Source organism: Crocodylus siamensis, chromosome 8, assembly GCF_052110815.1.
Source record: "Crocodylus siamensis isolate JL-2025a chromosome 8, ASM5211081v1, whole genome shotgun sequence".
Taxonomy (NCBI): domain Eukaryota; kingdom Metazoa; phylum Chordata; order Crocodylia; family Crocodylidae; genus Crocodylus; species Crocodylus siamensis.
In genome coordinates this window covers 20,389,942-20,506,174 of record NC_143402.1, presented here as the reverse complement: position 1 = coordinate 20,506,174, position 116,233 = coordinate 20,389,942, and the positions used below count along the sequence as shown (strand labels likewise).

Below are 116,233 nucleotides of genomic sequence, written 5' to 3'. Positions count from 1 at the left end.
GAGCCAAGAATCTGGAGCCAGCCACCCTGCAAGGAAACATGTGCCCGAGTTGCAGCAGAGCCTATTGATCCCAAGTCGGCCTCGTCAGCCATCTTCAGACCCACAGATAAGAAGATCATGGAAGACAGTGTTGGTTTAATTTCAACTGAAAAGGCCAACTGCAGAGTACTGATCAGAAAGTTGCCAGCCATAACTCATATACTTGCAAGAGAAGGAGAATTGGCTAAAAAAATGCCAGCCCCAGGCTTAAAAAAAAAAGACAAATTGACTGTTGGTACATTTTGATTTTCTCATTCTTCATTTTGTTTCTTGCTGCAATCATTATCATTATGCAAGAGTGAATTAACAATTTAATTGACAGAACGAATCTAATCTGCTTAATATTTTACTGGGTAGTTAAGGAGTAAGCAAAGAGGGCAACCATAGTAATCTGCTTACCCTAAAAAACAGGCTAATGCCAGAAGAGCACCAGAGTAACTTTTCACCATAAAACAGACTTTGGTGCCTACATGGTTAAGCAGGGTTTGTGGATCGCTCACTTCCATTCAGTGCTTAAATTCCATTTGCAGTGCAGGTCAAGTCCTTTTCTGCGCCTGGCCTTATGTAATCATGGATAAACCTTCCTCTATCCGGCACTTCACCCCCCACTCTGCTGTGACTGCTGATACAGAAGCCATGTATACCACTGAGCTTTTGTGGTATCAACTTTTCTTGACTAGTATCTGAACTAGGACCTATGAGTTCAATTTAGAGAGGTCGCTAAACAATGATCAGATGATAACAATGCTAAGTTATAGCTGACCTGACAAGGCCCAAATCTCATTATCCCTCGTACCCCAGAAGGCAGTTTTCCACTTGCAGTAAGTGGCACGTTTGTATTTATACCAGTTTGCAGTTTATTATCTGTGTTGTGTGGACACATACATATACACATTGCTGCTGTGGATGACCAGCAGGCCAAGCACTGGCTGGGCAGGTACAGGTACATATGTGCATACGCTCGGTGTGTATAAGACACAACATTCTGCTCAGATCAAGGCTCTTATCCCAGCTTCTACGTCCCACTCACATGGGGGAATTTGATCCTGTATGCCTCTTACTTACTAGCGCAGTGCTCTAACCACCACAGTACGGATCAAACATCATCCAGGACTCTCTCAAGAGGCCTTTTGAAGCCAGCTGCCTTGGCAAGCAAAAGCAAACGCTATGTCAGGCAGGAGAAAGAACATGCTAGGAAGTGTGTGGCTTGGTGAGATGGCTGCTGCCCTAGAAGGGAGTAAACTCAGCATTATTCTCCAGACCCATTCTTCCAGTGGGGCAGAAACTCCCCTACTACTCTCCATCCATTTTATCCAGTTACCTATTACGCTCAGTTTCAAAAGGAGCACTGAGGAAGGCTGTGGAGAAAATCTAAACTGAGGTGCAATGGTTAGAGCGCTGTGCTGTGAAGCCAGAAAGTTTCCTGTTAAACCACCTGTAAATGAAAGCTTAGAAATGAGGTCTCATGCTTGCAAGGTGATCTAAATCATGGGACAGTCCTCTGTTTTGTTACCAGTACTCACACTCATATACATAGCCTCACCCAAGCATATCCTGCTGGGCAAACAAAGTAGCCCTTTGGATGCTTAACCAGCCATATGGAATAGGTAACATAATTGTAAACTACGCCTATGTGCCAAAAATACCACATATGTCTGGAAAACTGCCATAAAGGGTGCATAAAGGGTAACAGAATATCAACCCTAGGGGAGATTTCAGGCAGTCCACTGGGGCTGAAAACCATTTTCCTTGCTCATTATCAACATGCTGAGCCTGACAGCATCCTTCATTTTTTTCCCCTATAATATCCACACTTGTGCCAAAGTCTATTGACTGCAATGCAGGTACAAGAGAAAAGAATTGGACCTTTCACACTGCTGTGAAAGTGTCACCACATATATCATAAATTTCACTGAATGGGGAAAGCAACCAGAAGTATTCACGCTGCCTGGCTTTATGCAGAGCCTAGCAGTCTTTTAATGAGCCTCTACAAGTTCTTTGCTATTCTTTTATTAAGCCTGCACTTTAAGTCCAAGATATTGGTGTAGAATGGCCTATCCCATGCTTGGCCCTAACACAATTATGACAGCATTGGTGGCTTTCCACAGCTGAAGACTGAAGAAAATAGCTCCTCTTGGTGGATACCACGGGTGATACAGGGATATTTATCTTGATGAAAAAAATCCCAGCGAAGGAAAAGGATTGCTGCCATAAAATACAAACATTGCTCTAAAATGAACTGCAATTTTTGAAGGATCCTGAGGGACAGACAGAAGTATGATGGGCTAGCTGGTAGTGCTTTGGCCCAGGGGTTTTGAAAGGGTAAAAGATAATTGGAGGGCTTGGGATTCCCTTTCCTCACCAATCAGGCTCCAGAGACTCACCCTCCATGTCCCCTGATTGGCTCTTCAGGGCACCTTGAGGGTGATAAAAGGGTCAAGTAGGGGTGAGAAAAATTCTTGTTGGAGTGGAGGGGGTCATTGTGCTTTCCCCCTCCAGGTACCTGCACCCTATATCTCTTGTTATTTGGTGTTTTGTATTTTGTGCATTTTGTATTTTGTCAATCAGTATTGGTTATTGTGTTGTTTGCATTTTATATTTTGTTAAACCTGTCTTTGGTTAAATAGATGAATATGTCTATGAATGTGAATGCCTAAAATGTATTGAATCCCATCCCCTCAGAGTATTGTAGTGTCCCTTATATCCCCTGGTTTATATATGTTACTTTCCCACCACAGTTTCTCTCATTAAATGGTGTATGTTTAAGTCCCCATTGGTGATCTGGCTCTGCTCAATAGGGAAGGAGGGTCCCTACACCCCCCACAGTGCTCGTGCACCTGCTCTGATCCCTTCAATTGGAGAGGGGGTACATCTTGGCGTACCACTCGGGTTACGGAAGCTACAATGAAATTATTTCCCCTTTTCAAGGCAGGTGAAAGCAATAAATACTAAAAGAAGAGTTAATCTGTGTTTGACGAAAGAGAAGTTCATTTATGCTCCAGGCATTTTAAACTGGTCCAATTGCTGGGCAGCTCTCAGTCCAAACAGGAAGTTTTGGCAGAACCTCTAGATCCAGAGCTCTGGCCAAAAGCAGAACAAGAGCCTTCAAGTCTGTCTCACAAGAAGTCACTGAAAATAATTCAAAAAAAGTTAAATTCATTAGCAAATTTAAAGAGGCAGCATGGTGGCCCCAGATAAGACTACCATTGCCTCACTTTGGTTTTATAAATATATTCCCTTTATCTTTTCCAGCCAGTGTGTTTATTACTCTTTTTTCCCCCACTCCGTGAAAGAACAATGTCCAACAACTTAGCGTAGTGGCTAGAGTACCACAGAAACAACCCTGCAACAACAAATCATCACTCACAGACAGATTACCCACACATAACCATATCACAAAGCAGCCAAAGCACTCATGCATTTACCAACTAGCAACAGCCGCATGCACTGATCTGTACTTGTAGAAACGAGTGTAACGACAACCCAGGCCCAGCATCTAAGGGAATGCTTATAGTGTGCATTGTGATGCAGCACACAAAAAAGCCCAGCTTATTCTAAAGGAAGGAAGGGTCATCTGAGCTTAATGGTTCAATGGACTGCTGCAGTGAAGGCACACCAGTTTTTCAGCCAATAGCATGCAAGGCAGTGATATGACCAGCATTGTATGTAGCTACTTTTGACTCCTCATTCTGAATGAGCAGATACCCGTTTACAGTTGAGGGGGGCCTTTGACATAAGTTTAGAGCACAGCTTGAACTCATGCCTTCTAAGCTATAAAAAGGCACCTTAAGCACTTAGCTGCCGTGCTACAACACTAAAAAGAAAGCACCAAGAACAAGCTAGGGGTGGTAGCACAGAACTTCATTGCTCAGACATAAAGTAAATTAGGCTTTGTGATTCTCCACACTGCCATGGCAAGACTGCTTCTGGTACCTCCCAAATCATTCATATCCTGCTAGCTTAGGTATCCCTACATTGCACTATATCGTGCCATATAGACATGCCCTAGAACAGTGGTTTTCAACCTGTGGTCCACAGACTCCTGAGGCTCCACAGACTATGTCTAAGGGGTCCACAAAAGATTACTATGATCAATCAAAGGTATGTGAATAACTGCACTTACAATTCAAAGGGGTCCACATCTCCATTTGAAATTTCCAAAGTGGTCCACACCTCCGTTCAAAATTTTTTAGGGGCCCACAAATGAAAAATGGTTGAAAACCACTGCCCTAGAAGTAATCTTACACCAGCAGTGCTTGAAAATGGGTAATAATGGATAACATTTTGCACATATACCTCGATAGATATCTATCTATCTATCCATCCCCAAACCACACATGCTTCCAAGTGGTGTTAGCAACAGTTGTGAGGTAACTGGTGATCAATAGCCAGGAGAACTGTCTTCTAGAGGCATGTGTAGGTGAAATGATCTCCTGTTTACGTCAACGCAACTGCGTTTGTGTTTGCACAACCCAGGATTTCCTGCCACTCTGAAGTCCATTTAGCGCCTCAAACTAACACTACTCAGAGATGTGTTAATTTGCTGCGCTCTCCAGTTACGCCGCTCCAACTGTGGATTTATTCATGCAAATAGCCAGAGACTCCAAAGACTTCTAATTAATCCCCTTTGCCACGAGGGGGTGCTGTGTTCCAGCCCTTAGCCAGTAGGTGCCCCTGTGTGTTCTTTTTTACCCTCTTTCACTTCTCCCTCCTCCCTTACAGCAGGCAGTTCAGGTCGGGACGGGGCCACTCAGAACAATTATTATTTTAAAATGGGGGAGGCCAATAATCCCTTCATTTTCTACCCCCTCTTAATTCTTCCCCTCCCACCCCACCACCTATAGTGTATGTCCTCCCCAACCTGCCCATTTACCCTCCTGTCCTCCCACCCTCTTCCATGTACACTCCACCTGTGACCCCCCATCATGTGTTGCCACTGCAGTGGACTCAGCTCCCAATGACAGCTGCAATATCACCATAATGGTAAGTTTTTTGCAAGTAGTTTGAAACTTAGGAGTGAGTGGTTACATGACTTCCTTCAATATTGCAAACCTTCTGAACTTCATCAGTTTTACCTTCTCGTGCAACAAGAGCATTAGCTGCACTAGCCACAGATAGGGTTGGCAGGTGGATCTCAGGGGCCACCTTGATGGTGATGGGTACAAAGATCAGGCTCGGTCACTCATCTTAACCCTGGCAAGAACCAACAGCTGGATCCAGGGTCACTATTGTCTGTGAACTTCTGTGGCTGAGGTAAGGAAAGCATTCAGCAGAGGTGAGGGCGATTGGTGAACGTGTGTGTGGCAAGCATTTCCCCTTTAGCTCTGGTGCCTTAACCTCTTTTCCACCTCTGCATATCAAAGCACAGCTGGGTAGGAGCAGGAAGCAGCTTACCATATACAAGTACTAATAGAAAAAAGAGGGGGTGGAGGGGATATAATCCCTTTGCCCATGGGCTATTACAGCTGGAGGTAATGGGAAGGGCTGCAGAGCTCAGCTGATATCTTTAGAAGTGTGAAAACTGACAGAAAAATGTATTTCCTAGTGGAGGGACCTCATTTAATTTAGGACTGCAAAGACCCTGCCTCACTGGGCTGCTTTCAAGCAAACAAACACTTTCAGCATAAGAACTCACTTTCCCTGCAGGTCCCACACTGCTTTCCTTTTTGAGCCTAAGAAAACAATCCCATATTTGTTGCTTATCCAGAAATTACCCACACTGAGTTAAGGCAACAAACCCTCTCTCCTCTCCTCCCTCCCACCCTGCTCCTAGCCATACATGATCTTCTGCCAATTCCTTGAGGTTCAGAAAGGTCAGAGGCACATCACAGTTCACAAGGCTGGTCCCACAGGGAGCTGTGTGAAGCAGCCATCAAACAACTGCTCTAAGTCAGCATTTTGCTATCGTTCCCATTAAGCCTGGTCACAAAGCCCCCTTGCCTGCTTATCCTGCGTCCAGTGGACAAGCTGTTTTTGGTCATCATTTCGAGGAACTCTCAAAACTAGGGAACACACTGACCCATCACATTAGCACCAACTCATTCCTCACCTAATACTAGCACCTCATTCTCCTCCTCCACCTCTTCCTCCTCCTCCTGCTGTGTGTCCCTATGATGTATGTGTGTTCGCTTCCCAAAACTCCCTTAACATTAGTTTCCAGCTGCAACAGCCCAGTGGATACTGGCCGTGCTTGCAAGCACTTACTGTTCTTTCCATCAGCCATTGATCATCCAATGTGCTGTGATGGGGGATTAATGGGAAGCCGGAAGCATGAAGTGGTTCTTATTTCCACAGTCTTATGGCCAGAGTTGTAGACACTGGGGCAAGTGGCTGGAAGCCCAGAGGTCAAGAATTCAAGGCCACGGCAGAAGTGCTCAGAGTGCGGCCATGTCAGATTCCAATGAATTTGTGAGTTCCGCTAAATAGCTTGTCACAAGGACATGAGAAAAGAAAGAAGGATATCTTATGGCCCCAACCATGAGTACCCTGGGCTGTCCATGCTGCACCAAGCAAACATGTTTCTATGCTAGAACAATGTTTCCTTGACTCCAAAGCTAAGTGCAGAGAATGTGGTCACCAGAGGCAACATATTCAACTGAAGAAGTTTCATTGAGAAGAAGTACAAGGATTTGGTACACCTTGAATTTACAGACAGACAAATGCAGGTTGTGTTGTGACCCTTTTTTTGCCCCAGCTCTGGATTATCTCATTCCTCTTTTTTGCCCCGTGTATAGCAGGGGGTCTCTATGGGGAAAACTCTCAACAACCCGGTTGAATAAAACCACCAGCGTTTCTGTAAACTGCCTCTGCTTTCCTCTGTACACGTGATTGTGGCACCTGTGCTGGGATCTTCCACAATCTTCTGGTGACCCGCACCCACTGGAGAACCCTAAGGGCATGGAAGAAAGAGTGGCAACTGCTCTTCACTGATTTCTAATCGCTGTGCATGCACTGAGCTCTGATCACATGCAGTGTCCTTGATGCTTCCTCACCATTGTTCTTTCTTCCATGGGTCATTTTTATTTGTAGCTAACAAGACAGTTACCTGGATATAGATTTCCACCAATTTCTCAAATTCTAGTTGTTTACCCCAACAATCACCTGACTTTTACTGGAACTGCATACAGCCCCACGGTGCATTTATTTCTTTTAACTGAACCCTAAGCTTTGAGAGCTCCCTCAAAGACCGCTTCCATCTCCAGCAGAAAACAAAATGAAGTTGTAAGAAATGGCTTTCCGATCTGTAGGAAGTGGAAAGCACCAGAAGTAAAACAGCACGATGCTGTTTTTGCTTGTCAATCAGTGAATCTGCATTGAAGAATCTGTTGATGGTCAGTTCTACTGCAATGTGTGCTTTTTCAGAAACCCAGAGATAAATGCTAACACCGGCCCGATGTCATGCCCACTGAAGTTACTGGAAGTCTTTCCCTTGGCTTCAACGGAAACTTAATTGCATATATGTAAAATACAGGCAGTGAATTTGTAAGTCTGTAAATGAACACATGATAAAAACACAAACCTACAGCAGTCTCTGCTACTGCTGGGCTGATAACCCCAACCTGCCACTTCTAATCTGAGGAACTTCAAGGCAGCAAATATAAATTGGCACTTGGTGAGGACCAGAATATTAATTCTACTTAAATTCTTGTGAGAGCAATTCTGTTCTGTCAGTCCCTGATAAGAGATACCCAGCAGCAGGCTACCATACCATCCGGTGCCGGTATGCAGACAAGCACACCACACAATTCACATTTGAGACCATTTTAGCTCCTATCAGTGCAGAAATGCTTGGAAAAAATAGTACAGTACATGGCAGCTGACAAGTCAAGATTAGGATAAAAGGAAAGATCTCTGGAACTTATGTTTAAAGCTGCATCAAAATATTATTATAACCTACATTTGTGTCTATGAAAATGACTTCCACACTGGAGATTTGGAAAGTGCTTTATCTCTGCAATAATTGAACCAGCTTTGATATCTTCCAGCTGAGGCAAGCTTAATCATACTCAGCACTTATACAGACAGGGCTTTTCATCTTCAAAATGTTTTACAGACATTAGCTAATTAATCCTTGAGAAAAATATTGCTGTTATTATATCCACATTTATGGAGAGAGACACCAAGGCAGGGAGATGAAACTAATTGGCTAAGACCACAGCAAAAGTCATTGCTAGAACTGACATTCAACCACCAGAGCTCCTAGCAGAAGTCCTGGGCCTGAACTATTAAAGCAAGCCCCATAGCTCAGCTCCTTTGAACTTTTCTCCCAAGACAGAGCTCTTCCTTTTGCTCTTTTACAACAGCAGAGTAGCATAGCCTCTCAATCCCAGCTGAAGTGAATGTGTGCAGAGAGTGAAACTGGTTCCATCATTCTTAAATAGGCCACCATCTGCAGACCACCCAGTGGCAGATAACACTACCTGCTGTAGTTACTGTTATTGTCTGACTCACTCGAGATCTAAGGAAGCTGTTTGTCCCTCCTAGGAATAAAACAGCACTCAAATTCAGGGCCATCTCCTGAGTGGGTGTAAATCAGCATCCTTCTATGGAGCTGTGGTGGTTCGCACCTGGCCTATGACATTATAAAGGCCTTTTTGTGCTATTTGTTTTTCTTTGGTGCAAAAGGACCGGAGAATGCTTAAAACATTGGTAATGCTAGGATTTGGCAAGCCCAACAATGTCAGGACAAGAAAGAAACAGAGTGAGAAATACTTTGAGGACTAGTAGCTTGACAACTTTTGCAGAGCTTCTCAGCCTACTATGGACCTCTCACAAAAAGAGGAACCAAGTATAGGTAGGTAGGCCTGACTCCCTCCACTAGAAAGGCCAATGTTCCTTCACCAGAGAAAATAGTGATATGCAACAGCAAGTCCCTGCCCCTGAAATCACAAAAGGAGGACTCAATATTACTCAAAGTTGGCATGACACATGCCGAAAGGCCTCACAGTGAGCCATTGTAGACACAGATACTCAGGAAGACAAGTTGGGAAGAAGTCATGCAGGAAGTGTGACTTGATCCACAGTGGATCCAGGACATACCAGTCCACCTCAGTAGCCTCAGACAGGCAGTGACTCGTACTTCAGGTGTAACTCATTCATGCTTTGCATACTTTGCTCCCGTGTCCTCCAGACTGACTGGAACTACTCTAGTACCAAGGGGTCAGCTACTGCTTTTTCTCCCAGCATCTTTGACTGCATCTCTGATTTCTTTAAAAAATCCAGGGAAGCCACTCTCCCAGGATAGCACTGTATACGATTTGCTCTCATCCTCATTAGGAGGCCTTTTTCCATGGGGATAGGGGAAACCTCTGATGCACTGTGCACCAGCCAAGGGGTACGCTGGCTAACAGGGAATGCCATTTATTTTTACTACCTGCATATCAAAGAACCAGCCTGCTCACCCCAGGAGCCTTTTCCTGGAAAGGCAGCCAAGTTCTGAAGGGCAATGTGACAGCCACTTAGGCCCTCCAGCCAGCAGCTAAGTGCTCAGCTGGTCTCCCTCTGGGTATGTTGCCTCACGCCTGGATCCAGGGATGGGGTGCCGACAGCTTTCAGCAGCACCTTGCAGCCTTGCTTTGAAGTCACAAGTAGGTGAGCGCTGAGTGTGGAGCTGCAATGAGCCAGGCTTCTAGCAAGGAGAAGTCATAGTACAGGGGAGAGAGGGGTGTTAGGTTGGAAATCACCTGCATGAAATCGCCCAAGGTTTGGTTAGGCCTATCTCTACTATTGAAGCTCTTAACTCCCTGGAGCTGTAACATCTTTGCTTTGGTTATAACCCATTCCATCTTAACTTTCGGCACTTAAGTTTGTGAGTTGAACTCCGCATATACCACTTCCTGCCACGAAGGACAGCTGAGGGTAGGGACAAAAGATACAAACGATGAGCAGTGTGAGGGGCTCTCACCATATACAAAATACCTCCATTGGTTTGTTCTGGCCCAGCTCTCCCTGACTGCATGCAGCGGAGCCCAAAATGAAGGAGAAATTTAATCAGGTAGAGGTCCTATGGTATGACACTGCGAGGGGCTACTTCAAACCGGCTCCTAGACCTGCAATAGCAAGCCGGTAGCTCAGCGAGATCACTTGAAGCCTTGATGCTGCATTGCGCTCCTGTGATTCCAAATAAACCTGGGAACTTCCAGTTATCTGGCTGGAAAACTGAATCTTACCTCCATGTGTTAGGCAGAGTAAGTAGGTAAGCCCAATGCAGCACAGTGGCTCCAAACTCCATACCCTGCCTCTCCTAGCTGTAGTTTTGTACTGATGGTGGCATGCTACCCTATGGGCCAAGCAACATAAATCAACAGTGTCTGAAGAGGGCTTTGGAAGGCCGCAAGCACCCATCCTGCGTTATACACCGCCTAAAAGCCTCATGGTGATATTCCACCAAATTCAGAGGGGATCACTTCAGCATTACTCCTAGCTGAACTAAACAGACTGCTGCCTTGTAAAAATCTTCTGACCTGGGCAGGTGATTTGAGTGTTATGAACCCTGTTTGCAAATTCCAGAGAAGACTGTAAGTGGAGAAGGTTGGTAAAAGGGGATGGAAAAGCAGAAGAAACAGGAATTCAAGTTGCATTCTCTGCCTTTGCCTACATTTGAGGAGCTAATGCTGTGTCAAGAGCTCCCTCGTGTGCCCAGTGGAAGCTACAGGAGTGACAGTTCTTCAGGCCGTTGTACTCGGACTATCGTCTCAGCTGCATGGACCTGCTTTTCCCCAGTGTTGCTCGAGCAATTCCAGCCAGTGTGTAATGGCCCGGACCAATTGCCCTGTGGATCAAGTTGGTGTTTTTGTTCTCATTTCAGCAAACCTTGCCAGTTCAGCTTTAGTGTAGCAAAGCCAACACAAAAACAGAAACTGAGATCTCACAGAAGCAGAAACTCAACCTTTTAGCAAACCTTTTGTTTTAGGCCAGTTTTCATTTGATCATCTGGATCCCTGTTTCAAAACTGCCCAGTGTAATTTGCAGCTGGCTCATTAATCCAGGTATACTAACAACTCCAATCTAATTTACTACTGGTATGTCTAAGGCACTGTGCTAAGAATCATAGTTAGGCACATTATTATTGTAGGCCCCTAGCAGGGAAGGAATTGATAGGAATATGCATCAAAATAAAGAATACAAAAAAATGGTTGCTGTTCTGGAATATTAGCCACTAGGGAACTATGAAATGATTATCATACTCGCATCATACTCATATCTGGCAAAAAAGCAGGACAAAAACAAAGAGATGCATCCCACAAGCAGAAATGCACTCCCCCACGTATCCTTCTGCCCTTGCTGTGACCCATGCAGCACGAGATGAAAAACTCACTCACTTCCTAGGACTTGCACAAACCAACCCTACCTGCCTGGCTACAGTAAGAGGTATGAGGTAAAAGGCTGCATTACATAAACCAAGTATTACTTGCTTTGTGGTACTAAAATAATAAATAAATCCTCCAAAGCTAAGAACAGCATAGAAGTTATAGCAGTGGGCACATTACAGCTCTCATAAAATAAATGCTCTGCTCCCCAGCGTATCCTCCTATTGTTGCTACTTACTCCCCAGGCTCCTCAAGGACTAATAAAGGTGACACAGCTGAGCAGTGTGGGTTTCTCTAGGCACGCACAGAAAGGACTGAGTGTGTGCAAAGGGAAGGAACAATCTGTGGTTTCTTCTCAGTGGACTCCATTTTTGCATTTCTAGAGGCTGCTACAAGAGAGGGGTTGAACTGCTTTCAGATACTGCTAACGGATAGATAGCCTCAGCTGAATTGTGGTGACCGCACTAACTACCCCAGCCTCATAGTTTTGATTTGACAGTAGCAGAAGTCCCAGATGTTCTTAAGCCTCCTTAAACTCTCACAACAACTTCTTTTTTATTCTCCGTGGGCAAAAGCACACATGCAATAAGCAGGGAGTAGGGAAGAAGGGCTCAACAAAGCTAAGAGTCAGTCCATTTGACAAAGGATGCCTAACTTCAGGGCACAAAGCCCTTGAAAAGTTACTGATCATTTGGGTACCCCAGTGTTTAAGATGCCCATAAACAGTCCCAATTTTCAGAAAATCCTGTTATTTTAAATAATGAGGCCCTTTTCGAATTTCTCAGCTCAGCCGCTCAGATTGAGGCACCAGAAAGGACCAGCCACTAGTGAAGCCAGCTAAAGTTGACCTTAAAATACCCTCTGTGTGCATCCATTTCCCATCTGTAAAACAGTAGTACTTCCCTCCCTCACTGGGCAGCAAAGTGCAAAAAGCAAACTGAGTAAAACCTAAAGGACTGTTATTAGCAGTATTCTCCTTAGTGGTGTTTAACTTGATTCAAAGTCTAGAAATCATTGGCACATGAAACATTTTGGTTAAATAGGCTGTTTTACCGTTAACATAAGTGCACAAAAAAAATCCCCCTGTGGACATCACTTTCTCTGTAAAAAAGTTGCTGCATAGAAGACCCTTCCCCCTTCCACACTCCCGGCTGGCACAGCACATTTCTACGAACAGTGTAATCTTTATAAATGCAGGGCAAGAACGAGGCATACGAGAGATAAAAATAGCTGAGACACCAAATTATCTTAATATAGACAGGATGGATTGAAACATCAGCTCATTTAAAATAAGATCAGTCAGAGAGCTTATTTGAGAATCTGAAAAGCTTGTCTAACTTTTTTGTTCTGTTATCTCCCATAAATGCCTCTGGTTTCAAGGCCAAACCTTGCAGTTCAGCATAAGAAAGGCTACTTTTATTGTATTTCTCACCTAGGGCCACAAGTTCCCCAGCCTGTTTCTCATACACCTTCCAAAAATTGAGACATTTAAACTGGTTTGGCTGGGGTAAGCATCTGAAACGAACTCTGTGGGATTAGGTTGCAGGTGTGAAGCTTGATTAACTGCGCAGAGTGGGGGAGAAGCAGCTTTATTGCAGATATCGGGCACAACACACTTTGCAGGAAAGAGCAAGAAACCATGCAGTTGGCAGTTGGGAGCACACTGCCCTGCCCATCAACTGCGTCTCATCTTAATCTCTAATCGAAATCATTAGGCCTCTAACCCAAAGCAGGAATTTTTATCCCCCCATCACAACACTTTTTCCATTGACATGTCCAGCCAGTTTCTCTTTTAGTAATGCTAAATTCTTGACCCCAGAGAAGCCCTGCAAAAGTTACTTCCACAATCAAATACCACATTGCAGAAGAAAATAGGTTCTTTTATCAGCGAATGAGGGCGAATATGTTATGGTGTTACTAAACTGCTTAGCACAGGGGAGGGGCTATGTTGGAACTGCTGGCTAAAGGCATTGTGCATTTTCAACAAAATCCATTTTGGTGAGAAAGATATCTGTAAAAATCCCACAGCAGGATTTTGCATGAGAAAAAATGGGTTACAGACTGAACTATGTGGCTAGCTAAGACAGCTAGTTTAGAAATCGCACTCAAACATCAAGGGAGAATCCAATGAGCGTGACAAGTTAAATGGATAAAACAACTGCATATTTATGCCCCCAAAATAATTCTATTGTGGTCTCAACTACTACTTTGATACCTGAAAAACAAATGTCATTGGGCTAGAAACCTGATATTTAGACTTTTATTTCAAGATAAATGGTGCTACAGTCATCAGGAAAGCAACTGATATTTGGAGAAATTAGTAACATTAGTGCATAACAGCATGCTTATGGAAAAATTGTTCAACTTCTTTATAAAATAACAGAATCTTAAAGGTTATTGATACATTGCTATTAATCAAACTAACAAACTATTTCATCAAGACAATCAGCACACAGTCATACCTCTTCAAGTTGGGAAAGCTCTCTACAGTTAAATAGTCAGCTCAGAAAAATTCCCAACTTTGACTGTAAGTGGCATATCCTTAACTTTCAAGGATGAGAATCATCTGCAGAGTAGATGCTTGCTGCAGCCCCAGTTCAGCAAAACACTTAAGCACATGCTTGATTCCATCTGTATTCAGTACATAACTCTAAGCACGTGCTTAAATTCCTAATATTAAGCAGTGTTTAAGTAAGAGCTTTGCTGAACAGGGATCAATGCTGAATCAAGTTCTACATGCGTGAATGAAAAATTAGTTACAAGGCTTCACTGAGTTAATGAAATATAACAGACTTAAAAAGAGAAAAGAAGCAAACATCATCTCCACCACCACGCCTAAATAAAAGACCTTAGTGCAGGCGCCAACGCTGGTTACTGTTTACTTTGCTTTCCCACTTCCAACTGCCTCCTGAGGTCAGATACCTCCATGGGGACCTGGACAGTCAGACCATCCATCGACTTCTTAACACACACCTGACACCCAAGGCGAGATCTGAAAAGCAGACATCAGAGACTGAATTTCATGTAGCGAAGAATAACATCCTCAGAACCCACTGGTAATGTCCGCTCCCTTCTATATATCCCCAGAGATCATACAGCAGGCCAGCTGCTGGTGGACAGCGACTGCACTTTTCACAGGGAAAACTCTCTAAATACCCACTCAAAGTAAATAAATCACATCCACCAAATGGCAAGTGTCCTATCTTTATAAAGAGAGAGAACTAAGACAGAACTAAGATGAGCTAAACAGAACTTTCCCATTCCGGAGCACAAATCAGGCAGGTTTCTGAGTGCTGGCTCCAACAGGCAGGAATGCTTACGTGTCGCTGAGCCCATAGGCCAGGTCCAGCATATCCATTTCCTCGTCTGAGATGGCATCCAGCTTCTGGAAGACATCCCTCTCAAAGATGAGGTGACAAGTGGAGCAAGCTAACGTCCCTTCACATGCACCTGCAGGTAAAGAGCACCGTACATCAAAGACAGGCAAGAGAAGGAGACAGATGCTTGTAAGGAACCGTGGGAAGGACAGGTTCTATCTATCCCCAGGTCTAGTGGGTCAGGAGAGATTCTAGAGGAAGCCAAGGAGTTACCCTCATGAACACTTGCTGACAACCTAGTGCCTCATATCTGAGAAGATCCCCTGAGAGGTTTCAGAGTTGATACGTTACATCAATTATGGATGTGTCATACATTCAAATAAAGAAATAGATCCATTAATACTGGCTACTGGGGTGCCAGCTCTGATGAGCTTGCAAAGACACTGCCATTCTGGCCTTTTAAATAAACTGAGAGTATGAAATCATATGAAACCCATGCTCCACTCAGCATGTTCATGCTCTGTAAGGTTTTTGGGCCAGAAAAGCTGGTTGCTTTTTGGGTATATAAATGCACTCCTAGCCCCCAGGTGGATACATTTTAAGACAGATGACAACCAAAAGAGCAAGAGAAATCCTATTTCATCATTACACCCAGAACCCTGCTCTGTGGCTGGGTGCACCCCACCCCGGAGCACATGTAAAGATGCCCTTACAGTCCCAGCTGCCTATTGGTTATTCTACATTTGTGTAAGGCCCCAAGGGTGGATGTTATCACTGCATTGCACCTACCAAAGCCATCAATGCCCAAGTTTTGATTCACCACCACATCCAGCAAGCTCTCTCCTTCTTTGGCTACGGCTGTGAGTTTCTCTCCATCCCGGTTTATAAAATGCACTGTCACTCTCTCTGCAGAGCTGTAAAAGAAATTAAAGGAGTTCAAACAAGGTTGATCCACCTCCACATCTGAGGCAACCCTTGGCAACATCCAAACCAGTCATCATGTGAGAAGCTTGCATAGAGAGAGAAAGTCCTGAAGAGCCATGCTGTAGATGTACAGTGTGGGTCCAGTTCAGAGTCAGGAGAAGCAAAGTAGGATCTTGTACCTGCATCCTGTACCTGCAGCAAGTACACCTGCAAATGGAGAGCATCACTGATTTCAACTCATGGGGCTGGCTGGCTACAGCTGTTACTGGAGAGGTGGTGGCTCACCGTGGGTTAATCCTGTCTCTACCAAGGTGTGGGTACTACACAGCAAAGCAGCTCGGGATCAGATTAAGACTGTACAACAAGGGCTTTTGTCATTTGCTTCCTTTCTTGTTTTCCCAGGGGGATTATTTGCTAATGCTCCATTTCCATTCTTTGTTCATTCAACCTGAAATGCATGCTGAACCCGCCCTTCTGTCATGTCCTAAGTCACTGGGAGGCTAAGTATAAGGCATCAGGAACCAAATTCAGTCTTAGCATAAAGGGGATGCAGCTCTCACTCTTTTGAAGGGAAGTTGCACCCAATTTCACTAAGGCTGGAGTTAGCCCTAAGAAACTCTAGGTGAAGAGGAAGCATGGCCAACACTATTGAATGTGCCTATTCTGGCTGGAAACCTGAGTGGAACTTGAGACCCATTTTTGCAAGAATGTCCATCAGAAACCAGCCATACAGGTCACCCATAACTTCTTATAATGAGAGCAATAAAACCCAGCAGGCACTGTATAAAACCTGGGGTGGATTTGTTGGGAGCTGCCTCTGCTGTGGTTGCTTTGAAGATGGAAACAGACCTCTCCTGGATGTTAAACTACCCATGCTCCTTTGTGCACATTTGACCTACTCAGATTCCTACAGAGAGTCGCAGTAGAGAAATAAGAAGAACTTGGTATAGATAAGGAACTCTGCAAGTGAGAGTGGGATGCCGCAGACAGCTCTGGGCATCAGGCCATGAAGTAAAGGGGTGTCTGTAACCACAGGCAACTCCAGAACGTATGCTTGTGACCTTCAAGCTGTTCCATGGCAGGAAGTATCCAGAGGTGCTGTGATATACATGTGTGTTTCCCAGGTAAAGCTTCATCAATTTTGGAGCTCCTAAAACATGCCAGGGTCCTAGTCACTATTCGATAGCTGGCGCATTGTGGTATGTATCCCAACTGCAATAGAAAAGCCAGACTTTGAGTCTCCAGACTGTGCAGCTCATTCAGTAGGCCTCTGCAAGTAGGCAGCTATTTGATCCGGCTTCGGATCTGGCTGCTTCAGATGCCAGGGATCCAACCCGGAGCTCCAGACCGGGGTCCCGCTTTGATCCGGATGAAGTGGCTACGAAACTTCAGAGCCGCCTTGGAGATTCAGCCATAGGGTATAATGGGAATAAATGAAATATCTATTACTTTGCTGTTTTTTGTCTTCTTTGGATGACACTTGCAGGAGTGGTAGTGTCTGCTGAGAGCATGAAGCCTGCCGAGTTTCAAGAAGATCAGTGCAGGGGTTTGGGGGGAAATGTACCCCACATTCTTGAAAGCAAAACTCATGTCACATCTACGTGTTACAACACAGGGCAGTGAAAACTGCTAGGGTGGTAGCTCCTGGTGAGACCACAAAGTCTGCCAAGTTTCAAGGAGATAAGTGCAGGGGTTTGGGGGAAACTGTACCTCAAGCTACTGACAAGCAAAACTCGTGACATGGGTGACCCTGTGTGTGTTAAGGCACTTCAGGGTGAAAGCTGTAGGGATGGTGGCCCCTGTTGAGGCCACAAAGCCTGCCAGCTGTCGAGGAGATCGGTGCAGGGGGGTTCTGGGGCCCTGCACCCCTAGCTGCTGACAGGCAAAACTCGTGACATGGGTGCTTGTGGGACTGACTGTCTCTGGCTTGGGGCAGTTGATTGTCTGTATTGATTGTTTCCTCTCCTTAGTCTGTGGTTTTGTAGATGTTAATCATTGCTAATTAACTGGTTACCCTTGCAACTGTGTATTGAGCTGGTCCCCGAGTGAATCATGACTGATTGGTAACTGCTAACACAGTAGCTCAGCAGCCAGGCCTGCAGGAGTGTCTCCCCTCTCCACCCCAAGGCAGACACAGTTTTGCCTGTCAGCAGCTGGAGGTGCAGGGCCCCAGAACCCAAACCCCTGCACCGATCTCCTTGACAGCTGAAGGCTTCATGGCCACAGCAGGGGCCACCATCCCTGCAGCTTTCACCCTGAAGCGCCTTAACACACGCAGTGTCACCCATGTCACAGGTTTTGCTTGTCTGCATCTTGAGGTGCAGTTCCCCCCAAACCCTTACACCGATCTTCTTGAAACTTGGCAGGCTTCATGGCCTCAGCAGGGGCCACCACCCCTGCAGTTTTCACCCTGCTATGTTGTAATGCATAGTTGTGACATGAGTTTTGCTTTCAGAAATTTGGGGTGCAGTTTCCCCCGAACCCCTGCACTAACCTTCTTGAAACTTGGCAGGCTTCATGCCTTCAGCACAGGCTACCATCCCTGCACATTTCATCTAAATCATACAAAAAACAACAAAGATATTGATATTTCATTGATTCCCCATTATACCCTATGGCTGGATCCCTGAAGCAGGTCCAAAGCTTTTCCGAAGCGCTTCAGAAGCTCCGAATCACTTTGAAAAGCCTAAGGAAGCCAGCGCTTCCATCCAGACGTGCTACTTCAGACACCAAAGTGTCTGAAACTTCTCCAGATCCAAAGATCCAAAGCACGGTCTGAAGCCTCACACAGCTCTATCTTTCAGTGCTAGAAAACACCACAGTATCTAGCAGGCAGCCTGCGGAAAACAGCTTACCCCAAACTGAAACAGAACCCAACAAGCAAACACATTGGTGCTGATATTCAGAAAGGTCTCTGCATTTCCGGGGTCCTGCTAGAAGCAAAATACTACCATAACCAGTAGAAAAAGAACAGTTTGCATTGGGATTCTGGCCAGAACAGAAGCAGAAAGTACTGGGCATCCAGGATGTCTGCCCCCAAGAGAACGATAGTCCAGTCTGGTGGACCAGTAATGAGTACAAGGGAAATGTACTAGCTGCTGAATGCTTTGACTTTCACAGGCTGCTCAAATAAAGCATCAGAAACTTTACATACCAGGGGTCCAAAAGCAGGACATGATGTATTGTCCAGGTGAGAGGTAGGGAATTCATGGGAAGTTAAATCATTGTTGTTGAAGGCAATACATGGTTTGGCTTGACCCCCCTGGAGATCTAAATCCTCTAGTTACCCACAGAACAGTTTTCTATCTGTATCACTCACCACTAACCTAAAGGACAGGGACACTGCTAAGGAGAAGAGGGAAGAAACAGCTCCTATATCCCATTCAGTCCTTGTTCTCTCTGCCAGAAAAGATAAAAGAGTCAAATAAGGCCATCGGTGATGTTTGTACTAGGGACATCTTTCTAATAAGAGACCCACCAATTAATTTCCCATCAACCACTGCACAGCCAAATTGAAACCATCGTTGTCTCAGGCTACATGTAAATCGGTTCTTAGAGCCTTTTAAAATGTGGGAGACTGCCTATAGTGACACCCTTGTGCATGCTGTTTCTGAATGAGGAGCTCACCCAAAGACCCATGGGCTCAAAGCAGTTTGGTCAACCTGCCCCCATGTGTTCTACGTTTAGCTTCCAAGTTGCTCTCCAGTCACTCTGGAAAGGTATATCACCCCATTCACAGCTTCAGATACATTCTTGAGTGGTGCAGGGGGCCTTGCTTGTTTCTACTTCTGGCACAGGAAAAAGATTTTGCAACCTTGAGAATGGAGTTTGTTTAGCAGCGAGAACTGGCCAAGTCTGCAGTCCCTTGACTTCCCTCTTATACAAGGCTGATGGAAGCAACACGGTTTCTAGCAGTGAGATGCTTAGTTAATGTGAGTACAAACCAGCACAAGGCCACATTCCCAGAAGCCCAAGGCACAAGGAAACATTTGATGATGCCCCACGCACTGGGAAAATATAGCATTGTCTACTGACCTCTGAACAACATGCCCCCCCAACTACAAGCAGGCAAAAATCAGACACCCTAAATTATACCAAGCCCTTTGAAGTTTCCGGTTCAGCTGCCCAAAAGGATATTATACAACACTGATTAAATTTATGATACACATTTTCTTGGAAAGCTGAAGCAAGTAGAGTGGGAATAGTTAATTAGGTAGCATCTCTGAAAAAGCAGAAGCAACAGCTCACAGAGCTTTCCAATCTATTCAATCCCAGGAAAACCTGATCTGAAAATCAATTCTTCCTGGCATACAGAGACTCCCATTGATTTGCTTTTACTAGAGAGTGCTGAAATAGAGAAAAGAAAAAGCACCAAGGTTAAACATTACTCATTACCCTCTCATATTCTCAATTATAAAGGATAGAAGATGCAAGATATATACATCTGGTTAAAATGCATGAACCCAGATCAATGTTGCAGAAGGAGGTAAGAAAATACACCTGGGAAAATGCCTGTATAGGAAGAGGGCAGCTAAGCTGGCTGATGAATTTACCCCTGCTCCTGTGAGGCAGTCATCATTATTGTATTTTATCCGATCTATATTCTGTGATAAGTAGCAGTAATCAACATTGCACCACTGCCACAATCTCTCTCTAAATTGACTGGTGTCTTTTTACTTGACAGCTGGTCACATGGATTCCATCTATAACCTGCAATAGTAGAAACTTCCAAATCCTGATCATCAGCTCTTTAAAAACTGCTGTATTTATGCTGTCTATTTTAGTCATCTCAGTTTGGACAGTAGAACTATTCTGGTCAGTTTCATGTTCTATTCTCATCAGTTTCACTCTCAGGGCTGCCGTGTCTGGATCCCAGCACTGCTGGGAACTGTTAGCTAAAAGAAAATTCAAATCTTCTGTTTCAAATCCTGGCAGAATTGCTGTGTTATGTTTGGCAAAACAGCCTTTGCTCCCAAACAAAATCTATAATCAGGATTTTCTGGAGTGATTTTCAGTGCCCAGATTGAGACACTTTAAATGGGCCCGATTCACAGAGCAGATACTCAGCACTTTCTGAAGGTCTTTTCCAGATGCCTCAAGCTGTGCATCTCAAAAACTTGAGCATCCAAAATGATTGATCCTTGCAGGAAATCTCAGACTTTGTAAAATAGATAACTAGGGGAGAATGTGCCTCTAATTTTTTTATTAGCATTTTATAAGGTCATATGCAAGAGAGTGTTGCCTTAAAAAGTATTTCTGGAAGGAATTTTGTAAGCAATAAGCCAATTAAACAGAAAAACAATTGATAGTGACTGTTCCAAGCCCCACTAAACAGGCTTATCAGTACAACTCCTTTCTCTAAGGTCAGATAAAGGGATCTATTATGTTTTCTATTTAGTTGGCTGGGCTCTTTTTTCTGGGCATGTCATAAGCTTTCTAGTGGACTACAGCCTGACCCATATCACACTTGTTAGAAAGTTCTATACATTCCCCTTCTTTTACCCAAAGGAGCATGCTTTTCTTCCAAATTATCCTGAACGCATTCTCCTTTCCTGAAGGGAAACTCCTTAACTCTCAGATAAAGGTTGAGAACTGGACTGGAGGGAAAGACTTGAAGTAGACCTCAGCCACACAGTAGCCCTCTGCATTTGATTCTTCACCCCTTGCTGACACAGAAATCGCTGCTTACCTCAGTCTCTTTGTCCCCCACCTCTGTGGCCCCCCTCCACTCAGCTAGTATTCGCAGCCTTGTTCCCCGTTTTTTCAGCTTCACCGTCACCCCATACCTTTTCTGGTGCAGTCCCTGCTGTCTGATATGAGCATCATGAGCAAATTGACAAGGTTCCTCCCCTGCTCATATTTAACACTCTTGTTTCTTCTGTGTTGCTTGCAGTCACCGTGAGGGTGGCCAATCATAGAGGGCATTCCAGTTTTCTGCTACTCTATCCTCTATTGATATGAAACCTGATGCCTTTATGTCCTCCATTTTTCTTGTCAAGAGAAGAGAAATAGTAGTATTTTTCTTCTTCAAGTTCTTCCACACAAAGTGCTCCCCTGCCTTAGAAACACAAAGGGTTTGTAGTGTAGTACTGGAGACATGAATAGGGATTGCTGTCTCTCTTCAAGAGAAAAAAAAAGGTGTCTGGTTTTGTACCTAGAGAGGACAACCAGATTGTCCTCTATGATGGCCACCCTCGTCATGGTGCAGCTGCATTATGTACTTATTATGTGCTGTTATCCTCTCTCTTGACCTGCTCACTTCACCATAGATGGCAAGATTATTGGAAAATGACTGTGTTTGGTAAGTGCCTAGATCACGGCAATGTTTTTACTACCTACTGCAAGGAAGACTTGCAAAACTTGGCTCAACACTTTCAAAACCATCCAAAGACTTGGACCCAGTGAAATCCCCCAATCCTCCTCCAGGCTCATTTGTTCTTTGCTTCTGTAAAAAAAAAAAAAAAGTGTTTGGGTTTAGTGGGCAAACTACAGTGAGGTAGAGTCTGATCTCTGAGGTCCTTCTCTAATAGAGGGAAATCAGTTTTGATTCACAGCATCTAATCTTCCCCAGTCCACTTGCATCTGCTTTAACATACATTTTTAAGCAGTTAAGTGAAGGACACGTTTGCTTTTCCCTGTAATCTCCAAATGATTGCTGGAATCTGGCGATGGGCCCGGATTCTGCATAGAACAGAGGAAAAAGTTTTTTACCTTGTACAGTTGGGCAGAGAGCCATGGGCTTTCCCCCAGCTTTTACTTCTTATTAAAAGACAACCCTGCCTGAAACTGGGGGCCTCTCTAAAATGCCCAGTCCTGATGGGTTCTTCAAGTTCTTCCACACAAAGAGCTCCCCTGCCTTAGAAACGCAAAGGGTTTGTAGTGTAGTACTGGAGACAGGAATAGGGATCCCTATCCGAAGCTTCTGCCTTCTGGTCCTACAGTGCCTCCAGCCTGAGTATAAGTCTACAACACAGGATGCTTAACTGTGGCCCCCTGGCTGGTTAAAGAGAAACTCCATCCAACCGGAAGAAGGATTCCTTCAGAAGACGTAAAGCTGCGATTCTCAACCAGGATGCCATGACAGCCTGGGGTGCCGTGAGATCTTTTCAAGGCTGCCAGAGGTTGCCATGCAATGTTAGCTGTTAGGTGTGCAAACATGATGCACTACATAAACCCAGAGATTTCAAAGAGGAATCCATAGTGTCAAAACCATTCTGACCTGTTGTGGTCGATGAGTTTTTGGGACTGAAGAATTGCTATATTATTTTTCTGTAGTGAAAAATTGGTGAAAACTAAAAGCTGTTATTTTCCGTGGGGTGCATTAAGTCTAATAAGGGGTGCCTTGAGTCTGAAAATGCTGAGAACCATTAAAAGAAAGACTGAGCAGTCTTGAAGATGCACAGGAAATGTAAGGAAATGGTAAGAATATCTATGAAAAAGTTGAAGGAAAAAACAGTTAACATTTGTTCCTATTTGTACTTCAGTAGTGTAACAGCTCCTGCTATTAATTATGGAACAGGTCTATTTGCCCCGAGGGCTTAGTTCCTGCATAGAGAGAACAGTCACGTTTCAACACCACCTCCTGCTCAGCCCTCAGAGGGGGAGTATCACTCAAACGTGACGTGAGCTGCTGGCCTCCACCCAAAGCCTGGTGGCACTGTAGCCTGTGCTGTGTTCTCTCCCTCGTGAGCTGGGTGCAAAGGGCAAGGCCAGAATTTGATGTCATGTGGCACTGCCTCACGTGGCTGTGGAGTGAGGCCACGGGAAGGACATATCCTTAAAGGAAAGGAATGGAGATGTAGGTTTTGAGAAACAGCAAACTACCAACTCCAAAAAAGAGGCTTAATGAAGAGCACTATCTGAAACTTTTAGGACCCACTATGTGATTTTGTCTTTCCCCAAGCTGCCAAAATCTAAACCCCCCTGCGGGATAATGTAAAATTAAGGGAACTGGAAAATGGGCCACAGACTTTACAAAAAGAATCAAGTCTCCCCAGCACAAGACACCACCTTTGTGTGAATTAGCTACTTGGTTGGGGGTCTCTACTGCAGGGTCAAGAAATAAACTGAGGCAACCCAGTTCAGTGGGACTCAGGAGATGAGGTTCTCTCTCTGCCTGCCTGGGTGACCTTGGTAACATCCCCAGGTCAAAAAAAAGGGCACAGAAAAAAAGTAGGGCAGTGCATGTGGAGCCCAAAACCAGAGCCTGGCCAGCCAGAGCCACACTCCAGCTGCAGGAGCGACAAGGGGTAAGGACCCCAGGTAAGGCTGCTGGGGCCAGAAACTGTGCGCTAGCCCCAGCCTCCCCTACCGCACCCAAGGTAACCTGCCACGCACCAGAGCATGCGTGGTATGGGCGTTCCCTGAGGACAACTAGCAGCAGCACAAGATGCACCCTTGTTAGTTGTCCCTGGGGAACCAAACATCTGCACACATCTGGACATGGCCTCTGTGCCTCTTTCCCCTCTCACTCATTGCATGGTTTGTCTTACCTATATGCTTTTTTGGGAGAGTTGCTGTGTTTGTACAAAAGATAGCACAATGGAGCCTTCATCTCCACTGGGGTCTCTACTGCAGTATAAATAAATAACCAGAACCGGACCACAAAGAGTGAGTTGCCCTCACCTTCCAGCTCAGAGTTAGGCACGTTGGCAAAAGAAGAGGAAGAGGGAAGCTGGCCATGCATTGTCTATGAATAAAAGGAGGTTTTCATTCTCCAGTGCTGCCAAGCAGGCACTAAACTCACACTGAAAATGAGGAAAGGAACTCAACACCCCGACTGAGATGACAGCCGCATGAAGTCTGGTATGCAGGGTACCATTACGCTCACTAGGTCACAAACCAACAGCAGTGGAGCTGCGGCAGCACACAGCTCAACAGCCTGCAACACCTGCTGAGCTCCATGCTCACAAGGCCTGAGTGACTGGGACTCAAGCTTGCTCATGTGCACTGCACCACAGTCCCTGTTGGGGCTGTTGTGTGAACATACTCTCACTCCAACCCAACAGCGTGAGCTTCCAGCAGAATGTGCTGGACTCATCCCCCCAATATTGACCCTTCCCCCATTCAAACCCAACTCCTTGCTCTCCCCTTTACAGCACCACGAAGGTAGCAAGAGTCCATACAGCAGGAACTACACCCTAACTACACATCTGGCCCAGACACCCCACACAGACCACACAGTCCTGCAGCTCTTCTCACCTCAGCTAGCAGATCTCACACAGTTTGCTGCAGACTCCCTCACTAATCATTTCCTCATGGGTCTTTTCCCTACCCCCTGCATCTCAGCAGGCTGAGCTAGATGCCCATGACTAGCCCTTCCTGAAAGGCTGTTTTGTCAGCAGTGAGGTGGAGTTTTGCCTTCCACTTACCTGGGGTCCCTTGGGACGTCACGAAGCCGGTGCGTGGAGCTGAAGCTTCGCTCTGGCTGCAGCGTGGCAGGTGCCTGGCTGTGCTCAGCTACTTTGCAGGGCTGAGCTTTGCCAATGTTAAGTCCATTTAGCAAGGGTCGGAATAGCCTGGGGACACGCCAAGTTATCATGTTAGCTAAGTCTTGCTTTGTGTCAGACTCTTCCTTGTTGCAAAGCTGCCCGGCTTCTGAGGTATAAGTACAGCTGAGGGAAAGGGAAAAATCTAGGACAGCCTCCTGGGCAGGGGGGAGAGGTGGGAGGGAGTGTTGCTGGGATCTCCCTGCAGACCAACCCACTTGTGGTAGTTTTGTTCCTCAGTCAGGGGAAGCCGGTAAATTAGCAGCAATGAGCAGTCTGCACCCACCTGAGCAAGTCTGGAGCCCAGATGGACACGCTTCACTGTTCCTTCAAAGTGTCTCTCTCACTTGAGCAACCCAGCACATCACCATATCCCTTGCTGTCCCCAGCTCCAGTACATAGTCTGACCTGCAGGGTGGGATAGTCGACAAAGACATTTTTATTCCAGGCTTCTATTTGCTTCTTCAAGAGGAGACCATGTCCAGATGGTTAGAGCAGTGGGGTAGGAGCCTTGGGTTGTATACTCAGGCACTTTGTAAATATGGGTAAACCACATTGCCCCTCTGGGGCTCAGCTTTCTGCCTCACTGGGACAGCGAGGAAAAGGGGGCTAGACTCAGTCAATGAATGTTCTGAAATCCGGAGCTGAAAAATGCTCAAGAAGCACAAATTGATGCAAGTCCTTCCAATTAACATGGAATTTAGTAGTAATGATAACCCTAGAGATTGAAATGCTCAGGTTATCCTGCAAGCAAATACAGTTCTGAGAGCAACAATACTTACTGAGCCTGCCCTCTGCCTTACCCCTGACCTAGAAGTGATCCGCAGCTCTCAAGGTGATACAAATCCAGCATTGTCATAATTTTTTTTAAGAGTTCTTATGGAAACTGAATTATTCTTAAAATACATATTTTCAAATAACTGTTCAGTTTTTAATAACATTCATTTTAATCAGGTTTATTGACAACATGATGCATTAATTACCAACATTACTGATAACCTTTGAAAATAGATTTCTCTCGGCTCCCTTTTGTTTAAAAAAAAAAAAAAACAGGTACTAAACCATCACTCAACCCCTTGGTGGGAGAGAACTTACAGCATTAAAACCCTACCTTGTCAGAAAATGTCTCAAGATGCTCACGTTTTGAACTGCAACAAAATTTCAAGCATTCAAAAATCTCATTTTCAGTTGAAAGGCTTTTGGTCCTTGGAGTTTTAGCTTCTAACATAACACTAGAAAATATTTGTGGAAGGTAAATACCTTTCCTGGAAAAGTACACTTAGTCCAAATATCCAATTACCTGCCCAAAAAGATGCTGATGAGAATTCCCAAGTATATGCAATTAAAATGCACTATTGGCATTTTTTCAGTTACTCTTTTAAGGTTAAATGCAGGTGATGTGAAGTGTTCAGGGAATGATACCCAGGATTAGGAGGAAAAAACAGGCTCCCTCCTTTGGTGTCAGGAAAATTCTTCTCTCGAAAGGTACCTGCCCACCCCCTGATGTACTCATACCATCAGTGAGACACTCCCAGGATTATTTGAGTTCCTCTTCATCCTTTATCAGGCTGGGCTCCCATTGACACCAAGGTCTGCATCACTGTCTTTATAGGAAAGGATGCAAAGAGGTAAGGAGAGAAAAAGGATGCTCCACTTTTGATCCAGAAGCGATGAACCAAAGAACTTAAACACAACAGAAATGCCAGCACGAGCAGCAGAACAAGTTGCATGGACTCCTTAGCTACAGAGCCCTCTGAAGGGGTCACTGGCTCTCAATCCCCCAAGCCTCCCCTCAAACACCATGTCTCTATTACATGGCATGTAATGCACACAACAGCCAGAAGAGTTCCCCACAGACCTTGCCAGCCCCTGCACTGCACGTGCTTCTCTTCTCCCCACACTGACCTAAGTCAGGGGTTAGCTGGGAGACACCAGCACAAGCAGAAGGGACATCAAGCCCATCACTGCTAAAACCTTTCAGTTTTTTATCTGTGGAGGGCAATAAGATGGTGCTTAATCCTACATTTTATACACAGTGGGATTTAATGCCTTATGAAAATAGGAACACAGATCAGAACAACCACATGTCACCTGGAGGCAGAGCTGGCCTTAGGCAAACTGGTGCCCTGAGGACCTTGCATTTTGGTGCCCCCCCGCCAGCAGCATTGCTGCAGGCAGAGGCAGGTGGGCATGGGTACTGGATGCAGCCTGGCAGGGAAGCCGAATGGCATGGTGTGCCAGGCAGGTGGGTGGGCAGGCAGGCACTACTGCTGCCACCTGCACTGCCCAGCCTGGCTCTTCCTGAGCAGCAGCTGGGGGCGGAGGGTAGGCTGGACCAGGCACCACTCCACCTGCCTGGGGCACGGATCCGCTAGGGTGGGGTGACGTGACGCGAGAGCACTGCTGCAAGCATGCATGTGTGGTACCCGCCTGACCACGGTGCCCTGAGCGGTTGCTCACATTGCCCCCTCCCCCGAAAGCCAACTCTGCCTGGAGGTGCTATGCACCAAATCATAATGTGCAACCAAACAAAGAAGGTTATAACATGCGCGGAGTTCATCCACAAGCGTCTGAGACCCAGTCGGGTCTTTTCAGCAGCCACTGCGCAAAACTGTTAACTCGGCTGCAAAGCTCCCTTATTAGAATTTGTGTAGCCCAGCACATTTTCTGATCGCAAGTGGGGAATGCCAAGGTACAGTGTTAACCTGATCTAGGCATTACAGGGGCTAGAAAAGGAGTCTCTGCTTCCCACAGTGAAGCAGTTGCTACATGTCCATTGAATTGGTCAGGAAAGAAGTGCTAAGGGGAGTAAACGCAGACATACAGTCTGCACCCAGTGAACTCGGTTTATAAATCTGCACGATCATGAACGTTAGAGATGGACAAAGCCCGCCTTGGACAGGGCTCTCAGTCATTCACAGGAATACTGCCAGGGTCAGAGTCCAGTGCCCTGAATTCATACAATCCTTCTCATCATCCCTTGAAACCTTCACACAAAACCTCAAGGCACAATACCCGAAGCATCAAGAACATCCTGTATGTCATAGGTGACACCAGGGGAGATGAGGGCATAGATTTCCCTACATTAAAATCTCTTGTTTTAACTTATTTGTGTAATAGTTTGTGACAACTACCCTCACCAACCAGTGTTATGTAGAGGGCACGTCCCTCAAGGTAGAATTGTCCTTGTTTACATGGCTGCCACTGTAGTGGTACAGTGCTCCCCCCCGCGGGTTTTTTTAACGGGAGATGGACCCAAACCAACTCCTGAGCCAAGTTCTGTGGAAAACCAGACCCAGCCAAGTCCTTCACCCCTGGTTTGAGTCTATTGTAGACTGCACTGAACCCCACCAAAGGCCAGGAAAGCACCAAGCTAAATCTAAATTTTGTGACATAAGGCTACCTCTAACTGCCAGCAGTAAACAAGCCCTGGAGAGCCGTCGAAGACTCTGCAAACCCCATGGGTTTACGGTGTGCTGCAGGTCTCATTCTCTCTGCACTGCCCCTTCTTTACCCTGCAATCTCCGCTTTGTTCAACAAGAACTAGCCTTGGTGCAAGCAACACACAGCACGAAACAAGAGCATGTCCAAACAAATAGCCCAGCAGCTTATCTCATCAGAAAGCCTTGAACCGAGGGATACAAGAGATGTATGGGCAGCAGCTCTCGGGCAAGGATGCTAGCATGTTTGTTTGGCACTGACCTCCCCTCACACTAAGAACTCGGAGACAGCTTGGTGAATGGCAGGTCAATGGCACGAAGACGACAGAGGGGCTTAGCCCAGCAGGGACTGAAATCCGAGCCACTATCCCCATGCTTCGGAGGGCACCGAGGAGGGAGGAGGAAAATACGCTCCTTTTGCTAAGCCAGGAGCAGTGTTGCCCAGGCCTGGTGAAATCATGTAGGGATCAGCTGCCAACAGGGCACCCTAGAGCCTCTGAGAGTGGCATTATAGGAGGGTAGGAGCTATATACCTCCCACTATACCCCAAAGCCAGAGCCAGTCCCAGGAGTAAAATGCAGCATTTCCAAGGCAAGGTCTCATTTCCCAAGACTGAAACAGTGAGAACCTTTGAACATGAAACAAATCCTCCTGCAGTTAGGAGAGCTCACTGGCTGCCAAGTGGTTAGTGCTCTGTCCTGCTGAGTTGGTCAAGTCCTGGGGCCGGCATTTGTTTCACTGACACGGCAGGAGCTGCGGGAAAACTGCTTTTGACAGCACGCTGTGTTCGGGCACTGCCACAGCAGCAGGGCACACCACACTGGCACCCTTCAATGCCTCAACACAGGCTGGGGAGGAGATGAGAAAGCAAGAACGAGTTGCTTCCCAGCCTGAAATTCATTGAGCCCCTTAAGCACAAGACGAGGGACAATCCACTTAAGCTAGAGGCAGTTTCTGAAGCGCAGGGGACAGGCAGCTAGATGCCTTTAAGCTGCTGCAAGCAATAGGGTGGGCAGCAAGTTAATCAAAGCAAAATCAACGTGTGGCTGCTGGGAGGAGAAGTTGCTTAATGGCATTGCGGCAGCCCTCCGGAAGCCAACGCAGCAGCACTTCCTGGAAACCAAGCCCAGATGCTCCAACCAGCGTCCTGGCAGGCTGGGGCTGCTTCACTCCTTCTATGGGCATGTTCATTAAGGCTTTGCTTCAGCAAACGTATAAGCTGAATCAGTGGGAGGCAAGAGTCAGATACAAACCCAAAGGCTATTTGTGCCGATTCTGTCAGGCCCTGGGTTTTGTACAGACAAGTCTAGCCTGAAAGCGTGTGTTCATTAACCCTAACGTTGCCAACAACTCCCATTCAAGACAGGGAGGCTTAAAATCTCTCATTAACCAGCTGCTTCTCATCCAGATTGACTCAGATTGAAGGACAGAGATCATGCTCAATTCCTTCACCATTTTAATTAGCCTCAGTTGGGCCTCTCAGCCTTGTCATGCATTGAGGGGTAAACATCCAAAGAGATCAGGGTACAAAGCACTCATCCCCCCAGAGCTGTGGAAACTAAATATGCTGTCTGTACCCTCTGGACAAGGAACCAACTGCTTTGTTGTCTTCAGAGAGTCATAGAGCAAGACGCACCGGATCTCTGCTAGCTCTGATCCTACTCTTCTGCTCTAACAATAGCAATATGGCAGATGTCTGATGCCCTGACACACACAGAGAGAGGGCTCCGGAATAGGGCAGGCTGGAGGAAAGGACAGATTAAGTGGTCTGAACCAAGAAGCTACTGAGTTCAATACCCCTTTTCTATGCCAGTTTTCCTATCTGGAAGGAGGAAGACAGAAATGGGGTGACCATATTTTCCAAGTCCTGAAACAGGATACTCCAGTCCCACCCCACCCTGCCCTCTCAGCACAGTTAGATGCACGTGGTTGCTGAACAGAGGGGTGAGGAGCACTGTGGGAGGCTGGAGGACTGGCAACTCCTTATGCCCCAGGGTGGGGAATGCCACATTTGTCCTGTTTCCAGAACACTTTACCCAAAGTGTTCTGAAAACAGGCCAAGGCACTTAAGGGAGCCCACCCCTGACCCAGCCCTGGAGCAAGCTGTAGGCAAGGCAAGGGCCCCCAAAGGGACATTTGCATGCCTGTACGCAAATGCCTGGAGTTTGGGGAATAAACAGGAGGAATTTGTCCTCCTGCTTAACACAAATAACTATGATGTCATAGAGATAACAGAGACCTGGTGGGACTCCACCATGACTGGGCCACAGGTATAGACGGCTATACCTTGTACAAGAGGGATCGAGTGGACAAAATGGAAGGGGGGTGTAGCTCTATGTCAAGGAAAGCTATGCATCCCCGCAAGCCTACACTGGCATCCAGGGTGGACGACTGGAGACCCTCTGGGTTAAAAACCGTGGGGAAGATGGCACAGAGGACACAATGGTGGGAGTCTACCTCAGACCTCCAACCCAGGATCAAGAGCTTGACCAGGAGTTCGCCAGGGAATTGGCCGAGGCCACATGCTCCACTTGTATGGTTGTCATGGGAGACTTCAACTACCCAGACATCTCGTGGGAAGAGCGCTCCGCCAAATCCGAGTGCTTGCAAAGCTCTCTCTCATGCACGGATAAGCTCTGATGCAAGAAGTTGACGGGCTGACGAGAGGTAAAGCACTGCTTGACCTGGTTTTGGCAATGGGGGATGACCTAATTAACAACCTAATGATCGAAGGGAAGCTGGGTGACAGTGACCATGAGCTGATCACCTTCACCTTCCGCCATAAAGCTGGCAAGTCAGTCAGCAATACAGAAGTCCTTGACTTCAGGAAAGCTGACTTTGACAAGCTCAGGAGGCTTATCAGGAAGGCTCTGAAGGGCCACAACCCAAAGGGGAGGGGAGTTCAGAACAAGTTGTTGCTCCTCAAAGGAATGATCCTGGATGCACAAGCAAAGCCTATCCTATCTTGGAGGAAAGGCAGCAAAAGGGCACAGCAGCCCCTTGGCTCTGCAGGGAACTAGCAGACCTCCTGCATCTAAAAAGAAAGACCTACAAAGGATGGAGGTTTGGATCCACCTCCCAGGAAGAATACTCTGCACTGGTCCGAACCTGCAGACAGCAAACCAGGAAAGCCAGAGCTCCAATTACCTACAAGTATCAAGGACAATAAAAAGTCCTTTTTTTTTTTTTTTTTTTTTTTAGATATGTGGGGAGCCAGAGGAAAAGCAAGGGCAACGTTGGACCCCTGCTGAACCAGATGGGACAGCTGACAACCAGCACCCAGGAAAAAACCAACTTGCTAAATGGTGAAAGACTGATACAAATTACCCAGTCCCATGGGACACCCCTGCCCATTACAGGACAGGTATGCCTGGGTGAGGGAGATTCCTTACCCTCCGTCAATGCTGACCTCGTGACAGGCTGAATACCTTCAAGTCAGCTGGCCCCGACGGTTTACACCCAAGGGTACTCAAGCTGCTGACTAGCATCATAGCCCAGCCCCTGGCATGGATCTTCAAGAACTCATGGTGCTCTGGTGTAGTGCCCAAAGATTGGAAGAAAGCCAGTGTGGTGCCTATGTTCAGGAAAGGGAGGAAAGTGGATCTGGCAAACTATAGGCCCATCAGCCTGACCTCTATCCGGGGGAAGGTCTTAGAAAAGATTACCAAAGAGACCATTCTTAACTGACTGGGTAGTGGCAACATCCTGAGGGACAGCCAGCAGGGGTTTGATCAAGCAAGACCTACCAGCAACAATCTTATTTCCTTCTACGACCATGTGACCTATCACCTGGACAAGGGAGAAGAGATTGATGTTGTATATCTTGACTTTAAAAAAAAGCCTTCGATCTGGTATCCCATGATCACCTTTTAGCAAAACTGGCTAACTGCGGCCTCAGCTTCACCATGATCCTCTGGCTGGGGAATTGGCTCTGTGGTCGGACCCAGAGGGTGGTGGTTGACGGAAGTCAATTGTCTTGGTGCTCTGTCACCAGTGGGGTCCCTTAAGGCTCTGTCCTTGGGCCTATATTATTTAACATCTTCATTAATGATGTGGACATAGGTATCAGAAACGGACTGGCCAAGTTTGCCGATGACACCAAACTCTGGGGTAAAACATCCATACCAGAAGACAGGAGGGCAATCCAGGCTGACCTGGACAGGCTCAGGAAATGAGCGGATGAGAACCTGATGGTGTCCAACACTGAAAAATGCAAGGTTCTCCCCCGGGGAAGAAAAACCTGCAGCATGCTTATAGCCAGCGTAGCACTGCTGAGCCTAGCACTATGGACGAAAGGGACTTGGGGGTCATCATTGACCACAAGATGAACATAAGCTTTCAGTGGAATGCTGCGGCTAGTATAGCAACCAAAACACTGGCTTGCATCCATAGATGTTTCTCAAGAAAATCCCAGGACGTCATTCTCCCCTTGTACTCAGCCTTGGTGAGGCCGCAGCTGGAGTACTGCGTCCAGCTTTGGGCTCCACAATTCAAAAAGGATGAGGAGAAGCTTGAGAGAGTCCAGAGGAGAGCCACCTGCGTGATCAGAGGTCAGGAAAACAGACCTTAAAATGACAGGCTGAGTGCCATGGGGCTCTTTAGCTTGGAAAAGTGCAGGCTCAGGGGTGATCTGGTGGCCACCTGTAAGTTTATCAGGGGTGCTCATCAGGATCTGGGGGAACATCTGTTCACCAGTGCACCCCAAGGGATGACAAGGTCAAACAGTCTCAAACTCCTCCATGACTGTTTCAGGCTGGACATAAGGAAGAACTTCTTTACTGTCTGAGCCCTCAAGGTTTGGAATAGACTGCCACCCCAGGTGGTTCAAGCACCTACATTGAACACCTTCAAGAGACATTTGGATGTTTATCTTGCTGGGATCCTATGATCCCTGGTGACTTCGTGCCCCTGGGGCAGGGAGCTGAACTCTATGATCTTCCAAGGTTCTTTCCAGCCCTAATGTCTGTGAAATCCATGAAAAACCAATGGGATGCCTGGGGTAAGTTTAAAATGCAACCATCCCAGAAAAAAACACAAGCATACAATCACCCTAGACAGTGGATACTAACCTTCTCCCAGGAAAGCATGAATCCGGTAATACTGGTTAAGCAGAACAGACATGGCGCTGTGAGCTGTCTCTCAGATGGCTTCCTGCAGGCACTGAAATAGCCAGACTTGGGCCTGCGCTACTTAGCAGCAGCAAAACTTAAGGAGACTAAATCCCACTGCAATAAAGTTCCTCTAAGACATGCACAGATCCAAGGACAATGGGACTGGGAGAAGTTTGGGCTTTATTTTTAACATATCAAAATTAAATTGCCTATGACACCTCAGCCTGGCATTCCTCAAAGAGGGGCTAGGGACAGACATTACACATAAACCAGTTTAAGTGATCAAAAACTGGTTGAAAGCTGTAACAGAATAGAAGCTCAGTACATAAACCATTTTGAAAATGGCTGAAACGAGTTTGAGATAAACCTGGCTGGATGTAATATCAGACTTAACTGATTTGGATCAATATCTGTCCCAGCCCTTTGCTGGTTTAAGATAAACCAGACACCCCCACCATGCCCGCATGCTCTCAGCTCCACAGCGGGCTGCCCCCATCCCCCACCCCCCAGCTGCAGCTCTGGCAGACCCCGCATCACTCTCTGCTAAGCAAATTCCTCCCTCCCCTCTCTTGCTGAGATGTCTATTAGCTAGCACAGGGGTTGTCAACTGGGTACTTGGGAAGGTCCCAGTGGGTACATGGCAGCAGTGTGGAGAAGCAGGAGCCCTTGGGAAGTGTGCTGCTGCCACAGGCGGTAGTGCATAGCAGCGGTAGCAGGCAGCAGCATGCAGTAACAGCAGGCAGTGGTGGCAGCAGCAGCAGAGTGTGATGCCAGCATGCCTCCCCCCAAACGAGCCGCTGGGGGACACCCCCCTGCTCATCCAGGGGGTACAGTCCAGGAGGGATACCCACCAGAAAGGGTACACTCCTTAAAAGGCTGTAAACCCCTGAGCTAGCAGACCACATGCTGGCTCCTGTCCATCCTTAGTCAACAGGTGGAATCAACAGGTAGCTGGTAATGTCCCTCTGTTGTTGTTTTAAGGGGGTGATGAACACTATTATCAATTCCCTGCTTATTGAAGTGCCCTGCTGGGGTCTGGCCATGCTCCCCTCAGCTCAGTGCTGTAGAAGGGATCGATAGGCATGCTCTAGCGCCCCCTGGCTTCTAGCCTGAGCCACTGCATATGTCTGGGATGTCTGTGCAGTTACAAACCAGTTCTGCCTAGCCAGGTTAGACTAACCTGCAAAGATTGGATCAATTCAGGATCAGACTTTTTGAATACCTGTCCCTAGGCAGGGAGATGACAGCAGGCACATCCAAGACATAACAGAACAAGGTAAAAAGCTGCCCGTGTGCACAGGATTTGGGTCATCTGCCAAAACCCACCAACCCCAGCCCCAAATTAAGACCAGGTAGACAATTTTTTATTCCAAGTGAACAACAGTTGCCTTTATGCCAAGGAAATTTGTACTGGTGTATCCAGATGTCATCTAGGTCTCGCTCAGTCCTCACCAGAACCCCTAATTCAGGTGCACAAAGGCTGTCCCATAACAGCCTTAGAGGCTAGATAAACACCTTGCTGGGGTCGTTTGACCCCCCACTACTCTTTCCTGCCATGGCAGGGGGTCGCACTAGATGATCTACTCAGGTCCCTTCCGACCCTAGAAACTAAGAAACCAACAACCTGAACCCCAATACAGTGTATGGAGGCAAGACGCCTCCATGGCTAAAACAGGGGCCTGGGAATGACAGGATGATTCATGGCTTGGCACTTAGGGATGTAGAGCATGCACAATTCTCCTCAGCTCAAACTCAGAAGTACTGAGGACCTCTAAAATTAGGCCACTCACTTCTGTATCCAGGTTTCAACCCCTGTAAAAAAGGAGGTGAACATTTGCTTGCCTCAGTCTTTCTGGTGTGTTACAAGGTCTCTTAGGGAATGAGACAAAGGGAGTGGGGAAAAATTTTCTTCAGCAGAAGTGAAAAGACCACTCCATCCTCCTCCCAGCCTCACAAGGCAAAGCTGCAGCACCAGGCCGCTCCTTCCCACATGATAAGTCCTGCCATTCATTCAACCTCCTGGCCTGCATTTATGTCCTAGAAAGCAGCGATTGCACAGCAGGGTGAAGGCCTCCAGCAGCTAGAGAGGCCCTGCCAAGTCTCGCACTTCCAATACCACATGCTTGTCCCTCACTCAAGGATTCTGTTAAGATGAATGGGGGCTCTGCCAGTGCACATGGGATACAAATGGCCTTCATCAGCACCTGCTGACTCAAACCCAATATATCCCAAGCCCCTTGCCACCCCTCTCAATCTCTGCAGCAGACAGCCCTGGCTTGGTTTCCCCAGAGCCTCACAATTAGCAGCTGCCACAGGAGCGATGGACACTTATAATTTTCCAGCTTGCTCTGCTAACCAGGGGCTGTTCCAATGGTTTGCTTTGGACAGACTCTTACAGATCTCTCTACAGATAGATTCATGCAGCAACCCACCTTTTTTTTTTTTTTTTCCCTGTTTCTCCTTTCCTTGTTCCCACTTTGCCATGCTTTCCTCAACACTTGCATCTCCATTCCTGCCTCCCTTTGACAGCTTCCCTCTTGCTTACTAATGAACTTACCCTTGCCTTTCTATGTATGCATAGTCTCCCTTGCTACCATTGATCTCAATTCTCCACAAGTCAAATATTCAATCAGATGCTTAGTAACCCAAGTCACTATCTAACACTGCATCAAATATCCAGCGACTAATCTCAGGAGCTGCCAACACCAGCAGTCAGAGACCAGCGCTTCTTTAAACCCCCAGCATAGTCATGAGGATTGCTCAAGTTGTGGCCTCATGTCTGGAGTAGATCCTGCAAGACAGCCCAGGACTGACATTTTCCTGGAAGGGGGAGAACCCCTACAGCTCATGGGGGAAGCAAACATGAGGGTATACACCAATTAGCAGTGCACAGCAATTAAGGGAAAAGCAATGGAGTTAATCTGCTAATTACACCAGCCTAGGTGGTCTTTTCACCTATTAGAAAGGAAGGTGGCAACTCATTTAGAGCACACTGCATAAATCACACCAGTGGGAACCATGTTAACTGTAACTACAGCTAGGTTTATTGTACGTTTCCCCCAAGAAGCTGTATTAGATATATACATACCACTCATTCAGAGGCCATGAATTTAACTTTCCGTGCCAACTGTCCTCCAGCTGTACAGGACAATTTTGGGAATTTACTGGCTGTGAAGACAGCTGGTAGGAGGCAAATGAAAGGAGCATGTTGGAGGGGGGGGACATTGGTCACCATTAGCAGATCTGAAGTCAGGACCTCCAACCCTAAATTAATCCCCAACTTCTACCACTCCAGCTGAAGAATCAACTCCAATCTGGGGGTGCCTGCCCCATCCTGAGAGCAGACTGAAGGCAGACGCATCAAATTCTTACGGAGCCACCTAGAATTTAGTTGGTTTATTCTCTATAATCTGGAATAGGGAAGGAATTCCAATGCAAAGTCTATTTTTGCTGGGAGAAGAGTTAAAACAGATCCTACCTGGTGACAAGTGAATATAGAGTTTAGGTTTAAAAGCTTTCCCAGGAGTCTGGCATGAAGGTCCAAATTACTGATCACTGATAGTCTTCCATATATCTGAACTGCACTAATCAGCTTGGTATGGATATGCATAACCTATGGCATGGATAGGCATTGCATCCTATTCTTGTTCTTTGTGGGAAAAGAGGAAGTGGCTGGGAGGGTACAGAAACTGACCTTGCTTTATCTGCTCAGAGTCACAACACTGGGTTAGTTCAAATCTGTTGTGCCCCTTTTGTCTCCCACACCCACCAGCACATGGAAGGAGGGTCTCATGGCAGTAAGTACTGGGTTAGCCAGTTAGAAGCCACTGTGTTCGTTAGGGCAAAGGTTTCTATTTACATTGGACTGGGGACAGGGAATAAAACAAAAAGACAAAAGCCACCCCAAAATAAACAAACCCAACCAACTTTCTGGATTGTTCAGGTATGAAAAAAGAAAAAGCCAGGGCAACAGAAGGAACAAAGGTGAGGGACAGAGACTTCAGTCTCGGCACACGTGCTGTACCTCAGAGGGACAAGATGAGAAGGCTAAATTTCATCCCTCTCCTATGAAGTGTGGCTGACTGTGTTATATTGTCTAAAGTTACTGTTGCAGTCCCAGGCAAATACCTAACTTTGCCCAAATGAAGTCACATGCACCAAGACACAAGCACATGAATCACTACCCATATGCAAAACCAGAATTGGTGCGAGTCTTCTCATGGAGAGCCCTATGCACAGCACCCTTTTCTATACCCTGGGACACAAGCCCTCTACAATGAGAGCTTTCACTGACAGACCTGACTGCACCTCAGTAGCCTCACTGCTGCATACTCAGAGGATGGCTAAAACTTCCCATGCAAGGCTTAGAAGAGTATTATGCAGTAACATCCAGGATAACAAGAGTTGCACATTTTGTGCGTTGTGGAGTATGCACAGAGATCTCCCCTCGGGAGCCCCACGCTGGGGTGCTACTGTAAAGAGAGGCCCCAGCTATGCTGGATTCCCTATACAGGAAATCTAGTCCTCCAAAGCAAAGATTGACCAATCTGAAAGCAAAACACCAGAGAAAGGATAAATGGACAAAGGATTTGAAGTAGACAAATTAATACAGTGCAAAATTAGTACCTTTGAGTTGCATGTTCTCTCTCCCCTCACTGGGGAAAAGCAGCAGAGTAAGAGAGATGAATAAGAAAGAATAAGGGTGAAGACTAGGCAAACTCTTTTCAGACTACCATCCCTTTCTCCAAAGGATACAGTGCTTTGGCAATGCCAACTCATGTAAGAGAGGATTAGGATCGAATGTGATAAGGGCATATGGCCATTAAGATTTTATACATTTTAGAAGCATGTTGTGCTTTCACAGGAAAAATTTAAGCCTCCTCTGTAAGTCAACTGGCTGCCAGATGTTCAAACAAGCAAGCCCAAGCAGATACCAAGCAAAAAAGGGAGTGGGGAAGCTTGTTTAAAGTCAAGATGTTAACACAATGGGTTAAATTAAAGTTTTGCAGACGTAGCATTCTAGCATTTCACGTCTTCTACACCTGACACTTGCATTTTTGGAGTGGTTTTTTTTTTTTTTTTTTTGAAATGGTTCTCTCACACAGTTTTGTTTGGGGAAAGAGAGAAGAAAGCTATGGGGAAAAAAAGATTGAACAAGAGAGTTAGCAATGGCTGGCCAAAAGGTAAAAATTGGGTAACAAAATCACGGGACTAGTTTCTCATTCCAGGTCTACTCAGTTAGGTGGAGCCATGTTAGTCAGCTATGATGGCTGGCATCTTCCAGTACATCTCTCCTACTATTAAAATTCCCAAAAGCTGTGCCAATAACTAGACACAACTTGACAGCTTGATGAAATGTTGCCTCTTATACCCTAATGATCAGTGCAGCCTTAGCTCACATGTGTAATATGGATTTTATGTTTGTTCATTGCCTACAACTAGAGACTGGTAATGCCTCTAGTAACCATCCAGCACCATCTAGAACAGGGCTCAGACTGAAAGAACAGTACCATATTCATCATTTCACATGTTGTTTTTAAAGATAAAGACACAGACCTAGGAATATAGTTATAGGACAGCCTTTCTTCACTAGACCAATAGCCTAGTAGAGTTGAGTTAGAAGTTGGGAGAGCTCCTAGAAAAAGCCACCGCAATGGACCGTCTATAGATTAAAAAAAAACAAAAACAAAAAAACTTTCTTGGGGGAAGCCCATCTTACAGGAGCACCCTCACCACCTGATTCTGCATCATGGAAGATGGCAGTTAGACAGGCATTGCTACCTACCAGATGGAAAGCAAGTAGCTCAAAAGCCTGAAAGATATTTCCTCCACCTGAATCTATAGAAGGGCCATGAAGCATCTGAAGCCCATCTTTGCAGGCCCCACAAAGCCTCCTGTGTCTCATTTTAGCACAGATACCAATCATGCTGCTGCAAGTTCTTGCACAATGTGCACCTTAATGTAGGCCTGCAGGCACTGTAAGAGGAAGTAGTCTTAGCCTGTGCAGAAGGGAGAAGGGAAGTAATTGCACAGCACACACCCCTCTCTGGTCTTCTTGGAGATTCACATTCGGCCATATTAAGTTTCATATTGTGAAGGGAAAAGTCAACTTGCCCTAGATGGGCGAGGTAGAGAGCTGTAAAAAGTAAACACCACACAAAAACAAATGCTCTACTCCAAATCCTGAAATCTCAAAAAAGGTGAAGTGGAGAAGAAACAGCCAGCTACAACAGCAGAAATCAGTTTCAGATCCCACTCTGTGGAAAGGTCACTGGCACATAGGCTATAAAATGGACCAAAATCCTGTTGTGCAACCCATGGTGCCCTCTTGTGGCATATTGATGTACAAACACATTTAAGTGCATCCCTACCTTAAGCACTAGAAACAGCTTTGTGAAAAAACTACTCCACATTCACTGTTTTGGAGTTTTCCTTTACCTGGACGCAGTTTACAAAACCCAGACATGGTACGTACCTTGGATCATTCCCAATTCCTGTGGTTATGGAGAGGATGAAAATGATACAGCTCAAGTCTTCAGAGATCTGCACTCCAAACCTAATGTAGGTTAGAGCTGTTGCATGAGTTTCTTCCCCATCTTATTTATGTGCATCAGGAACTAAACTACTGAATGTGTTAGGTGTTGTGAGGTTAAGTGCAACAGTAACACTGTTTTGCAAATGATGGTGACAGTGGCAGATCAGGGAGGTGAAGGGGGGAACTTTAAACAAAACCCTGGACGCAAAGAATTCAAATTTCTCTAAATTTTATTGGCACTGAAAGAAGAATAGGATATGGACTTAACAAATACCCCCCCAAAATTAAGAAAAAAATAGGATGGTCTTTGGGTTAGCAACATGGATCCATGTTGTTCCCATAACCCTAAAAATCAATTGGTATTTTAACAAAAATGCTGGTCAAAAAAAAAAAAAAAATTATGTAGACAAATTTACAGCAACAACCCTCCCACCTCCCCCAACATCCCCCCCTCAAAATAAAATAAAAAAGTCTGGGCAAACATTTGATAGGGTAACAATCCTAAAAAGGATGGCAGGTATGTATCCAAATAGTAAACAAACTGGAGAGGGGAAAGGAAAATTAACTGTATTCTAACAAATAAAAGTCTAGAAATCTCACTGTAATACTGAAAGCTTCTTACATTAACTCTTTTCTTGCAAAATATCATCTCTTTACAATACAGTATACATTTTCAAGGGAGATGACGACGACGGTCCTCTTCCCATTACTAATATTTTCTAATTGTGCATAGCTAGAAAGACTGAAAATCAAATGTCATTAGATACCACTGGAATATAATACTGGTAGGAAAAGGGGAGGGCTGAAACAACTACACAAGGAGTTAGGTGGACTCACTGGCACAAAACCATTCTATTTTTATACTGGACCATTTGGAACTAGAACAAGACAAAAAAAATCATAAACAGGAATCACACCAGCATAATACAAGAGTTCAGCAGTATTTTATGACCCAATCACAATAAAGAGGTTTACTGGTTTATTGTTTGACCACACATATTCTAGGCGCTGTATCTTCATTAGGAAATTGTTAAAAAAAGATATAGTAAGGGCTTTTTTTTTTTTTTTTCCTCCTTTTTAAAATGCGCCAGTAGTTGCCATGGACAGAACAGAACTGCTGAGAACCAGCCTTAAAAGCACCAGAAGTGAAGTTTTAATGGTTGTTTGTTCTCTTGGTAATGAGACTCATGTAGAATCAGTGCCAATAATTCTTCAGCAAAGAAATATGCAAATCAGTTCTGACAAGCTTAACGGCAATGTTTCGTTTGTAACTTTCAAAGCACTGGGGTGTGTTTTTGGCCGATTGTAAGATTTCCCACTCTCCTAAAAGGCACGTTGAGTCTGGGGGAGCCCAAAATGAAACACAGCTTCAAAAATGCACACCTTGGCTATTCTCTGAAAGCTGTACTTTTAACAGAGGTTTATTTGGTCAGCATTCATGTGGTTCTCCCCTCAAGCTGGCATAGCTTCCAAAAATAGTTACTGATACCAGTGGAGGTGGTTTCAGACAGCACAAAAGATTCCCAGAGAAATACTGCCATTTATTAACACTGACAAGACTTTTTGGCACATGCTACCCCCTACCCCCTGCCACCAACATCTCACTGAGCCCCTTCTTCCCCTCCATACAGTGGGTTAGAAGTGCTCTAGAAAAGCCTTCAGATGTTCTCCTATACTCACTCTAGTGCTGACATTGCATGGACCGGGGGGGAGGGCGGGGAAGAGCCTCCACAGAGTTGAGAAAGTTGCATAGATTTAGCAGCACACTGAGCAAGAAAAAGTACCTGAAAACTAAGGAGGGCAGAGCAGAAGTCAATTTTAAGAGAGAAAAAGAAAAAAAAGGCTTTTCTGAACTGGAGCATTTCCTGCCTTTTCTTCCCATAAAGGTTCAAGTCAATGTCCAAGTCAACCCTGAGCAGACATGGCTGTTTCCCAAGTGACCAAGAGATTATGTTTAAACTACAATGTGGACAAAAATGAATAGAAGTCTACTTGGAAAACAGGACTTGCTAGACATTTCAACCGTGGTAAAGAACAGCTAGCATAGGACCTATCATCTCCCCTCACCAGAAAGAGAAATGATCCTTCAAGACTAAATGGATTTTGTTCTCAAAGAGGCAAGACATCTTTCCAAGGAGAAGGGAGAGGTCCTGAGCCAGGTGGTGCTATCTGATAATTAAGGCAACAATAACAGGACATTATTCCTTTCAGGACAGATGGCTTTTAAAAAAGTATATTTCATCTCAAGCCTGGTCCAACAGAAGCATGGAGGGAAAAGAAAAAAAAAAAACAACTTAAACTGATGACAAAGCAGATTTTAGATTAAAAAGAAAAAAAATGCATCCAAGTCTGTAACTTTGGTCCCCAATTGGTGCAAATCAGATTCAGTTAGAAGACACTTTGTTAAAACTCTGAACTACATCTGTATACATGAAGAAATCATAAGGCACCAACGCTTACATTTTAAAAAGAAGGCCTTTTCTGGAAGTCTTTAATTCTGTGCATGAGTAATGCACTGTAAAAAAATCAGACTTTTTTGGTGGTTGTACCTGCATTTGGTTGGAACCCACCTGTTTTTTTGCTGCTACCCCTTCCCTTTGCCCCTTCTCCCCCATCCTTTCCCTATTCTATTTTAGGGCTGTGAGCAGAATCTGCAGCTGTTCCTGAGCTCTCTGCTACTGCTGCATTCAAACAGCACTGGCAAGACAAGTGGCAATGAGCAAGGATTTTACTTTGAGAGGAGATTCCTCTCTTGGCTGACTCAGAAATTTGCTGCTCCAAAACAAGCCATCTCAATGGAAAATGCCAACGCTACTCTGAATTTCTCTCGTGATGAATCCTTTAGAGTTGTGTTCTCAACTAAAGCTGTTATCTACTGGATTGTGCAGCAGTGAACACTGACAGCTTACAGAGGCTCAGTTTGGCCTGCTTAAGTTCAGGGGCAAAAGCTTTGGTCTTTTAGCGATAGCAATTGTATCTCTCTCACTTCCAACCCTTGCCTTCCCACCCTCTCAGTTGGGGGTCAGATCCTATGCTAAAGCAGAGGTCTAGCCCCTGGTTAGTAAGTTATAATACTGCAACTCTGAATGGGTGGCAAGGTATGGGTTTCAAAATGGCTGCATTGTCATAAGGAACTCAGTGTAAGCATCTGATTGCACCTCCACCCTGTGGAACAAGGTGACGGTTCAGCTGTTTCGGTAAGCAATACAAAGCTTTATGCAATGCAGCTGAGCAAGAAATTCAGATTTGTCACCAGCAACAGCTACCTCCCCCTTCCCCTCCCGCCCCCAAGAAAACATGAGCATTTTATTTGTTCTTCTGTTGCTGAACTGCAGCATCTGCATAAAAAACTTGATAAATAAGACCAGGGTCATTCTTCTGTAGTGGTTCCAGCGCAGCACGATTACACACGAGTGATGGGAGATGACGGGAAAAATGGGGAGTGCAGGGATGGCAGGTGCAGGAGAGTTTACATGGACTCAAACTCATCAATGCGTTGCTTGGTGTTGCCCTGTCGAATCTGGCGGAGGGTCTTGTACTTATCTCGGCCCTGCCTCATGTTCTCAGCATGGATCATGTCATTGGCTGTCTTCTTGGTTTCATCCCTGGCATTTGCCAGCTCTGAGGTAAGAGCCTTTAGTGAGAAAAGGAGGGGGGGAAAAAGGAAAGAAAGTTAGATTAGTACAGGCTGCAACTCTGCAATATGAGATTTACGCCTTCACTGGCTGATCTTAAGGGTGTCCCTCCACCCCGGGGGAAAAAAAAAACAAACAACAACAACAACAAAAAAACCAATTTAAAAAATGCTGCCCTTGGAGACGAGAAGCATCCCATCTACCTAACTCAATCTCTTTCTATGTTCAGTGTAGAAGTGAGACTGCTCTGGCAGTCAATGAGAGGGACAGCAGCAAGACTGGTTTAATAAATGAAATCCCTCCATCAGTGGCAAAGAGTTCACACCCAAGACGCTACCAATTCCAATCTGTCTTTATAGCATCACTGCAAAGTACAGTAATACTGCAAATCAGGGCATCTGGAGAGTCAGATTCATAGCTACACCTGCAGAGCTGGACACAGGCAATATCTGCCTGTGTAGATGCTTTTGAGTGACCTTTCACAAGACCCAAGTTCAGTCCAGACACCAGGTTCGGCAGGGGCTTCCCCATGCTGCTCCCAACATGCTCTAAAGCTGCCTCCAAGAACCATGCTTGGATTGAGCTGCATAGTCCAGCAGAGGCTCAGCCAACATGACAGACTACTACAGGCACCTGCTCAATAGGAACCGGACTAAGTCCTCCAGCTCATTACTGAACAGCTGTCAGGTGGCTGGCAGGGTTCATCTTTGCAAATTACATGCAACAGATGCTTTTCCTTGGCAGTGCCATGTAGTTTTCACTAACAGGGGTTTGAAAAGAAGAAGCTTGATGAGATCCAAGGCAAGTTTTGCTGCATTCCCCACTAAGTTTTCTAACATATCAGTCAATTGACATGAGATCATGTTTCCCTGATTCTTAACTACCCTGCTCCCCACTCCAGCTGCATAAACAAGGGCAGGAGGATGTACAAGCACTGCAGAAGCCCATAGACTTTCTGTCCCTACCTTCAAGTGTTTCTGGACTCGTTCATTCTTCTCCGCTTCAGTGGTGCGGTCCTCCTCACTGCGGTCCTTAATAGTAGCATCCGACCGCAGTTCAGCACTGGCCTCTGCAGCATTCTCATCCTGTTCATCATTCTCATTCTCACCATGGATGGGTTCAGTGACATGAGGGGTGGTCATGGCCGTCTTCAGTTCTTCTTTGGTCTTTTCTAGGTCCTCTTGCACCATCTGAGCCTGAGGTAAAACATACCACCTCAAGTTAATGAATCTCCTACTGGGAGAGGTTTCACTCCCCGGGACCCAAAAAATATATTCCTTGGCTCAGAAGTGTGTTTCTATCATGTCCACATCATAAAGATCCCTTTTTGTGCCAGAAGCTTTTAAGTGGAACCTTCATAAGAACTGGTCAGGAAGAAGGTTGACAGTAGGGTCATATCCCATTATAAGTGGGACTTGGACATCTGCATGTGTAGCCATCCAGCATAATTGTTATACCTACACTGTACATAAATGCACTTTAAAACAGCTACCCCATGTGTGCATGAGCTGCAGCCAAGCTAAATATGGAGTAGGCAGTTTCACGCGACTACCTGAAGATACACCCAACAGGATCATTCCCAGATCTGTTTGAACATTACAATGGATCCTTCCTAAATTCTTAGGAATTACTCCCAAAGCATCCATTTTAGGAACAGTGGCTGAATTTTGGGCAGCATAAAGATGACTGAATCATCAGTTCAATACTGTGGACAGGAATAAATGTGTATTCTGCACCCCAGAAACATTCCCCAGTAGGAAGGCTCTACTTTGACTGTAAAAGCATGAGGGGCTTCCACGTTCCTTTGTCCTGGCAGCTGAACATCTAGCGTCTAGCTGAACACTGAAAGCAGTAAGCATCATCATCAGACTAAGCCCATGCAACATGAAAAATCAGAAGTAGCTGGTACTTTGGAGTTCAGATGCAGTTCAGGCTTTCCTGCTGCAGTGTTCTCAGTTTATTACCTTACATGCTAAAAACAAAAAAAGGTGTCATAAGTAACAAGGTAACCTCATAGGGTCAGACCAGCCCACAGAAGCCAGAATAAAAAGGGGGAAACCTGTGTCAAAAGCTTTTTGCACTGGGGGAAGGGAGGGAAGGTGTTTGTAACCAGATGCCATTTGTACCTTCTGCTGCCACTCAAAGGCTTCACTCTCCTTCTTCTGCCTGGCCACCTCCAGCTGCATGATTCTAGATGTAAGCTCTGCCATCTCTGAAGACTGTAGAAGTAACAGACACAAGGGGTTTGGATATTTTATTTCCTTCTAAATTAAGGGAGTATCCATCTCCTCAAGCCTCCAAGAAGCAAGGGAGTGCCCACCCGAAAAAGAGGAAGACTAAGCCAGATTGCCATACATTCAAGAATTCTGATGCTCACTGCTGTGCTGTTGGGTGCTCTGGGCCCACCCACCCTGTAACTGGAATTACAGGTCTGGGTTTTCTTCTTCTACAGGATGCAAGAGTCTCGTATAAAGGGCCACAGAACCAACTTCTCCATGCATACCCCCTAATAATGAGCATGTGGAGATTCTTGACTAAAAGATGGTTTTCCATTAAAATCACCAATTTAATAAAGATTTAGTTTTAAAGAAGGTACTAGCTTATGCATTTGATAAGGATCTGAATTAAAAAGAAACTGAATTCCCAGCCAATTCCCTGGTAAACCACTGCTTAGGCAAAAAGTCTATACCACTAAAAAGACCAAGGAGGCATCCAGAACGCCATTCTCCCTGGCTAAGTCTGCTCACCAGCTGTTCCTGGGTTTTCTTCTGGTCATTGGAAGCTTTCAGCAGGGCCTCCTTTGCCTCTTCTGCCTCCTGACGTTCTTTAGCCAGCTTCTCTGCTTCCTCCTGGGCTCGTTTCCTTTCTTGTTCCAGCTCCAATGCTCTGCGGGTCTGTTCTTCCAGTTCTGAAGAAAGAGCAGCATGAAAAAGAGAAAAGCAAAGCCAGGCTTGGAGATCAAACCTAGAATAGCAGCAAGAAAGTAACTCCCCCTGGCATATACCTCCCTGCACTGGTGGGCATATAGAAGCAATATTCACTAGTAAGGTACCAGCAGTATCCTGCTTGGAGCATCTCTTTTAGTCCTCCTGCCCTAAAGTCCTATGCCTGTTGCAGTCAGCTTCAAATCTCTGAACTACAGGCTAAACCCATTTGGGTTCCAACTAGCTCTCCCTGCCCCAGCCCCACTGGCTCTGCCCTGTAGCATAAGAAACCAGGACTGTTGATGGGAATAAGAGTTATGAAGTCTCCACCATAGAGACCGCTTCCCAACAACAAAGCATTACAGCCAGGGCCATTCCTGGGCAGGGAACAGGAGGAAGTCAGGGCAAATGACCCAAGCCCTGGGCTTTGGGGGGCCCTGCGGAGCCGAGCCATCTTTGTGTCCGGCCACTTACCACCCCTACTCCCTCCCGCTGTGTCCAGGCCCTGTACAGGCTGATTTGCCCGAGGTCCCACACCCTGTTAGTCATTTCTGACAACAGCCCCAAGACAAAGATCAGATCCGATCCCAGATGACAGATCAGCCAGCCTGCCTATCCAACAGTTCCCCTCCTAGGTCTTCACTGGGAGCCAAGGCTAGGTTTTTGATGTGCAATACTGCAGAATTCAAGGTCTGAGGCATGTGGGAGATATGGAGGACCTAAAGGCTCAGGACAAGTTGCAGGAGAATGCCCAATTTTAGGACTTGAAATTTTTAAATGCAAATACCTAGAGCTAGATGGTTTCTCTGCCAAAAAAAGATTTTCTAGTACCTTGCTGAGCTTTCTTGGTTTGCTCCTCAATTTGCCTGAGCCGTTCCATCAGCTCCTCCTTCTCGCGTTCAATCTTCTCTTTCTCCTTCTCTGCCAGTTCCCTCTTCTTCTTCTCATTCTCCAGCAGGGCTCTGATTAAAGAACAGTTAAAATAAAGCAGCTAATTCTAAAACTGCAATATAAAGGTAGCAGGGCTCTCCAACAGAAAAGCCATGATCATGCAAGAGGCAACTCATCTGATGGATTCTAGATAGGCCTGTTTGCAGAGCAAACTCTGCTCAAGACTGAGCAGAGCAGATACTCATCTCATTAGGATATACAGAACAATATGCAAAGACAGCTTTTGAAGTTTCATCACTAAGGCCCCCTTCTACACATCACAGGTCTTGTGCAATTACCTGGCTAACTGCACAATTACTTGGAGACCAACTACGTGTGCAACGTAGTTATCACAAACAATAAAAAGCTCCAACCAGCTATAAAAAAGTTAAACCTCAAGAAGTGTGCACTACCTTAGTAACTAGTTACTATCAAGCTTTAAAATCTGAACATGTAGCAGAATCACCCCTGCTGCTGGGAGCTCCCTCAGCTGACAGCTCTCAGCCACAGGGATGTACCATGCCCAGTGAAAAAACTCCAAGCCCCAAGGATCACAGCAGCTGCAATCCTAGGTCTGGGGGTGCAAGAGGACTGCCCCCTACAGCAATCCTACAGCTCCAGGAGTTTCCCTCCATCCCTCAGGCAGGGAGATCACTACAGAAGAGATCGCACAGTGCCAGGCATACATGGGCTGTCACCCATGGCTGGAAGCCCCTCACAACTGAGGTGTGTGAAGCTCCCAGCCATGGAAGCCTGCTTCTTGCTGGTGCTGGGGAGCCTGGGATCAGGTTCTCTGCACTGGCAATAAAAGGTATGATGGGATTTAATGTGCAATCCCACACTTCCTGCCATGCACATGTGGACAGGACTCGAGATATAGCATCAAAATTGCATTAAAATGCAACAGAACAGTTCAGGGGTGTAGGTTGTAGCCATACTTTCTACAATCACCTGTGATGTGTAGAAGGGGCCTTAGCAAAAAAAGTCAAAAGCTAGGTCTTCAAATTTTGCTCTGTATATCCCAATGAGATGACCTCTACTCAGTCTTGAGCAGAGTTTGCTTTACAAACCTCAGCCTAACTAAGGGGTTTTAATCCCAAAAGTTTGCCAAGAAAATTTTCCAACTATTTAAGTTGGTCTAATAAAAGTATCAGATTCACCCAAAGAACCTTGTCTGCCTATAAGAACAGTTTTCAGATCAAGACTATCCGAACACCAAGTCATGTTTAAGAATTGTGCCAGCTGCATCATCCATTTAAAAAGAGAATCTGCTTCAGCTGCCAAAACTAGACCCTAGTAAAAATCTGGTATTAAAATGGGCAGGCGCTTTCAGCAGTTGTACTAATGCAATGTGGTTTGCGGTCATCAGAAAAAGCTCGGGTTCAGATCCTTGTGGTACCTACCTCTCCATCTGTTTCTGATGTTTCTCTTCCCGAGCCTGCGCCTTCATTTGCTGTACTTCAATGGTGTCTGGCTTACGTCTGCGCATGTAGAGTTCGTGGTTCCCCATGCACAGCGCCAGGATTCGCTTGTTAATTCGTAGTCGTGGGGCATAGAATACAAAGTCCTTAAGACAGAGGGGAGAAAGCATTAGACTCATTTCCCTAGCACGTGCATACATACCTCACTATTGCTACCCACAACATGCTCACAGGGGGCAACAGTTGAGGGGAAGGCTAAAAGGACCATTAGCCATAAGAGGACACTTCACCTATAAGCAAGGCAAAAATGTAGTGGCAAACCAGGCACTTAATAGTAAGAAACATGCCTAAACTATGAAGGTCTGGAGGAATCCACAGAACAGACAATACCACAGGGCACATTTTGAACATCAAGGACCGTGTTGTTAAAGTCTCCAGGTATTATCTAGGGAAGACCTGGTAGTCCGTCAGCTTGCCAAGGCTGGATTTTGCATTGTCAGGATATGGCATGCACACCATTAAGTGCTCAAAAAGCCACTAAAAACATTCCCAATAAGCATCCGTGCTTTTAAACTAAAGCATTTCTATCACCTAGATGAAGCTACAAATCGCACGATTAGGTTTTCAGTTTTGAGATGATATAGTCTGCCCTTACTCCAACTGGAATACTAATTTTCTTGCTCACACCTTAAACAGGTCGTTTCCTCTTATACAAGGAAGGGGAAATGCAACTTCATTGTGGCTACTCATGCATAAGAACAGCAAGGAAGTGGTTTCCAAACAGTGGTGGACCGTTCATTCAGAGAAAGATGATATTAAGTAGTATGGGAAAGCTGAGGAGTCAAAAGCTATGGCATAAAGGATAGATAGAGGTTGTCCATTTTGGATTCTGTACAGCAAGCCAAGCTTTCCTCAAGCTGATCAGAAACAGCAAGCAAGGCAGCAGACTTTGCAACAAAGATGGATGCAGGAGGTGACCTCAGCAATTTCCTAACTCCAAATCATAAAGCAAACCTAACATGCCAACCTCTCCCCTACCCACAACTGTCTGTCAACCCATCCATTCACTTTGACAATACTTTAAATACCTTCTGCTAGTTATTGGAAAATGGCTTGTAAAATGCTTTTAAAATGATTTAAGTGCATCTTTGAGTGTTTATTAAAAACTGATATTTCAATGGTATCTCTTACTGGAGCTTTCTTGTCAATGGGCTTGATGACAAACTTCTTGTCATTGAATGAGATATTCCTGATCTCGCTCCAAGGGAATCCAATTTTTGGAGTTAGCCTGCAAGGATTTAAAGAAAAAAGAAAAAAAAAAAAATGGAGGAGTTTAGCAGAAGTTACTCTAAATTTATTCCAAATTAGCCAACAGTAGACTGGAAGTGTCAAAATGGCTCTAACAGTACTTGAGCTTTTCCCCCAGGTTCCAGAAATTAAGAGCTGCAGAGGCACGTAAAAAAACAAAGCAAGAACAGTAATCAACTGTTTCCTCACCTTGCAGGGAGGACAATTTAAAATTAAAAAAAAAAGTCAAGGAAATTCTATTCAGTGGGATTCAATTTAATGTCAAGTTGTCCCTGCAGAGCAATTACATGGATTACAAGCACCTCTCCCAGCAGTTTTATTAAAACAGTCATGTCATGTAGCTTGTGTCAAAGACCTTAACCAAGAAATGCACCGACACAGCCTGGAAGAGTTTACTTGGAAAAACCACACAGGTGGAACTTATCATGACGAACTTCATAGGGATGCCCAGTTTATTTTATTGTAAAGGAATTCTTTGAGGAGTTACCACAGAGCAGTCAAAGCATGAAGGAGAGTACACTGTTCACTGGGGGAATGCGTGCACATACACCCCAATAACTGAGCACTTATGGTTAGTGAGGGCAGGACTTAAAGATGACTCCGCTACCCTATGAGTGCTATCCCTGTCCTCAGGAGGAAAAAAATTGTGACAACTGAGTCACATTTGTTTCATTCAGAGGCAAGCTGTGTGCTTGGCTCTCGCTCCAGAGGGTGCAACAGTTACTACAGAATAGCCAAGGCCTGGTAAGTCCCCACCCTTATTTTTCCTGTTCTTGCTCCCAGTTCAGAGGCAGGTTGGTTCAACAGGGGAGACATTCATTTTAAAGTGAGGTTTTAAACAAGGCCTTGGACAAGAGTGAAACTGTTTACAGTAAAGACATTTTCTGTACTAGTGAATTCCTTTCTAACAAAACAGCCACTTGGCATTACTTGCTACAGGCCAGCAGCTAAGATTTAGAAGTTTGTTGCAATGGAATTTCTTAAAATGGATTTTGCTGTAATGAGATTCCACCCTTACTGTGCCTTCGGTTGGTCAAAACTGCACATAGGTGAGTAAGCAGCACATTTCATACTAAAAGCCTTAATTCTTTAAAATATTCCTTTGTTTTGGAGGGGAGAGGTTTCTTCAGTATGTGCTGAAGAACAAAAGGTCACCCAAAGAGATCTAAGAAAGGTTTGTTACCTGTCATTCTGCTCATATATGTTGAGGCCAAGAGCATCTACACCTAGCCAGAGTTCAGAGCCTTTCTTGTTCTTAATACTGAAGTAGTTCACCCCATACATTTCCAGATCTTGTGCAATTTTCAGGTATTCCAAGATGGCATCTTCTCTAAAACATGCAAAGGAAACAGATTTTTCCACACAGACTCTAAATAAGAGGCATTATGGGGAGAAGCTGCTACCTTTAGTTGGTAGGTAAGTTGGCAGCAAGTCTGACAGTATGGCTACACGCTGCCATAGGCACGTTCCATTTCACTTGAAAGGACAGCCTGACAGTCACCCAAGACATAAACCTAATTATTCTTCAGCAAGATGACAAATGCCATGCTAACAGGCTTTCGCCCAAGGACAAATAAAAATGTTTACTACAAATTCTGAGGCAACTACAGGCTGGTATAGCCCCACTTTCTTAACAGGGCAAAATAATATCAAGCCATAAAGTCAAGTTACCTGAGCATTCCCCGATGTTCCTCATGCCACACTTGAATCCTCTCCTCCCACTGGTCCTTGTTGAGCTTGTGCTGCTCCAGAACTCTAGAAAGGAAGCAACAGGCAACAGAATCCTTTTAGTTAGAAAGGGGACAAAACTGTACCAAGGCCGGTCCCACCAGCTGCAATCACGGCCCACCATCTAAACAGTACCTTTGCACTGCAGGTCAGTGCCAAAAAGCCTCAATAAATACTCCTACTGCCCCATGCTTTCCCCCCGCCTCACCCACTTGTTTCAAGAAAGCATTTGTCCAGACTTGGATCTGTAGCCAAGCCACAAGTCAAGGCTTGAGTAGCATTGTATATTTAAGGAAAATGGTATTCTGCTTTTGTTTCTCCTTGTACCATTACAATGACCTGTTATAAAAGCTGTTGGTTCTTGTTTTGTTTCTGTCTGCTCCATTAATGTCTCTTCCTTTTGCTTCTTCACACAAAAAGGAGTTTACAAAATCACAAGTTTCTAAATCACATTCAGCGATTGTTTAACTGCAATGGGCTCTGACAAGCTCCTTGGAGAAGACGACCATAGTGTGCCTTGCACTTACTGCATGCATGCAACCAGAGTTGGAGGTACAGTTCATGTGATTCCAGCCAAAAAACAAAAAGTGAAGCTATCTAAACACACTGAACCTGTATATAGCTTATGACACTGGATGCTCGCAGGAGAGGCAAAGCTTGCATACCTTTGTGGAAGCAGTTTGTCACCAGCAAGATAGCCAGTCTTGTGCACTTCCTTGTTGAAGTCTGCATATTTTGACTGGACAGCATAGGAAGCGAGAAGGACGGCAGTCTCTGGAGGGCAGTAAATATCATCATTCAAGATGCCCTCCTTCACTTGAAGGAAGAAGAGGCGCTGTGTGATATCCTGAATTAGCTCTTCAGCCACGTCCTCTGGGTAGAACTTGGCACGGAACTTGAAGAGCAATGGGCTTTCCTTGCGGACGTCCTGGGCTGTCACCTGGGGGAGGGGGGAGAAGAGAGAAGGGACAGTCAGACCTAGTATTTGTCAGGCCAGCTAAAAATTTCAGTGGCATATTAAAAGAAGAGGATAGGGGCACATTCAGTGCATTCTTCCTTTTCAATACAGAAAGCAAGCATGCAGCAGAGCAGGCAGAGTAAGATTCTCCAGGTCCCACCTCACAAGTATCCTCCCTTTGGGAGACACCCAGCATCTTTTGTCACTGCTTATTCTTCACCAGGTACTATTGTAATTCTAGCTTCAGTAGGTCAGAGCACGGGTCACCAGGTGCATGCTCTGCAGCTGCCTGCTTAGGTCTTATTTACCACGCCTACTACACATTAATAAATCTCTTCCTTGCTGTACTGTGTGTTAACAGATCTGCCTGAAAACAGCACTACTGCAAACAAGCAGCAGCAAATCTGACACTGTGTCTAAACTATAGACCAGGGGTTGGCAACTTTTTGGCTAAACAGCTTGCTGCTTATAACTCAGCTCCTGTTATGGAGAGAAATGGGGTGGGGGGGGGGGGGGGGGGGGGAAGAATGGCATGGTAATCATGACAAAGCCAAGGAAAGGGTAGGTGTACAATGCATACAAATACCTTTTTGTTGAGTTTCAACCATGTTGAGAAGCCCTTGGTATCCTGGTACTGAAGTCCAAAAAACCAAACTTCTCTCAGTCCAATTGTCTTTACCACCTGGAAAAAGCCAGAGGAAAAAAAAAAAAAAAAAGGGTGTCCATTAGTAACATTCACAGCTGATTGGTCACATGATCAGGAGCCACATGCAGTCAAGTTGTGCATACTGCACCAGTCCAGCATGTAACAAGGAAGTTCAGAACAGAATGAAACCTAGCCTCAAAAGTTGAAAGGACCACAGGCCAAGACAGCCCGCTCAGTCCCAAGCCCAAGACACTAATCATTTGACTGCAGCAGTGGATGAAGAATACTTAGATTTGCCAAATTCCAGGCAGGATAAGAGTAAATTTATTAGTAGCTTGGTTATAGCTGAACTGAAGTCCTGCACAGAGCTGTACCATTCTGCCACAGCTTCCTATGTGCCTCTTCTCCCCGTCAGTCAGACCTCTGGGTGAACAGTGGCTTTCCAATTAGGATAAAATCCTTGGTAGGGCCTAGATCTCTGCCTAGTTAGTCATTTCAGCTGCCTTCCAAAGCCACCTGAAGCAGGATGCCAACTGAGAAGAGCTATTGCATACAGCCACTTCTGCACTATTGCTATATTGCTGCTACAGTGGCAAGAACTGCTACAGAAAATGCCAGGATTCCCCTTGTGTGTGGATTCCAAAGACACTCTGTGAGAGTGGAAGAACCATGTTGATCAGACCCCTATTTCTTCCTTGCCTCCATTAGGACAGCAGCAAAACTCCCAATAAATGAACTGCTGAAATGCCAGGTTGCTCAGCCATACAAAAACCAATGGAGGGTGAAACACAAGGCAATGGATTCTAGTTGGGAAAGGCAATGACAGATAGGGAAGCTGATTTGCATCTGCAGTTTCACCTCTACTCATCAGAACATCCCCCATTTGACAAGCAAGGGTCTCATTTTACAGCACACTGAACTAAAGCTACACATCCTGTTAACCACACACGTGGTAATTTAATATTTGTATTAGATTCCACCTTGTACAGAAGTAGTACCTACTCTTATCTGCCAGCTGTTCAGTTGGGGTCACCATTAAAGAGATGCCCCCATTAGGCAAAGCACAGCACATCCATTAGACTGGAACACACCACCAAGATAAATCCTACTATTGGAATTTAAAGTTTCCTCTTTGTCATGCACCCAGAACACTTCTGGCACTTTGTTAAACAAAACACACACTGGCATTGTAGTACACTACACAGATTTAAGAGCTTTGCGGAAATGAAAGAGCATAAAGCTATATTCCATCAAGGGGAAAGGATGATTGTCCTCTTTAGCAAACAACTACCAAAAAAATGTGACATTAGGCTTTTGGTAAGCAAGGGTACACCACAGTGGGACAGAAGTAAAGAACTTAAAAAAAACCACAAACCTCCCAGGCAGCCTGTTATCTTGGTTTACAATTGTGTTTTATATATGCCAGGCAAGCCAAGAAGAGGTTGTCCTCTCACCTGTGAAACAACCACCCATCACCTCTGACAGCTTCTTAACTAGCTTGAAAGTGGGGGTGGGGCAGTGGGAGGGGGGTAGAGATTAGGCTATGCACACCAATCCTCCATATCCAAGTACTTTGAGGTTGTATGCATCCACCCCACCCTACTGCACAGGCTTCACAATTACTCCCCTCTGTTCTCTCATCTACACCCGATGGCTCAGAAAGTGGAGAAACAGGGTAGTAACGACTTGTGCTACCGTATCTGTACAATCACTCCCTCCCACTTCTATGAATCACTTCCTCTTTGAATCTTCAGAAAGCCCTCTGCTCCTTTCTTCATTATTTTCACTGGGTGCAGCCTGGCACAGCCCAGCAGGGCTCCCATCAGCAATTTGGTATTAGCCGCGTTGTCCGAGGCTCATGAGCTGCAACGGGAATGCTGGATTGCAGAGCAATGTTTAGCCTCTTACCCCACACCACTAGGCCTCCTGTCCCCCTCCCCCCAAGACACTTACAGGCTCACAGGAAAGCGAAGGGGAGGCTCATGGAGCACAAATATTGGACCAGGTCTTGCAGACTTCCCTTATGCATGCAGTCCCATTGAACAGGGAACTTTGCTAAGTAGTCCTTTAAACACTGGGCCAGATCTTCCAGTCTAATGAAAGATATCACATTTACCCAAATAACTTATCTGCCATTTCTTTAAAATAGCCTTCAAGAAAAAGGTGGGTCACACACACACACACACACACTCTTTAAAAATCACCCAGTGGAACATGCTCTCTTACAGGGCCTCAACGCCTGCAGACAGCCATGCAGTCAGTGCTGGGGGAAGGGAAGGGAAGGAAAGAGTCTTAAGCTAGAATGAGAGCTCTGTTTTCAGGCAATATTAGCATTTGAATGGGATGGTGGCTCACCCCCACTGCTGCATGCGTCTGCTTGCCTGAGTTTCATTTGCCGGCAGCTTAAGCCTGGGAGTTCAGCAGGCTGAACTGCCAAAAAGGAGCAGAATGGCATCACACTGAGGCCCCAACACAAAAGGACTTTTATTTCACAGCAGAGAAAGTCTGCACAGTAATAGCAACAGCAACAATGGATGGGACAAAACGGAGGAGCCAGCTCTGTGAACTCAACACCCTTACAAAGCCCCCCCACCCCTCCTATAAAGATTTCCCTCAAATTGCTACATGGGTCACATTAAAGATGCATAAACACTCTGCTTCAGTTAGAGATCTAGGAATCATGAAAGCTGCAAAGGCAAACATGCTTGGCTGCTGCATGGGGCTTGTATCCGAAACAGCTTTCCAAGTGCACGTGCATGCTGGTAGGCGTTAACTTCCCTCTGCATTTGCTACTCTTCTCTCCCCCCTCTCCCAATCCCCCTTTTTTTTTGTTCTGCTTGGCAAAGAGACAACACAATCAAGGCAGAGAAATTTCTACGGATACAAAGAATGGACCCAGCGGTCAGTAGTCCAACTGTTCCTATGTACTGGTGCTTAGGCAGGCTGTGCACAGCTTTTAGGAGGCATGATGAATGGTCCCACGTTCCAAAAGCAAACAAGGCCTGCCAGTGGACTAGAGAAGAAACAGAAGAGGCAAAACAGCATGGGGTTCTGCCTTATCCCCCCCCAAACAATCCATCAATCCAAAAAGCAGCCCTCTCCAGTGTTACTAAACAAGTCATAAAAAGCAAGAGTCTAAACTGCAGATGAAAAACAGCACTCCGTCCATCCTCACCAGGTAGGATACTCTGGTTGGGCTGCACAGGCCTCTGGAGTATAGCACAGGGAGTCTGTTAGTGGTTTTTATGGTTCTGGAAGCCACAGAATCCTCAAGATCGCAGCAATATTATCACTGTCCACCCATGTATACAAGATCCTAGATCAAGCACCATTAACTAGCATCACCCAATAGCCCCAAGTCCAAGCCTGGAGTTGTGCCAACCACTTCTCACCTTAAAATGAAATAAAGATCCCTATCCTTTCACAAAGCCCCGATATGCCTGTGGCACTAAAGAACACCCATACATGTGCTGAGAAAGCCTTCTAGGGCAACATCGATTTCTTCAGTTCAGTTTTTTCATACCATAATTAAATCCACCTTGCTCCATACCACACTCCTCCCTGCATGACTCCCCATTTTCTGCAAATGGAAAAATAGAATAGGACACGTGCAGTATCTTATTGCCTTTTACTATATAGCTCTGGCTGCTGGAGGAGAATCTTAAGCAAGAAGCTTGTTGGGGGAGTGGTTTTGTATTTGCTACCTGTCCATAGCCTTAGAATCAGTTCTATAAACCATCCCCCCTTTCTCCAACCTAAAAAAAAAAGTCTAACAGGCACAGTATGCAGGTATGTAGTCTTGAACAAGTCCTGCAATAAAACATGCATGAAGATGGACCAGCAGCAATAGAAATTTAAGTTAAGTTTTCCCCACCACTGTCAAAAGCTTACCCACAACTGCAGACCCCTGTGGCACTCAAAAATAAATACAGATTAAAAAAAGCCTCCCCCCACACCAGTGACAATTCACATGTTCAAAGTAGTAAGGAAGCAAGAAGTCTCCGTACCACCTCCAAATCAAACTCCCTGGACTACAGAACGTGGATCTAAAGTCTAGCTTGGCTTAACTTCTCTTTAGTACCCTTATTCTTTGCAGGTCCATTCACTGCATTTGGCATGCCTCTTTGAACAAATGAAGGTGCCACCCAGTCTTGTCTTTTTAGCCAATGTCAGCTTCGCCTTTTGATTTTGTAAGTCCGTATTCTCTCAGTCTTTTGCTACCAGAATTAACTTCTGCTGGGAAGCTCCAGTGTTTAGCAATCTCCTGCGTGTACCTAGATGAGTTCTTGAAGTCCCTCCCAACCCTATGATTCTCGAAAGAGAAAGCACTAAATGATTCTTACAAAGATGAGGCGTTATTAGAGACTTGAGACCAATCTTTAAAATAAGTTTGTGGTAGCCAATCAGGGCCCCAATCCAAGAGATGTTGCTGATTCTAGACCTCATTTGTTGGCAAGAACAACAAGGTGTAGCACTCTTCCTCTTTGTGAGAGGGGACTGTCTCAATGAGGCTTGGCAGATCAGGAACAAAGGGCAACATGAGCTAAGGCGGCTACTTAAGTCTCAGCAGCCAACCCTATTCAGTGATCTCCATAAAGCCCAAACTCCTTGAGCCAAGCGACCATGGAAGCCTCATCTAAACTTTCCTTGCTTTCATGACTGCAGGAGGAGGAGCTCAAGAAGAATGAACTGTGCATGAAAGGTCAAAAGCCAGAAGGCTGCAATATTAAACAAGCATTTATAAAGCCTCAGAGTTTGGGTCAGTACAGTAATGAGGGCAATATATAATGGTACACTAGTACCAGGCATCCTCACACAGGGGACAAGCAGGGGAAGCAAATCAAATGGAAGTTGATGTTATATAATAAATGGTGGGGGTGCTCTGTACCTGACCTACACCAAGCACAAAAATGCCAGGCTACAGCTCTGGTTTGGGCCAGAGACTGACTGACTGGGGTTCAAAGCAGTTACGGTTCAATGCACTGAGTCTCCGGCTGTAGCCTACATGCCACCCATCATTTCACATGCTGGAGAACAGGAACAGAAAGTGCTTTGCCAAATGCATTAGTTGACTAATTTCACTGTAGCCTCTGCTGAAAACATCAAGTGAAGCAATGTCAGACGCTACCCCACCACTTGCAGCAGCTGCTCCATAAGGTAAACTTCCTCATCCAACAGTATAACAGCATAGGCACATATCTGCTTAGACATTTAGCCTCCATGCCAGCCATCATGGCTGGCAATTAAATGATTCTGCAGTCAAATATCACATTCTTCAGGAATCTGGATTTTTTTTTAAGTTACCCCTCTTGTACCTTGCATCATTTCTGCTCAAGTGTAACCTTAAAAAATGTGGGTCCACTGGAAGCCACAATGCAGCAACACCGTCCCAAATTTCTGAACCCAAATCGCTCAGTGACAAGTAGGACATTTGATCTTAACTGGACACCAAGGCTAGTGACAGAAGTTACACAAGCCAGTTTAAGTGGTCAGAAACTGGTTTAAATTTGTAACCAAAACAGAAGCTCAGTTCACATAAACCAGTTTCAAAATGGCTGAAACTGGTTTAAGATGAACTTGGTTGAATGTAATGGACTTGAATGTAATGAACTTGATGGACTCCATCACCTTAACCACTCGGCCACCTTGTCATATCAGACCTAACCGATTTAGGTCAAACTGGTTTATGAAGCTTCTGTTCCAGACCTAAGGAACAGGGCTAACACTCACATCTTCATTAGGTTGTGTCAGACATGATCACTGGAAGCAGCCACAGTGACTGTGGGTATGGCTAGTTGCAGAAATGAGGAACCAGGTTCCTGGTGGCTCATGGTACTTAGTTTCATCTCTTTCCTCCCAGGCACAAGGAGGGAGAGGCAGAGGCAGACTCTCCGTTTTGAGTCATAAAAGCTCAATGACTTTCTGGGTGCTTTAAAAAAAAAAAGAAAAAATTCATGCAACAAATTCCTACACAGTGAAAAGCACGGTTTTCCTGCCCATGCTTCTCAGGCAGCTTCTCTAGCGCTGTGATGTTAACAGGACATTCTGCAGCTCACTTTAACTAAAACTAGTTTATAAAATGCACAGTTCCCAAAATACAGGGAACACCATCGGTTTTGTTCCTCCAAATTACATAAAATTCAAGCTCATTCCATTCAGAGGGCTTCAATCTCAACCTTTTCTGTACTAAAGGGAATGTAATTACATCTTCTGTGCCAGAGGCCTTACCAAAAAGGTCATTCATTTTAGGTCTTAGACAGGAATTACATTTCTAGCGAAAATGCCACTCTCCCACTAGAAATTGCATGAATGCCATATAAATGGGCAGTTTCTCATAGAGGAAAACATACCCCATCTGCAAAAAAGTCTACCTTGAAACCTAAGAGATCTCCCCTGCACAGGAGTTTCTCATAACAAAATGAACTTCTGCTCTACTACTCATGGCAGGGAAAAGTCTAATAGCCGTTTGCCCTGCGTCTTCCTCAGACTGGAGGGGGTGGCAGGAAGATTCCAGCTTGAGAAAAGGTGGAGGGCCATTTCCCCCCACCCAAATCAGGACCTGAGCTATGGCTGAATTTCTGAGACCAGCAAAGGAGTCGGGTTGTCACAGCTCCTGGTGTGTTCTCCAGACAAACAACCCCACTCTGGACAAGGCATAGAGAGCTTTTTCTCACTGCTGACCTCCATGCCTTCCCCAAACCAGGGTAATGCCAGTCTGGGGAAGGCAAAGCTGGCAGAGGGGGGGGCTGCTGCAGACTGGAATACCTCTCAGAGAGATTTCTACCAAGTCTCCCACAAATTTGCAGCAGTAGAAATGAATGCCTGCCTATGGCCTTAGGATCACACACTTGAGAGGCTTGAATAATAAGTAGCTTGAGGGATTCCAGAAGGCAGAAGTCACACAGGAGAGAGGAAATTTAGGAGGCAGGCAGCCCCTGAACCACTTCTACACATTGCAAAGTTACTACAATAAGGGGTTCATCATTTTGTATGAAAATGATCTGGACCACCAAGAATTCACCTACTATACCCTACTGGAAACACCTCTCCCCCCCTTCCCAAGAAAGTAATTAGCGCCTCCAAAAAGGTACTAATGGCCTACAAACATGAATTTTTAGAGGCCATCTAAAATGGCGTTTGAGGCAGAGAGATAGAGATAGGCAAGTGTCAGCCAATGTGATGCTGAAATAATAATAGGCTTGAAGAACAAAATCTAAAAAGGAAAAAAAAAAAATGGTAATCTTTCTGCTTTGACCAAGATTAGCCAAGGCTTCGCATTAAGAAAATAATTGCCTGCTCTATTCACCCTTTGGAAACTGGAGCTTGATTTTAACATTTGGCTCCTGAACCACGTGCGAGATCACATTTCCACAAGAACATCTTATGGTACAAGCTGCCTAAGTCTCAGTGAGAAACAGTTAAACCTAGATAGCCTCATCAGTCATGAAGTGAATGTTTTCTTTGGATGGTTTCCTAAAGTGGCATCCATTTCACAAACCAATGCAATATTGACTTTTTAAATTAAGCCCACATGGTGATGCTTTGTGCTCTTTGACAGCTGTTACATTCCACCCCAGATGTTCTGGAAGTGGTTCCTTGTAACTGTACATGTAGTTTGTAAAGCTCTTCAGGAGCCCTATGGAAAGCTATACATCAATGTAAGCCATTGTGTACTTTCCACAGCAGTTAAGTAGAAGACTTGTTCATGCTCTCTTCAATACAGCATAGAACTGAAGGATCCAGTGTTTATCTGTGTGAAGATAAACAGACACAAGTATGGCATAATCTATATGTTATATATTATATATACACAGCAATCTATACAATTCTATATAACAGTATTGGTTTCATATGTTGTTGCTTGTTCCCGTTGAAGCATACCAGCATGCAATGTCAGGCTGTGTTACTTTTTCAAAGTTGCAGCATTTCATTACTTAGTAGTAGTACCACATAGTTCAAAAAAAGGAACCTACGTACCAGTAAGATTTCGCCAAGACTGGGTAAAATCCAGTGGGAAAAAAAAGTTAGTTCACATGTTATCTTGCTGCTGAACAGGCCACACAGCAGAAAGATCATCTCTACAGCTGTCTGTTTGTTTTAAGGCTGGGTGGTTGGTTCTGAAGTTCAGATTTGACTAGAGATCCAATATCAGATCACCACTGACAAAGAAAATTGACTATCAGAAAAACAAACAAACAAAAACAAAAAAGCCAGCCTTATATGCCTGATAATGTGGCCAATAAATGCCCGTACATTCACGCAGTTGCAGAACAGCACATAGGTGGCAAGGAGCACAGCCCGGTAATTTGGAGAGCTATATGCAGCTGGTCTTGTGGGGTGGGGGGGAGGGGGAAGACAGATCCAGGCCCCCACAGTGAGGGAGGGAGTGGAGCTGGGGGAGATGCTCAGGACACAGCCATGACTCATCTGAAGGGGGCGGCTCCCACTCCTGCGTGCATCCTGGGGAGGGCACGGCAGCCACTGCAGGCCTGGGCCAGGGCTATACCAGGCTCTTCCCAGAGGGGAGACTCAGCCAGGCTGCACTCAGTGGTAGCACTGGGAGGGGAGCTTAGGGGCTATGGCAAATTTTGGGGTGCCTGCAACTTCCCCCATAGTCCCCTCCCAGCACCACTCCCACCCACCCAGAGCACAGCCTGCAACTGCAGCTGTAGCCCACCTCTACCTGTAGAGAACTGGAAGCATATGCCCCCTGATCTTGTACCCTCCCAGGGTGCACACAGCAGTAGGAGCTGCCTATCCCCCCTCCCCCATGCCCTCCAAATGAGCTCCATCCTACACCCCATCTGGGCAGCCCCCGCCCTATTCCCTCCCTCCCCACAGGGGCCTTGGTCTGCCCCTCACTCCACGCTGCTTCCTTCCTCCCCTTCCACCACAGTCTTACCAGCTGCATGCAGCTCTCTATGCTGTGTTGGAAAAGGAATCTGCATCAGCCAATATGCCTTCTTCAAAAATAAATAAAATAAAAAAAAAACAAAAAAAACACAACAAAATCAGCTATTGGTATTGGCCCCAAAAATCCCCATCAGTGAACCGCTAGATGTGACCCATTAAGTCCTGGGCTTCACGAAGTTTAGAATCTAATATACGATATGAAGTCTTGCAGATTCAGGTTCCTTTCTTTGGGACTGAACTGGCTTTATTGAAAAGTTCTAGGGCTAGCTTGGAAGCTTCGCAGTTTTAATTAAGTTCCCTAGTCTAATCCTGATCTTTAAGAACTATCCTGTGGGCAAATCTCATGCCTGTACCTGGAAGATCAGCAGTTATTAAAAAAAAGAAAGAAGAATCCAAGCTGAGTTGTTTTCAAAAGCCATCTATTTCAAGAACTGGAGCTCCAAAGAATTGGAAAACCAGAAACCTGAAGTTTAGAAATCCATACCATCTCTTTTACTTTCCCTAAATAACCATGGATTTGATTCTTTGGTTCTCTGCACAGGTCAAGTAACTACAGAATGTCAAAAGGCTCGACTATAGAGAGTTTTATTGCACTTGACAAACAGTTTTACACCACTCTAGTTAAATCTTAGTCTTACCTCACCTGGTCATCACCCTAAAATTTCTGCATATAGCAAATACTGCATTTTAATAGGTTGCGGGACCTGCAGACCCCTGTCATTCCTGAATAAAAGGAAGCCAGTAAGACACGGCATTAAAAGCTGGTGTACAGAGCAGTAGACTGTGATCAAGCGTTCATGGGAGGTGTATAGAAGAGGATCATTTTTTCACTCTCAGAACTGGGAATCTGAAGCCAAGGAGTACTCAAACTGTGCTTAGTCTTATAACATGAGAGCACTCTGCTCTGAGCTATCACAGTAGCTCTTCTACCTATAGAACTGTACAATCATTAGGAATGAAAAAGGGGCAAGAAAGAAAAAAAAAAAAAAAAAAAAGGAGGCTGATAAAGTTGGAGTAAGACCCTTGTTGTTTTCTAGACTTTGGGAGGAAAAAAAAAGTCTTTAAGAAGTGATTTAATATTAGAACAACAACATTTACATATTTAAAGAAATCTAGTTTTGTGGCCACAGTTTCCATCTCCAACCCCTAGGAGCTGACATCTTTACATAAAAACTAGCATCTATCTGTACCACCTAGGAAGTATCCACTAGTTATTAATGGGATCCATCACTTGGAACCTTCTCCAACAAGCAGATCCAAATATTGAGAAGTCTGCTTAAGGAACCACTACAAGTGAAGTAGGGGTTAAGTAGTAGTTCACACAGCCTACAGGACCCTTCTTTGACTGTCTGGAAGAACAAAGAGAGAGAATGGGCTGGCAGGATCCAAGCAGATATGGTCTAGTCTGAATAGTTCAGATGCAGAAGTGCTCTGTGGTTTGGAAGAACACATGCAAAGGAGCGGAATGGAGGATATGTTAAGCACTGGCACTGTTGTCAAGTGCAAGTTATGCACAAAATTGCAGAAGCTGGCTTTTAATTTCAAGCCAGCTTCTACTTAAGAAGTCCGACTGCCACTCATGTAGGTAGTAAATGGAAAATACTATGGGCTAGGGATAAGAGTTGCATGTAAACCAGTATAAGTGATAAGAAACCTGTTCAAATCTCTGAACACAGAAGCTCAGTGCATATAAATCACTTTCAAAATGGCCAAAACCAGTCTAACATAGACCTGGATGGATGTAGTATTAGGCCCAACTGATTTAGGTTAAATGGGTTTATTGAACTTCTGTCCCATGTCCCCTCCAGATTAAGTTAACTCAGTCCCCAGCATCCCAGGTTGCTTTGCATCTCCCCCCAAATTCCCCTCAAGAGGTGGGCAGGCTAGTCTTGACCCAAGCCGTCTGCTCTAGCAAAGCAGGGAGGCATGTCTAGCACCCCCCCAGCTTCTGGTCTAGGCCACTGCAGGCATGTAGCTACATTTCCAAAATAAACAGTGAATGTCTGTTCACTTGTGTACTGGTTCAGTCTATGCAGTTTAAGCTAATATCTGCAAAGATTGAATCCATTCAGCCTCTGACTTCTTGATGGTCTGTACTAAGAGCATGAGTATAGCCATAGATTTCTAATCAGAATTAAAAATCCATTTGTGCAAAGTCTAGTCTGTCACCATGCTTTCAAAAGACAAATGTAGTACTACTAGGAGCTTCTCACTAGGCCCATGTGTGAAGCATTTAGAAAGTGAATTATTTCTGCCATGGTCTGTAAAATTGGTCAGTCTAGCTGATCTGCAGAGTACACCTGATAAAACCTACAGAAGGAACAGTTTATTCCAAAAATGAAAGATTTAAGAGAAAGGGGGGGGGGAAAAAAAGTGGAGTAGGGAGGAACAGGGCAAGATCTCACAGTCTACAGCAACATTTTATATCTTCAGTTGGTAGTTCAACTGAGAGTATATTAGTCCACCTAGAAGACTATATGCCTGTAAGACTACTTAAAAGTTTTGCTCCGTGTGCAGCAGTAAATCAATAAAAAAAAAAAGGGATAGATTCCTATAACTATGCCAGGTTATTAAATGAATCTGGATTTAAAGCTTTTTTCCTTGATCCATATAAAAGGGTATCAAAAGGGAAGAAAAAAAAGTGATAGTCAGTGCTATGATTTTGGTACTTCACAGAAGACCAGGAGAATTTAGTATTCTAGCTGTATACAACTGCTCTTTTTTGGTTTTTGCTGGATGAATTGTACAGTGCACCTTGTTAAAAAACATAGCATCGTCCATGTATTTTGCAAATTCTATGTAGAACTAAGCATGCATTTGCATATGTATCATGCCCCACACTAAAAGGCTACAAAAGAAACAGCAGAAGCCATTTTGAAGAATATACTGATGCACAAAAGGGATCCAAACATTTCTACAGCCAACTAACAGGCTTGAAGCAGAAGGCTAGTCTCCAGATGGAAGTGGGAAGATTGCCTTTAGAATCTTACAGGCTGCTTTGTCATTGTCTAGTAGTTAAAAGGTGGCATTTGCAGAGGTAGAAAGTGGAGGGCAAGGTTATTTTTAATCAGTTCAGACAGCCGTTTAGATGGTCCCTGCTGTGACCACTTCTGCAGACACCCACCCATCCTCCACCCTGGTTAGGTAGTGTCTGTGTCAACCAATCCTTCAAATAGCTTAATGAAGCTAAGGTAGGCATTACAGTATGCTCATTCCAGTTGACTATCAAAAAAGAGATTTGGCTACATGTAAAGCATATGGTTGTCTAGTTTTTCCAAGGTTTAGTGAAAGAAACAGCTTAAAGGCAATGAGATGTCCATTCTCCTGTTGCCCCCAAACAAATTAAAGGATGCTTCCATGGTACTGCTGTGCACAGATCTAAGGAGTGGCAAGATTAGGCCTAGCAGAGCAGAGCATATGCCTTTGCAAACAAACTCCAGGCAAAGTCATTTTCTCTGCAAAGTGCCAAAAATGTATATGGCTGCCAGAAGCAGTAGCAGGGAGAAAAAGTGGTTCAACAGTTAAGCCGCAGCAAGATTACCTAAGGCAGCTAGTACAGCTAAAGTCAGGAAGTGATTACACCCAAGACAGAAACCACAACTTGGTCATGCATCCAATCCACTATACCAAAACAGCTCCCAGGACGGAAGGTAAAGCAGGACAAGCAACTCATTTTAGTTGAAAGGAAAACTGACAGAAATCCCAGAACACTGGTCCTCTATATAAGATCCAGAAGTTCTTTGCTTAAACTCAGTTAATCCCCCCAATTTAGCAGCTGTAGAAATAAGTGCAGCAGCTCTGGACTGGATCTCCTGGTGCATTCGGTGCTCAGACCAATAAGACACACCCTTACATTTAGCACAAGCAGGATGGGGGAAAATGGCCTGTGTGAGAAAGATGTGCCAAACTACAAGGGGAATTAGCTCTAGGGGAAGGAATGGCTGATGCAGGCAAGAACATGAACAGTAAGAGGCAAAAGTCAGAGCAAGATGCAAGATAGATGGTGTTACACAAGGTACAGAAGAACAGGTGTAAAAAGGAACTCAATGTACAGATCAGGATGGAGGGGGAGAAGAGGGTGGAGATTAGAGGGAAAGAGCATACAGCACTTTGGACTTTACACAGGAAGAGTCTTGAACCAACCAATGGGGCTTCAAGGATTCCAACAGGGATTAACAAGTCAGAGCAGGTAGGGATAACTTGAGCACAACATGCCGAACGGGTTGGTTACAAGGGGTTAGTGCTAAGAGGCAGGCCATATCAGATCAGTTGGAAGTCAGCTATTGATTGCTGGCCAAAATTCCCCAGTTTAAGATTCCCATTGTTAAGTTTGTCCCATGCACACAGTTGGTATAGTCTTTATATCAGCTACTGCTCTTTGCTCTCATTACACTTAGCAGTGTAAGTGGTGAGTGGTTATAGTCTCAACAACAATTAAAAGGCATCTCATCTACTGAGTCAGGGCTAAATACCAGAGAGTATGTGTAATGATTGAGTGGTTCTCTGAACCATCTTAAGCATATCAACAAAACCCTAACCCAAAGTTGAAAGCAAGTGGCCAGATACAACAGCTTTAAGAAGAGCTTCAGAAACTTCCATGTGCTGCTTAGAGCCAGATGATAAAAATCGCCATGCAAGTGAACCTGTATACAAGCATACTGCACTATTCAGTCTTTTCCTCCTACTTCATCACCCCAAATCCACTGTACAAATGCCTCCGAAAGAATAACTCAACCTTTTCCACACCACAGCAGACGTTTGGTCGAAACAACAATATGAAACAATCCATCTTATTGGGAGGCAGGATTTGTACATTTCCCATTGTTGATGGAGCAGAATGAGATACTTCCTTTGCAATCAACTTCCTCCTCTTGTAATTGTCCAAAGACATTTGCTAAATTCCAGCACAGCATTAGAAAACAGATTAGATTAATAAAGTTAGCGCCAACATAGCAGCAGCTTCCAAAACTCCCTCAGCCTTCCCAGAAATCAGCAGACAGCCTCAGACCTGAAATAAAATAGATGTCTAACGCTCCCACTTCACTCCCCACAGAATCTTGAAGCCACTCATCCCGGACAGTCTTCCTACCCCAAAACATCTCCCCTCAGTCTCCACTTTTCTGAAGTCCTTTGTCTAGATGGAGCTTCTATACCCAACTAGAGGTACACCACTACAATTGGCCCATATCATATCTGCACCAATAAAAAGGAAAGAATTGACATTGGCAAGTGGCTTTTTGGGCTGATGTGGCAAGTAACATTGCCGATAGATTCCACGTGCATGTGCTCAGCCACAGCATGCAGCAGCCAGGAATGCAGGCCACCAGCTTGGAAAGCAGTGTCTAGCTAGTAAGTTGGGGGAAGGGGGCCAATTGAGGCCCCCACAGTGAAGGAGGGAGTAGGGCAGGGGCAGTCCAGCCAGGTCAAGGCATGCCAAAAGCAGCTCATTCAGGGTAGGGAAGGGGGGAGGGGGGAAAATGACATGTGCCCCCCAGATCTGTGTGTGGGGCAAGGGCAGACTGCCTTGCTTGGGACCAGGGGTGGTGGGTAGTGGCAGTGCTAGGAGGAAGCTACAGCCACCCCAAAAATTTGAGAGGATTGAGTGACTTGGTGAGAGGCATTTTAGCTGTGAAGGAATCTTGTGCTAGATTTGTCACCATCTCTGACCAAACTGTCAAAGTTACGGAAGTGGTGGGTGTGCATGTTTGCATCAGGTTTCTGACTGGTTGTTCTAGCAACTTTGGGAGGGGTTATGTATAGGGGTGCATCAATGAAGATTTTTTGGGGGCCAATACTGATGGCTGATTTATTAATGAGCTGTATCAACTGATACCAACCTGACTGCCAACATGCAGCCTGGCAGCTTTAGCAGCATCCAGCTGGTAAGCCTGGGGGGAGGGGAGGAGGGCAGAGGACATCAAGGTGTCCCCCCCCACCCCAAGGTGAGGGAGGGAGTGGGGCAGGAACAGGGGCAGAGGCTGCATGGGCAGGGCACAGGATGAAGAGGTAAGTGGCTTATCCAGGGGGAAGGGGGCAGCTCCTGCTGCTGAGTGCACCTTTGAGGGAGGCATGAAGGGCATGTGCCCCCCAGATGTGCACAGGTCAAGGGCAAGCTGCCCACTTGAGTCCAAGATGGCACCAGACTCTTCCCAGCAGGGGGCACCACCATGTCAGAAACATGATGAAAACATACATACCCACCGTTCCTATAATTTTAAGTTTGGTCAGAGAGATGGTGACAAGTCAAGCACAAGATCCCGTCACAGCTAAAATGCCTCTCAACAAGTCACTCAGTTGCTCATTTAACTTTAGGCTTGCCAGACTATTTCCCCCCACCTTCAGTTTTTGTTCCCCTCCCTCCCACCCCCAACACCAAGGAAGACTGCATTACCATCTAGTGCAGTTTTGCTTTAAAAATCTTGAGGAGATGCACCTGAAAAAAAAAATACATGGCTAATTGAAAGTGGAAGTCTGAAGAAAAGAAAAAGAGAACTGCACTGTAGGGGTGCACCAAAAGCTGATTTTTAAGGAGCCATATTGGCCAATACTGATTCAATAAGCACACAACTTCCCATGCTGCAAGCCTGATGTAAGGGGAGGGGAGACAGATCAAGGCCCCCTGTGGTGAGGGAGTCGGGCTGGGGCAGGCAGTGCCCAGCCAGGGCAGGATAGGGTACGGCACGGCACAGGATAGAGCCGTGGCTCATTCAAGAGGCACAGGGAGGGTGGGGCAGGTCCCGCCACTGCACAACATGGGGGGGGCATGTGTCCCTCAGGATGGGGTGTGGCTGGGGCCAGTGCTACGCCAGGCTCTTCCCAGCAGGAGCTGGGCCAGACTACATTCAGGGCAGGTGGCAGTGGCGCTAGGGGGACTGCAATCACCCCAAAATTTGCTGAAGGCCCCCAAACCCTTGCCAGGCAGTGCCACCACTGCCTGTTCCAAGCACAGCCTGGCCCAGCTTCTGCCAGGAAGAGCCATGACATTTATGGGTGCTCAGTACCACCAGGGCAGTTAGGGGAAACACCTAAAAACCAAAAAGGACTTACTTGGGTTTTCCCCAGTGCAGTATGATTTAGCAAACCAGAAATACTGAGAACAGGGTGAAGACAACTGACTACACTGTTCAATTTCTTTATTAGTGACTTGGACAACGGGGTGAAAAACAGCCCATTTAAGTCTGCTGATGATACCAAGATTTGGGGTGAGGTGGGAACACTAGTAGGGAAGGACAGATTACAGCAGGACCTGGACAGGTTACAGGGGTGGGCTAACAAAAACAGGATGGATTTCAATACTGACAAGTGCAGGGTGCTGCACTTGTACAGTAGGAAACAGCAGCACACTTAAGCTGGGAAACTCCTTCCTTGAGAGCATGGTGGCAGAAAGAGATCTTGGAGTCATTATTGACTCCAAGATGAACATGGAGTGACAATGCGAGGTCACAGTCAGTAGGGCTAACCGTACCTTGTCATGCCTCCACAGATGCATCTCAAGTAGGGCCAAGGAGGTGATCCCCCCCCTCTATGTGACACTGGTCAGGCCACAGCTGGGAGTACTGTGTTCAGAACTGGGCACTGTACTTCAGTACTGAGAGGGTCCAGAGGAGGGCCACCCAAATTATCTGGGGACAGCAGGGCAGACCCTATGAGGAGAGGCTACAGGACCTGAACTTGTTCAACCTTCACAAGAGAAGGCTGAGGGGGGACCTGGTAGCAGTTTATAAACTCACTAAGGGGGACTAGCAACATTTGGGAGAGACCTTGCTCCCCCTAGTGCCCCCCATGGTAACAAGGAATAACAGCCACAAGTTGTTAGAGAATAGGTTGAGACTAGACATCAGGAGGCACTACTTCACAGTCAGGGCAGCTAGGATCTGGAACCAACTTCCAAGGGAAGTAGTGATGGCTCCTACCCTGGGAGTCTTTAAGAAGAGGCTTGATGCCTACCTGGCTGGGGTCATTTGAGCCCGGTTCTCTCTCCTGCCCAGGGCAGGGGGTCAGACTTGAAGATTTACAAGGTTCCTTCCAATCCTATAACTATGACCCTGGCTGTAACCCAAGCACTGCAAACAATGCAAAGTGTGCTTTGCCTGCAGCAGCAGCTGCCCATGATAATGCAGCTCTAGAATTCAATTCCTTACCTCTCACTTTGGAAGATTTCTATGCTTAAACAGAATTTTAATTTCACACAGGTGCAGTGAAAATAAGTCATGGGGAAAAAGGAGATACTACAACAGCTGCCCAAAAGCAGGACAAAGGAATGTAGTTACTAAGTAGTGACAGTATTTTGTTTATTTATAATTTAATACAGGAAGCATGATCAAAAGGCTTCCAAGACACAGACTCAAGTCATTGAAGACTAATGTTCAGCACCTGCATGCACTCTGTGGACAAAAAATAATAATAAAACAAACTGCCTCAAGGGAGAATAAAACCAGTTGAGTTGGAAGCTAGGCCAGATTGGGAACCCCCAGCTCCCTGGTTCACTCAGCCACAAGAGCTCCTGAAGTAAGCAGTACTTGAACAGCCCCTTCTTCTACACCAGGGGTTTTCAACCTTGTTTAAAACAAGTGTACCCCTTCCACCTTAGTTTCAGCTCATGTACCCCTTTATATTAGAATTATTGGGGGGAGGGAGGAGCTGAGTGCATGTGCACATGCGCCTCTCCCCTTCCCGCCAGTAAGTCTGTGGGGGAAGGGAAGAGCCATGGCAGGCACATGGCATCACACCACTCCTAGGGAAGATGCAGTGGCACACGCAAAGCCCAGCATATAGCAGCAGCTGCCTCTGCCCCACACAGATTGGGGGGCAGGGATGGTGGGTATGTGCCCCCCAGGTCTCCACCAGGTGCATGCAGTGGTGGGAGCCCCCCATAACTCCTACAAACATCTAAATATCCCTAAAGGTAAGCATACCCCTGGTTGACCACCATTATTCTACATGGTTAAGCATTAGGGTTGTGCAAAGCTTCAGGCGCAGATTTGATTCAGAGGCCACATGTCCAAATTAAATAAGGAGACCAAAAAAAAGGTCCAAATCAATTTGAAGCCCTCCAAAACTATTCGAAAAAAGACTGACGAGTTTTGGGCAGTCCCTGCTTGCTGCTGCAGGGAGCTGGACCTGGACTCTGTGCCAGTAAGGACAGGGGGCGGGACTGGAGGAGGGAGTGGCCCATGGGGGGGGGACCCCGCCAGGCCCCAGCCCCCCCCCCAGCCCTACCAATGGCTGCCACACCCAGCTGAAGCATGCCAGTACTTCAAAAAAAGCCCTGCACTCACTAGTCCTGCCAGGCAGGGAGGGATCCCCCATTGCTCCGTGCTGCGTGGGTAGCTCTGCCACAAGCCCCCAGTGGTCCCAACGGCTGCTGCAGCAGCCAGTGACACTGGGCCTTTAACTTTTCTTTTTGAAAGGGCTGGGAGAGCAGGCGGGGAATGGGGCCCATTTAAAATTTGGAGATTCAGCAGCAGAATCAGTTTGGGACAGTGATTCGAGTCACTGAATCAAAATCACTGTCCCCTGAATCTGACTCCAAAGCAAATACTAGCTGCTTTGCACAGGCCTGTTAAGCATGTCAACGTTCAGACCCCGAGGCAGGAGCCTATGAACTATCCAGCTAAGCTGTTCCAAGATGGGGAGAGTAAGGGGGGAAAAAAAGTGATCATTTATGCAGAAATGCAAGCTTTCAATTCATGCACCTTGAAACATCTTAACATTACACTTACTCCATGTTGCAGTAACAATGTACTGTGCTTGCTATTAAGTGTACATTTGTGCTGGTTAGTCCTATATGCCAAAATATGATCCATAACTGTAACTAAATTGTTATTTGAGGAGGTCACAAATCACAGGACTAAAACCACAGGAGCTACTGCTATACAGCAGCAAGGAAGCAGCCCAAGCCAGCAACTATGTACTCTTTAAAAAGAGAATTTACAGAGGAAGAGAAAGAAGTTTACTCCCCTTGGATATCTTGAAACACTAGTGCTTACAAAGAGTACAGGTGCAATTGTCACCCTATTCCTCCATATTGCAGAACTCCATTAGAAGAAAGCCACTGCACCAGATAGCACTGAAACACTCAAAATGTTTAAAGGAGGAAAAGGTAAAATGTAGCGCAAAATTAAGTGTTGGTCCCAAATGAGACTGACTGCTTTATGGATAGGTTAGCTGTAATTGACTTTTCCTTCCCTCAGTCCAGACTCAGAGCAAAGGCTGGCCCCAGAATGTCTAGGGTTTCTTGAGAGCCACACCCACTTGAAATAAATCATGCAAGGCCAGGAATCAGCAGACAAGAGAGCTTAAAAATGAAAATGAGCTTAAGTTAATCATTCATTGTTCAGATTCTTCTGCAACGCCAGCTCCTGATTTCTTCCTCTCTCCTCTCAGCAGCAGCTTGACAAAGCCCCCAGTGTCCGAGACATGATTGCATCACTCTACAAGCTAAACGGATGCTCCAAGCGGCTGGGCAGTAGGCTGGATAGGGCCTCTGGGATTACAGCCGAGCTGTGTAATGGAGTCTGCTGAAGTTTTTTCAACAGCTGCAGTTGATAATGTCTTTGTATTCGCAGCTCCAAGTTTGGGCTGCACATGTCTCCCTGCTTCTGTTTGGCTGAGCTGACTTCCTCCCAACTCCAGCCAATGAGTACAGAGAAAAGCCAAAGCATCAAGATGTAGCCAGCTGTACCTGGGAAGCTACTTGCAGCATCAAGGGCTCCCCATCACAGCTGACATCAGTAAAGCCATAACATTTAATGGTCAGGTAAGCTTTCACTCCTCACTGCAGACTGAAACCTGCTTTTACATAGAGGGGAGTTTCCATTCTGGAACATCAGCTTTATTACTATAGTTCAGTAGTTCCCAAACTGAGATTATGCACCAAATTTGAAATGATACCTTAAGTACCGTCAGCAAATTTATCATAAAGTAATTATAACTAATCTGTTAACATGTACCACTGATAAGTTGTCTGCATACCACTGATAGTACCTGTACGACAACCGCTGCTCTAGGTCTCCAAGCTACATCTGGAGACCAACAGCTACTACTATGTTACTGACAATAAATTGACCAATCATGTCAAAAGTAAATAGTTTGTATGTTTGTCTTCTCCTACCTTTAACATGTAATTTGCCTTAGATATATAAAGGTACTCTGGGGATGGAGACAGCATTTTATTCTCCAGGAGGTACAGAAATACAAGTAAGCAGGTGCTAAAGGGGACATGATGCCATATAGTTCCTTATAGCAGGGGTTCCTAACCCCCAGGCCACGGCCCGCTACCAGGCCATGAAGGGTTGGCTGCTGGACCAGAAGTGACCACAGGTCAGAAAAAACTATGGACTAGAAGCAAGTATAAAAAAAAAAAAAAAAAAAAAAGGGAGGGGGGTTGGCTGCTGGCCTGCAGTATGCTGGTCACTGCTGGTCTGCTGTTACTTCCAGTCCACAGCATGAAAAGGTTGGGAACCCCTGCCTTATACCACACTAGTTTCTCTAGAGAGCAACAGCCCTGCAAACAGCCTCCAAATTATATTGGGCAACTGCATCTATGAAGGCTGAAAGCAAGCAAAAGGAGTCCTCAAAATGTAGGTCTTCCACAGGTGCATCACCTTACCTGATCAAAGAGCTGCTTCCCCGTGGTGTTGGGCTGGATGGCAAACTCCAGCTCAGCATCCATGGTGGTAACTCGCACACTGATCTGAAGGGGAAATTAAAAATAGTTACTACAAGTGTTTGCTAGACCTGGCATACCAAGTCAGATCAGTGATTCGCTTATCTAGTCTACTGCTCTACTTCCCAAAGTGGCTAGCACCAGGGACTTGAGATAAAGGTCCCAGAAACACCCTAAATTGGAAATTACAAGACAGCTGACTCATGCAATACTTTCTTAAACCCTATCAGTTAAATGGGGGATTTAAGCAATAGACCCTCCTGTTTCACAGCATTGAGAAATGTAACCTATCTAATCCAACTTTAAAATAGTTAAACCCTAAATAATGTCCAATGCATGGGAGTGACATAAGCCTGCAATAAGTGGAGTCAACCATAAAAGTTTCTCTTCCCTCCCCCACTAATAGTTTCGTAAGTAAGCCCAGAAAGCTACAATGAGGCCAGAACTCGTGCACTCTATACAACGTGTGCAACAAATTATATGAATAGCTCCAAAGCCACAGCCACACCATACTCAAGCTCTGGAAGTACCTTAGATACCTAGGCATTTAATAAGCACCTGATAAGCCCATCTTGCAATATGAAAACATGTTCTTTGTAATTGTTATCTCTTTATAGTTATTCCCTTCAACAAGGGAAATCACTTTGAATACTGATAGATAATAACAACATTAAAGAGGTACAATTTCCCCAGCAGGAATCAATTATATAGTGTTGGCCTTATGTGGTTTATGACAATGTCTAAAACAAGATGGAGAGCTTTCTTACATTATGTACAAACCCAGCTATTGATGCAAGTTGTGACAACAGACAGGCTTTTTTAAAGTCAGAGACATGATCCAGACTTAACTGCCTTTCCATTTGTGAAAACATATCATAGCTGACAAAATGCAAGTTAACATTCCTTAACTGAATACAAACAGCTTTCATTTAGAGATGCACTGATACATTGGTCCAATATCAGATCAGCACTGGTATAAAGAAAAGTTGACTGTATTGGAAACTGCTTTTTTTTTGCCTGATGTGGCTGATAATGAGGCCGATAAATGCCCTGTGCATGTGCACAGCCACAGTGCAGCACCTAGGCAGTGAAGAGCACAGCCCAGCAGCTTGGAGAGCTATGTCAACCTGGTAAGTCTGTTGTGGTGGAAGGTGAGGGGAGGGAAGGGGCAGAATAAGGCCCTTACAAGGGAAGAAGGGGGTGGGGCTGGGGCAGCTCCTGCCACTGTGTGCACCCCAAGAGGGCATGGGGGACATGTGCCCCCAGATGTGCATGGAGCAAGGGCAGGCTGGGGCTGGAAGGGCACTGTGGCAGGAGGGGGAAGGAAGGAGGTTGGGCCATGCTACACCTCAGGGCAGGCAGCAGCTGCAGTGCTGGGAGGGAAGGGTTGGGGAAGCTATGGTGAATTTCAGGGTGGCTGCAGCCCCCCACCCCCATAAACCTCCTTCCCAGTGCCACTGTCTGCCCCAACCTGCAGCAGCAGCCCAACCTTGCCATTAGCAGATCCAGGGGCACCCCCCCCCCCCCCAGTGTGCACATAGCAGCAGGACTGCCCTGTGCCCCAACATCCCTGCACGAGCCATAGCTGCATCCTGTGCCCTGCCTAGGCAGCACCTGTCCCAGCCTCATCCCCATCCCCACTCCCTCCCTCACCACAGGAGCCTTGATCTGCCCTCCCACCACAAACAGTTTTAGCAGCCGGACGCTTTTTCAGGCTGCGTATCGGAAATTGGATTGGTATCCACTGATATGACACCATTTAAAAAAGAAAATCGGCCATCAGTATTGGCTCCAAAAATATCGGTGCACCCCTACTTTCATTGTCAAAAGGGGAAGACATTCACAACTCTAAATACTATAACCAGGACAACCAGAGCTGTCTAGCTAGAAATTTTGTTTATATTCTAGCACCATTCAGGCAGGGAAATTCCACTCAAAACGTGCCTGGAAACACGAGTTCCTTAAAATTGCCAAGAAAGACCAAAGTTACAGAAGTGTTATTGACCGATTATGGATGTAAGGCAATTTGCATAGCAAAAAACCAACAGGCCCAAAGCTTGGAAACAGCATGGTATTACATAAGGGGGGTGGCAGAAGAGGAGAGGGTGTGGGAAGTGATGCATCCAAGCCATTTGTAAACAAGCTCCTGACCCTGCTTTCATCACTTCTAAGATAAAGCATCTCAGCAGCAGGAAACTTGCAATTTTGACAGGCCACTTCCCAATCTTCAGAGAAAAAATAGTCCCTTTCTACCAGAATGAGTCAATATAGTGTAGTTTAGCCAACAGGGAGTCTTTTGTTACTGTAATGAGGTCTTACACCTTTTGAGAGGGGAAGAGCTGAAGTCAGAGAGAATCACCACTACTTAAAAGACTTCAAAAATGGAGGCTAGGTCTCTGGAATATACTGAAGTGAGGACAGGAACAGGAATTTGCAGTCCTGAATCAGAAGGGTTTTATGGCCTCCGTGCACTTGATTATGAACTTGAAAGACTGGAGTCTCTTCATACAAAAAAGCTGCTTGTTCAGACGCATGGTACTAAAAATCTTCAAATGCTACAACACGATTCTTATCAGAATTGTCAAAGAGCCGTTTCTTTTTATAGAAAGGTGGGTTTTTCCTTGCAGATGAACAGAGCCAACTAATATTCCTGCCTGAACATGAAGCCAGTAAACGGCCTTCAGTGAGCCAGTTTTAGAACCCTTGCTAGTCAGTGAAAAAGCTCAAAATCAAGTGGTCCGATGACCCATTTGCTTTGCATAGCTGCCAGTTTGGGCTAAAAAGTAGCACAGAGGGGAAATTTTCCCAAACCTAAAGCAGATAACAGTAGGGCAACCCAAATCCAGAGCTGAACTATGCCAACAAGGTAACCCATATGGAGAACAAGGAACTATTCCAGGTATGCAGTGGTTTGTCAGCTGCCACAAAAGATGTATTACTTGATACTAGTTATTCGTTCCTCAGTGTGAAGTTTTAAAAAAAGTTTTCCAGTTTCACCCAATTCCCAGGGAAAAGGAAGTGTACTGGGAGTGGCTTGAGTTAGAATAATTCTGAGGTCAAGTTTAAAATAGAAGTTAACCACATGACACACAGAAGATCAAAAAATAGCAAGAGTAAGCAAAGAAACAGTCAAAGGAACCATCTTAATTATGAAGTCAGCCAAATTTAGAACAATTTTTCTACACAGTTAGGTTCCATAGTTACTAGCATGCTAGTCTGTCCTAAGATAGCAGAGGTATACCAAGTGACAGAACAGCTGCAGCCTGGTTTGTTCATAAGCAAGAGGCACTCTGGTGTAGTAAGCACTCAATATGGCTGTGTGAAATTTCACTGGGCATTTTAGTTTCAAAGCTGTTTTGAGCTCAAAACAGCAAACTCGAAATGAAATAAGGGCACTCCAAATATTTCGAATTTTAAAGCTGTGCTTACTTAGCTTCAGCACCAGTCCCAGCCAGCAGCACAAGTATCTAGTGCAGATCTGGGGGTTGTGCCCCCCCAGGAGGATTCTGGCACAGCCCCCAGCCCTCACAGGGGTGGGGGCCCCCAGATCTGCATGCCAGATGACAGCGTGCTGTTGCTGCCAGCTCGGGCTAGCAGCAGCACTTATCTTCCCAGCACTGGGCACAGCCCATGCCCAACACCCGTCCTAGGAGACAGCAGCAGCCTCCCATGATCCGGCAGGCAGACTAGGGGCCAGCACCCCCAGGAGGAGTCTGGCACAGCCCTGCAGCCCTCCAGATCTGCACACTGGATGACAGGAGGCTGCTGGCAAGTGACAGGAGTTTTGCATCTCAAGGTATTGACATGCAGCTTCCCAGAAACCTCTGCACTTATCCCTTTGAGACCTGGCAGGCTTCATGCCCTCAGAAGGAGCTACCATCCCTACAAGTTTCATCTGAATCAAGCAAGAAATGAGTTATAGGCAGTTTCATGCTTCCCCATTATAGCCTATGAGTGAAGTGTTGAAACAGCAAAACAGCTTCGATGAAACGAAACAGAACAGCGCTTTCAAAACCAAGCAAAACTCAAAACAAAACACTGTTCTGTTGAAATGGAAGTCGAAGCAGAACAGTGCTGTTTTGCACAGTCCTAGTAGCCAAATCCCAGATTTCATGGCAGCAGTCCCCATTTGTCCAAAACACTTTTCTGAAATACCCTGGAAAGCCTATTCCAAATCCTTGGCATGATTCATTTCAACTGAACTATAGTTACCACACAGTCTAAAATTCTGACTTTAAATATTTAAACATTAATTTGCCTGTTCTCTTTAGGATAGTTTACAGTATAGCTTCAAATACAGTTAAAACTGAAAGAGATGCAAAAATGTTCTCCCAGAGGGAATGGAGAGCCTGTTCTACAAGAGGAGAATAGAAGAGCTTACGTTTATTTAGCCTAGCAAAACTAAGGGGTATGATTGTAATCTATAAACGTTAGGGGGAGAGATTATTTAAATGCAAAGCCAATGCTGGCACAAGAATAAAAGTGTACCACAAGTAAATTTAGGCTGGAAGCTAGAAGGCTGCTAACCAGAGGAGTTAGATTCCAAAACAGCTCATCCCAAACACTGGGGACAAGCAAGCAACCTAACAAGGTTTAAACCGATCAAGCTCCATTTTATGGACTTGATTATCTGTGTAAGGAGACTGGGCTCCAAGAACTCAGGTCCCATCCCTGCACTACTGTATAGCTTTGCCCAATCACATTTTTAATACCTTATTTCAGAAGACGACCTTTCTCCAAGACTTTGGGTGCCTTGGATTTGGCTCCGACTGGTCCTTAGTATAGTAGGTGATAAAAATCACTACTCAAAAAAAAAAGCACTTCCCCCATCTTAACTGGCCACTAGAAGCAGCCTTATCTGACATTCTTGAACAGTTGTCCCTTAAGGCAGGAGCTGTAGCTGCTACTATGCTCCCTGGCTACCCAAGTCGTAGGCATCATGTAGGATAAGGACTCAAGGATTTTCAGATATTGGAGGAGTTTCATCACATGGGCTGCTTGCACATGTGTGTGTGTGGGGGGGGTGGGAGGGAAACAATATTTTACTTTAAAAACTGAGCATACCAAGCCCAGCACACATCCAGAGAAGGCAGCGCATTAGCTGCACCTGGCTTTCCCCAGTGTCTCTATAGATGGGGCACTTCAGTGGTGTTTTTTGGCACTCTTAATTTATTAGTTGATTCAAAGCACTAAAGAGCCCCACTGAAGTACCTGATCTATATAGGCACTGAGGAGCCAGGTCAAAAGTAACACACTGCTGCTTCTGGGAAAGCATGTTCTCCCCCCCCCCCCCGCAATCTGTCACCACCCATGACGGTTAAATTTGGTATACCAAGTCCTCTTCCCCATGGCATTACTGCTGTTAGAGCACCAGTCACTGCTCAGGGAGAGGTGATCAATCTGACTTATTTTTAATGTAGTTTGAAACTAATGACCACTGATAGTTCAAGACATCCTGCTTGGGCAAGTGATTTATTACAGTATTAGAGACGATGGAAGCTCAAAATAACTGATTAATAGGTGCTGTAGGTTGAAGCATTAAGATCAGGATGAAATGCAACTACCATCTGTGACTGGTTCTCTCCTCACTAGGGCTCCACCGCTTTTAAAAAGGGTTGTGGCTCCCAACCAGTCTTTACAAGAAGTTGTACAGATGCGTAAGCAACAGGGCCTGTCCCACATCTGAAACTTCCAAAATGTCTGAAGCTTGTGTTGACTACTACACTAAAATTACAGCATGAAATTTAACCCTGTAACCCCACTTGCATGCCTAATTGCTGCACACAGAGCTATTTTATTTAGTGCATTTATGCCTATTCTACTGAATAGTGCTAATCTTTGGGACTCCAGTAGCATTGTCCTTTGACACCCGTTAGATGAAGAGAAAATTAAAAGTCACATTTGTCCTGGCTAAAGTTACTACTGGCCTGTTCTGTCCAACAACTGTATCTCATCCATGCTAACAAGTATAATGTAGTACATTTTAAAGAGATAAATCTTAGTAAGGTGATGCCAAATGATATTCTTGCAAAGAGGGTGGTTTGCACAAGTTGCAGGTGTTAGTTAGCAGCAGGTGAATTACTAACTAAGGCTTTAGTATCTGAAATAAGGGTGAATGTTTCTGAATTTTCAGTTAGTAGATAAGAGCACAACATATTACTGAGTATAACCTATTAGATGAGAAGCAAAAGAATTTCCATTTAATCAATCAATTCATTTAAAAACTGCAGGAAAAAGGCAGTTCTGCTGAGCAGTCTGCATCTTTATCTGTATTTACATTGAAGCTTTAAAACAGATATTTTAGTGTAGGTTAGAAAAATTCACCACAATTCAGCAGGGTACAGTGCCAGGCTCTGCATGTCTCCAAGGATGATCTCTTAGCTGAGCTAAAAAAAAAAAAAGCCACACACACAACAACCAAAAAAAAAAAAAAAACAAAAACCAACAACCTTATAACCACCAATTTTCCCCTCTATCCTTTGAGATTTCAGCAGTTGAAAATTGCCCAGTACAGAGAGCACACAGACACCTGACCACTATACAGGTTTCCCTTGATTTATGCTGTACATGCGTTCCTAGAGAATGGGGCATAAAGTGAACCCACTTCAATGTAACGAGTAGGGATAGGTTCCCATGGCAGTAAGGGAGGGAAGAGTGAGGCTGGGACTAGGGAAGGGGCAGGGGCACCACCCCCTGGGCTGCACAAGGCAGCAAAGCAGAGTCAACCGAATGGCACTTACCCCGACCCTGGCCACAGCAGCCCCAGGAGTGGCCGGCACCACCTACCTGCAGCTGCTGGGCTGCACCGTGCTCCACCTGTCTCCATTCCTCTGCTCCTGGGCTGGGCTGGGCTGGGCTGTGCCATGCCGTAGGCAGCTGATGTCAGCTGCTCCTGGGGCCGCTGCAGCCAGGGCTGGGGTGAGTGCTGCACCCTGCACCGCCTGTGGCTCCACTTATCTGCACTTGCCCCAGCCCAGGCTGGAGCAGCCAACACCAGCTGCCTGCACCACAGCATGACACAGGCCAGGAGCTGTGGCAAGTCCAGGCGCAGGGGGACAGGCGAAGCACAGTGCAGTCAAACAGCTGCAGGCACCTGGTGGTCACCACTCCTGGGGCCACTGCAGACGGGGCTGGGGTGAGCAAGGCCACGGCCTTTGCCCCTTCCCCCACAGACTTACTTGCTTGGGCAGGGGTGCATCTATGCTGATCACGCAAGAGCAAAATTTACCTTGCATATAAGCAATTATGAGCATATTTAGACCCAATCGCATAAGAGCAAATTTGCATATAAAAAGAGCCTGCATAAGTTGAGGAAAACCTGTACTGGAAGGCAGACAAAATAACCCAATCCCACTAGAGCATTAAGTGTGCTCTTTTGCCTTTGAATTACCATATTGGGGTTTTGTTTTGGAGTTGATGATCTATTTCCACCATAACTCGTTAGTCTTCCAGATAACATGCAACCCTCATGATTAATATCTTTGCTTCAAAGACAGCTGCATTAACAGCCATCTGTATTTTCCCCTAGTCTCTCCCATTTAGCAGCTGATATTCATAAGCCACTGAATAGTAAAAAAAAAAGCTTGCTATTGCAGTTTACATTTCACAGGTGGAGAAGCTGATGTAGTCTGGAAGTAACCTGCCCAAAACATACTACACAGCAGGTCTGTAGCAAAGCTGGGAACAAGCCTTATTTTCCCAAATCCAATTCAATGTTTCCAGAGAGCAGACTGAACACATACCACTAGCCCTGGACTAGTTCAGGGAACTGTATAACCTGATGCCTCTCTCTAAAAGCCATTTCTGCCTGAGAGGACTTAATACAAGTGGTAACCAAGGCTTTCAAGTTTAGTAGTTCTGTTCTTTCCCCCTCAAAGTTTGTGTTCAATTGCACACCCAGCCTCTAGACATGTGCTAGAGACTGGACCACTGCCTGCTGGTAAAGTGATTTCCCATCAGAGTATTAATAGTAGTTAGATTTAAGAGGTAGCCTGTGTGGCACTGACACAGCTGCTAATGTTTAACTGTTTGTCCACAGGCTGTTTTCTAATTCAATGAATTACTCCCCAGTAAGGATATAACCCAATTGGGTTATAGGGCATATAAGACTTCAAGTCCATAGATTCATAGATTCATAGATGCTAGGGTCGGAAGGGACCTCAATAGATCATCGAGTCCGACCCCCTGCATAAGCAGGAAAGAGTGCTGGGCCTACATTACCCCAGCTAGATACACATCCAACCTTCTCTTGAATACCCCCAGGGTAGGGGAGAGCACCACCTCCCTTGGGAGCCTGTTCCAGACCTTGGCCACTCGAACTGTGAAGAAGTTCCTCCTAATATCCAATCTAAATCTGCTCTCCTCTAGCTTGTGGCCATTATTTCTTGTAACCCCCGGGGGCGCCTTGGTGAATAAATACTCACCAATTCCCTTCTGTGCCCCCCTGACGAACTTATAGGCAGCCACCAGGTCGCCTCTCAACCTTCTCTTGCGGAGGCTGAAAAGGTCCAGTTTCTCTAATCTCTCCTCGTAGGGCTTGGCCTGCAGGCCCTTAACCATACGAGTGGCCCTTCTCTGGACCCTCTCCAGGTTATCCGCATCCTTCTTGAAGTGCGGCGCCCAGAATTGCACGCAGTACTCCAGCTGCGGTCTGACCAGCGCCCGATAGAGGGGAAGTATCACCTCCTTGGACCTATTTGTCATGCATCTGCTGATGCACGATAAAGTGCCATTGGCTTTTCTGATGGTTTCGTCACACTGCCGACTCATGTTCATCTTGGAGTCCACTAGGACTCCAAGATCCCTTTCCACTTCCGTGCCACCCAGCAGGTCATTTCCTAGGCTGTAGGTGTGCTGGACATTTTTCCTCCCTAGATGCAGCACTTTGCATTTCTCCTTGTTGAACTGCATTCTGTTGTTTTCTGCCCACTTGTCTAACCTGTCCAGGTCTGCTTGCAGCTGTTCCCTGCCCTCCGGCGTGTCCACTTCGCCCCATAGCTTAGTGTCATCTGCAAACTTGGACAGAGTACATTTCACCCCCTCGTCCAAGTCGCTGATGAAGACATTAAAGAGTATCGGACCAAGCACCGAGCCCTGCGGGACCCCACTGCCCACACTCTTCCAGGTTGAAACCGACCCATCCACCACAACCAACCCACCCATCCAGTCACAAGAGAGGCAAGGAGTCACTATCAGTCTTCTTGAAGAGCAGAAGCAGCCACTGATTGCATCCACTGCCAAGAATCCAGTTGTGTCTCTAAGATATTAGCTTTTATTCCCCACCTCTTTTCCAAAAACTAGCTACTTAATTAACTAAACATTAGAGGTTCAAGACAAACCCTTAAAAACACCCAGAAAAAGCTGTTAAGGATTTTTTTTTTTGTAATTCTGAAATTACAAGATAATTTAGAATACTATTTAAAGTGTGCTGATAAACCCATACATCCTCCCATTCATGATGTGCTTGGGTTTATCCAGGCATCTGCTGCCCTCAAAATTCTGCTTAGATCTTCAGAAGCCAGCCACCAATCTAAAACTTCAGCAGCTAACCAGAAGCCTTTTTGCCTTTTACTATGGAGTAGAGCTGTGCAAAATTTCACAAGTGGTTTCTTTTCAGAGGTGTTCTAGCCCCCAAAACACCAAATCCAAAATGTCTCAGATGTTTTAGAGCCAGGCTTGCAAAATTAAGAAGGGGAAAGGGAGAAAGGACTCCTCCGATACTGACATCTGTAGCTAACCAGTGTCTGTGATCTGTCCCCGAGGTCCCTTCCAACCCCAGTGCTCTGGGGGAGGGATAGCAGCCTACTGTCATCCCGCACACAGATCCAGGGGCCTGCACCCCAAGAGAAGTGTCCAGCACAGCCCCACAGCCTTCCCAGGGGGCACAGGCCCCCAGATATGCGTGTGGGATGCTACTGCTGCCAGCTAGGGTCAGCACCAGCACCGAAGTCTGCTTGGCACAGCCCACACTGAGCACAGCCAGAAGAGCCATGGGAAAAGCCCCCCCATGGCTGCCCTGCCCAGGCTCAGCCCCACTTCCTGGCACTTTTTTTGTTTGTTTGTTTGTTTTTTTTGTTTAAAGCCCCACACTCACCAGCTGTAGCAGGGACTATGGGGGCTCTAGAGTAATGTGGCAGAGCCCCCCCACATAGCCCTCACTCCCCAATTCCCCACTCCAGCCCAGCCCAAGCATCACACAGCTCTGGCAGTGATCAGGGCCTTTGAGGGCTCATGGCAGAGCTGCTCCCCACCCACAGCACAGCACAAGGCAGGGATCACTGCCCCCCAACCCCCACCTGGCATCCACACAGCAGCTGCCCCACAGTATGGGAGCAGTTTAGCTTAGCAGGGCACTGCACACTGCCTGGGAGCTGGGGCTGAGCAGTGCTGGGCTCCAGCTGATATGTGGGGCCGCCCCAGCTCCCAGGCAGCACCCTGCCAAGCTGCACTGCACCCATGCCGTGGGGCAGCTCTTGCACAGGTACCAGGCAGGGGGAAGGCAGGTGATCCCTGCTGTCCCAAGTTGCATGGGAGGGGGCTCTGCCATGAGCCCTCAGAAGCCCCAGTCACTGCTGCCAGAGCTGTCAAGTGCACAGCTTTAAGTGCCAGGACTAGGCTGGGGCCAGCCAGGCAGAGCAGCCATGGGAGCTACTCTTGTGGCTTTCCCACCTGGGGAGAGGCAGGCATAGCTGGAGGAGCCATGAAAGAGTCTGCAACTGCCCAGTTAGTTGTGCCTGCCTCTCCCCAGAGACTATCCAAATCTCCAAAACAGATCTGGCTGAAATTGAAACAGAGCAGCGATATGAAATGCCGAAGTAAATCACTGTCCTCTGAAACAGCCAAATCCAAAACTGAAATGAGACACAGCCATTTCACACGGCCCTACTATGGAATATACATTTTGGGAAAAAAAGAAAAAAAACATTCAGTATTTTATATACAAGTACTTCCAGAGATGCTAGTGCTGCATTACTAATTTAGTAAGTGACACTATATAAAAAGTAATAGACCTAATAGACCTACTGGGATTTAGTATGAACATCCACAGAATAAAAACACACTGGAGGGCAGACAGGTTCTAACTGGCATCATGAAACAGACAGAACTATTAAAAAGGAAATCAGAGCCTAGAAATGCCTCCACTTTTCTGTTACAGAGCATCTACCATTGTTTTACCACTTTTAGGCAGTTATGAGATTGAAAATATGCTGTGATAGAAGCAGAGTTCCCCGATGCCAAAGACATCACTGCCATTAGGGCAGGACTCCCTCCTACAACCCATCTACAAAGTCAGAACAGCGTCTGTTCCATATGGAAGATGGCTGCAAACAGCTAGGAGCACCATTTAATATATGAGGTTTCCCTAAGCTATGAGAATCTGCACCTCCTCCCACACCAGCATTTAACTAGAGGCTGAGATAGAAGGTGCCTGGTACAAGGAGGCTTAACAGATAGCGGTAACAGGCTTTTAAGAAGTTTAACATTCCCTGTATGCCTTCCATACCTGCCCTTCATCCTATTCCATGCAGACTCTCAAGAAGGCTTTTATTAATTAGACAAGGGCATCTTGTCTTTGCTTAAAGACAACACCCATTCTTCAGATTTTTGTAGGGAGAAAGTAGTTCCTTCTTTAATGACTTATAATAAAATGGGGGAAGGGGCCAATTTGTAGCTATATTAGGAGGGCACACAGGAAAAAAAAAAAATAAAGAGTAGTAGTAGTGTGCCAAATTAAGATTACAAGGACCCCATTGTGCTGGACACTACACAAAAAGGAAGACTTTCCTGCACTGTCTGTACCACGTGTGCCATCCTGCATCTTTGACTATAAGCTCCCTGGGGCAAGGACAGTAAGTTGTCAACAAGTTAAGCCAGTGGTTCAATCTTTTTAGACTGTGGACCAGCAAACTGCAAGCCAGCAGCCAATCCTTTTTTATACCGAGTATAAAAAGGGGTTGGCTGCCAACCCACAGCATGCCGGTCGCTTCCAGACTTCCGGTCCAGGAGCCAGCCCTTCGTGGCCCCGGTACTGGGCCGCAGCCCAGGGGTTGGGAACCTCCGAGTTAGGCAATGTCTCAGACGCCTAACCATTGTCATTTTTTTGTAGGCAACATAAGCTATTTTTAAAGGAGGCTAATGAGTTTCCTTTGTGGAACTGCTCTGCCTCTGCACTGACCAAGTGTAACAATGACTTGGATGTTTCTCCTCCCATAGGATCAGAATTACTGTTACGTTAACCCAAAACGGCACCGGCTGCGGGATTTACAGCATACCCTGGAATAGTCACCACATACACGTGCTCTGGGGCCTCCAAAGCAGGAACATCACAACACTGGGTGCCTGGTGTCAGAAATATTACAGGTTCCAAGGTATCCTCAGAAACTGATGCATCATTTTGTTCATCTAAAATGAGTGTCAATTTGCTGATTTCACACAGCCAGCAATACCAAGTCTGTTTGCATGCGAGAAAAAAACACCGAGTACAACAGCACATTACACATGCTGGTCAAAAAACAGCAAGAACAAGCCCCACTGCTAAACAGAAGCAGGTTTGGCATGACTGATATTCAGCATGCTGTCTTATTTCAAGCCCCATATCACAGAAAGTGCCCTCATAGAAGCTGCCTGAGCACTAATGAGTGCTTATCTCCTCACGTATGAAGTTTGTTCAGCAGCAGGGTGATGATCAAAAACAGTACTGGAATCTACGCCTTCTGTCAGTCATTACTGGAATTGTGGAAAACCCTTAAAATCTCAACCTGAAATAAAGAAGTGCACCATCCTCCAATAATATTTTGTAGGAAAAACACCAACACAAAAAGAAACCACAAACCACCACAGGGGCAGAATTTCAATGGGCTTGGGAACACTATAGCTAAATGGCGTTACTTGACTTGGCATACATCAGATCAACCCTTTCTAATCAAATCGATGTCCCTAAAGAGGGCCCCATGGGAGGCAGAATGCAATACTTAAAAAGTTGCTGGGCTATCGAATTGCAGCAGAAGTTTAGCCCATTCTATTCACAAATTGAAATAATTCCTGTTTCTACTAAATGCATTCAGTTGACAGTGTTTGCTGCATACATTAAAACAAATGATAGCCTGTATTCTTCACAGCCTGTTCAGCTCAACTATATTTCCTGTGGCATGATAATGCATGGAATCTTTTCCTTCCCTTGGCTAGAAGAGAAAATACAAGTTATGCCAAAACTGAACTTTTAGGATTTGGTAACGTATCATGCAAAATATCGCATTAGCCAGATGGATTGCTGGAGCTATTAAGCGAGTATTCAAATAGCTATTTATAGAATGCAATTGGCAAAGTTTTCTTTGGCCATAAAAATAGGGTGCCCCCGCCCCCAAAGTATTTCAGTTCTTAGAAACACTTGGCAGACTTTTGACTGGCTTGAAAGTCAGGAGTTTTGGTGCATAAGGAAGCCCCAGTCAAATTCACCCAAAGTTACCTCAGTGTCCACTGGCCTCAGAAAGTAGCTTTGTTTTAGCAAAGGCTCCCTCACCATAGTTTCTTCCGATTTTAGCACCGGTATTTGTGATTACATTTTCAATGTGGTCATGATATATACCTGCCACCTGTACTCTCTCAGGATTATCCAACATCCTTTAAGTACCTAGCATTTATTGGGGATATTTTGGATTATTTCTTTATTCTCCCCTTTTAGGCAGGCAGTACCTACCCAGGGAAGCCACTATTATCACTTATACTACTTCTAGCATTATCAGATCTGAAGCTTAATACTTTCTGCCTTACCCATTGTATTGGTGTACAACCTAGGCCTGAATCTTCTTTGACATCTGAACTCTAGCAAATTGCTTTTAAGTCATAAAATAGAGGACTCCTCAAAACTATAGGTGCAATATATAACCTGCCACCCAAACCTTGCTTCTCTTGTGGTTACTAAAAGAAACTCATTTACTGTATTCCAGAATGCAAAGCGACTGCTACAGAGCACAGAATACACTCAAGCTTTCTTTCAGAAGCTTCAAGATCTCGTAGTGTTAAGGTTTTGGAATTTAAGCTCCCAAAAATGTCCATTTCAAGACTACTTTTAGAGGAAACTCCACAACAAGTGACAAAAGCTAATTGGCCACCTGACTTCAGAAAGTGGAAACACACCAAAATCCATTACAAACCATATGTAGAGGAACCATGTCACCCAAGAAAATGCAGCCACCCCTAGGCTAGAAACAAACTATTTAGCAGCATGCCTGTGTTACACGAGGACAGGAAGTGAGGTGCTTCTACATGCAACTGAGTTGGAAGAAAAGCAAAGCCATGAACTGCCAAAGGCATACTAAGAGTCCAAAGGCATGTGCAAACAAGGTCATAACAGCATCTCCTTGGAGGGTGGAACTCTTCTGATCTACAAGGATTGACATTTCCTGTTATGCATCTCTTTGCCCAGAACTTGTATTAACTTGGTGCTACAACCTGACACTCTAGGCCCAGTGGCATGATAGTATGCAGTTTCACCTGCCTCTAAGGAGCACACACCAGCTGCTTTTGCCTGCCAGAGGCCTACACAGAATGTCAAGGTAAGCCACCCCACCTGTAAGCACCAAGGATACTTACAGACATCTGGCTCCTTCATAGAGAGCCAGCACTTCTCTGAAACTTCCTGGGTTCTTTTGTGTCAAAGTGAAGTTGGACCCAGGTCATATGAAAGTGCTTGCAATTTCTGAAGGGATTACATTTAATTAAATCAAGCCCCCTTCCAGCAATCTTAAAGGGGCTTTTCATCTTGCTAAGCTAATCAGGGAACAGAACACCAGCAGGCAGGCACACCCAGGGGTTCCAGGAATGACCCTGCTGCACTGAAGCCTGAAGGAAAAAGATTAACCCTTCAAATGTCTACCTGAGAACACCAGGGGCAGACTCTTGCTCCTCATTTCACTTCTAAACACTAGTCCTGTCTAGTCCAATGGTATTCAGTGCTGCATAAGAACCTGGGAACCATCGGACTGGGACGCCCTCTCCAGACCAAGCACCAAGTATTGTGGAACTATCATGCAAGACTTTGAATAAAAGTCAGCCTCTGCACCTCAGTTTCCCCACTTAAGTGGGAATGATCATCTACCTTTCTAATGCACTTTGGGGGCCATGAATGATTAGTACTGATGAAGTGCTATAGGAGACATGCAGTGACATTCCTGTTGTTTGTGCTCTTTTCCACTATCTGACAACAGCATCTCAAACAGGAATGGGCTGTTAAGATTCCCAGCAACTTTAGTGCATAATTAGATGACAGGGAACAAGAAAACTGAGCTTTAGTCTCATGAAGACTTTTAAAACAGGTTCAGTGAGAAAATTAAGGACTACAGGCAAGCAGTTGTCCAAAAACTTTCCTTAGTGTAACAAACACTTGAGGCTGGTGTAGCCAGACTTCTCTTCTTCCCCACAGCTTGTTTTGCATAGCATGGTCAAATGCAGCTTGCAAAAAAAAAAAGTAAGCTTTACACGTGATCAGCAAGTAGTTTTTTGAAGCCAGCTATATTTCAAATTGGCTATACCCCGCCCAGATGATGCTGTAATGACAAGTGCTGTATATGAAGCCAGCATAAAACAGTTAGTTCCTTAACTGAATCTGACTATTTATGCATTTAAATCTCAAAAGCTGATGTCAAGTAGATAGCTCATTTTAATACTAAAACACAATGAAAGCAAGACATTTAGTCATTGTAAGGCAATTCCAGATTTAGGATAAAAATTGATGTTAGATAAAACAGCTACACTTCTTTAATAGGGCAAAGGGGGTAAGAGACTCTGGTGTACAGTACACTCCAGCCAAAGTAATAATTTCATCCATCCACCCTTAACCTGCTACAGACCAGGCTAAACCACTAAAAAGTTTGCCTCATTTCATTCAGCTTCACTTACTGAATTAGAAACTCAGTTGTTCAGAATTAGCTGGCATACTTATAGGCAGAAATGTCTCTCTCCGAGTGAGATTTGAAGAGCTAAACGGTATAACCTTCAGTCACTCAGTGCCCTTGGAATGATAATTTTAACTTCCATTACAAGTTCATTGTTCTGAAGACAATTTGGTAGGAACATTTAAGAGTTAACACAGCCTCATTCAATAGTAGGACCTGGAAAAAAAAAAAAAAAAAAAGCAGAAGCTGTTCTTATAGGTCACAGGACAGAGAAACAAAAGCAGGGGCAGAAGGAATGCAAGAACATGACAGCTTAAGTTTATCAAAGTGTTAGTCATTAATGTCATGAGGCTAGGTCAAAAAAGGAGCAGCCAAACAGCATAGAGGAGCCATATCTAGTGATAATTGAGATGAAAGGCCAACAGTTAATAGCTTCTATAGGGTTTAGCCATACCCACTCTTCTGCCAACTCTTTACATCCCAGTAAAGTCAGTTGGGAGCTGGAACGCAATTCAGCTGTTGTAAGGCATCCCTTGACGAGCTATATTCCACATAGCATTGAAGTTGATAATTCTCACATTTTCCTTGTCAAAAGACAAAGGCCTTTTCTAAAATACCATGCACAGTGCAAATCCCTCGCCTCCAGAAATTAATCAAAAATAAAAAGAGGGACTAAACATAGCAACTAGACAAGAGCAAGGGGACTTTCTTCCCCCCCCCCCCGGTGCCACTTCTGGAGTTAGTGGCCTCTAATTTCAGTGAAAGAGGAAAAGTAAAAACTATTCATACATGTAAGTAGACTAAGTTCATTGCCACAGGATGTCAGAGGCCAAGCTCAGAGCAAGATCCAAATCGGGTTTGTCTGGATATTTAGACTAATAAGAATATCCAGAGTTCTAGTATGTGCCAAGAATTCAGGGAGCAATGAAGATTTCTGGCACTATTCTTTAGCCGCTGCCTATTGGGTATTAGGCAAATCTAATGCTGGGGAACACATGGGCTTGCTGCAGCATTTCCTGCACCTTGGTTGGAAGCACTTTGTTCTGCTGGAGGCAGGATACTGGGCAATTGGACAATAAGCATGGATTCCCAAGGAGACCAGATCATCAACACTTGAGTTGATGTCGAGCATTGAAAAACCACAAAAAACATGCTGTACTATATGGGGCTACCATTATCAGTGCACTTGCACTAGAAAAATGCATCTTTATAACAAGACTTTCCTCAAAGCAATGAAGGAGAACAGATTAAAATGTCCATGCTCAACCACCTGTACAAGCCTTCAGTGTCAACTCCAACCCTAGTGGCCAGGGCCTAGGAAAACAAAGTCTGAGAAATATGAAGGCTGAACTGCCAATGAGTTGAAGTCATTCATTAATAAAAACAAAACAAAAACAAAGTGTGGTATGGCTGAGCAAGGCAGAAAAGCAACAAAAGATAAAAAATAAAATAAAATAAAGAACAGGTCTCTTTAGCTGATCATAGCAGATGAGAGAAGGCAGTACTATGCGTATCCCACAAAGGGATGCATGCTTGGTGTAGTAACACCAGAAGATGGGGCGATCCCCACAGTGACCTGACAAACAGCAACTATGATAGTAAGGAGAGAAGAGAGCATTTTGTGTTCTCTTTGCAGCTTTTTAGAGGACTGCATAGTTGCCTTTTGAACTTCTCCCCCCCGCCAACGGAAACTGCAACTTTCAGAAGCACTGAGGGAATGAAAGAACAGCAGGGCCAAGGCACTACAACAGGAAGTCGGCCATATCCGCCCCAGCCAAGGCTGGGAGAAGTGTGACTGCATCTTAAAGAGGACTAGCAGATACCAGAAAGGGTGGGGAAGAGAGCACATGCTGAAAGCAATCAAACACACAAGTCTTGTCTGTGTGTCACAGGGCATTTGGCCTTTTATCACATTTCAGCAGCACAACTCGGGGGGCGTTATCAGCTTACCACTATTTAGGGAGTATTCCCTAGTTTACAAATCTCTCTCTCAAATGCCAAACAATTCAGTTCTGGCTGGGGGAAGGGGACCAAGAACATCTTGGCCATTTAAAAGTAAGGGCTACCGAGAACTGGTTCATGACTGCTGTTTTCACTAGATGTTTAATGTGAAAGTCTTTCCAGACTGCCTCACTCCAGAGGTGTACTATATAGAGGATTAGCATTGGACCAAATTTAAGACTCCTGACCAGCCACGCTAGCACATGCTGCCCCAGTGCTGGAAGAGGAAATTCCCAGACTTAGCATTTACAAGACTCTTTGACCGCTGCTAGTATGCTGAAGTCTGAAAGACAATCAATGTTAGACTGAAGGGATAAACCGTTTCAAGAGGAAGAAAAACAACCTTGACAAACTACAGTGCTAAGAGATGCCGCTAAGAGATGCCCTGGGGATACTTTTCCAGTTATTACTATGCAACACCCTGCAGATGCTCTTAAGTTCAGCCCAGTCTTGAACCCTTCAACAGTGTGCTCTACATTACACGAGCTAAAGCTGAACAGTTTTGCAGAAGATTTTACCTCAGCAGAATCATCCATGTAGTGGCTGATGGTGCCTAGTCTATCCAACTCATTTCCTTAACTGCAAAAGCAGTATCATTATGACAAGTGACAGATAAATGACTCTTCAAAGGGCTTCTGAGAAGTTTATTCTAGTCCCATGAGGCAGCCACGTTGATGGGAGAATGGGCAAGGGACAAATAGCTTGAGGTGCTTATAAATCATGCGTCTATTCCTGGGATGTTCTTCTATTCCCAAAGCAATTTTCTCCCCCCAGATCCATCAGGATCAAATCCATACCAGCTTGTAATAAATTTCTATAGGTAATTTGCTCTTTAATGGTGCTCTGCCCCATTTTGGGGTACCCCCCCCCATCTCAAAGAATTTGAAAGACTGAAAAAAAGAGAGCTCCCAATTCATTTATTTGGTCTTCTATCTGACCCTTTTCCTCACCTGCTGCAAACCCTGTTTTAAAAGGGCAACCAATCTAATGCCCAATGTTAACAACCTGCGTTGCCTGCTTGTAAAACCAGCCAGAGCCGAAGGAATGAGAAGTATAAGCACAAAAAAATGCACACAGATTTAAGCATCTAGGTAAGCCTGCCCACTAGGACACCCAAATCACTGTGCAAGTTTGTCCTGTACTTGAAATTCCTAAATTGTCTGGAGTACTGCTAACAAGTGCCCAATTCTATCTCCTTCACCAGGAGGACCACAATACAAAGAGATGTAGCCTAACACAACTGAAGGTGGTGTGATCTTCTTAATTCTATTCCAGTGTATCCACAGCCAGACTGAACTGGTGAAAAGTCACTTATGAGACTCAAGACTTCAGTACCTGCCACTGCAAGGTAAAGGCAGCAGCTACCTCACCACCATCTCACAAAAATTAGTTTGCAAAACATTCAAGACAAAAGTATTGAACCTCACACTTGCAAAGCCCCAGAGAAGTTGTTCATGTCACACTGAGGGACCGACCCTGGAACTCCTATGGAGAGTCTGGATTCTCTGCTTACTAGGAGACGAACAGCCTGATACGCACCACCCATCAGAAGAAAGGACACTGCACTTCAGTACTAGGCAAATGCAGAGTACGACCATGTGAAAAAGCCAATACTCTTAGGTCACTGTAGTGGTACAGAGCTATGGCAATGGCCATCTATCTTCAGACCCAGTTTTTACAGGAATGTAGTTTCAAACATTGTCATGAATTCACCTTGAGTTGTAGGTGCCAAGCACCCAAAAAAGCCTAGATGCCCTCAAAAGCTGGTAAGCTCAGTGGTGTTGGGCAAACTCTTCCACTCCATATGTTCAGGAGATCTATCATCCCCATTAAAAGGCAAATTGGCATCTCTTCCATAGCTCCAGAGGCATGTTAACTAACCTGTGAATGGAGAGGTCTGGATTTTTGCAGTAGGTGTCAAGAGGTGAGTAGGAACAAGATTTCTTTAGCAAGACTAATGCATCATTCCAGCCAGGGCTTCAAGTCAAATATACTGCTCCAATACAGAAAGTAGAGTATGTTGGAGAGTGTGGGGTAGGTTGTCATATTTATCCCTTAGTTTGTTTTTAATTGAAAATACCACTCCAACTCATCCCATTTAAAACAGATTTTCCCCACCTGCTCACTCTTGCTCTTGGGGAAATGCTATGCTGTATTTTTCCAGCAGTGCCAATAGTGTACACAAGTCAAAGCTGAACTACAGAGCACTGAACTGGAAAAAAAAAATGCTGAAGTAGAAACAAAGAGCTCTTAGAAAAAAACTAAAAGAAATTTAAGATAATTGGAGCCCTTGAGGAGACTACCTACGCATTTATAATATATTCAGCAGATTTGTGATCCCAAGCGACTCCAAGTCATTTTCAGGCAACAGAATCTCACCTAGTTTGTTAGCCTGAAGACAAGAAAAGCAAGTCATTCATTCACCTTCCACCAGCAGAAGCAAGACTCGTGTTTGCAACTTAGGGTAAATTAATTGCAACTAGCTTTGCAAACTCAGCAGTAGGCTCTACTGTTGCAGGGTGAGAGGATTCCTTCCTAATGGGCAGCTTAAATGGTCCTGGCCATATTCTACAGTCAGGCTGGTTTCAACACTCTGACAACTAGCTTGCCATTCAAGCAGGATGGAGCAATTTTCCATTTAAGAGAGGAACCGAAAGCTAAGAATATTGAATGAGGGAGGAGATCTGGGTGCGTCCTCAGATTTACAGTCACGCCCAGATATTTATGGTACCACTTATTACAGAAGTTACTTGCAACCTTGTGTAATGGGTCAATTCCTTTATTGCTTGCAACAGCTACAGGAAGGCAAGAAGAGGGTTTATGAGGATTCTGTTTATGAGAGAGGAAATGGCAAAAAATAAAGTTGTTTGCAGTTCCTTTGGAGCCAAGGTTTGAAATCAAGCCATTAGAGTAACTGCTTTTTAGAGTGCAGACAGGAGCAAGCAGCTATTTGAGCAACTTGCAGAAACCAACATCCTCCCGTGTTCTTGGCTAACAGAGGGGTATGAACAGCAAGTTCTGAAAGTAATGTCAAGCCCCTCCACATACTGCCTGAACCACAAAGCTCAAGAGCACCCATTTCAACTTGATACTACTGCCATTGTTTTTCTTCTTTCCCAACTCAAAAACTGTCCAAAGAATTACACTGTATTTGTTTAGGCACATGCAGTTTGTGCACTTAAGATAATGGTAGTCTTTAGGATGCGTGGGCAATTCTGACCCTCACTATGGCCTTGGGACTCTTTTAAAGCTATAAGATCAGGGCAAGCATCAGATCTGCAACTGCAGTCACGCACCTCCTTATTGATGAGGCAAGAAGCTGTCCTGAAACAGCTTGGCAGGGGGGCTTCTTGCCTTCGCTAGGCTTAAGAACTGACAAGAGGGCACCCAAAGGGTTTCAAGATGGCCACAAAGCCTTTAAGGAAGAGCTACAGCAGAGGCAGGCAAAATAAAGCTGGTGGGTCAGATCCAGCCTGCCAAGCAATTCCATCTCGCCTGCAGAGCCCTTCCAAAAGGGAAAAGACAATTATCACCAGCCCTAGCCTTTGGCTTCCTCTTTGAAAGCCAGTGCTTCCAGGCAGGAGGCACCGGTTTTGGTTGGACGCACACTACACAAAACAAAATAAAGTCAGGGCAAAATTATTTTTTGAAATAAAAATTATGTTATAGTAGATGTCAGCTAGAATGTCTGAAGTACTAAAGCAGTGCGTGACACCCCACAACTATTGTGTGCAGCTCCTAATCCAACCTAGTTATAATGCACATATAGTGAATTGGCTCCCTCCCTCCTCAGTGCATTAAGTGTTTGATACTGATACCCTCTTAAGCTGCAACAGCTACAATGAAAAAGCAGGGAAACAAAATGGGTATAAATCCCTAGATAAGCTTTTTTAAAAGATCTCTGGTTTAAAAGACTACTGGTAATTCAGAATAGGCTCTCCCTTCCCCCACCCCTCCAGTCACTCCCACCCCTCAAAAGAGTAACATTCCACTTGCTTTGAAACTGAAGTCATCTTTGTCGGCAGCCCACACAAGACATTCAAATGAACAAGACTTCCAAGTGACTGGAGACTCCAAAATGTTTAAAAAAAAAAAAAATTTGGAGGCTAACACGTAAGTTTTCAGCCTCTGCCTAGTAATTCAGCAGCTTGCTGGCTGTGAATAAGGTGCTTGTTGGCAAGATCAGGACATGTGGCTAACAAGACAGCAGCAAGTGTGCAGGATTTTGAAGAGAAGTGCAGGAGGTAGGTAGATGGAGACCCAACAGTGCAGGCCTTGTCAGTTGGCCAGGCGAGGAATACCCGACACTGTCACTGAACCTTCACAAGTGCTAAAATTTCACCTGGGATACTTAGAGAAATCAAACTGTAACTCCATCTCAAGGCCTCAGAATTGTGTCTTAAAGGAAAAAGGTTCTCTCAAATGTGATTTCTCTGGTCACTGTTTAATGCTTTTCATGGGGGGGGGGGGGGGGGGGGTTAATGTATGAAGGCCACATTAAAACTGAATAGAAGAGGATGGCCTGTAATGTCAACCTGTTCCTATTCATCTGGTTCCAACGCCTTGGGCCAAGGAAGAGAAAACAGAATGACATGCTAGAGATGATTAATTCCCAAGGAAAAAGGGGCAGCTGAAGATGGAACTGCCAGTACCAGACATCCAGACTAGGCCTGGGTGGGGCACACCAAGTCCTTGGACAGCGTGGAGTACTTGCTGAGTAACTGAACAATAGCCAGATTTCTAGTAGCTATGAACAAAGCATTACTCACCACTCTGGAACATGCCTACCCAGACTATGAGGCATCTTTCCAGATTTGTCTGCAGTCCTAAAACAGCCAGATATGAGGTAAAGTTGTGTAAGCATTCTGGGTTTTTCAGTTCCTGCTCTCCGAAGTAGGATTTTTGCTTTTTTTAGAACTTCCTGTTTTATATACCCCACCCCCCATTTGGGAGTAGCAACCTCTTCAATCTATTAAGGGCACAGTTCTTTACAGGGCAGGATTTCCCTGATGTTGCATGCAGCATTGTGCTCCACCCAATTTTTTTTTTTTAAAGCAAAAGAAATATAAAGCTTTCCCACCCACACTTTCTCATCCCACCCACCCACTTCATGCTTTAAATGGGTCGAATGAAGTTATGCATAATCTATCAAATTTGACTTAAATTCCAGACTACTTTTTTTTTTTTTTTTTTTGTAAAGGGCCTGTCAAAAACACTTTAGCTTAATATTAACAGGAATCATTACCGTGATGCAAAACAGACCAGCCCTTACTTCCCAAAGGGATATTTGATTCCCATTGTAAACTGTCCTGGAACACCAGTCAAGTTCCATATGCAGTCTTGAAATACAGACCCAGGTTTCAGAGAGCTACTTAAAGTGCCTAAACCTTGTGCCTGAGCACTTAACATTTATAGATAATATGTCTACATGCTTGAAGTTCAGCATTTGCATTAAAAGACCTATTATGAAGCCCTCGTTTAAATGACAAGCCCTTGCCTTACATGTTTACGCTTTCAAAAGACAGGCAGGATATACAACACTGATGTTTTGCTACATACAATATTCAAACTACATGAAGAGATTAGCCAGAGAGCTGTGAAGATGCTCCTTTGAATGCTTTATTCTGAAAGAGTATTTAGGCAACATAATTCAGAAAATGTTGCTATCCTGTGCAAAAGCTTTCCTAGCTGTAACAAAAAAACAAAAAAACCCAACCCAGAATGGAAGCAGATTAAGTCATACAGTTGTCTTTATATCCCAATTATCCTACTATCATTTAGTTTACTTTCATCTCTTAGTGCGTTCTAGAGCAGGGGTGACCAACCTGTGGCACAGGTGTTGCACAGATAGGGAGGAGACTGGCAGGACAGAAAGCAAAAAGGAAAGCAACAAACTGGGCAAAGAACACAAGGATGGGAGAAGAAAGAGCAGCAAATCAGACATGTAAAAAGGGACTGGAATGATGCTTGGAGAGGCTGCAGTACTAATTTGTGGCATGCCTGTCAAAAAGGTTGGTCAGCACCCCCACTGCTCTAGAGCAGCTTCTCAACTCATGGGTCACAACCCAAAAAAGTGGGTCGCAGGAATATTTCAAAGGCTCACAAGCGACACAAAAACGTGCAAGAGCACGGGTTTCCCCTTGCAGGCTAGCAGCTGTTCCAGCCTGCAAAGAGTTGCTTGGGGCATGGCCAGCACAAAGCCAGGCAGAGCTGTGGGAGCAGCCCTAGCGGCTGGATGAAGCTAAGTGTATGGGGAGTAGGAGGGAGGTAGTGTGGACATATGTGCTTGTGGGGAGATCAATGTGTGGGGGGTAGCAGGGGAGATGCCTGCTGGTATTGGGAGATGGTGGCCAGGTGGCAGGGCAGGGGGGAGCAGGACAAGCCCTAAATCTTTGCAAATGGGTCCCAGTACAAAAAGGTTGAGAAACACTGTTCTAGAGAGTACCTAGAATATATTTTTGGGAGGATACAATTATCAAAACAAGGCTCTTTGCTTCTGTTTGCCTCTGAAATGCATAATGTCCCTTCTCTAAAATGTGCATTACCAAACCAAAATAAACCACTTTTGGCTCTTAACCATTGAAGCAATGCCCCTGAAGTGATCTCTTTCTCCCTTTCTTATCCAAACTAGTATCTCTTTTCCCATGTCAGCTTTCACAAGAACCAAGTTAGGAAACCTACAAGAATCTAGATACGAAAAATTTAGTTGTAGTTCTGTTAGAAACTTCCTGTAGTGCAGCAAAGAAGCCAGTACTAAAAAGGGCTCAACTGGTCACACTGCCAGATACATGCTTTGTTTTTATTCAAGACTTTCATTGTGATCAGCTGTCTACAATAGTTGTGGCTAGATAATTCCTGTAAAACAAGCATTTTTTTAAATCTTGCTTTACCATGTCAGACTTTACTAACCATAAGAAAACAGATAGTTAGTATGGCCCCCCCTCCCCACTCTAGCAACAACTTAAGAGGAGTTATTGGCCTAGTTAATTTCCAAACTCAATTCCTGGAAAAAGGTGGGCTTTGATTAGTGCACATAGGGGGTTTGGGGGTTGTTTGGATTTGTTTTTTTGAAAACTATTAAAATTTTGACCTTCAAATATGCTGTTGGGATAGACATTCTCATAAGTGCAGCAGGTTAAGAATCTACAATACATTTCAGTTTCATCATTATTTAAAATGTGTCAGAAAAAAACAAAGTTGTTTCACTGCAACCAAAACACTGCTATAGCCATTTCAAAGCAACTCTTCAAAGATATAATCCAGGGCTTGAGTGCTTAGTAACGTCTCCAGGGTTCCTTATGCTCAAGAGCAACTGCCAACATCCTCTCTCCATGGTGCCAAAAGGGACAGACACCCAAAGTACCCTCCTAAGACCAAAAAAAAAAAAAAAAGCTAATCCTTATGAAATAGGTGCCAAGAAGCCCAGGAAGGACATTTAGAGGCATTTCCTTAAAATATGTACATGGGAAGGGGGGAAAAAAAAAGTGGATACCAGTCCAAAGAGTGATTATGTTTTGACCAAATTAGTTTATGCTGCTTCCAGGAACTGCTACAACCACATTTCCTCCACTTCATTCACCTAGACTGTACCCTTCCTTCTCTCCCAAGACTGGTTTAATCAGAAACTTAAAAAAACCTGACAGTTTAACTAAAAGAAACCTATAAGTTACATACACAACACCCACAGGTGTGACACTCGCTAGAAAGCATGGTCTAGAAAGGAAATGGAAACATCCCACCTCTTCCCCTCTCACTGCTCTGCAGGATAAACCAACATGCCCAAATACCCCTATGGAAAGGCAAAAAGGAGGTCTTCTCATACAAAACACCTACCACTTCTTCCAGTCACTTGAGATGAGGCATGCAGATTTTTGATAACAAGCCTAAGCAGAAGCAAGTGGCCAGACAGCAAGAAGTAGGTGGAAAGCATCACAGCATGAGTTAGTCACATTCACGGTGCTTGAAGAAAGGTACAAGCAAAAAAGCAGACTGTATTGAGCCAGTCTAGACCAAACAAGGCATGCATGCTACTGTCTCATGGAGTCGGACTTCAACAATGTAGCACCTCTTTCCGCAGACAAGAGGTCTTCACTTCAGAGAGTAAAAACTGAGAGCTCTTACAAATGCTTTAGCATTGTATCTGAACACAACGTGATGGATGCGGTCTCTATACAAGGCTCTAACAAGCTTTTCCCATTTAAAAACAAAAACAAATCCTTTCAACTACCTAAATAGGTATGCTAGGTGCAGCTTAGCCATCCAGACTAGGAGTTAAAAATCAAAGCCATGCACAGGGCTGGATTCATGTGACTGAGCAAAAAGTTGATGGAAAAGCTGCACAGCTATTGCTCTGCACAGCTGAGGAAGCTTAATCCTCAAAATGGAAGGGTATACAGATTTCAGTGCAGTAATTTTAAAGCCCATAGTAAAACAGCTCAAAATTTGAGAGCCTATCTAAATTGATCCTAGTTCTGGGTCACAGGTGACAGCCAATCTAGCGAGCTTCATCCTTGTCTCTAGTTGCCAGTTTCTTCCCCTTCTCTGCTCCCCACTAGAGCAGACTAGACCTGGAACTGGGGCTAAACTCAAAACTAAGCAATGAGTGGGCAGAAAGGGAAATATGACCATTATCTGGCAGTTTCTAACCAAAATTAGTCCTTTGCTTTCATATTTGCATACCCTTCCCCCTCCAAAAATTAAAATATATATTTAAAAAAATAAATAAATAAAATAAAAAAAAAATCAGAACTTAACCTGTCACTGTGAAGGCAAGTACCCTGCCAACACACAGTTCCAAGGTTACCTTCAGAAATCCATTACAGTCTATACCAGAGAACAGCAAGGCTTAGAAAAGTTAAGCCGTTAAGCAGTAGTGTTGCAAGCTGTGCATGTAGCACTAATTCTACCAAGTGGGCAGTCAGAAGCCATTGCCTCCTTGAAAAAGGAGTGCATTAGCTGCAAATTAAAGTCCTGGAAAGCTTCAAGGAACAGGAACCAGTGCCCCTATCCACAGGTTTGCTATTAAAAACCACATCAGACTGTATATTACAACTCTGTGGCACTGATGATTATTAAAATCACTTGCATTGTTAGTTAAACTGACTGTGCACCCCTCAGCTGCAAATGGTTTGCTGAGCTTCCCGACTGCTGCCAACTCCACCAGGATATTGAAAAGGCACCTCCTCCCCACCGGTAGTTCTCCTTGCCAAGTGCTGACCATCTCCAACCTCTTTGGTATTTGACTGCTTCAGTGGCTTACAAGGATGGTTTATCATGGCAAACCTACCCCTTCCTTCCTCCTCCCCTGCCTGAACAAAATCCACCCTGTTCTGAATATTTTCTTGAAAGATCTTACAGAAATGGGAAAATTCACCTCACCAATACGGCAAGGACATTTCATCCCAAAATGTTAGTGTTCAGAATGCTGTAAAGCAAAGGAAAGTTAAGATATTCCCACAAAATCCAAGATACTCTGAAGCATCTTCATGGATAGCACTGCACCACCTATGCACAAGAATAAAAAAAGACTACTTTTGCTACTTTTTAAGAGGACAGTAGCAAGATGCAATGAAGACAAGGGCTAGACAAGGCTCTACTTGCAATGAGAGGCCAACTAAAAGGGGTTTTATACCTCTGGTTGAATCTGCAGCTTCAAGTTCTGAAAGTACTTTTAGAGAAGTCATGAGAAAAACAAGTCTGCCTGCCCTCAAAGCAGAGATACCCTGAACACCGGAAGTGGAATTTAATAACTGTAAATCATCCCAAATGCAAAGCCGTTAGTGAGAGCTTATGTATGGGAGCAAACAGAACAAGTGGGGAAAAACAATTTTATACTTGTTAAGGCCAAACACCACACACAGTGGCATTTGGAAACCATGCACAATTGTATCAAGTTTCTGTAGCTCATGAATGTAAAACTTGGCCCATATCTGCCACATCAGAACAGATATATCATCTTATTTCCTGCGTAAAAAGTTAAGCAAAGTTGTCTAGGATTTCATCTTATCTTGCCTTAATTAGTCTGATTTTTGGGGTGATGGGAAGCTGCTAATTATCTGTATTATCTTATGTGAGAGGCACTTCCTGCTCAGGATAGGTCTTCACAGTTGTTTTATACAGCTAAGACAAATACAGATTTTTCTGAAAGACATTATGAAACACCCTCCTTGTGTGTGGGCAACACATGCAAATTGGGTACGGCAAGCTGAATGCACTGCATTTTTTCCTTAGTTCTGCTGCTACCTGCCTGGGAACCGCACTCCAAGTGTGCCACCTATAAGGGCCAAGCTGCTGAGCCAGACAGCAAGACACTGCTCCTCCCCTTCAAGCATTAGCTTTTTTGTAGCTGGTGCATGCACCACCACCAGACAGCCATATCCCAGCAATAAATACAGTGCCATAGGAAATCTGTCTGGGCTTTCCTGAAGCCTCCCCCAACTGCAGCACTGCAAGCACAAGTAGACTGAATTATGAACTCCTGAGGCTCTATACCCTTGAGTAGGTCATTGTGGAAAGACAAGACAAAGCAACATCTTTCAAAAGGGTTTGAAAAAGTTAGTTTTAGATGTTGCTCAATGCTTTGCTTAAATAATACTTCCTGCAAGTACTAGAAACTGCTTTACATTCCATTTTCCATACTAGAGATCATTTTAAAATGAATGCAGCTCCCTGAAGGGCCAGTTCTAGCATTACCAGCAACTAGGAGGCCTCCAGACACTGAATTTCGGCAAGACAATTTAGAGTTCAGCCTCCATGAGCAAGTCCTTGCAGAGCCCTCAAGTCCCCACCTCTACAACATTCAAGCCCTTGATCCTGTGGGTGCTTCTATTTCTAGTCTTTTCCATTTTTAATCTTATTTCAGCCCTTTATTAAAACATCTTTAGTGAAGCAGGTTCCAAGGTTGCATGTTTGACCATAAGAAAGTGGGCAAATATTTGTTATGAAGTCTCCTTCATTCTGTTCATAGTATCCAGATTCCTGTGGACCCACTTATTTTTAGAAGTATTTACAGAGTAATTTGTATTAAACAAGTTTGCCAGCTGTGGGTTTGCCTGCAGACTCTTTCACTTCAGTACTGTGCGACTGGTCATATAACTGCTATGAGAGCTTTCTGCCCCACAGAGAACAGTAGTTATCACAAGTAGCACACATTTTACCACCTTTTTGGTGCATCTAATTACTAACATTTTTTCTGTGTTACTTTATCAACTCTACCAAGCCTAAATATGTGAAGTGTCAGGAGGAAGCAAAGCTATTTGATTACACTGTGCTAGGAGTAGTGTTCATGAGATTTAGTTGCTTGCACAGCATATCTTCAGAAACTAGAGAAAGAAGAGCATTTTAGACTCCTAACCTCACCCAATCCGTTTCGAAACATTAAAACGACATGTAATGCTGCCCCACCCTTGCTGCTCTCACTGGAAAACCATTCAAAAGCACACTGCAATGAGCAAGAAGATTTATGTACAGTTTTCAAATCTTTACTGGTGATAACACAAGCTATTTTAGGCTTTCAGTATGAAAAAACTCACTAAACTGCAATTGGCAAATCAGTATTAGTATCAGTCTCTCAAAATAATACACAGCTACAGGCCATTCTCATCTATTAGTTGGTAACTTACTGATGCCATCTCTGCACAAAATGCAGCTTGCACTCAGCAATTCTTTAAATCCAAAACTGCTCAGAGATTAGATAAAAAAAGAAAAGAGCAGTTTAGTATGAATGAAATACCTGGACCAAGTCTAACATGCATAGAAAGAGAAATGTAGATGTAGAATGTTCTCTTCAATGGCCATAAAGTTCACCAAGAGCTGTTTTAAAAAGCTACACTGAGCTTGTTAACACTACTGTATTACAGGTCTGTATTAGTGCTCAATCAAGTAGGTTCAGACCATGACTAGGTCAGGCTACCCTAACTCTACAACCAATTGGTGCTAAGCAGCAATATCTTCCGGGGGGGGGGGGGGGGTTCTTAAAACCACCACCAGCCAGAAAAAAATAAATCAATATTCACTATAAAGCTTTGCCTGAATTATTGATATACCAGTTTGTCAGTCAGTTTGATATAAATGCCCATATTATTGAAATGCATGATTTAGGATAATGTGTAATGGACCTCTTTCGTAGCTAAACTGAAGAACTATGTGCATGCACTGAGAGAATATTTTTATGCCAATATTACGGCTTAGGGTTTCTGAATGCCCCATTAGTATATCATATTGAGCCTGATAAGGAAGTTACGGCTGACAATAAAAGATTTCCCTCTGCAATGCACCATAAGTCTCACCCACTATCACTGGAGGCCCTGTACAGATTCAGACTTTTTTTATATAAATACTCGAGTCAACAGCAGCTTTTTCAGCTGTCAGCTATTTATTAGCACCACAGTAACTGCCTAGTCTGTCAAACAGTTTGCAACTCCCTTGTGTTCCAACAAAATCATAAGACTCTCTGGATGTCACAAGTGACTTGAACAGGAAGATACTTTGATTGTAAGATAGTGGCAAGCGAAAACCATTGGAACTGTACTTCTCTCTCGCTTATAGGCAGAGGAAAGCACACTGGATACATAGTTTTGCTCTCCTTGCAAAGACAGCTATAGGCACTTTCCAGAAGTTTTGGAAGTTCCTCTACTTTTACTGAAGCATCTGCAAGTCTCTCTTACAAATACCATTCCGTTGCAGTCATAATGTTCCCAATAACAATATTACAGATAGGAAAAGCTCTCCCCCATGGTGGATGTAGACTAGTCAGAGGGCATGTAGATCAGTGGTCTCCAACCTTTTTAGGTAGGAGATTACTTTTTGAATTAAAAGCCAACCAAAGATCTACCCTGCACTGCTGCTGCCACCCCCCTCCACCCCAGGTCAGCCTGTGGGGAGGGAAGGGGGGCAGAACAAGGCAGAAAGAAAGTTATTTGGGGGCATACACCCCCAAGGGGGGGGGGGGAGGCTGGGTATATAGAGGCCCCAGGTGAGTGAGGGAACGTGGCACACAGGCAAGAGCAGGCGCTGGGGGGAGTAGGGGACAAGGGGCATGCCCCCCAGTGCCTGCTCTTGCCCTCTGGGGCCTCTATCTGCCCCCAAGCAATGAGTGAGGAAGTGGGGCCAGTGCAGGTGCTGCACAGCCGGAGCAGGCGTGGGAGAAAGCTGCAAGCAGCTCATCCGGGGGAGGAGGGGAGGGTACACACAGGGCTACAGCAGATGGAAAAGTGTGTCAAGAGGCTACTGATCTGATAGATGAGGGACAACCAGCAAAAAAACCCATGAGAGTTTATTTTAAATTTTATTATTAGATAGTTCTAAAAAAGTGAGACTTGCACACAAAAATCCTTCAACATTTATAACTATTTATTACTTCAACAGCAGGCCACATTCTAGGTTTACTCTTATTGCTATTCAAAGTCTTAAAAGATGTCTCGTCAGCACTGCTACAGACTTCTCAGTCTGTAGTGCCACGCTATTAATCTGCCAGTCAGTTTTCCTGTGCAGATAAGCCGTTAGTGGATTTCCTAAACAAACTCCTGCAGAAATGCTGTCTTGTTACTGATGTGCAGGACTTCTGCCCTGCATGCCCTCCTGCTTATTTACCTTAGCCCAGTTCAGGAGATGTCTACTGAAGCTTAATCTATACATGAACAAGTACTCTCTCAAACATTTCAAATCTCCAACATTTCAAGTGGAAAGCTTGAGGGCTGCATACAGTCAACATGCCGAAAGAACTACTTGGCTCCCTACTCTTTTTTTTGGAGGAGGTATTGGAACACAGCAGTTATGTGGCTTAGCATCCCTGTGTGGTGTTAAGCTAAGGGATTTTATGGTAGTAGAAAGTCTCATTGGAACGCTCTCAGGACAACCAAGGATATTTTAGCCACTGCCCCCATTTTAGCAATCTAGCAAATGCTAGAGAGAAACACCACAGACACTTTAGACTAATCTCTATTTATGATTAAATAAATTGGGTAGCTAACCTGGGGACCAACAGTTATCACTAACGCTGCCTGTATTGTCTCCTTGCAGAGCTGTCTATGGAAGACCTCACTGCGTGTATCTGGCCAAAATAGTGCTGCAGAGATGCAGCAGTTCAACATGAGGCCAGTGTATGTCCCCATAGACAATACTCTGGAGTAGTTACTTCATTCTGGCTGAATTACTGCCCACAAACAAGAAAGCATCACTTTCATTCTGGAACAGTGCCCAGGGCCTTATAGTAGCACAGCACTAATAGTATAATTATTGCTATAGTTTACGGGTCAGCTTCCTAAGACCAAAAGACATGAGTATAAGGTGCTGAATTATACCAAGAATGAAACTGGCCCAGAGTTTCATGCTTTAAGTTTTGCCATGCAACAACTTTCAGTCATGCAATTCCATAAGTGAATAACTGGATTTTCCCCGCGTTGAGTCACTTCCCAAATTAACTAGGCTTTCTACCCAGGCAGAGAATGATTCACAAATGGTAGAACAGAGAGAGGAAGGAGACTGGGTTAGCAACTTAGACACAAAGCATCTCAGCTTCAGGAAGAGCTCCAGTTTGTACCAAGAAAAATAAAGTTGAGGGCTTTCATTACAGTAAGTACAGAACACATCCCTGCTACTCGGAGGGCCTGCTTTATAGAAAGATGCAATATGCAAGGGGCCAGGGGTCAGCATCCTACAGAGGCACTGGATCTGGCCTGTGCACGTGTGGCTATGAGCACTCTGCCCATGCCAACACAAGCAGCAGCACTGGCTGTAACAGAGTCCTAGCATCCACCCACCTCTGATCCGAGGTGGGTCAATACAGCCTAAAGCTTGAAAAGGTTGCCTGCCTCTAGCTCAGCAATTCCTAATCTGTGGTACAGGTACCACCAGTGGTACACAGACAACCTGTTAGTGGTACATGTTAACAGATTTATTAAAATACTTTATATGACAAATTTGCTGGTACTTAAGGTTGTATAGTTTTAAATTGCTATTTCATCATTTATCAGAGTCTGGGAACCACTGCTCTAGCCTACATCATTAGACTACAAATTTGGTTCATCTGAAGTCCGCAGGGTTAGCATCCTACAATGTTTAACTTAAAGAGCTCTTTCATCAATCTCCCCACTACAAGTTTAGCAAACTGCTGCAAAGTGCTGGGAGAACCAAAATGGGTATGTTTAGCTTAGTCCAAACATTAAAAGGTAGTTCCATTCAACAGGGGTTTTACTACCATCATCTTATTGATCAACAGGGATCTCCGTTTTCCATTTTCCACAGAAAAATGGAGTAAAATACAAATCTCCCACCTCACTGGAGTAAACCATGAATTTCTCATTTTAGCAGAGAGCCCTCTACAGGCAGGCAGAGGGTAGTCAGGCAGGGGGCACCATGTCCATGTGCACATGGCCCCAACCAACCTGGACAGCCGCTCCCGCAGGTAAGTGGGGCAGGGGGAAATTGAGGCTGTCACATGGAGGGAGGGAGTTGGGTTGGGGCTGCTGCCCTCCTGGGCAGTGTGCAGGGCTTGGGGCCTAGGACCACAATGCATAGCAGCAGGGCCCTGGCAGGGAGCAGGATGGGGCTGCAGGCAGGTTGTCGGGGGGGGGGGGGGGCAGTGATTACCCAATGCTGCATGCACTCCTAGAAGACACTGGGGGGGGGGACACCCATACCCCACAGATCTGTGGGGTTGGGGGTACATACCCACTATGGGCTCAGGCTCCTCCTGTGGGGCCTCTGCAGCCCAGGCGTGACCCGGCACTACAGGGCAGAGCACGGCCACACAAGAAAGCTGCTTTCAGCTGCAAGCTCCATGCTGCCCTGGCAATGTGTCCCCTGTGGGCATGGGGACAGCAAGGGTGGCAGCATGGGGTTGTGGCCCTTACTGCAACCGCACATGTAGGAGACATTGCCAGGACAGCACAGAGCTTGCAGCAGCAAGCAGCTTTGTAGCATGGCAGCACTGTGCTGTGCAATGCCAGGTTATACCCATGGGCTGTTGAGGGGCTGGAGGAAGGGCAGCAGGGTGGGAGCCCAAGCCTGCAGCGCACACCCACCCTGCACACAGGTCTGGTGGGGAATGGGTCCCCCCTGCCCCCTGGGAGTGAATACTGCAGCAGGGAGCCAGCCTTTCATCATCCTCCCTCCCACCCTCACTTGTTGCTTTCAGCCATATGCTCCACTGATCTACAGAGTTGCTAACCTCTTCATTCACCTGCCTCCTTACCAGCCAATTCCAGGCATCTGTCAATAGCAAAAGGTTCACCTAAAAAAGGCAAGAGGAAGAGGCATCTGGATATTGTCAGCCCCTCCAAAGCTCACCCCGAGAGCATTCATCCCCTTCCCCCACACTGGTTTTTTCACAAAGCAAGCTTCTTAGCACCATGACCTTTCTTAGGTGTTTATGTATCTAGCACACAATAGGCACTACTCTACTTGAGTCTTTATGCAGGTACCATCCCCACTCCCCCCAGAGGAACTGAACTGCCATTTAGCCAGCTTTGACCATCAGCAAAACTAAAAAGTTAGGAGGTCCATCGCAGAACTCAAGTTTTTTTATACTGAGTGCTGGAGGGGTGGGGAAGAAGGCAGCAGTTGTCAAACATGTAGGAGGTGGACTAGTTTAGTGAAGGATAAAACTGGACCACCCCATTGTTACTGCCATACTTACAAGAGACTATTCAAAACCTAAAAAACCTCACTTAATTTTGCTTACTAATGCTCAAAGTAGCTGCAGTCAGTCTTCTTCTTGTACTAAAGCTATGGTTTTATAATCAGCAAGCCTGCCAATGGCCCTCTATTTTCCAGCATCGTTGCCAAATATTTGTAGGAAGATATATTAAGCATTACAGTAAGAATCAGCATTAACTATTGTAATCAAGAAGTATGTATATACATTTTTAAGTAAGAACACACCCAGACCTTCCAGCTATGACACAGCCAAAGATAGTTTTAACATGGAAATGCTAGAATTCAAAAGGGTCACAAAAAGCCTACCATCTTCTTAAGCCTAAACCTTCGAACTGCTTTATAAAAAAAGTTTGGGGTTTTGGTTTTTTGTTTGTTTGTTTTGGGGGGGGAGAACTTAACCGATCCACAGATTTATTACTGTTCCAATACATCTCATGGAAAATAAAAGCAAACTAACAGCCACATGTAGCACCCTTCATTTTAAACCAGTAAGCTAGTACAAATTATTCCTGGTTGAGAAGCTTCTTGCCAAGTGCATCCACAGATGCAGAGAGGCTCCTTGTAGGGCCATGCTGGTGTGAAGTGTGGTCTGGATGGGATCAGGACACTCTTGGCAGTGGAGAGAAACTAGGCCAGAGGTGGCATACAGAGTTGAGAGTGTCTTAGACCCCTCCTCCAAAACCAGATCTCATGATAATCTTCAGGGTTAAGCTCAAATAGCAGCAGTTTTGCTGTACAAATTCAGAGAGGGCCAAGTGCTGCACAGAAAAAAAAAAAAAAGTAGTCAACCAAATAAGGCTGTGGAGAGATGTACGAGCAGGAAAGTGTCCAGGAGATGACATCATTAAGAGGAAGCCTTTAGTCACCAGGTTTCCTCCAAAAGCTGGAGCAGGGCCAGAAGAGCCGCTCAGGCATCAAATCTCCCAGTGAAGAACATCAGTTAGTTCAGCATGGATGCTCAGATCCCCACAGCTTGAGCATAAAAATGGAACTTCATTGCAAGAAACTGAAAATAAGTTCTTAAAGAACAGGCAAGTTTCCCAATTAGCCTGCTGCATTATGCACTATGTACCAGAAGTCAAGTGCTCTGCAGCCAGATTTCACACTGAACATTACAAGACATCCAAAATAAAGGGCTTCCTCTGAAGGCAGCCGTGCCCTTTCCTGTTCAAATGAGTCCATATTAAGGCATCTTGCTTTCCTATGAGGGATATTTAAAGACAGATTTCTTGACCTCCAGAAGGAATTAAGTCAGACACATATGAAGCAGCAGTAGTTTGGGGGGGGGGGGGGGAGTGAAAGGGAAAATACTTCAGGCCCTGCTTCTGCAAGAAAGGAGGTGCTTACAATTCAATTAAAGGGGGGGGAAAGAAAAGTTATGATTGAGTTCTTGGGACATGCTTTTTGGTCACTGCCCAGAAAGCGTCTCCTCAAATTGACAATTTTCAACATGACTTAGTCATGGGACCTAGAATTCTTCTTTTACAGATGCAATGGAGGATACAATACAAAGTTTAGCAAAATGAATTAGCTTTAATAGCTTTGCCAAACAAACAAAAGTGTGTTCCCACTTCAACTTTTGTGAAGCCAAGAAAGCAAGCAAGCTCTTGTAATCCCTTTTCTCCCTCTTCTTTCAAGCCCTTTGTCCAGAGATGGGAGCAAGGTTTAAAACAAGCAATTTCTTCAGATGAGCCAACATGAAGCAGGCCTTCCCTATAAATAGTCTCTGTCAAAGCTTTGATTCATTTGTTCCTACCCTTCCTGTCACAACAAAGTATTTAGCAGAATTTGCCAATTCACTGGAATCTGACAGGGTCACTTGCTTCTACTATGACCTTGAACTTGTGACCTCACTCCACTTAAACAAAAAGTAAGTTGGCACTCCCACAAGACAGACCACTCCAGATGTGTAGAGACTCTGCATCTGGCTAGGTTTATTACTAGAAACAGAATGTTTTAAAATTAAACTGTTATTTGTGGTAGACAAGACAAGCTGTATAAATGGACAGACTACTTTCCTAACAAATGGTGTTAAGCCCATTTTAAAACAATAATGCAGCAAAAAAAAAAAATAAAGGAAAAGAATGACCTCAAAGCAATTAAGGCTTCCAAAATATGCTGTCAGTGGTATTCTTATTGCTCATTAACTACATAAAAGCCATTTAATTTATGCCACAGCCAGTCAGTTAGGGTGGTATTTAGTATTGATCTTTGATTCAATACTCAACAGAATTTTGCAACCCCAGTGAAGTATTACTCCTTCAATGGCAGAGACCCAAAGTAAAAAAATCAAGCTACTGCTGTTTCTACTAGGTCTAGATCACCTGCCATGCATAAAACTTAGTAGCATCAAATAATGTCCCTGCTGCACCCAGGCATGATGAAGGAGGAATTATTAAAAACATCCTCCATTGCCAATTTCTAGAATTATTGTTTAGTCACTGAATGGCCTATCCATCATTAGCCTGGTACCCACCACTTCATTTGCCCAACATAAGTAGCAAAGGTGGGGGAAGGCACAATTTGAAACCATCTTGTGGTTACTTTTATCCATTTAAAAAGGGTTGGTTTTTTTGGTTTTTTTAAAGAAAACTGTATTTCCCAGATACTTTGTTCCCATACAGTGGGGGGGGGGGATAAATAAATAAAAAGGACTTACAGAATGGCATAAAAACAGTTAATAGGCCATTTTGATACAATAACAAGTTCCTCATAGCCAGTAAGATATAGTAGCATACCTAGAAGTTTCCAGCAAGCTTTTGATGCAACTCATTGCAATATGAACTTCAAAATCATTTAGAGTTATCCAATGCATCTATTCATCCAATACATCTTCCTGAAAATTAAAGTATTAGTGCTTTCTCTGGAACCTTTTCTTTGGGGCTTTATCATGTCAATTAAGAGGCAGAGTACAAATCATGCAAACAAGCTGCTGTCAAACTAGTCAGCTGGGCACCCATAACTAATCAATGTTTGGCAGTGCTTTTTAAAAGGTAGGCAGGATCCCCAAACCAAAAGAGGTCTGGACAGAAATACTGCAATATAGCAACAGCATAATCAGAAAGCCTGAACACAGCTCAAGAAAGAGAGAAACTGGACCCCTTTTAGTTGAATAAAGGCAATCAAGATCTATACAATATCAAGGAATAGAAGGGAGACCGAGTACAAGGACCTTTAACAAAAAAGGTGACAAACTGGAAGGTAGGGCCCCCAGGTTAAACCAAAAAGAGAAATTAAGACAGGAAAAGACTTGTCCATTCTGGTCTTTATAGTGTAGCTAGAATATAAAGAGAATAATGCCACAGCCTAGCATTGAAGAAAAACTTGCACAACAAATTAAACCCTAGAATTTCTCCATTCTTTATGAAAAGCTTCCATGTTTTTCCAAACAGTGGTTTCTAACACAGAGATCAATGCAAAGCATCCAAGAGCCATTACTCCAGACAACACCTACAGAAAGGAATATTTCAAGCGTCTCCAACACAGAACAGCCAAGAATCAACTCAGCCTCATTTATAAAATCTGATTGACTTGGAAAACTTCCGTTGCCCTTTGTAGACCCATATTTTATAAAGAACCAGGTCAGGCTAATCCCATTTCTCAGTAGCATAAGTAAGAATTTAAAATAATTAAGGACCAAAAACTGTTTAACATCAAAGCTACAAGTCTCAGAAGCAATGAGCATCTTGCTCAGATTAAAGAGGAGACTCCCTTTCTAAAGGTAGAAGAATGCTTCCTGGGGGAGTGGTGCTTCGATGCCATTTGTTGCAGTTTGACAGGTACAGTACCCAATTTGTTCAGTCACGGACCCAGTGCACTTCTGATTTATTTACAAGTGGAACATCTTGTATTAAAAAATACTCTCTCTCTCTTACTGAGGATATAAAAGGGGGGAAAAAAGCCCTCATCTGTACAAAGCAAGTGGTACCTACTTCTCCTGTTGCACTGAAACTAATTTTTAAAAATAATGAAATGTGATTAAATAAGGTTTTAAAACTAAGCTTCCATAGTAACATCTCATTAAAATCTGAAAAAGAGCAGTTTCAGCTCCACCAAACATGATAGGGTTAGCGTGAAGGACAGGAGCTCTAGCCAGTCACTGTGAGATTAGGTTGAATCACTTGGCCAATGAGGAGGCCTCTACTGGCAAAAGAGGAAGGGCAGTTTTTTAGGATGACTTGCAGGGGGGAAAACTTTTAGAACTCAGCTACACTTTTTCAGTTTCCTTGTATTGGAAAGAGAGGTGTTACTCACTTCTGTGCAATCCTTAACCATTTGCTTCTCCATTGTCTCTTGTTGCATCGCACAAACCCTTCAAAACAACACCCTTTACAATAGCATTCCAAAGGCGCAGACGAAGCCAAATGCACTGTCCCCCTTAAAGGGGTCTGGCAAGATCAACAGACACTTTCCACAATGGACTTTCGGTATATCCTGCAAAATCCTCACAAGCAATCTTCTCTACTAGGCCCTTTGGGAGCCGACCATCCCCATCCCTCGAGCCCAGGCAGAGACACTACCGCACAAGTACAGCAAGTCACTGGTTCAAGGGTTAAACAGAGCAAAACTGGGCTGATTAATGGTGCACCAAAGTTTCGTGCCACTTGGCCAATTCTAAATTAGTGGAAGGGTTGAAAGAAAAGCAATTCCTATCCCAGCGGGTTAAAATTTAGCCTGGCTGGACACGCACAGACTTGAGAGGTTTTTCTGTTTAGACCAAACAGTGTCCACATCAGCACATTGTGAGAGGCCCTACCAATCTTATCACCCAACACTTTAAAAAGCAATTTTTCCCCCTGCCAAGCCAGAAGTGATCACTGAGCTTCTTCCATCTGGCTCCTCCACAATGGATTTATTTTTGTGATGAGGCCCACAGTGCAGTTACATCCAAACACTTCGCTTTCACCCACATTTGACCTTGATTATAAATAAAAAACGTGGCTCTGAATTTCAGCAGTTTTGCTACCCAAACGTTCAAATACTAGTCATGTTTTGCTCACACAGAGAACAGTTTCAACATTTCCTGTTAACCACAGCTCAGGAAGTAAAATTTAAAGTTGTATCACTAAAAATGTCACTTCATTTATGTCTGCAGTTAGAAGAGAAGTGGGAGCCAACTAGAAAACTAATGGTTGGTAGCTTGTTGCCTTAATCCGGCAGGCCTGCTGCTCCACATGTGGCTAGCCACATCCATTTTCCAGCATCATTTTGCTGAAGCCAGAAATACAGCCGACAGCAAAACCTGAATCCATAGGCGACTCCTTAGGTCTCCTCCAACTCTGTGCTTTCAGGTATAAAGTACCAGAGCTGCTTTCAAATGTGCTTTTGAAGCAGTCCCAAAAATAAAATCATGCCCCTGGGCAGAGAGGGGGAAGCAACAGGCTGAGCAGGGCGTGTCCCTGCAGTCTGAGACTTGCAGGCACCTTGTAGCAAGGCTGCGCTGCGCGAGGACACGGCCACTCCCAGAACCGGCCCAGCGCAGCGCTCCCACACAGCAGCCGATCCACATCCTAGACGTGAGACTCCTCTACAGCAGGAAGGACATCAGCCCGCTCCATTACTGCTTCCACAGAAGACCCCCAATCCAAGCCTCTCCCATTTGATCTCCTAAACCCCTTGCCTTTTTCAGGGAATTGAAACATCAACAATGAGTAGTGAGCAGTCAAGGGTACTCCTGTTTAAGGCCTCAGAAAATCCCTCCCACCCCCCCCACTTTTTTTAGGCCCACCTTGCTATAAAAGGCATAGAAAAAAAAAGTACATCAGACAGTTAAGAGGCCTGGGTGGCAAGAGGAAAACAAAAAAAAATCCTGTCCGATAGACATCCAAGATAGCATGAATTAAGCCATCCTCAAAAAAAACCCAGGGGGGACACACCATGCTCCCCTAGGCCGAGCCGACTGTCCCCACACCCGAGGCTGCGTGCGCATGTGGTGTGCAGCGCAGAGCCCCCGCGTGCCTCTGCGGCCCTGCCAGGTCCACTAGCCCGGTTTTAAAAAAAGAGGCCGTCAACCAAAAGTTGGCAGCCGCTCTCCGAGTCCAAGCAAAAAGAAGGAAAACGGGGGGAGGGACGGAACCAACAACAGGAAAAGAAAAACCCCAAAACTCCTGCTACCAAAAAAAAAAAAATCCCCAAACCCTCGAGTCAAGCACAGACTTGACAAAACCTCCCTGCCCCGGCCAAGACGTACTTTCGCGTCAGGCCGGGCAGCGCTGGAGCCGGCCCGGGGGGAGGCGCGCGGCCCCGGGCCGCTGTGCGGCCCCCGAGGGGCGGAGGAGGCGCCCCGCGGCCTCGGGGCGAGGGGGTTAGCCCGGAGACATTTTGGAGGCGCCGCAGCGGGAGAAGGGCCCTGCCGCTGCCGCCCCGGGAGAAGCCCCGGATGAACGGGGGCCCGGGCGCGGGGCTGCCCCGCGCGGAGCGCCGGGCAGGACCTGGGGCAAAGGCTGGGGGAGCCTCCCCGGGGTCACCCACCGTCTTGGGCATGGTGCCGGCGGGCTGGGCTGGGCTGGGCTGGGCGCGGCGGGTCGCGGCGGCGGCTGCAGCTGCTGGCTCCGCGCTTCCTGCTAACGGGACTAGCCGGGGCGTCTCTCCCCGGCAAACCCCACCCCAAGAGGCAGCCCCGCCGCCCGCCCCCGCCGCCTTTATTCGCGGCTGCAGCTGCCGAGCCCCCGCCCCGCGCCCGGCCCAGCCCCGCAGACGGCCGGCCGGCCGGGCTGACTGACGGGCGGCGCCGCCTCGCCACGTGGGGCTGAGCCCGCGCCGCTGCGGCCCGGGGGCTCGCGCCGCTTCTCCCCCTGGCCCGGGCCTTGCCCCGTCCCCAGTCCTCCCCGCGCCCCCACTCCTCCCTCAGCCCCGCTCCCAGCTGCCCGCCTGGCACCGGCACCCGCTCCCACATCGCTCGGGGGGTGCCCAGGACACCCCGGCTGTGCCCGCTGCCCCCCCCCGGGCTTCCCTGGGACGGGGCAGGGTCCTGAGTTTGGAAAACCCGCCCTAAAGCAGCGCCCTGCGCAGTTCTCTGGGCCCCCAACGGCCTTGCTGCCAGTGTCAGGGCCGCTGAGAGCCCATAGGCGACTGGGAGGGGGGGCACATGCCCCCCGGGGCCATCCCCCCTGCCACCATCTGCGGGCGCTCGCCAGCTCCGTCCCCACTGCCAGCAGCGCCTGTGGGTGCCCCCCCCCACACACACTTAGGAGGCATCAGTCGCCCATGGAATAGCCCACTGTTCCCAGTCCAAGATGTACGCCCCTGAATGTCTGCTTGTGCTGGAACAGAGGCAGGCTGGTATGTCCTCAGAAAAATCACCAGTGGCTCTGCGTAGCTAGGAGCCTGCTTGGAAATGATTGGGAGGAGTGTGTGGAGACCTGGAGTGTGTTGTGAGCAGTGCGCTAA

At 45.3% G+C, this 116,233-nt stretch overlaps 2 protein-coding genes across 2 annotated transcripts; both read right to left on the bottom strand.

Moving 5' to 3' along the window:
* Positions 1-13,600: 13,600 nt before the first annotated feature.
* LOC149858175 (adrenodoxin-like) lies at positions 13,601-25,170 on the bottom strand. Its single transcript, XM_090060165.1, has 4 exons — positions 24,961-25,170; positions 15,455-15,579; positions 14,669-14,798; positions 13,601-14,340 (listed from the first exon to the last, which is right to left on the bottom strand). The coding sequence occupies exons 1-4, from the start codon at positions 25,128-25,130 to the stop codon at positions 14,220-14,222; spliced, it is 546 nt and encodes a 181-aa protein (XP_089916291.1). The 5' UTR covers positions 25,131-25,170; the 3' UTR covers positions 13,601-14,219.
* Positions 25,171-43,486: 18,316 nt separating this feature from the next.
* On the bottom strand, positions 43,487-115,469 carry MSN (moesin). The gene is made up of 13 exons (XM_090060090.1): positions 115,316-115,469; positions 74,238-74,321; positions 53,654-53,749; positions 52,775-53,049; positions 52,053-52,136; positions 51,565-51,711; positions 50,265-50,361; positions 49,056-49,219; positions 47,554-47,684; positions 46,546-46,706; positions 45,925-46,017; positions 44,764-44,994; positions 43,487-43,797 (listed from the first exon to the last, which is right to left on the bottom strand). The coding sequence occupies exons 1-13, from the start codon at positions 115,325-115,327 to the stop codon at positions 43,633-43,635; spliced, it is 1,740 nt and encodes a 579-aa protein (XP_089916216.1). The 5' UTR covers positions 115,328-115,469; the 3' UTR covers positions 43,487-43,632.
* Between the last annotated feature and the right edge of the window lie 764 nt (positions 115,470-116,233).

Bases quoted from the DNA above. Each gene is read 5' to 3' on its own strand.
- MSN (XM_090060090.1), bottom strand. The intron at 52,137-52,774 runs GTATGCAAGCTT...CTTCCTTTCTAG, and splicing joins GACAAACTGCTTCCACAAAG to AGTTCTGGAGCAGCACAAGC. The intron at 43,798-44,763 runs GTAGGGACAGAA...TTCTCACTAAAG, and splicing joins GAGTCCAGAAACACTTGAAG to GCTCTTACCTCAGAGCTGGC.
- LOC149858175 (XM_090060165.1), bottom strand. From the start codon at position 25,130: ATGATAACTTGGCGTGTCCCCAGGCTATTCCGACCCTTGCTAAATGGA. The intron at 15,580-24,960 runs GTAAGTGGAAGG...TTTCTTTTACAG, and splicing joins GACGTCCCAAGGGACCCCAG to CTCTGCAGAGAGAGTGACAG. The intron at 14,341-14,668 runs GTAAGCATTCCT...TCTGCTTTTCAG, and splicing joins GCCTATGGGCTCAGCGACAC to ATCTCGCCTTGGGTGTCAGG.